This window comes from Strix uralensis, chromosome 1 (genome assembly GCF_047716275.1).
Source record: "Strix uralensis isolate ZFMK-TIS-50842 chromosome 1, bStrUra1, whole genome shotgun sequence".
In the NCBI taxonomy this organism is placed as follows: domain Eukaryota; kingdom Metazoa; phylum Chordata; class Aves; order Strigiformes; family Strigidae; genus Strix; species Strix uralensis.
The window spans coordinates 162087558-162207070 of NC_133972.1; the positions used below are offsets into that span (position 1 = coordinate 162087558).

Here is a 119513-nt window from a genome sequence, read left to right on the forward strand (position 1 = left end):
AATCACTAGTTATATGATACGGGAATTAAAAAAATCTGCTTCCAAGTGTAAACCAATGACTGTGGCAACGGTTTGCAAACGTGGGGTTATGGCCCCAGCTCAGCTTTTTTCCCTCAGTTCTGGGTACAGTCACGAGCCTGGCAGGAATCCGTGTCAGCTAAAATGCATGGCAGCAACTAGCATCTCCTGGAGTTTTGGAGCTGAGTGGGGTCACAACAGGAAGGAGTTTGGGAAGGCAGCACTGCAGGGTTAGGAATAAACATCTCCCCGGGGCAGATGTTCCATAATTGGCCATGACAAGGCTTCTTTCTCCAGAGAGCTGGAGCTGGCCTGTGAGGAAGCAGAATGAATCACTGCTCCGATCCAATTTGGCAAGTGCCGTGACTTAGCCCTTCTTTGCACGAGGAAGAGATGATGATATAGACTGAAAGACTGGAGAAACATAGCCAAAGGCTTCTGAGCCGGGAGATGAGTTTGGGTTCCCACTCATTTTTTGCAGGTTTACTCAGATCCCTAGAAGGAAACCCTGGCAAAAAACGCTGGTACAAAAACAATTCACTTTATCAACAATGCAGAAGGAACAATGGGGACTCCTGAACACAAAGCTCATACAAACAATAATGACCATTTTATTTCACATTGTTAAAACAGCAGTTGATATGCAATTCTTCGTTCCAGCCCCCCACTTCGTTAACTATTTCTGTCGCCCTTCTGCTCCCACATACAGATTTATGGGAGGGGCTCTTAGTGGTTGGCGCTGGTGTCCTGCAATGTGGTGGTGACCACATGGCTGTGCAGCCTTCTGTGAAGATGAGGATTGACCGTAGTTTCCTCATGCCACCCTGGACCCTTGGAAAAGTCTCACTTTCTTTCAAATATGGGGAAAAAGGAGTGTTGTTTCTGCCATCCTTTCTCTGAATGGTGGTCATCAGTGCTATCTTTAAAGCTACTTGCTATCTCAGCAATCTTACCAAGCCTGGTGACCTGACAGCAGATCACAGCCCGTTCAGTATCTGATGATTAATCCCCTCCCTTTAAAACTATGCACTTAGTGGCAGAACCCCACAAAAATATTGGTGGAGCCAGAGCTGCTTTGCCAAGTGGCAGACTCAGACTTGCTCTTCTTGGAAAGCTGGTTTCCTGTCACTGGCTTTCTCTCATCGCTGTTTTCCAGTGGTTTGGAGAGAGGAGAAAAGGAAAAAAAATTGTTCCTTCCAAGTACCTCTTCTCTTTTGCATCCCCTTTTTTTCATGTGTCCTTTCTGCTATTCCAGATTTCAGGAATTCCATCAGCCAAAGGGCTTCCTAACTAACCCCACTGCTCTCCCTGATGCAAAAGGAGAAGCAAGATCCCTGCAAAACATGATCCGTTGAAAAAGAAGTTGAGACAATCTTCATTTCCATCCTGCCTTCTCCTGCTCCTTCAGAGAGCAGGCAGATGGAACAAAAATCTTCCCTGCATGGTGAAAGAGGAGGAGCTCAGAAAAGTCAAATCTACATCTTAATGCAATGTGAGAGTTCAGATCAAAGCATCAGCCTTTTGCTAATTTCTAATTTGATGTTAGGAACATTAAAATTTTATTTCTTATGAGATGACTACCATAGCTAATGCAGGCAGCTGCTGCTGGGCTGGCTACAAGACTAGAGCTTGGGCCTTCCTATTCTAAATGCTCCCACCACTCGAAATTGAAAGCTTGGTCAGCACCGAGCAGCAAAGGGCCACAGCATGCAGCTGAGTTTGCATGTTAACAAATGCAAGTTACCCAGATCTTACTTTCCCTGGCAATACCAGCATTCCTATTCAGCTTTCATTTTAAAGTCTGTACAAGACCAAATCCTGCACCAGGTTCTTACCCAGTATCTTTTTCCTGTTTTCTGCTGAGACTCTGGGTAAGGCCTCTGGGCTGGACTTAGCAGCACCACATGCAATACTGGTCAGGTGAATACAGCGTGAGCAAAAAGCTCATCAACTTTCTGGCAGAGTGTTCAGGGAATGACTAATGCCGCTGGTGCCTTCAAGGTCAGGAGTTTGTGGGACCCCATGAGGATTCCCCATGTGCTCTCTGCAGAGCAAGGTGGGTCCTTTCTGGGAAGGAAAGCACAAAACGTCCTGGGAAGTACCAAAGATCATTTATAGAAGGTTAGAACAAGGGACACACTGGAGTGTAAGGCACCCATGGTCGAAGAGTTTGTGTGGCAGATTTCCCTTTGGTGTCCATGTGTCGGTCTCTGGATCATAGCAGTCCAAGGAATCCAAGTCCTTGATGACATTGTCCGTGGTGAGACATCGTCCTCCTGTGACGTACAGCTTGTTCTTGATGACAGTGGCCCCGTGATGCATTCGTCTGTCCTTCATGTCTGCACATTTAACAAACTTGTTGCCTTTTGTATCATAAGCAATTATTCTCCGGGTGTACCCTAAATGCAAAGCCAGAGGTGGAAGAGACAGGTGGGAATTAGCGTTTATGGCCAGTAGAAGGAATGATAATCTATTTTCTGCTAGTTTTCAATAAAACCTATTATTCTGGTACATAATTTGGCAGAATTAAGATATCTAAGCTCAGAAGTGATGATATGTCACAAGAATGCCTGTCTGTCTGTCTTCCCTTCCTGTTTGTCCTCACCTTGTCTCATAGCACCTTGGCAGCCAAGGCTTGACAAGCACCATAAACCCCATCAGATCAGGCAAGCAACCTGCCAAACACAGTTGGAGATTGCAGTTTTCTGCATGTGCCTTCAAACGTCCCAAAGAATTTCTTTCCACCCAACAGACTCCTAGAGCTTCACTCGGAAATACAGAAACAGATGGCACATGGGAAGGGAGCAACAATACCTTGTTGGGTTGGAGCCATAGCTGTCTACTGAATGGAGCTGGGTACTCAATAGCACAGTGCCACTGGCACTCGCTCCACTCCCAAAGCCCTTGGCGCCGCATCTGTGCTGGCCACCATGCCAGTGACCCAATGGACAGCTCAGGGGTGATGTAACCTTGCATCTGCTGAGAGGTAAGGGCTGGTACCACGGCCATTGTCCTGGAGCAATGGAGATGTTGAAGCCTGGTACCCAGCAATACCGTGCCCATGTATCCCTGTAGATAATCAAGAGTTCCCATGGCAAACAAACTACTTTGGGACATTTTTTGCAGGCCTTGAAGCCACTTTCCCTAACAAAAATTAAGGCCTGTCTTGCTTAGGCCAGCCCACCCCCCTTTGTTATGATGTGACCAGTCATGCAAAGAGGACCTGAAATGTGATGAAAGCTATTTTTAAGAGAAAATGTTATTTTTGTGGGTTTTACTGTTGTTGATAAACTAAGACTGTTTGTCCAATGTTTTGGTGTGGTGATAAATAAAACCTGATCATGGTGAATCTCCCTACTTTCAAGCAAAATTGAAGATGTTTAAATTTAGCATGAATTTCTGTGGCTTCTTTTAGATGAATAAAAAATAAATTGAGAACTTAAATTCAGCAGCAGCAGAGGGGTCAATACAGGCCCTTCACATTAATGCATTTGAAGAGAAGAGAGTTGAAAATACTGTGTTTTGGGCACTGTGGTCTGAGGTCAGGGTATTCTGCTACGCAGGAGCCTGATAGTCTTGGACCATTTGACTCAGATCTCCCCTATTCTCACTGCAAAGGGTAGCAGTGGCCTCCCCCTAGGAGGTGACATCACGTATGAGTCCTGTGTGATTTGGGTTCAGTCCTGTGCTCTGCTAAAACTTCCCTATGTTTCCCTTAAATAATCTAACACATGCTGTCTTGTGCCAGCCTGTGGTCAGGGGAGATGCATTAAGGACAGTAGAGTACCAGTCTACCAATGAGATGTGATCCATTCAAGTGCCACAGGCAGAGGCAGGTTGAAAAAGACACTGAGACATTTCCCCTCTCTGAGTGTTTCACACCCCTCTCAGGACATTTCACAATTACCCCCCAGGGGGCAGCTACATGACTGATCAATGCCTCATAGCCCTGTAGCTCACCCGCCCCAACAAGCTGTCCATGGCCTTGGGGTAACCATGCTCTCCACCCTTCCAAGAGAAGCAGTCATGGAAGGCCAAACTGTGAGTCAGCAGGGGAGGAGAAGGACCACCATGCCCTTGGCTTCCTCCCTTCTTCTGCAGAGCTGTAACTTGCACTGGCTTTTCCCTAGTTTCCCCTCACTCAGGTCCTGCTACTTGGGGTAAGAATGTGCCTCGTGGAGAACCTGTCCCCACTTCCATGTCCATGAGACCGCATGAGAGATGAGTATGGAGTGTGGACACACTCCTCCTTTCCTTGCTAAGCTCCACATGCTTTTTGAGGGAACACCCCAAGCAGGAAGGCTGTGAAATCCCACAGGACCTGGGCAGAGGTAGGTGGGAGGGAGGGTGAAACAGAACCCTTACCACCTACGATGATAATTTGGTCTCCAATCATGACAGCTGGTGCACAGACATTCTTCACCACTCTGGTCTCCATCCGAAACCATGTATTCCTAGAAACATGGTAAACCTGACAAACAAATAAAGATACACACGCAGATGTTTATGTTGCATTTTAACAGGCAATTGTAATTACACAGGAACTTATGGTTTTTATTTTGTCCTAATGAATACAATCCTCTGGCTTGAACTGCTGGAAATCTGAGAAGTTACCCACTTATTTTCCTAATATGTCCCCTTGGAAAGCGTTCTAGTTCTCCAGGCTTGTCTGCTCAGGAGATGCTAGCACATGCACTAAGGCAAGCTCCTCAGCTGTAAATCTTTGCATGGCCATTAAATCACTGTAACCTCTGGATAATGATCTCCCAAAGTGCAAGCCATTTCATTTCATTTTCCAGTTATTCTGTATATTCCTGCCTTAGCCTTAGCAATTTCCTGGGCAAACAAACCTCAACTTCATCTAGCTCTGCTGGCACCCACCATGTTTGCCCAGCTGCTATATTTGTGCTGGTGGCTGGTATGCACTCAGATTGGCAAAGGGACTTGTTGATGGGACTTGGAGTGGTATCTAAGTCATCAATTTATGTGAGAAAAAGAGCTGTTGCCAGATGATGATCATTCAGTCATCTGTATCTGGGCGATGCAAACTTTTATGTCACGTCATCCGCTTCTTAATATAGCGAATATCTCCAGGACATCTCCCCACTAACTGATAAATACATTTCCTTCCTCCTGATAATCAAGTAGTGTTATCACCATAAAGAAATATTGCTCATGTGCTGGCTGCCATCTTAGCCTTCAATGATCCTTCCTAGTTAGAACACCTAAACCAGTAAAAAACACTCATGGGGAAAGTAACACTACAATGTTGCTAAATTTGATGCTAAAGCATCAAATCAGATAAGAAAAGATTTCATGTATTTTTTCCTCCTAATAGAACATAACTGCTGAAAGCAGGCATAGAGCCAGCAACATGTGGCAGGAGCCACAATTTTAACACAACTTTTCATACGAAATAACTGACAGTTTAAGTCCTGGCCCTTTGATGAGTGAGAATCTAATCACTCTAATGATTGCAAATCTTTGCTTTTGCTGCGAGAGAGCAGGTGTGTGGCTGAGACCCCAACTTGGCTGCCAAGTGGAAAGCACTAATTTTGGTGAGATCATAGAATTGTAGAATCATATAATGGTTTGGGTAGGAAGGGACCTTAAAGATCATCTAGTTCCAATCCCCTGCCACTAGACCAGGTTGCTTAAAGCCCCATCCAACCTGGCCTTGAACACTTGCAGGGAGGGGGCATCTATAAGTTCTCTGGGCAACCTGTGCCAGTGTCTCATGTCTCACCAACCTCACAGTCAAGAATTTCTTCCAAATATCTAATCCAAATCTACCATCTTTCAGTTTAAAACCACTACCCCTCATCCTATCCCTCCACTCCCTGATAAAGAGTCCCTCTCCAGCTTTCTTGTAGCCCCCTTTAAGTACTGGAAGGCTGCTGTAAGGTCTCCCCAGAGCCTTCTCTTCTCCAGGCTGAACAACCCCAACTCTCTCAGCCTGTCCTCGTAATGGAGGTGCTCCAGCCCTCACGCTACAGGCACGAAGCCAGGCAGAGGGACTGGTTGCTCCCTACCACAGAATTACCTGCAGCAGCCCTGACCCCAGTGCCAACCAGCAGCATTGCTGACTGACACCCAGAGAAGTACCCTAGGGCTTGTACCTGAAAAACACTCAAAGGGAAAAGTGAAAGACTTGCAGTGCTCCCTGCAGACAAGACTTCCCTGAAGCCATGTGTCAACTCATCCCGCCTCTTGCTGCAACTCACAGTAAAGTTTTTTGGGGGGTTTCATTTCCTCAGGAGGGTGATAAACTGCTGAATACCTTAGATGAAACTGCCTACAACAAGCAAGACTGACCATTACCTGGATCAGCCGGACAGGGTTTTGCATTATGTCTTCTCCTCCAAAGAGGTAGACCCTCTGATCTTTGGCAGCAACAGCAGGGTGAAGGACAGCAACAGGCATGTTTGCCATGATCTCACAGGTGTTGTAGATGCTATCGTATCTTTCCACAGAATTCAGGAGTTCCTGGTTTTCGCCAATTCCACCAAAAGATAAAATATAATTTTTATATGCCAAGCTTCTGTGCGAGTAACGTGGAACTAACATGTGCTCAACCAACCTCCACTGATTGAGTTTGAGGGAGTAAATGTAAATATTATCACCGACCAGGCTTTTCTTATTGCTGACAGGCATCCCTCCGAGCACATAAATATTGCTGTGTAAGCTCACTGCAGAGGCTTTGTACAAGCGCATGGGAAGTTTGGCCAGGCTTAGCCATTGGTTCGTCTTGTCATCATAGAGCAGGACATCCCTTGTCGTCTGCTGGCTGTCCTTCCTGCCACCAATGATGATGAGGAACTCTTGGTTGGAGTACCTGCGAGGAACATGCATCATGGGCTTGATGTCAGGTGTGTTGGTGTTGTACAAGGAAAACATATGTCTCCATGCTGACTCAAGGATGCTCCTGCAAGTGGGTGAGGACTGAATGAGGCAGTCATTGGCGATGAAGTGGAAGAGGAAAGTTGGATGGACGTATTGAAGCCGGACCTTCTTGAACAACTCTTGGATGTAGCCTTGTCTTGCCTGGAGGTCATGCCGGATCCAGACCATCAGTGCCTCAAAGACCTGCTCCTCCTCCCCACAGAGCTCATCATCCCCAAGGTAATCAATGAGCTCCAAGGGACAAAGGTCCTTCAGGTCCTCAGAAGAAGCCACCTCAGGAAAGCATTTCAAAGCCATAGCCTTGGCTTTCTTATTAAGGCTTTGGCAGTTCAAGACTTTTGCCAGTCTGATCATGCTCAGACAGTTGTCAGGAGTCAGTTTGTCTTGGAGGTATGCAGAACAGGCCTCAAACAGCTTAGAATACTGCAGCATGGAGGCTGTCTCCAACAGGCACAGGACATTTTCAGCAGATATAAGAATCTCCCCTGTGTAAACGTAAAGGATAATCTGATCCAAAATCTCTGCATTGATGCCCTTCAGGGTGACTTTAGCCTGGCGACTCTCTCTGAAGTCATTACAGAACATCGCTTTGAAGTATGGACTGCTGGAAGCCAGCACATTTCGGTGGCAGGGAATTTCGAAGCCCCCAGAGCAGAGGGTAACATCAGTCAGCATCCCGCTCTGCCGCAAAGCATTCAGCTGCCTCAGCAGTTCAGAGGAGAAGTCCTGGTCTTTGAAGAGAAACTCTTCAGTGGATCCCTCCTCCATAGCAAAATAGGAGAGAGATAAATTCTGGACTTGGCAGAAAAACTCAAATTCTTAGCAGCTTTTATTGAAATATCCAGCTCCAAGGGAACAAATCAAGACTTTGATGTTGCTCTAAATATCCATTCACTGTTACACATAAAAATGGAACATGGATAAGCACAGTGGGAAAATAGTAAAGAAGCTAAAAGGTCACTAAGACCCTTTAAAATTTTCATTAAGTTATCAGATAAGTTGCAGCTCTGAGGTCAGTACTGCCCATGTCCCTGGCAAGAAGCAAAAGCACTGAAGTTATCTCACCAATTTGGGATGAAAGCTGGACAGCTGAAGCAATTGGTTTATTCATTTTAATCCCAATGAATAAATGTGCTTAGACATTTATTCACTATTTTAAAGTATTAGAAGTTTAGTAGCTTGCGCCTCTTTCCCCTAGAGTTAGTCACTCCCAAAGAATGTAAATCTGGCAGAGCTGAACTCTGCAGCAGGGCAAACGGAACCCTAGAGACTGGGAATCTGCATTAAAATGGTTATTTATTAACTCTGCTTAGCTGTGGTTTTTTTTTATGTTAATCAGACACACAATGACTAAATTAAGTGCCAGGCAGAACAATATGATGAGTATTGTCATGGCTAACTGCTCAACCTGCAGTGAAATGGTAGGGTAGAAATGTTTACCTTCTGTTGTCCTTCACTGCATGCACTTACTCTCTGTCGTTTATTCTCTGCTGAGATTTTCCATAGCTAGAGCCTGGATAAAAACCTATAAACCCACAGGACGTTTCTTTCTGTTGGTAAGTGATTCATAGAGGGTGATTTCTGGACGTGTTTATTCTGAAGTCACTTTTGCCGCTTTCAGGAGCTGTGCGCAGGAGCGGCGAGGCGGTGGGGCATTGTATACATTCCAGCGCTAAGAATAGGCACACACGGGCTTCTCACTGTTATCACATGTGATGCTGCCATTGCCTTTTGCAATGACCTGGCCAGTACTGAGCATGCCCAAGTGGTGTTTTTCTGGCAAATGCTTACATATAATAAATAGACACAGAGAGGAAAGTTCACTTATAAAAGTCCTGGCTGTCCATTTGGAAACAGCGGCAGGACCCTGTCCTGAAGTGCCTGGGAACTCTAGAAGCCTGTAAACAGTCTGCAATGCCTCACACTAGGTAATGCACTGTCACTGTAGTTTCATGGAGAAAGAGGGAGAGAGAAGGGCTTCCAGGGACTCCGGTGGGATGGACCATGCCTCCACCTTATGGAGAGATCTGGGCAGCATCGGCCCATTGCAGTCTGGTGGGAGATGCTGATGCACCAGGACCCCTGTGCCCAGGGCTACCCGAAGGTGGGCAGAGAGAGCCCAGCTACCTCTGACAAGCAGAGAGTGAAGTTCACTCTTGGAGCAGTTTATGATATGTTGTGGCCTTTTGTGTAAGGACCTCAACTCTCTGAAACCCTTGGGAAAGAAATTCTCAAGCAGGTGGCTTGAGGAAGCTCAGCGTTATGGGTGGGAGGACTGGAGCGGGTTGCTGAAGTGAGTGCAGCAAGCTGGAAACCAGGGTCCCAGGGTGGCAGGTCCCAGGGTGGCACTTAGCTCCACAGTGCAGACATCTCGATGGGGTCCCTAACTGCAGATGCCTGCACATGAACAAGGTGTCTGAGCTCCTCTTGCTGCCAGTGAGGTCTAGTCAATACAACTGAGTCTGACGAGTTATTCAAGTCACCAGTAAGTATCACCTATATCTGGGCAGGTGAACAGTCCTCCAGGCACTGCTAGGTCTCCACATCTCTTACATGCCTTAATCACAGGTAGGTGACCATATTTAACACTCCCATACATGTATCTGCAGTGGTGAGCCTAAATCCATCCCTAGGGCTGGGATCAGTCAAGCACCTTGTGCCAGCAGAGAATCCTCCACAACCCCAGCTGATCCCTGACTGGGATCTCCAGCAGGTCCAGTGTGATGTGTCCCAGCTCTGTGCCAATTTCCTGGTTGTTTCAAGAAAAATGGCATTGGCTGCCTATGTCTGGGTAACTGGATTGGGCCCCTCATCTGTGTTGAAATTCCTCCCTTTGTTCTGGGATGGGATTGAATCCAAAATGTCGTTTCTAAGCATCTCTACCACAGGGAAACACAAGGTTAAAGCAAAACTCCTTCTCATATTTTCAAAGCCAAAGCTCACGGGTGAGTCATGTCTGCGTCTAGTCACAGCAAGGCAGATGAACGAAAATCGTTGGGAGCCACAGTGCCCTTATGTCAACTCCTGTGCTGCGCTGGTGTTTGCAGTCCTCCATACGTTCCTGCCCCCGCATCCTCGGCCAAGCAGACTGCAGGGATGGGGGCAGTCTGTTCCTCTAAAAACAGCAGCTTTGCATCACGGGTTGTACCGTATGTGGCCTTTCCCAGAGACTTTTCAAGGCAGCATAACAACATGGTGAAATGCCTGAAGGCTAGACAAAACCCCGAAGGCCCAGACCCGTGTTAACGACAGGGTAGAGTTGGGCTGGCATAGCTTTTTGGAGGCTGTGGCATCTTCCCTTCCCACACAATCTGTGTGTGGGTGCACATGTGTGTGTGAACGGCCAGGCAAGGTGAGGGAGGGGAAGGGCTTGAGCCACTGGACTTGACTCCTGCAGATGAGTCACTCTGAGTGTAAACATGACAATGTTCAGCCTTTTCCCTCTCCTCGAGTAAAAAGGCAACCCAGAGAATAATGTTGGGGTGCTGGGGAAAATGCACCCTCCCCTCTTTACTCCCTGCCGCCGCCTCACCAGCTGGCCATGATCTTGCTATAAATATTTAGAGTGGCATTAAAAACCCAAAAGAGAATTTCTCTCTCCTCATCCAGAGAACATTAGCTACCCAAACAAAACGCCCTCTCACTTTCTTTCTTGCTCTGTATGTATATGCTCTCGTTGCGGTCTGTTTTGATGATTGATTTAGCTTTATATCTGTGTTCTGGCTCTAACTCTTTGATGCATGTTTAGTTCTGCCTCTTCTGGCAGTGGCTGTGGATTATTTTTTTTAACCCTTAAAGAAACAAATGATTCCATCTGACTTCACTAATGACACTGTTTTATGGTGTTGGGGAAGGGTAGGTGGGATGTTCTTCAGCTTCAGATACTGATAAATGTGGCATTTATTTAGAAGATCCCAGGCTCGAGGGCTTTGCACGGTTATGCAAACTCCTGCTAACCCAGAGTACAGCGTGTGCTGTTTAAATAGCTTATTGCTCTCGGGGGGGCGGAGGTTGCTGCTCCCTGCTGAGTCCCCACACAGGTCCCTGCCAATTTGGGGCCAAGGCTCTCGAGCAATAATGTTCCTGCTGCCTGCTTTTACGACTCTCTCTTCTTTCTTTCCCAGAGATTATGGTTTCAGACACATCTCCAACCAAGTGAGCACATCAGCACTGCTTAGTTAGGACTTCCTTTATAAATAAACTAGAAGTAATTTTTCATGTCATATCTGAGAACAGTATGTCTTATATGGCCCCTACTGCTGCAGCATGACCCCCGGTGAGAGGGAAGAGCTGTTTCTTCTGTGGGACAGTGTAAAGTGTCTGAGAAAGTCTGTTTCTGAATGAGTTCTTGAGGCAGGTTTCCTAGGTTGGCATGCTACTGACCCAACCAGGCCTGAGCAGTCTTTTTTGGGAAGGCAGGATACTGCATTAACCACAGTAGTGGGATGTTGCACAGATAACAGACTGGTCTGAACACAATGTGCAAGTGGAAAAGTGGGCTTATTCTCAGGTTATGTGATCCAGCAGCACTGTGAGATGTGATGATGCAAGTCCCCCATAGCCCTTGAGGGAGGTTGGAGCCCTTGGGGACTGTTAAAAACAGCAATCCTCTGCAACTGCTGCTGTATGAACTCCATCAATGGCCAGTTTCTAGAAAATGGAAGTGTCTACCAAAGAACAACCACTTTGTTGCAATGCTGTATACTCACCCTTCTCCTTCTGCTCTCTCTCCTTAAGTGTTTGGGATTGCTCAGTTTTGGAATTAGAATGGTTGAACCTTTGATCTGACCTAGAGCAGCTCTTCTTATGTTTTAATGTGATGGGATGATGAAATGTCTATTATCATGCACTAAGCAACAGAGTGGAAAAAAGCTGTAATCTAATCGTCCAGCAGACAGGTGCACAGAAAAGATTGGTGATGTCAGACAACTTCTAAAACTCATACACTTATCCTATTACAATTCAGGTGAAAATGAACAAATATGGATAAGGAAAAGGACTGTTCAAGGCAGAGACTTCACTGAGCTTATTCAGTGTATGTGTGCTGCCTTAATGACTGCCACCCCCCACAGTTATCAAGAGAGAGATCATACCTTTCCCCAAATTTGCAGTCTAAATAGACAGGGTGACAAGAAAAAATATTCCTTATTATGGTCTTTATAAAACTCGAAGAGGGAACAAAACCCAGGATTAACATTCCTCACTGTAGAAAGAGACAATTACAGGGATCATAATTAATCAGATGCCATGAGTTGGAGAGGATGGGAAGATGCCCTAAGCAGCAGTGGTGGCTGGCTGGGGTGACAGCCTTCAGCCCAGGCTGGGAGAGCAGGCAGCACTACCTGGGATGCTGTGTGCCATGGCAGTGTCAGTGGGCGCTGACCAGGCTAAGATGGCCAACTGACACCATTTTGCTTATTATACGCTGGAGGTGAGAGAAATACCGGAGCAGAAAGGAAGACTAATGTGTTGGGGAATTATTAAATTTATGTATTGCATATTTACACATGCATGTAAACATATATAATGAATATGTGCAAGAGCAAAGATATGTCTATACTAGCAAATTACTGTCAAGAGATATGTGTCTACTCAACACATATGTCTGTATCTCACCCACCACCAGGAGACCCAACTCCCCATGTGACGTCTGGGCCAGACCTGTGAAGGAAATGTTTCCTCACACCCAGCACTCGGTTTTGGACTCATCCTGAAGACCTCCCCATTGAAGAAGCCTCCACGAGTCCTGTCCATGCTTCTGTCCAGGTGGAGCCCAGCATGGATTTACTATTTGCTTCATTGGATGTAGGAGTCTGGGCCGCGCTGGGAGAAAGTTAGTGCAGACAGAAGAATGCAAGGACGAAGACAAGGCCAGCAAAATAAGGCTGGCAAAAACACACAAGATAGCAGATAAGTGAGAAACACCTGTGGTCAGCAAAAGCACACAAGTCTGAGCAAAACAGGGTATGAGATAAGGGAGTTTTGGCAAGTTTTGGGCTTTACGTGCTAATTGCAATTAACCAATGCAAATGCTTGTAGAGGCGCGTGAACAGCGCGTGTAGATGACCTGTAGCCTATTAGAAGATAGATGAGTGCGTGTACGGAACTTAGTAGAGTATAAATGTAACCAGAAAAGGAATAGAAAAAAACTAGAACAATAACTATAATAAAAGATGGACGACCTGATCATCACATTGGTGTTGCGTCGTTTCTGTTCCCGCACGGAGAAATAAGGGCCCCGGCTAATGGTGACTCCGACAATTGGACTGTGAAAACAGCCCTTTGACCCTGTCCTCCAGCTCCCTGGTTGACATCTCAGGTTCACTGAAGGCAATGAAACTCCCCAAGCTAGCAAGTAGAGGAGAAGACATTGAAAAGTTAACAGAATCCATGTGAAAATAGGGAATTGATGGACAATTGTACATGACAATAAGATGAAGTCCTTCATGTTACTTCAGGCAACAGAAATATAATTATTCACACGGCACTGCCAGGTGTGGTCTCCTGCTCACAAACTACCTAATTCTCCTTGAGTCATGGGAAGATTGGATTGGGGAGTCCCTGGGAACTCACTTAGTGCAACCTCCTGCTCACAGCAGGGCTAACCTCAGAGTTAGATCAGGTTGCTCAGAGACTTGTTCAGTTGAATTTTTGAAATCTTGAAAGATGGAGATTTCATAACCTCTATGGAAAACCTGCTCCAGTCCAGAACCACTCTCCTGGTGAAGATTTTTTTCTGTATGTCCGATAGGAATTTCCTTTGTTGCTACTTGTAAATGCTGCCTCTTGCCCACAGAGAAGTCTGCTAACTTCCTTCTGCTGCTACTAGTTGCCAACTATCTGGTCTTCTTCCTATTCTTTAAGTCCAGATATCCTTATGATCCTTCTCTCTCATTCCTCTGTAACTATTTCATTACTCATTTTCTATTTAGCTGCTCAGCAAATATCATTTCCCCGAGTGCCCTATCACCACAGCTGTTGTTCACATTGGTATGATACTTAATTCTGAACTAAGGCTTAGTTTAAGACTTGATCAAATTAGGGTTTGGTTCTGATTTTGTAGGCAAGGTAACAGACTACATCTGTAGACACTGGTCTTGAAATTTGAACTTGAAGTTTGAACCCCTGGCCTAAACTTCTGTTATAGAGGCATAGGGAAATGTTTTACTCTTACAGTATTGGAGACACAGAGCAACCTCACAAGTGTCACTGCCATCACTATATGTATTGTGTACAGATAGAGAGATATAGCATGTAATTCAATAATGACTTTGGCCCAGTATGTGTGGGTGTGAAGATGTGTGGGCTCCTGGCTTGGTTTCAGGCCAGTCTCTAATTAAAGAGTGAAAGATTAAGATGAAAGCAATTGTACTCTTCCTTCTTTAGTCAGAATGACCTACTAGCATTAATTAAAACAGTCTTCAGGCAAAAATAAATTTGGCTGCCAAAGTTATGTGCTTCACATTAAATAAGGACATAGCTGGGTTTAAAGTGTACTGAGCTTCTAGAGGTTTCACAGAAACCACTCATATAGCTTTGGGCACTTTTGTTGGAATATTTTAAAACAAATCCTTCGCCTAAACCAGTTCCTTCATGTGCATTTCAGACACCCACTGGCTTTTTCTTCAAACTACATCATTTCAGAATGGGTACCTGCCAGCTTATCTTGGACTGAACATACAGTGTGACCTCCGGAGGATAAAATATCACCAGGAACACTGGACACCTAAGTAGATTATTCATCTATCCTTTCTATAGTCTCTGGTTACAAGAACCCCATAGCAACAGCAACAAGAAGATAGGCAGATCCTGTACTGCTCTGCTCTTTCTGGGTCTGAACATTAAAATGCCTTTGATAAAGGCAAATTTGGAACCAGATGGTTCATTTCAGGTTCAGGATCTGCCCCTGATATTTTTAGGTTGCTAGAAATGTTGCCAAAGAAAGATCAGGCCTCTAAAATGCTGGAACATCCTGTTACACCTGTGTGACATACAGATCATCATTCTTAAAAGCCCTCCATCTTTCCCACCTCCCATTTATTTTGCCCCATCTTTACAGACTATAACTAGACAGCCAGTTACTACTGCTGTGACACTGATACAACCAGGGAGAAACTGGACCAGTGCTTCAGAAATACTATTTTCAATGGGAATTAGATGCCATCAGCCATCATACCTCAGAGGATCTAGCTCTGAAAGACCCTTCCCCTTGCAGAGTGGTACTCAAAAGAGGGAAGAGGCTAGACACAAAGAAACACAAGCCCATCCCCTTGAACCAGACTCTTCTCTCTCCTTATTTGTCAGTCTCTGTCATGTTATTTTTCACCTATATCTTCTCTCATATGATTACAGGATTTCAGGGTAATTCAGGGAGGAAGGCACCTCCGGTGGTCTCTAGTCCAACCTCCTGCTCAAAGCAGTGTGAGCCATGAGATCAGACCAGGCTGCTCAGGGTTTTATCCAGTCAGATCTTGGAAACCTCCAAGGATGGAGACCATGCAGCTGTCCTGAGGCCCATGTCTGCCTCTGTGGGAACAGCATTTTCCTGCCTGACAGATCCACCTCACAAAGGGGACTGCAAGTCCTTATCCCATTTATTGGATAATTTAGGAGATGACTATACTGAGAGGGCAACTCACAGACAGGGAAATCACTCTGACCTTCCCTGTTGATAGCAGGATTTTAATCAGGGCCTGACTTAAATCATTAATTCACAGCCCTCAAGTTGTTTAAAGAGCTGTGATAATGGGCTGAGAAGATATTACTATCCATTTTCTCTTGGCAGGACTGTAACAGCATGATATGGCACCCATCAAATTGGGGAAAGAACAGAAATAATCTTCAGAACAAGAAAGACAGAAAATCTACCCAGAAGAAACAATGACAGAAGATTCCTCCACATATGCAAACACAAAGAGGTCAATTTAGATTTAGTTTTTCTAACATGTCTTTATTGCTTAAGGACATTTGGCAAGATAGCCATAACATAAACCTCACGTCCAGCATTACTTGGCAACACATTTCCCAGCTGGAAAGAAAATAAATTGGATTTTTTTCTTTGTGCTAATGCCACATTTTTTGGATACTATTTTGGAAACTAATCAAGAGGTGGCTGCTCAGCATGCCTATTCATTCTTGATGGCTTTTTAGTGCAAAAGAGCCAGCAGCAACTTTCTGAAGTCCCCAGAGGTATCCGATCGGACAGCTTCAGCTAGCGGCTTCTTGTACATTTGCTGGAACTTCTCCTTTATTGCTGGCAGGTCACTCTGAGGAGACACCAAGAGACTCTTTAGAAGAGTGGGATGTGCTTTGAGTAATGTGCCCTGCTCCTACCAGGACCCCTGGGGTCTGATCCAGGGTCCACCGCACCCGCTGGGAGGAAGAGAGGAGAAATCAGGAGGTCTAAAAATCTTAGAGAACTTTCAGTCTAACATTTGGGTTTGAGGTAAGCCCATGTCAGATGGTATGGTGAGGGGACGCTAGCTGTGAAGAGGGTTACGGGCCTGTGTAGAGAGCTGTGCTGGGGCAGCTGGGGGCATTTCTGCCCAGTGCTCAGTGGTGCTGTGCAGGCACAGCCTTGGTACTGGACAAACTTGCACATGTTGCTGTGAACTCCTGAGGCCACTCCATGGTGGCAAGAAGGGAAAGAGGCACTTCTGGGAGTATGGCTAAAGGAGAGTTTTGTTCCACTCACAGAAGTAATTTTCTGGTTACTGGGGGTGGGGTCAGGGAGAGAATTAAATACCTTATCTTGAGCTTTCCTGTGAAAAGGCACCCACAGCATGCACCTGATCTTTGGTCTGAGTGGACCATGACTTTACAGAGACTACCCTGGAGTCTAATTTCTCACATGCTGCTGATCATTGAGAAATATGCTCTCCTTGTCCCTGTGAATGACTCCTCCTCTATGTCAAGACTGAAACAGCCCTGAGGTTACAACCTACACAGCTTACAAGGAAGGAAGACTTAAAGACTGTGTTTAAGATCTCAAATGTCTTGTGCAGTTTTGTGCTTTTTAAAATGACAATTATCTCCTTTGGTTCTTTATTTTTCTTCCCTCCTCCCCATCTGTTTTTCCCAGCTGGAATCAGAGAGAATTGGCAACATATGTTTATAAGCAATTCTCAATTTAGAAACTGCTGCTTTATCATTACTTAACTAGGAATTTACTTTTACACATCCTATTGGGGCCAGACCTCCCCACGGATTAGTTTTAACCAGGTACAGTGGACTCCACTTGAAACTGCGTGCATGCTTTCTTGTTTAGTTCTTTTGAAAATAGAAATAGATGCAATATCAAAATTAGAATTGCCTGGGTACAAAAGCAGAGTGTGACCACTGATGTCACTGGGCTGAAATGGGTTGATGGAGCACATGATCTGCTAGCACTCACTCCATACCCTCTACATTTGTATTTCTCCCAGACTGGTGTGAGGTATTACAGGTCGCGGGGTACCTTACCTCAGCCCTGGTCACAAGGATGCGAATCAAGGTCTCTTCGTCGGTCCCACCTCCTTTCATTGACTTGTGCAGAAGTGTAGCAAAGTAACCTGGGCAGTCTTTGGCACAGCTGACTAGAGAAAACAGTAAGAGGCTTCATTATACTTGTATATTTACACTTTGTGATACATCTTCAAGGAGAAGGAGATGAATTAAGAAAGAAATAAAGGAAACTCTCTAAGGTTTATGCTCAGACATATGAGCTGGTAGAGCTTTCATTCTGTGATTAGTACCCTGTCAGTATGCAAGGAGAAGTGTTGGAATCTGAATGGAGATATATATTTCTCCACAGGGAGAGTGTGTTACACAGTGCAATGATCAGCACTGAGTACTCTGCTGTTCCACAGTGAAAATGGAATGAATGAGAATGAGCATTTGCCCCCTCTGGAGTTCCTCTTGCCCATCTATTCTTGGGGTAGCTGCTCACTGCAGGTCACAAGAGCAAGATTTGGGAGAGCCCAGATCCAGATGGATAACAGCAATACCAGTAAGCTAACCAGAGCCAGGGCACAGTCTTAAATACCAGTCACAGTCATCCCCAGTGCTAAGTTGCTGTCGAGGACTCTGTACATTTTTGTGGTGGCTGGCTAGCACACTTCCAACAATGCCCAGGCATCTGCTGGAAGTTATCAATTGCTATAGCCTCAGGGGCAGCGTGGAGGTAGCCACCCTGTGTTAGAGGGCAAATAATTTAGCTGTGTGGAGAGAAGCTGTGTCTGACAAGTTTTATTTCTAAAACCAGTGGGTCCAAATCACTACTAAAAACTGTCTCTTCTTTTCCTGGCAGATATGTCAGTTCAGTTTAGGTCTATCTTGATGGCTGTCACCAGGCTGTACATAGATCCCCAACAACCAATGTCAGATGGCAAGAATTAGAAAGCTCTTGACAGTTTTTCTTTTTTTTTTTACCAAGAGTCAGGTAAGCCTTCTCCAGATCTCCAGATGTTTCACTTTTAATGGATTCTTCTATGTCCTTCCCACACACCTGCAAGGACAACAAAGAGGACACATAAGAGCTGCTGTTTGTACATGTCATCCCACTGCCATAAAACCAGCATCAGATTCAGGATCCAATGGCAAAAGGCCAATTCAGATCCTTTAGAGCCTTTCCAAGTAATTCAAGGGCAAACGAAGTTCTCCTCTGGTGTAAGGGCTCACAGATCCACTGGCACCAAGAGAGGAAGGTCTATGCAGCCAGGTAAGGCACAACAGTTAAGAGATGGATAACCTGCATCAAGCAGTCACATGTATCTGAGGGCTTCTAGGACAAAGGAGCTGCAGCTTCTTCTTGAGTGACCCCTAGTCAGGAGAAACTGTTTGAGCGTCCTCTAACCCCTCTATCAAAGGCTCTGGATGACTCCCACACAAATAAGATAATTTTTGGAGCTTTACCAGCTCTATGAAGTTTTGTTACTTATTGTCTTTGGCTTCCCAGGGAAAGTTTACAAGCACTGCAGTTGTTCCCGAGTTTTTGTATTATTCTGTAGGAAAGGGGAAAAACAGACTGCCACTTCAAAACAGAGTTTATCCTGACTTTTGTGAACTTTGTGAACCTCAAAGGCTTTTATTTTGCTCTGTTTTGTCTATCAGAATGGCCCTGCATAGTTCTAGACTCCAGTGAACTTTTAGGTCAGAGCTAGGAGACCATGCGTACAAGGCAGCAAGGGGTACCTTCTGAGGATTTAGACTTCTTCAAATTCCCAACCTGGTTTAGATCTTGCCCTATTTATCTTTCCAACTGCAGAGGAGGACTTGCACTGCTCTAACCTTGGCCCACTTCTATTTCAAGTACAGCCAGGCAGGATGTGGTAGATTGGTTTGGGCAACCTGATCTGCTTGGCTTTAGGAATCGAAAAGCCAAGGTAGCTTGGCTATCGGAACATTTAACTGTACCCCCAGGGTTTAAGCCACTCCAAGAGAGAGAGTATCAGTTAGTGACTGGGTTTGTTCTCCTGCCAGCAAGAAACCAAAACTTGGATTAAGCTGCAAACATTTTTCCAACTATGGGTTCCTTATTATGCTGACACTGAAATATGGACTTGACTGGAGTTTTTTTCATCTTCAGTGCCTAGGGTTACGGTTTTCTGATGAACTCAGAGTCATCCTAGGGAAGTTCAGGACCGTGAGCCAGAGACTGGAGGGGTGACCCTCTCTTGAGAATAAATGTCACTGCTTAGCTTCCACCTCTCTGACAGAAGAAGGACCTTGGATCTCCCATTGCTTTGACTTTCTGAGGTCATTTTCATGCAAGAGGTCTCAGTGGAAGTCATCTCCAGGCCCAGGCATGAGTAAAATATACCTGGTGGGTGACACAGGGAGAAGTACCAGACAGCTGGGATCCTGCTGCCTACTTTGCCTTATGTTTGGAGACAGAGGAGAGAGCAGCAAAATATCTGAACAGGCTGTCTGCCCAGTGTGGGCAGAGAGGAAGAGGCTGGAGATGTGCCTCTGCCCAGCCGATATAAGTGTGTGAAGCAGGGGGATCAGGAGGGGACACCTTGCGAGGCTCTGCTTTGAAGAAGGAGAGGCAAAGTCCAGAAAAGCAAAACCCTGCTTCAGGGCAGGAGCTTGTGAACCTGTTCCCTTGCTGGTCCTCCTGCAGGAGTGGGGACACCCACTGTCATACAGCTGTAGGAAGGAAACATTGTGATATTTATTTGGCTGGATGTTGTGTAGGTTATGAAGGGGAAGAGGTTCTTCACTGGCAGAAGATACAGCTTTTATTCCCTATTTCCATAAGATCAGGATCCAGTTGTATAAAAATGTTTTCCAAGATTCTTAAAGCATTCAAGAAGTTTTAAATGGCAAAGAAAGGATCACCTGCTCTACATGTCATTGTAGGGTCTGCAAACTACATGTCAGGCCCTGTACAACCCACATCACAGAAATTAACAACTCACCTTTTCGTAGACTTGAAAAGTAGCTCTCAGCTGACTATAGCTTCTCTTTGCTAAGACCACATTGAAAGCCAGCTCCTCTGTTCCCCAGCGGCCTTCTCCTGCCTTAAAGATTACATGTTATTTTTTTGAAGCACTTGTTTATTCACAGTAGAGACAAGCCCTCCTTGCTCATCTCCTTACACTGCCATCTCCCCTGTGCTTGGTGTGTTTAGTCACCCCCAAAGCAGCCCTTGCTGTGCAGCTCAGGGCAAATGGGGATGTTTCCACAATTGAACTTACTTTATACAGATCTGTAGCATCTTGCTCAGCGAGCTCTGCATTGACCTGTTGGGTCTCATCTCGGGTTGCCTATAGAAAAGGACATGATGGTAAAAAACACCAGACCAAATGCTGGTTACATTTCAAAGTGGAAGGGAAGATTGTCAGCTTTGTGGCCCTCATAGATATTTTGGCTATAGTTTTGCTGCCATCTGCTGACAAATGCCTAGTAATGGGGCACGGTGGGACTTTGTGGTACAGCTTTGAACGGTTCATTCACGTTTACCACAGTCCCTGGTTTTGCTGACTTTAGATATGAAGCCTGTATGGTTGGGTTTATCTCCCAGTTTTATTTGCTATGTGCTGGGACCCTAATGAGATTGCAACTCTGATCCCCCTGGAGCAGGAAGGGACTACCAGGGGTGGGCTGCTGCATGACATTAGACCATACCATGTGGATGCTCCCCTGTGTCAGGGTAGCCTGCGGGTCCCCTTGTCGCCAGACTCCTTGCCATCCCATGTGTGTTCCCGCTCCCTCCCCCAGCCAGCATCTGTCCAGAGCAGAAAACAAAATCAGAGGAAAACCTGACCTGAATTTGGAGTTAGCCTTGCTTTGAGGAGGGCTGGACTACAGTAGCTCCAGAAGTCCCTTCCCACCTGGCTTGTTCTTTGTTTCTGCTTTCTGCCATTGTTTGTGACTATTTTTCCACTGGTGGGAAGTGGTAGAGTGCATGGCAAGATGCTGAGTTTGGAAGGGGGCTGAGATGTGCAGACAGAGCTGGGACAGGATGGCCTCAACACGGCCTTTGGCTTTCACCCCAGAGGGCTGAGCTGCTGGGTACGTACAGCACCCTGGGCTCAAACTGCAAAGTTTCTTACGAAAGCAGCCAGTGTATCTGTCATCCAGCTACTGCAAAAGGGTTCCCAGTACTTGCACTGAAGTGCTGATGGTTTTAATGGTGCTGGATATGCCCTTATAACTGTAAAATATATTCCTGACTAACCTATGTAATCTGAGCATTTACCAACACTGTAATTCCTCAGAAATTATGAAGGACTAACGTATGAAAAAAATCCATGAATAATATGTATTTGTCACTCCTGAAAATATACCCCAAGGGTTGAAGAGAGCTGTAGCAATGCTTTCCAGAATGGGAATCTACCTGTGATGTATTTAGTGATGTGACTGTTAGGTCTTTAAAGCTGCTTCTATTTATTGAATCTTTTCATTTCTTAGGGCTGTCTGAGCAGACTGGCCACCATGTTGCATTTCTAGGTGTGATCCTATTCTTCTTAGTTATACTGTGTCTTTATGAAGATTTTTTTTTTCTTTATTTCATGTAGGTGGTTTAAAATAAAGTGTGTTCTAATGGAAAATATGCTTTCTTGGTGAATGGAAGATTAAATTAACAGCAATCTCTTTCTTACTTGTTCTGTATCTATCTGAATTGTAAAATCCTCAGTTGAGATGGAAATCAGATTTTGCTGGTTTTGGGCAGAATTCAGCACAATGTAGCCATGACCTTGAATGGGTATTCTAGCCATTACCATGGTATAAATAATAATAAAACAATGCTGTTGTCTTCAAAGTACCAGAGTTTATAATATTACTTCTAATCTTACAAATTAAAATTGTATATATTAAAAAGCTACAGACACAGAAGGCTCTTATACTGAAGAATGCCTTTTGCTTACTATAATTACCTCATTATTATATTACATGTCATAATTACATTATTAGAAATACCAGCTAATACTTATGATTAATCAGGGAAGACAGGATAGAGAAAAGGAAATATCTCTGTCAGGTAGCTGCATAAGAGGAAAGCCCCCAGCCTTACCTCTAGCACAGTGACTAATATCTTCTGTAGAGAGCCACTTGTGTCACTTTTAACATCAGACTCTAGATCCCTGTCAAAGACTGTGGAGAAAAAAAATCTGTGAGGGTTTACCCAATGATAAAGGCTTTAAATGAAGCAGTTTGAAAGACAATACTACTTACGCTGTTTGTATGCCTCCTTGATGTTTACAATTTCCTAGGCAAATAAATCAAATAAATAAATAAGGAAAAATATTCAGAACTAACAAAATAATTAATAAAAATACATTTAATTAATTAATAAACAAACAAGGAAGTCGGTACCCAGCAAGTCAGTACCATGCCCATGTTGCGTTAGGCGTAGCAGGCACGGGTGTGGGAGAAGCCAAATTCCCATTCCCTGCTCATGGTGGGACTCACTGCAGTGCAGAGACACGGCTTAAACCCAGCCCAGTTCAGGACAGCATTCCAAAGGATGCCTGACCCATGCAGGCATCCCTCTGGTTAGTGTTTAGGTGAGTCCTGGTTTCATCTGGGATAGAGTTAATTTTCTTCCTAGTAGCTGGTATAGTGTTGTGTTTTGGATTTACTATGAGAATGTTGATAACACACTGATATTTTAGTTGTTGCTGAGTAGTGTTTATAGTAAGTCAAGGATTTTTCAGCTTCTCATTCCCTGCCAGCAAGAAGGCTCAAGGTGCTCATGAAGTTGGGAGGGGACACAGTCAGGACAACTGACCCAAACTGGCCAAAGGTATATGCCACACCATATGACATAATGCCTAGTATATAAACTGGGGAGGAGTTGGCTGGGAGGGGCAGATTGCTGCTTGGGGACTGGCTGGGCATTGGTCAGCAAGTGGTGAGCAATTGCATTGTGCATTACTTGTTTTGTATGTTCTAAATTTTTTATTATTATAATTTTTTATTATTGTGTTTATTATTGTGTTTATTATTGTGTTTATTATTGTGTTTATTATTATTATTATTATTATTATTATTATTATTATTATTATTATTATTCCTTTTCTGTCCTATTAAACTGTCTTTATCTCAACCCAAGAGTTTTACTTTTTATCCCAATTTTCTTCCCATCCCACTGGGTGGGGGGAGTGAGCAAGTGGCTGGGTGGTGCTTAGTTGCCAGCTGGGCATGATGAGGAGTAAACTGATGGGCTTTTTGAAGGGGATCACATTCCCGTACCTGGCAGGAGCCACCTCTGAACAGTCAGAGCAGTGCCAAAGCTGTCTTTAGCAGGCACCCAGGGATTTTTCTATCATCAGTGTTGCTCTGTGCCAGCCGTGGGAGATAAGAGTAGGACAAAGGAAGGAATTTGAATTATATTGCTTTTAACCCCTGCAAGTGTTTCAGCCCCAAGATGGCAACATTACCACTGCAGCCAGTGACAACAGGTATTTCAGCCATGGAACCTGGTATGATCCCTTCTCCTCATCCTGCTGGGATGCTCTTGGTGAGCTCTTTGCCCTGCTACCTAAGGAAGGTCACACATGGTGTCCCAACCTTATTGTTCCGTGTGCAGAGAATCTCGATCAGCAGTGACTCATCTGTCCCAGCGCCCTTCATCGCCTTCTGAAGCTCTCGGGCCTCATACTCGCAGGGCAGGTCCAGCAGAGCCAGCACAGCCTTTTCAAAATTCCCACTCAGGTCTCCCTTCAGGTCCTCTTCCAAATCCTGCAGGGACAGTCGGAAGGGTTAGCGCAAAAGCTGAGGTGGGATTAGAGGGTTTCTTAATTTGTTTGGGGGAATTTAATGATTTCAAAGCTTCTTCTGTACCAAAAAGGGACAAAAACATTAAAAAGCCTTTAAATACACGGACTTCTTTTGCAAAATTAATTCCCTAAAAATTTTTGTTTCAGATTGAATTAAATGATTGTCCCATCTTCAAATACCAGCTGATAGTCAAGTTTTGACTCTTACTTGTTTAAATAAATGCAAACTGATGTTTTTAAAAGCTTAATGGGAGACTACTCTGAAACATAATGCAGAACCTTCCTGCTTTGAAGAGCTGCAACAGAAGGAATCAAACTTGCCAAACTTCTCTTCCTAGTTTTGGTTAAAATTGACTTACTGAAAAAAGCAACAAATTTCTACAAAGTGCTTTGGTGACAAACAATCAGCATTTTTTCCACCAAAAAAAAGAAATCAACCTTTTGTGATATGACCTACTTAATTCAAAATTTGGTAGGACCCTGGAGAAGAACTAGCTAGTGTATGTATGCTGAGAAGGATGCCTGCTGCTCGTTTATTTGAAGTCTTATCTGCAATTAACATTTCCTGTAGTATGGGAAGTACTTGACAAGTTCAGAACAACAAATGAAAAGCCCAGCTCTAAATCTATTGTTCTTAAATACCCTTTTATACAATCTGCAAGTGAACACTCAATCTATTCAAGTCAGTGGCTGACATCGTGTTGGAGAAGTTTCAACATGCGCACCATGAACCTTGCTTCCTGGAGCAGCGGGAGAGTGAAATGGTACAACTTGTGGCCCCTTCCTAAGAGATTCAGGCTGCCTGGGCAAGCGAGAGGGGTTGCTACATGCTGATGTAAATGGTACGTCTCATGGCATTTGCTCATTTCTAATGCCTATTTTATTAAACCCTCATAGAACTAAATCTATGGTATTTATGTAACCAAAATCTTTATCATGCTTGCTGTAAGTTTTACATACAGAAGGCTTTCAGGTTCAGTGCTGCCTGTCTTATTAACATTGATTAATGACTAAGGAGCAAGCAGACCTTAAGAAAATACCAATTTAATAATAAGCTCTTCAGGATTCAGCTGTTTACCTAAATAATATATTGGAAGATTTATTTTTCTTACACACAAAATCATTAAGGCCGTTTATGTTTCCTCCTCCAGAAATCAAGTGCCCAATGAGACTTCTTAGTTTTACAATGTGTATTCTACTTCATCACTGGAAGAAATCAATACTACATCTATTAAACTCAACAAAAATATAATGATGTAAGATCAAATAGTTCCTCTGACTTTGCATCTGGTCTGAGAGGGATTCTGACTTAAAAATTCCCTTTTACATTAATTCCTTTTTCTGAATGTGCTGAAGATGAACACAAACTAAAATAGTTTTTATTTCAGTTATGAATTATTTTCTAGCTCTCCTAACTTTGATTAAAAGGCTCTGATCTGGTTAAGGCTGATTTCAAGAAGACTCTGAGGCCTAAGATTGGAAATATAACTGGTATTTTAGGAGATAAAATAAACTGCTGAATCAGAAACTAACTGGTGTCCTCCTTAAATCCACTGTTCCCTTGATATTTTCAAAAGCAGAGGCCTACAGGCTATATTTCTAGCAGGCAAGCGGTTTGAAACAGAGAGGCCATTTGTTTTGAAATACCTTGCTATACAGAGCCTTGTACTTCTGTTTTATTTGTTGTCTCTGCTCTGACGTTCGACTCGACAAGACTTCAATAATTTTCTTTTCATCGGTTCCTGAAAAAGAAGTTGTGCATAGAAATTATTTAATCAGGAATCTAATACAGAGGAAAGAAAATATGATCTCTAAATAGAAAAAAAATGCTATACATATATCCCCATTGGTGCCAACTTCAGGATTTCATAGAATCACAGAATACCAGGTTGGAAGGGACCTCAAGGATCATCTGGTCCAACCTTTCTTGCCAAAAACACAGTCTCGACAAGATGGCCCAGCACCCTGTCCAGCTGAACCTTAAGTGTCCAGTGTTGGGGAATCCACCGCTTCCCTGGGGAGATTATTCCAGTGGCTGATTGTTCTCATTGTGAAAAATTTTCCTCTTGTGTCCAATTGGATTCTCCCCAGGATTAACTTGTACCCATTACCGCTCATCTTTTCCATGTGACTCCTTGTAAAAAGGGAGTCTCCATCTTTGTAGCCACCCTTTAAATACTGGAACATGGTGATAAGGTCTTCCCTAAGCCTTCTCTTCTCAAGGCTGAACAAACCCAGTTCTCTCAGCCCTCCCTCATAAGACAGGCTTCCCAGTCCCTTAATTATCTTTGTGGCCCTCCTCTGGACCCTCTCCAGCCTGCCCATATCTTTTTTGTATAGCAGGAACCAAAACTGAACACAGTATTCCAGGTGTGGCCTGACAAGTGCTGAGTAGGGTCGGATAATGACTTCTTTGTCTCTGCTGGTGATGGCCTTGTTAAATGCAACAATTGATGCAAACGTTGTTTTGTAGCATCTAAGATTCTTTTGAGGATATATTTAACTGTAGTCAGCTACAATGTTCAGATCATAAAATAAAAGTTCACCATCTTGTGCTGCTCATACTTTATCAGGCAAATTGAGTCTTCTGTTTGAGACGATCAGACACTGCTCCTAAAATCAGGGTTATGCCAGTGCCCATAGGCTGACATACATGTTTTTGGTGGCAAGGCTTGTTTGAGTAGTCCTGAGAGATCAGCCATCAGATCCAGTTCATTAAGCGCATGAACGCTTGTGCCAGCACAGTAGAATGAATGGTATGGGGCGAGACGCCGGGGTAGGTGAGGATGTGTTTAAATCAGCTTCATTAACCCATAGTCTGAATATACAGTCTGTACAAAATGGATTGTGCTTTGCACTAAATGGAGTCAGGAAGAGAAGCAGGAACCAGCCTTCATGGTTTGAGTCTCTGCTGATGCTGTTTTGCTTAGCAAAAGTAAGTAAGAGTGAAGTGGGAGCATGGGGTGCCCCAGTGATGGGCATCACAGCAGTGGCATCCCCCAGGAACCCGTGGGGAAAGTGAACACGCAGGTCCCCTCCAGCAGAAAGCCCTTGGGCAGCTTTGAGCTGTAACTTATGCAATGTATGGAAGCAGCTTACTAAAGGCAATGGCCTTGTTCTTGTACTTTTCTTGCCCTCAGCCATATAAACAGATGTTTGCACCAAACAAAGCTGCTGGAAGGCATTTGTTATGTTTGCAGCTAAAGGGACAGGGCCACAGTGATGATACCTGGATGTATGAAAGAGACAATAGAATAGCTATTGCTTTAATACACGTGTCCTGGTACTCTTCCATCTAAGGGCCAGCAGATTGCCTCAGGCATTATTTCTTCAAGACAAGTATTGAAATGAAGAATGTGTATCAGGAGAGACCTATGACCCTGCATGTGATGGGTGCTGCCAAAATGCCCATAGCATATAAAGGGTTTAGATGGCAGATCAAGGGCATCAAGCTGTATCCCAGGTCTGCTGATGCATGCAAGTCATACTGGCAGACACTGCCCCATGGTCTCCTTGTGCTCTTTCATCTGTTGCATCCATCGACTGGGCTTTGTGCTGTGCCTCATCTCATGCTCTCAGGAGCAGGGACCAACAAGGGTTTCTGAGGAACTACCAGTACAAATGGTAAAAATGATATTGGCATTCAGCAGCAGCTGATGCGTTTTCATTCCTGCATATCACCACCAGGTACACACAGGACAAGTTTAGGGCATCTTGTTCAGTTCTTCCTGCTTAGAACTGAGGCAGATGGCATGGTTCAATTTTAGAAGGAAAAGCACTCCTATCTGACAATGCGGGGTTAAACTCTCAGTAGAAGAGTCCTCTGTGGAACTGCCTTGAGGGGGCTCAGTCATAGGACAGGAAGAGTTCCTAAAATTCAGCACTGAACTAGCTGATTCTGAATGCCAGTGCCACACCAGGAAGAAATGCTTGAATACATGTTTACTGTGCAAATGTCTGGAGTGAATTAGTAACTTATTGCTCTTGTGTGCTGTCTGGCTGTTCTTCCTCTGCTGGACATTGTCACCTCCATGGACCTGAGAATCCTATGAACACTGAATTCCTCATTCACATCAGGGCACAGTCAGCCAGCTTACTTCAAACTATCTTAGAAGATGGTGGAAGCCAGTATTTTTGGTTAAAATTCACTGATGCAGATTGAGAGCATCATATATTCCTTTCAACTGATGGAGCTGCAGTGGGGTCTGATGAACATATGGAAGTGGTGATTTTTTTACTGGTCCTTGAAGGCCTGGGAAAGGACACATAACCATGACCTTAATCTCACCTGACTAGCTGGACCCCATGACTGTCATATCAGTCTTGACAGCCTGATGTTCCTATCACAGGGAGCAAATATCATGTTTATACCAATCCCCTGGAACCAAGCAATTAACAAACTAGATCTTACCAGTTTTTGAGGAACAAGCTGGCTTCCCTTCCCATTTATCTTAATCATATAAAACTTCAGGGGTGTGCATGTTCTTTGAGTCAGTAAGTGACAAAAAGCATAAAAATTACCTGAAAATTGTTGGAACAGTTGTTTTGCCCTAAATTTATATATATGCTCTTTATAATATTGAATTGCCCTTTGTATAAAAAACACGAGCTTTCTTACCCGCTCCTTTGCAGGCACTATGTATTTTCTTGGCATCTCGGTCTGCATCAAAACCATGATGATGGTGTTTATTGGTTGACTAGGAAAACAGGCACAACAGATACATGGAAAGAATTTTGCATTAGATTCTCTGAATAACAGCAGTTTGAGCCAGGCTCTTGCTTGATCTTTGTTCACACCATGTAGACCGTGAAGCTTTGCTGAAATACTGTATCTATCACTAGGGCTCCTAGAAAGGATCCCCAAATAGCTGTCACCACATGACACACATGTATAATTTTTTTCCTGCCAGTTCAGGCTTATTCAAATAATTTAAAGGTAATAACTTCATACTAAGCGTCTTCAGGCAAGATCAAATATTATTTGTTTGTACCACTTTAACAATAGGTCAATATGAATGTCTTATCAGATGCGTACAGAACCAGACCTCGTCTCTACAGTATGTTTGTAAGTACTAGGAATTTACAGTCCCAATAAGCTGAATAAAAGCTGGTCTGCAAACCTTTCTTGTATTGATGCATTCATGCAAACAAGATAATTGGAGATATATAACATGATAAAGCTGGTGGGGTTTTTATTTTGGCAAAATAGTACATGTGGTTACCTTCAGCTAAATCTATCAGGGATAATAACTCAAAGTCCACAGCCACAGCAGCAGTTTACAGCCTGGCATGTTCAATGTAAACAGAAAACCATGCCTGTTCCTACTAATCTGACAAGCTGTGAATCACAAGGCCTGAAATGCTCGTACACCCTCTATTCTGCTGTTTCTCAGTCAAAGGTAGAAGTGTCTGAGACCACGAGGTCAGCAACATTTTCAACCCCTGTAATATCATGAATCAGATCTTTTAAATGCCTAAACTCTAAAATAATACTGCAAAATATGTCCCAGGCTCTTAAATCAAGTAGAACTATATGCACACCACAGATTCAGGGCGTCTAAGCAGGCACTGCAGGTGCTTTGGCATTTCCATTCAAATAGCAACATGTGGACCAGGCTACTTGTTTTGCAGGGCTGCCAGGCACTGGCACCACCGCTGTTAATTAAGGGTTATGATACCCCAGGGCACGGCACTCTGCTCTCCACTAAACTAAGTTATGACACCCCAGGGTGCAGCAGTCTGCTTTTAAGCCCTTTGGAAAATGCCACAAGCCTAGTGAAGAGCAGAAGAGTCTAAATGGCTGATTAACCTCCTTGTCTTTGGGTATAGCACAGGGCAGAGATGATTCCTGAAAGACATTAGGCACAAGATCACTCTGCTTGTGGGATAAAGAGAATTTAGCCATATGGCTGTGGGCTATGCTTTGCCACATGTGCATCTGGCCAGAGAACAACCTGTTTAATTTACAAGTATAGATATGGCCTGGAAGTCTGTTGGTATTCTTCAAAAGTTTCATGCTGTGATCTACTAGGTGGAAAAGCTACAGCCCTGGACAAAGGAGTCCTCTGTCAAAAGACAAAGGGTCTTTTCTCAAGGAGAAAACCCGAATCCAGTCCCTACACTGCTTTACCAATGTACCTGTGTGACAGACTGAAGACCATTTAGGTACCTGGCTTTTCTAATGCAGTTAGCAGCTAGGATACAACTTACTGCTAAGGGTAGCTGCTGTAGTGCAGCCATCTCACTGAAATGGAAAGTTATTTTTAAAAGAAAAACAATTAGTAGCACAATAGCAATGCAGTAATTTCAGTCTCTACAGCACAAGGTAACACCTCCATTGCCACAACATTATCACAAATGTTGCTTGTAAACATGTATCCTACTGTATGCTCTGACACACACACATGCTTCTCTAAACCCTTCAAACAAGGTGGAAATAGATGCATATGAGTAACTAATATTTTCTAGTGTGATATTTTATTTAATGGTCTTCAAATTTCTTAGGAATTTTGTCAAAAAGGAAAGGAAAAAGCACCAAGTTAGAAAACAGATGCACTGATCACTGTCTTTATCCAAAATTAATTGCATTCATATTTTTCTATTATGATAGAATGTATGTGCTTCTCCTTTGATGGAATCATGTACAAAAGATATCTTTTTGACAACATCCTCGAAAATTAAGCAGCTCTAATTTCTTTCTTATTTTCTGATTGCTACAACCTCATTTTCATTCTTGTGAGAATAAAATTCACCTTTGTTCTCTGTACCAAAACAAATGATGACATCTAACCAGACTCAGTAAGTGATGAATTTGGGGGAACAGAATAACGGGATCCCACCATACAACAAAAGTTTATTCTGGAGATACAGCCCCAGGATGCGAATGCTGCATGTGCAACGGGCCTCTTTGGTGGAAAATCACACAGCCACAGTGCTGACACAAGGGGTGCGGTCCAGGTGCTCCTGAACGCGTGGTGGATTCACTGAGCATCACGACGTAGCATTCAGGAGGATGCTCTGCTGCCTGTTCAGCTGAGTGTGCCCTGCTGACAGCAGTGTGTGGTGCCAGTATGGTTTCCCCCTCTCCATAATACCAAGTTTAACGTACAAATCGTTTTCAAACACTTCAGTCCATACTTTCACATATGATTGGTAGTATTGTCAGAGTTACCACTATGTTGGGCAATGCACTCCTAATTACTTCTTGCATCTGTATCATGCATCCTGGAGCAATCCTGAAGGACACTGTAAGCTGGAGAGACAGTATCCCTGCCTCTCCCCTGCACCATGCAGAAACAGGGTGAATTACCTGAATGGAGTAAATGATGGTGACATTAAGCTATCATTATTTTGGCTCTATAGTGTTAGTACGCTTTTCAGATGATGTTCATGTCACTCGTATGGTTGATCCTGTTGTCTTTGTTAGGCAGCCAATATTGAAGTTATTCTAGAGTAGTTTGCAAGGCACTTCTTTGTAAGGGTAAGGACCAGGGAAGCAGCTGATGAATCAGCAACAAAAGGGACAAAACACAGAGAAAAGTGCTGACATATCAAGTGCATAGATTTGACTACTTGCAGCATCCAAATGCTGTTCTAATTCATAGGCCCCCAATCTCACTCCAACAATATGAGTTGAGAACCACTGCTCCACATTCATATCCTCCTGACCTGGGACAGAAGATGCACTGCTGAGAAGTGAGAGGAAAAAGGCTTTGTCTGGCATTGGGTCCCACTTTTCAGTCATTCAGCCTGGACAGAAACACCTACACAAACACCCAAAAGCAAGGAGCTGTACTCTGCCTTACCCACCAGCAGTGCTGGGCTGTGGGTATCGACCTCATCATGCTAATGCTGCCACCTCCGCAGCTCTCACTGCCCCAAACCTATCACAGATGCACTCGATCCTGGTAATGTCATTACAAGATTCTGGGAGAGTAGTTTGCTCTCTTACGCTTTGATGGCTGGTCAGTTATGCCCAGGTTTTAGCTAGTCCCTAACTCCTAGGTGCAACTTGTCATTGTAGCTGGTGTGTGTGTGTGTAACAGTTGAAAATGGTAGCACCAGCAACTGAAATAACATTGTGGATTTATGAGGATTCATAAAGACATAAATAAAGAAACATATTTATTTTCAAGGGCAAAATCATGCAGAAGGGAAGGAAAGCCTGTTTCTTAATGATGTTCAGGACATGTTTGTTTTAAAGCACTAGAAGAATCTATTGAGTCAGCTCTGGTAAAGCCTCTGTCTTCAACTAAATCACTGTAAAACATTAAATGATGTGCCTGGGGGATGTAATTCTTATAGTACTGTGTGTAAGACTAGCATCAACTTTATAGATAGGAAATCTGATACTCTGGGTAAGTGACTGTCAAGGCCAACTCCTGAGCCACCTGGAAAGACCTGGTTAAAATTCACTACTCGCTGGGTCCCAGCCTTGATCTTGCCTACTGATGCAGCCTTCCCATGCAGGAGAGGGAGAGCTGTTTCAGAGCTGTACTGCTTCCTGCCCTGCAGATTTGAACAGGTGGATTTTCCTGCAAGGGATAAATGGCAAAAGAAATTGATGTTTAATACCATTTGTAACTTGTAGGCATTTTTAAAAAAAAAATATGGGCAGAATCACTTTAGCATAGGATCTTAGATTAGATTTGAGTAGTTAATGATTTACAAGTGTTGTAGCAATTTTGGTGATAGCACGATGTGGTCTGAAATATCAGGTGGACAGATTGCATACAAATTTTGCAGCTGGACATAGGATGTAAGGGAACTTGCTTTCATCAACTGGTCCAGCTCCATCTACTCAGTTACTCAGTTTTCTTCTACATTTCTCTCCAATACTTCTATATTAATCAGTGTAACCAGAGTTCTGGTGGTAAGAAATCCTCTTTTCACTTCCAGCCTAGCTGTATTCATGGCCTGTGTCCACTTGTTTTTTTCTGCCAACAGTGTTCCTTAGCTTGAACAGTTTTTGCCTCACTAAAGCATATTTTAGACAACATTTTCCCTTGCAACTTTGGGTAGAACTGTCACAAATTTATTTCTACTAAACTGGATCAACTATAGCTGGTCTAAAACTAACAATTCTACCTTGTTGTAAAGCACGCCAAGTAGTTTTTCTTACTGTAAATTACATTTGACTTTAAGAAGATGTAAGATGAGTTTCTAGTTGAAGATGGTCTGCAATGCTTAGAGAAGCATTTGGAAACTGTTCTTTGATATTTCAGCATGTGGAGACCTTATTGTGCACAAATAAACAGTTTAACAAAAAGGTCAGCAAAACCAAGAAAGATGTGAGAGGAAATACAAGCTCTGGTGGATTCAAGGCATCAGTAGTCAGAATTGGTGAGAAGTTGCAATACATTGCAGACATTTCTGAAACCAAAATCTAATATCTTCCTTGAGCTAAAGACAATTAAGCTCGCAGTAGATACTAAGTGCTCATCTGTCAGTAGACAAGAACACAAGAAAAAGTACCATAAGCATGCCTGTAAGTACCATAAGCTTCCTGTACAATGTACCCTACCTGAAAATAACTGATAATACAGCTGAGCAATCATAGCTATTTTTCCATTTCCATCATCTCAAGCGGATGCCACAACCATGCTCAGGAACAGAGGTTTATGGAAGAGTACTGTCAAAACAACAGAAAGAGAGCTGCTTGGGATACTGCTGACAGTGCTCACCCGCTGCAGCTCTAACACAGATTGATGCTGATAATGTACATGGATAAATGCAGATGCAGACCCTTACAAGCAAATCGCTAGGAAAAGCCAGCAGAAACGTGGCTGCTGACCAGAGCAGTTGAGATGAAGGTCTAATAGCTATGAGCAGAGCTCTAAAAAGGGCTGGATTGATCCAGGGACGTTGAGTGCCTACCCAAGTCTTCACATTTGCCAGGTCTGTTTTATGTGCTTTATTTAGTGGATGTCTAATTTCAAGCTTCTCTTTGGTTGCTGTTTTAATTTTTCTTTGGCTTAACAGAAATAAAAGTTAAATCTCAAAATGGCAGCACATAGAAAGGGCAGACTGACCCAGCCATGCTCTTTACAGCACTGACTCCTGCACGTGAGTGGGGTCTAGAATAAAATTTAGGGCAGTATTCAGTTGTCTAAATGTAGGTATCTGGTGCCATTAGAGATGCCCCAGGGTAAGCTGCCTGCTGCCTGTCAGAAATGAGTGGTCTCCTGTGGGGCCTGCATCTGTCAACCCAGTGCAGATGTCTCACATACCTGAGGGCATCACCAATGGTTACTGGAGGTAGGCAACAGAATCATGCCACAGCTATTTCACCAGTTTTCTTATTCTTCATGTATATTTAATTAAGTTCACAAAAATTCATTGGAGAAAACCAAGGTTTTAAAAAGAATAACATAAACCAGTTCCATATACAACAATCTGAGCATTCCTTTCTACCAAGCAGGTGAGCACCAGAAACCCCTCTGCCTGGTTTCCCACAGATTTACATCTCCTGTATGGCTGATTTTGGTGCCCCTACTGCCTACTACAGCTGGGCACAGGCATAATGGCCCATCACTGTGTGGATTCTCACACCACTGTGTGTGTCTTATAAGCGTTGAGCTCATGCCTCAGTCTTTTGTTCAGGGGATTTCTAATACAGTCTCTCTCTTCTCAAGATTTTCAAGAAACATAACAGGCACCTAATAATTTTAAAACTAACACCCTGCTGGTAAATTCATCTAAAAATTGTCCAGTGAGTTCATTTTTAGCTAGGGTAACAGATATATACATACTGCAGCGTCATGCATCCCGTTTCTTCAGGAAGCCAAGCGCCAAACAATCCATAATGTCCCAAAGTTGAGCACAGGAATGCCGGAAAAACAGACAAGCCCAAACAATTCAAAACCTGTCACAGATCAGAAACTGTGGAACCTGTTGAGATTTATCAGTTCTCACCATGCACAGTCACTGAGTTAGGAGTTCAAAGACCTTCGGGGAGCCTCATCTCCAACTAATGAACCAGTTCTCCAGCTCAGCACTGCTAGAGCTGTCAGAACTGGTTTGGGCAGAGCTGATCTTGCTGTAGGCAATGGATAAGTGAGCTGACTTCTCAAGGTGCCTTCCAATTCTATGATTTTCTGTATTCCTCTTTTGTGTGGAGAGGAAAATTTATTTTCTCTGTCTACCGAGAAATGTACCAAACCATCTAGTCACCTTGTTAGCATAATAAACAACAGGTCTGGGGTGTTCATCTGATTAGTTAAATTGTACCTAATATACTATGATCACAGAAGACAGCTTTTGGTAAACCAGCACCTACAGGATTAATTTTTTATCAACACACGTACACTCAAGATTAAATATTTATCCTGGCAGAAACCTTTAATGAGCTGTAATGCAACTGGAATCCAATGTTAACTAGATTAACAGTACTGGATAAGAAAGAAAAAAAAAACGCATGTTGTCTTAGATCTTGTGGTTTTAGTCTTCTACTACACCACATGTTGTCAGCATAACCTCCTGATAGCAGAACAAACTCTGAACTCCCACCCAAAGGGACAGTCTTAGTGACAGCCCAAATCTCATCACTCATTCCAAGCATTTCTGTGTGTTAAGAATAAAACACAAGAACAAACATGGGAGTAGGCTGCTGCAGTTTGGTTCTCATCTACTTCCAAAGACAGACTGAAAACATGATGCTATGTTTGTTCTTCATCAATAGTGTGATTTACTAGAACAGACATTTCCAGTCATAAATATTTTTTTCAGTACTTAATGCTACTTTAGGCCCTTTTGAACTGGAGCAATTTTTGGATCATAGTAGAAAGTATGAGCATAACAGGAATAATCACAGCCTTCTACTCCTATATAAGGTATATTATTCTTTTATAATATTGTCACCTTATTTTAAACCTATGCATTCCTAATAGAAAATATATCTGCCTGCTTGTGTCAGTTAAAAATGCAGTTGAGACTGGAATAAACATCAAAAGAGAGGAGCAAAAGCCCTTTCAGCAGTAGCATCCAACCTGCCTGACAAGCCTCACGCATAAGGTGAGGAGACATGTATCCTAGAGCTGTGGGTGGGAGAGCTCTCAGAGCTGGCAGGCAGAGGATCGCCCCTCCTCTGGCTTTGCCATGGGATGGACGAGAGCCCTGGGGCAAGCTGGCAATGTGGGCCTGGTGACCTGTGACTGCTTTCTGTGGCAGCAAGGCCCTGGGACACCGGCACAGCTCTGTTCCTGGCTGTGTCAGCCAGCCTGGCATGGGGCTGCAAATATTCCTGGGGGGCAAAAGGGTGACTTGCTCAGAAATCTCCAGACCATAAATCAGAAAGGGCAGAGAAGCAGATAAAGCCCATTTCATTTCAACGTATAGGTACTTTCATGAGAAAAACTTCCAAATATTAGAGGTCTTTAATATAGCAGAGAAGCAAAAGAAACAAAAGGGCAATTACTGGTAGGCAAGGTTGGGTCTCATCTAACTGGGAAAGGCTGTTCAGGGGTGAGGATACTGGGTCATTAGCAGATGGGGGGTTCACCATCTCCTATCATCCTTGCATCAGAGAAAGACGTTCTTCTGCAAGCTCTTCTCCAGTGAAATTCAAATAATTGAGCTCAATTATTCAGGTAGGAATTTATGTGAAATGTAAATGCTTTTAGCACACAGGTCAGAGTAGATGGGTGCTAACATTTAAAAACAAACAGAAGCGAACAGCTGTGGCATGTTGGCAGTGGGACAGTATCAGCAAGCACCAGGGTTTAAGCTATGGTAATAAAAACATGAGGTTGATAAACATCTTTTTTAGATGTATGTCAATTGGCAAGCACCACCTTAAGGACTACATGTGTCCTTTTCATTGCAAGGTTTCTTCCTCTACTGTTTTGCAAAACTTACCTGTCATTTTTGTTTGTTTGAGCAATTTTCTCAGTCAACCACAATATGTAACTGGAAAATTGCCATCTGCCTCCTTGACTGCTCAGAGAATGGTATCAGCAGCTCCAAATGCCAGGCGCCATCTGCCAGGCAGGCTGTCACTCTCCCAAATTCTTACGGCTGTTTTAGGTCTAACAGCTGTACGACAGCAACATGTACTGTCAGGCTAGCTTGCTGCTGCCAGTTTGTTGTTTTCAAGAACAAAACAATTTCTATATGAATTCTATACTGGATAATACAATATATGCAAGTCATGTAGATTAGATGTCATTACTCAACACCCTTCACAATGACTCAGTGACTCTTTCCAAACTGAGAGGTGCAAATAAAATTATTTTCTACATCTGAGACTAAAACTACAGTGACGACAAGATCCTAATAGAATTAGTCACATTTACTTTTTCCTATTACAAACAAGAGGCAACAGTGAAGGTAACTGTTCTGACAGTTATTTAAACTGAAAAATTAAAACCATCTCTCATGCAACATCCCTCCTGTTTCTAAATACCTGTTAAGATATCATCTCATAATAACTTATGGCTATTTTTTTACCCACTCAATTTATTCATGTCATCACCAGGACAGAGAAGTCCACAATGAAGAGAAAAAAATCTTTGGAGGGGGTTGTCTTATGGCTGAATTTTACCTTATTTTAATGTGTCCAAACCCTCTTGTGGCTGGTGGAACTTCTTAATGCAGATTACGTTTAAAATCAGTTAGCTAGCAAAGGACCATGCAGTGGGAATACTAAAGTTGTAAACTGTAGCTTTTATTTCTAGAGGGCTTGATTCATCTTCTTAAGTACAGACACCTCTGAGATGTGCCAGAGTACCTGGCATCTGCATGGGGCTGTCAGAAGTGACACAGGGCTCACAGGGACCTGACTCCTCTGGTCTGGCTGAAGCTGGAGCAGGAAAAGGTGCTTGAAATCTCCAGAGATGTCATGTCTGCATTTAAGTCATGAGTCATGTCTCACTTCACTTCCTTTTAATACTTATCTTGCAAGTGGAGGCCACAAAAAAATGGCAAACAAATGGTTTTATTTACCTAGAACATATCTAGAATTCCAAGATCCTCTGTTATGCTGGGGTGGGCGTGCCTACTTTTATTTTATTCACCTTAATTCCTGGTTGGAAAACATTTTGTATGCTGGGCCATTAGTGATAATGATAACTAAAATAAATGATTGGAAACTGGCATATTCTGCAACTTTTTCAGCTGAGATACCAAATCTCTGATTTGCATACTGATAGATAGCTCAAGTGTTCTTGTGTCTTATTAAAAATCTTACACTCATTACCTCAACTAAGACTTGTGATGCATTTTGGTAAGTTAACATTGATGGAACTGAAGTAAATTATTGTGTATGCCAGCATGAAAGCTAATATGATTTAAGTATACCTATGCAGGGCTGAAAAACACAGACACAATCTTTGGGAACATCATGCTGACTCATGTATTGTAAAACTGAATTATTTAAAAGGAGAACTGGAAGGATGTTGCATCCCATTAGGGAAGCCCCAAGATTACATGCCTCTCCTGTTGGTCCCTGCATTTTTTAAAAACATTCCTCTGCAAGATGCATTATCTAAACATCATTGATACATTCATAGACACACAGAAGGGCTGTTACTATTTTATGTTTAGTGTCCAACAAACCAAATGTGTCTACTGAACTTGGAGGTTTCTGTGTCTAACTCCTTTCCACCTCACAGGGTGCAGGAAGTCTCAAGATACTCCCAGGTCAGCTGACTCACCCAGCGCAGCAGTAATCAGTTCATTGCTTTAGTCTGTAGTCATAGTTAACAATAAAGGCAGAGTAATTTTTCTGGATAGTAACAACACAACTTTGTAGAATATACTAAAAATGTTGTATACAAAGAAGAATGTTAAGAGTCCAGGTATTTTGGAACTTTTTTTGGTTTTGTAAAACATAATTGTTTGTCCTGTTTACATTATGTAAAATATAAATGTAATGAATGACCCTTAGACCCTTCAGATGGGTTCTTTTTTTTTGCCACAAACGCATCAAAAATTTTTCATGGACAGATGCTTGTTAACACCTACCACAGCTGCACTCACAGGACAGACTCAGACTAAAAGGAACAGCAAATATCTTGGATAAAAGGGGACCATGGAAACAAAGCTCTTCCCCAGTGTTGGGCGTCTGAACAAGAAGGTATTTCTGTCTTCTGCTGACTGTGGGCTTATGGCCAGGGACTGAACAAGAATCAACTGTCACTGAATATTGGTCTGCCAGGGGAAGCAACAAATAGCAATTGTTGAGCTTTGTGATGAGATAATAAAATCACGCTGTGGTAAGTAATGCTTGTTGTAAGGAAACATTTCTACATGGATAGAAATGTCCATAGGCAACACAGAGGCCCTTGTGATGTTTGTGAGCTTATCCCAAGAGGACTCCTCAGGCAGATATGTTCTCTGGGTTATACTTCCTTTTTTTACCTTCAAGTTCTCAAACCATTTGGTCCACAACAACCTGCTGCCCCCTTGTTACATTATAGAGTCCTCCCTGGCAGAAAGTTTGGGCTGCTTTACAATGAGAAGATGAAACTCAAAGGTGTCCCAGAGAATCTCAAAAAGTGGTTTAAATTAAACACAAAGAACTTACCCACCCCCCAGATTAATTCAAGCCACAAACATGTGAGAGAACAACAGAATAGAGTCTTCTTGACAGACAGAAGGTTGGATTCTTGACAGAGAGAAGGTTAAAAAACAATTACACAGTATCACATAAGTCAAAATCCGTCAAACTTTTCAAACCATCATATCATCAGAACTATTGCTGCTACTCCCAAACTGTTTGCAAAGCACCTTGCTTACAGCAAGCAGCTACCCAGATTTTGAGGTGGATTGATTCTACTTGTGGTAATTTTGAAGACAGCAGAAGTACAGATAAGCTTGATGCAAGACTGCAAACAGAAAATAATTAGAGACTTAAAATCTAAGGATGTGATGTCAGAAACTTTGATTGTAGAAAAAGGGACTGGATCAAGTTCAGAGAGGAAAAAGCTTGTGGAAATATGCAGATTTGGAGCTGTAATGTCGCATCAGGTACAGCTCTTAATCGAGAGCTCAGTTTCTAAGAGAAAGGTACACTTTAGAGCTGGTTGGAAATTTTTTGTGGAGAGCATTTTTTTCAGTAAAATGTGTTACTTTTGTAGATACTAATTTTGATGAAGGCTTAATTTTAAAATGGGACATTTTGATATAGCTGAAAAGTTCCATTTTAACATCCACATAATGGAACCTTTTCTTTGAACAATGCTTAGCTTTCAGTGAAAACTTGATTTAATAATGACGTTTTTTTAAAAAAGCTTTAAAACCTAAATCCATTTAACCAAATAAAATACCTCATTTGTCACAGATGATTAATTTGATATTTCTCCCAGCAAAATTTGGGCTATTCAAAAAATTTTCATTTCTGAAATTTCAAAGTAGGCAAAATTTTGGAAAGATGCAATACTCAATAGAATGAAACATCCCAGTTTTACCCAGCTTTCCAGTGCCAGTCTTGACCATGAAAGAGGAGCTGTCTTTGTGCACTGCAGTGCTCCCACAGCCACCACAAACCACAACAACATGTGCTGCAACACCACGGTGCCCCTTTCATCCTTCATAAAAAAAGTGCTTACTGGCTCATCTGCTGACAAACTGGTAGTCCCTATGGTTGGTTTCCGTATATCCTCTGTGAGTCTGTAAGACTTGCTCTGGAGGTTTAAAAAACACAATACATAAGACACTCATGAACCTATGGTTGCAAAATACAAGATTAGGAGAAAGAACAAACTGCAGCTCAAAAGCTCCGTTAAGAACTGAGTTTTTTCAGGCTGTTCCAGAAGTGGTTCTCTGATACAGATGCAGGCATTTCTCCAAGATTACCTGTAATTTCCTAGGGACAAACACATAACGATGCAATTCCCAGGTGAGTCATGGGCTGAATCATGAGATTCTCTTCTAACAAAGGCTCACACCTCTTCCCACTGAAGCCTGCAGCCCAACTCCAGCATACTGCACCTCCATCCAGGCTACCTAGTCCAGCACAGAGCTCACACAACTGCTAAACCCACTTGAGATGCAGTGCTGTGATCTCTATTGCCATAGATAGACCCCAACTGGCTAGTTTAAACCTAAATTGAATATGTGTGCTCTACATTGCATTCAGTGCAGTGTCCAGTGAAAGGCTCTCCTGGGGCAGGACCCGTGGGAGATGCCTGCTGACAACCCTATGATGTGTGCTTATGTGTACACATGGGGCTGAGCAGCAGGAGCTTTCTCGGCCTTGTTTCCTATGCAAAGATAGACTGCTGGACTGCTTGCTTCTCTCCCCTTATGCAAGCAGCCAGGCCACAAAATGATGAGGGGATGGGACCATCCACCCTTTCACAGGGAGACAAAAAGCTCCTTGGCTTAGTAGCTGGAGCTTTGTGCAAATGGTACCGACCCTCTTGCTCAGTCTGGCAATGAAAATGTCCTGGAGAGCTGGTCCAAAAGCAGCACATGCTCAGCATCTCTCAAGACCTTGCTGAATTTGAATTAAAAAAATAGTTAGGCAATAAAATAATATAAATCTTAGAGAAACTAACGTAACATTAGCCTCTATCAGCAAACAGGTTGTCTTCTTTGATACATACTGTAAAACTGCAGGTTTTCAGCATTCAAGGAGAAAATGTGTTGCTGAGTAAATATTGCCTTTTATCCATTAGTTTTTAAACAGGAGCTAAAAACTCCCAACTTCTGCAGCACAAGCTACTTAATTTTCAGAAGCACTAATCATTCACAACTACCACACAAAATTTTGGCAGTTGGGCTGTTTTGAAATTAAATATCTTTATGCAGATTTAGATATTTATTATCAAACACCCAAATGTCTCAGTCAAAACTCATACAGTAATTCGATGTAGTAAATCCTGACACTTGGATTTTAATCAGGCCCTTCTGTGAGCACCACACATTGAGATTATTTCTGTCCCTACTACTCAGTGATAATCTTAGCCAAATTTTGAAAGTGTTGGCCTTTGGGACAGGAAGTTTTTCATACATCTTTAGGGAATTACTTTAGTGTTCAGAATGTTCCAACACAAATTTGCTAAAATTAGTTTTCCCATGACATCCTATGCATAATTTCTTTTTCTCAAAATTGAAGTCCTGCGCTTTTTATCTAAGCCACAATGAATGTTAAGACACTCAGAACCTGTGTAGTTTCACAGCTATAGTAATAGTTTCATTATTCACGTTCTGCAATTAAGCTGTGTTACCAGCTACATACAAGTTTCCCACCCACACTTAAAAGTAGATTTTATTTGCAGATGTATTAATGCCATTTAAAGTGAAAATGGACAAAAATAAAAACAGGAAATTGTTGCATTCTTGACAATCCAAATTACATAACTACTTACATGTGAACTGCCCATTTTTGCTTAGCCTAAGTGTGGAAGATGCAACTCTTCTGCTCTTCAAGAAAACCAGCATTCAGATGGAATAGTCAACTTTCACTAGAGCAGCTAAATCCTACCCAACCCTAGGTTAATCAATAACTTCTGACATTATTTAAATTCTAGTCATTTCAAGGCGGGGTGTATTCATCATTACATAGTGGCTTTATTATGCCTACTATCTAATATCACATCCTGTTGGGTCATGGAGCTGGCTACTTTCTCTAAGAAAAATCAGGATTTCACAATATAAACCTTGAGATTATACACACTAATTTATCTAATTGTTATTACAATGATTTAAAACTTACAGCTATGGTAGTGCCCAACATGAGCTTTCCAAACATTTTAGAAGGAAGGATGCCTCCTCTGAAGAGTTATATCAGATCTTATGGGATTTAGTGGTACTTAACATGTCATTGAGAACCCCCAGCTCTTACAAAATATTTTGAACAGAATCTCACTGCTTTTATTGGGTTTACATGGCAAGGTTTTGGTAGTGGGGGGGTTGCAGGGGTGGCGTCTGTGAGAAGAGACCAGGGGTTGCCCCCATGCCAGACAGAGCCAGGGCCAGCTGAACAAAGCTGAACCCCATCAGTGACATGGTGGTGTCTCTGTGATAACATATTTAAGAAAGGGTAAAAAGTACTGCACAGCAGCTGTGAGAGAGGAATGAGAAAAATGTGAAACACCCTTGCAGACACCAAGGTCAGTGAGGAAGAAGGGGGAAAAGGTGCTCCTGTCACCACCAGAGCAGCCCGTGGTGCAGCCCATGGTGAGGCAGCTGTGCCCTGCACCCATGGAGGTCACAGTGGAGGAGATCTCCACCTGCAGCCCGTGGAGGACCCCACGCCGGAGCAGGTGGATGTGCCTTGAGGGTAGCTGTAGCCCATGGAGAGCCTGTGCGGGAGCAGGCTCGTGGCAGGAACAGTGTCTGTGGAGAGGAACCTATGCAGGAGCAGGTTTTCTGTCCAGACTTGTGACCCTGTGGGGGATCCATGCTGGAGCAAGGGAAGAACATGAGGAGGAAGGACCAGAAGAGAAAGTATTATCGACTGATCAACTGACTGCAACACCCATTCCCTGTCCCCCTGCACCACTCAGGGGAAGAGGTAGAAAAGTTGGGAGCGAAGGAGTGAAGTTGAGCCTGGGGAAAAAGGCGGGGGCGGGGCAGGGGGAGGTGGTTTTAGTTCTGTCTTTGTTTCTCTCTATTCTACTCTATTTCTAATTGGCAATAAAGTAAATTAATTTCCCTAAGTCAAGCCTGTTTTGCCTGTGACAGTAACTGGTGAACAATCTCCCTGTCTTTATCTCAACCCACAGACTTTATCATCTGATTCTCTCCCCCTGTCCTTCTGAGGAAGGGGAGTGAGAGCAGCTTGGTGGGCACCTGGCAGCTGGCCAAGGTCCTGCTTTAGACCTCTGCTAGGACACCCAGAGAAAAATAAGAGAAGAAAACAAATAGACTTGAATTTATAGCAGTTCAGGGGAAAAAAATTAATCTGTGTGATGATCTAAACAGTAAGCAAAAGAAAATCACTGTGTTACTGAAAGTGCGGTAATAATTCTAGGTTTTAAATGGTTTGATAGCCAGTACTTTCCTGCAAGGGCCTTGCTGCCATTCAAACACACTTAAAAATAAATGATCAGCTTTGATTATGATGTTCAAACACATGCAGTGTAAAAATCAAATGTGATCAGGAAGAATTTTATCCAGAATTCAACACTTTGTGGTAACATACTGACTCAAAGGCATCTTCAAAGCCTTTACTGAGCTGGGAACTACCCACTTCTTTCATAATATTCTTGGGAATAAAGCCATCCCAACTGACATTAAAGGAAATACTAAAGTTGGAGAGAAAGCAACTACAGGGTTTCTCTGAAATCTGTGAGGTTGGAAGGTACTCATAAACTCAAATACAGACTAGTAATCCTACTGCTCTTACTGGTTGTGAGTGAAATAACAGCAGCCCAGAAGGTGCAACTCATTAAGGATTTAAAACAGCAGATTGAGTCATATTGTGCTGTGCATGCAAATGTTCTATCTAAACATGCAAATAGGGTATCAGCAGGAAAACTATGTGCTACTTCCACTGATCAATTTGGTTGGCTTAGTTTATGTACTGGGAGTTTAAAAGTCTGTATAATTAACAAAGATTAAGGATTGCATGGTACTTTTCAGCTTTGTAAACAACAGGCCTGACTACCTGCAGAAGACCTAAGGGCCATATGCCTGTGGGTGACATACCCCAGGCAATAAGATAGGGGCATTTCTTGGTGTCTAGTGAACGGAGTCCACCTCCACCTATTTCTTCCTTCTTTAGCCAGCAGGATCAAAAATGAAGGGACAGGTTATGCAATGGCAATAAACGTTCTCCTCTGAAAGGTGGAGAGAATTCAAAAAGGTGAAAAGGAGATGAAATATTATCTATCCCAGGTAAGAAACACCACTCACTGCAGTGCATAACTGTTGACTGATAACACTGCTACTCTGGAGATTACTGCTGGTGACCACCAAGGGAGTCTTTGCTCTAAAGGTAACCACAGAACTGGTTGCAGCTGATGGGCCATAACTAAGGCTAAATGGAGGAGGCAATGAAAATCTTCAGTCTAGCGAAATAATAAAGGACCAAGGCAGTAACAGGTAAGAACAAAGTGAAGCTGAGCTTTTTTCAAGGGGATATTTGTGGTGGCAGTGTACCCACATGGCTGGATACCGGAATGGTGCTTTGTCTGTCTGCAAGAAGAGGCAGAACTTTCCCTGGAGATACAGGCACCTGGATTTCTGTGTGACACAGAAACATGGCTTGTGGGTTACATCACAGTCAACGGAATGAATGCCTTCACCAACCTTGACTGCAGCATTGGTATGAGCTGTGAAATGGCTCTTACAGTGGTAGTGGTGCCTGGCATTCCTGTTCAAATCTGCTGATCCCTGGTCAACCTGTGTGAGACAGAGAATTTGCAGAAAGCAAAGACAACCACAAGAATTCTGAACAGTATTTCAAGATTTATCCAGACCAGACAAAAAGGGCAGGGGGTTGACCAGGGACTGATCAGGCACTATCAGGGACCAAAAGATTTTCAGACAAATTTACTAAGACATTCACTAACAGGAATAAGCTGCAGGAAGGACTGAAGCTTTCAAATGTTCACTTTGGAGAGGAATTTGAGGGGTTGAAAGCTGGAGTGAAAGTCCTAAATAAAAAATTCAGCCTGTCAACAAACTCAGCTAAAACCCGGCATTTACAATGAATTTGTCTCCAGTTGGAAGTCAGTGTCCTTGAAGGAAGTCACTGTCCCATAGACATTTGCATGGATATGCAAAAAACCATTATTTCTGAGGAAAGAATTCCCTGGGAACTACTTGGTCTTGAGATCTGATCAACAGTTGTCAGTTTGACTAAGCAGCTCAGGGGTGCTGCACAAATTACTCCTGAGAAAGAGACAAGAGTCATCCTGGAGAGCAGACATTCTTCACATGCTGGTGAAGGTGGCATGCAGCTGATCAGGCCAGCCAGGACTAGAAGGAATGTGAATAAGAGGAGATCTGCACTGATTCAGCTTAGCTTGGTCTCTCAGAGCACTGTATTTTACTGTGTAGGTATGCCTCAGCTACCTGCTGGTGGGAAAAGCAAACTGTCAGGCTCCCACCAGTCCACCAAGATTCTTGAGCATACTGGAATCAACTTCAGTGTCAGGAAAAAGAGGGAGTCACTAGAAGAAGCCAAGCTGTTACTTCTGATTTTAAGCAAGGAGGAACTGGTTGAAAATCCAGAAAGGGGATGTAGTTTGTTTGAAAGTGGTAATGACACATGGAGTTAACTTGTTGCAAGGAAAAAGCACAAAAGACTTGGAATAAGGAAAAAAGCAGACTTTGAAAACTCAGTGAACCAAAAGGTAATGTCTTTTGAGAAGGTGATCTCAGGAATAAAGGTTGCTGAGAATAACTGGAAGCAAATATATTCAAACCCAAGAAGTAAAGTTTCTCTATATGAAGGAAAGATAGGAAGCATAGTAAGAAAAATATGTAGCAATAATTCTGCAAGTCTTCTTTAAGAAAATGAAACTCCAAAAGACAATTAACTATAACTGAGGCTGCAAGTAGATACAGAGAACAAGAACGTGGGAATCAATTTAGAAAAGCAAATGGACAGAATGAGTTACAAACAGAAAGAGACATCAAAGGCAAAAAGAAGATGGTCTAAAAATATCTCAGAAGGGACAAACAAAAGTAAGTAGAGTTTTATTACAGAATGTGGAAGGAGAGCAGCTAATGGATGATGCACACCAGGCTAAAGTCTTCAATCCTTGTTTTGCCTGTCCTCACAAAGGAAGATTATTCCTGCCAGAAATCAATGCATTTAAGTAAGTAATCATGTGTACCAACCAGAACAACAACAAGTATTCATTATATATAGTCAGCAACACAGGTCTACCGAGCATCAAACTAGGGGCAGCAATCTCTGAACAAGGGTTGATTACCTGTGAGCACTAACACAGGCCGCAGAAAGTCATAAAGGACTAGTGAAAGCTACAAATAGTGCCTGCGTTCCTGGATAAATCTGTTCACCGCTGCAACTGCCTGAAGGGTCAGCTGGAGAAACTGTAAATTGCACAACATCCTACACATACATACGCATCCTGAGGAGCAGAGCTGGGAGAGAGTGGATGTGGTTTTAATGATTTCCTAAGGTTTGGAAAAAAGGATCGTCAAAGCTCACTGTATTTTACATACAGGATTTAAACCAATGAGATTATAACTTCAGAGTTCAATGACCTCAACTGAAGGTACAGGAGTTCAGAGTGTTTGATCCACGACCTTCATTTACAAAGTGAATTTGAATCAGTTGTCTGCAAACTCTCAAACTCATTAATAAACACAGAACAATTTTGTTGCACGGTACCCTTTCTGGTAACAAATTAAAATCCTGCTAAAAATCAAGTACTTCCAGTATTGGCTTCTAATCACAGCTCTGCTCAATTATTCTGCCTCTCTGAAGATCTACACCATGTCAATGTTTCTTTCTAATTGTCTTGTTTTTTCTTCCCTATTGCCAGTGCTATCACTGAAAAGTCTGAGGCAGCTGATAGGAATATAATGGAATCGGAATATTTCATATATTACTGTTATTCTGAGCACCTGAATTTTTAGCTTGTGGATTCTTGTATCTGTGTCTTACTAAAAAGATTATTCAGGTGCAGGTGCCACTAACAAGATAATTTACCTCAGAACCATCCAAGAAAAAAATTCTCCTGCCCTATTGAGGTGTGTCTAATTACTGATATCAAAAGCAAACAGACAGTACCAGCCAAAGACCTGTACCATCTGGTTTATGTAGCAATGGGCAAGGCAAAAAGGGTTTCTTATTAATGTCTTTTCATAGTTTATTTATAAACCATTGTAGGGTGTGACAGAGAAGAGGGCTCATAAGAAACCTGACAACTGGGGTTAAAAGAATTGAAGGATGAGTCCAGGTTCGCAGGCTGTGACTGTTCCTGGACTGAATCCTGACAGCGATATGAGCAGGGAGGCCTTGGCTGAGACCCTGGAGATCATGTGAGCTGCTCAGCATCTCCTCAGCTGCAGGGACCTCTGCGTGTTTGCACCATGGGGTACATCCACTGGCTGAGGCTTTGTCTCTGCAGTTACACAGAAGCAGGATCCTGAAGATACCGGTGACGTTGAGGAAGAACTGGGTCTGTAGTTCTCCGGGGACCTACTCGAAGATAACAGAGCAGAGTTTCTTTTTATTGCTGTTGGTCCCCTTTCAGCTCTGTCTCCACTGCTCCAAGGTTATTACCAAGCATGCAGGACAACAGCCTTAAAAAAATAAAGTGATCAGAGCCTCACTTGCTTTGTTTATTCTACTTATACACCAAATCATTCACTAAAATGTTGTGTAAAAATTGAGCCTTTTCCCCACCTGTAATTCACTGACACTTAAACTGTAAGAAAATGCTTCTGCATGGAAAAGTTGGCACTGATTTTGACACAGGTGATACTTTAAATGACTCACAAGAACCTAGATCCTAAGATAAGGAAGGGCACCTGCTGCTATTTTATTTGCAGCAGCTTCCTTGATGATATTAATCCACTTGCTCAAGACCTTGCATGAATAGAATGGGCTGCTGCTGGTATTCAGGTCTGCAAGCTTCCAGTGACCACAGACTGCAGTCACACTCAGCTAGCGTAGCCCAGAGCCACTGCTAAATGAAATTATCTTGCTCGTTCCTTGGTGTGAAACGCTTGTATCTGCTCCTGTACCTGCCCTTGCTTTGAGCAGCCACTAGGAAACTAATGTTAAAAGTAACCAAGCAGGTATGTCAAGCTGGGCTCTGTTCCCAATCTGAGTCAGCCCGCGGAGGGTTGCGGTGGTGTATGGGGGAAGCGGCCGAGCTGAGGGATAACCCTCGCACGGCACAAGCGCCTGCGTCTCAAAGCCCGCGTAGAAGTCCAGCGCCTGTAAGGCCTCCGCGCTCCCGCCGCTCGCTGCCGCTGCTGCAGTCACTGAACGCGCTGGCCGCGAAGCGCCAGCCCCGCCACTGCTCAGAGCAGCGTGTTAAAACCGGCCGAAATAACCCCGCCGGGTCCCCCGCCGCCCGAGAGCGCAGGGGACAGCAGCAGGCGCTCAGGGCTCACCCGGGCGGGACGGTGGCTCGCGAGTCCCTCCAGGCCGCAGCCGCTGAGGGGCCTCCCTGCGCGCATGCGCAGCTGCAGCCCCCCCGCCCCCGTCCGTACCGCGAGGTGCCCGCGCCTCCCTCCCCGCCCCGCCGGAACTGACGTCTCGGCGCTTCCGGGGGTGTAACGCGGAAGCGGCAGCGGGCGGGAGGTGGCCGCGGGCAGAAGGCGGGGCGGCCCCTGGGCTGGAGCGCCTCCCGGCGACGGGGCCGTGCGGCGCGGCTGGGCCTGCTCGCCATGAACATCGACGTGGAGTTCCACATCCGCCACAACTACCCCTGGGGCCGGCTGCCGGCCAGCGTCAAGCAGGTGCCGGCCGGCGGGTGGGCGAGCAGGGTCCGGGCTGCCGAGCTCCTGGCTCGGGGAAGTGGAGAGCGGGAGGGCGCCAGGCGGAGTGTGGGGAGACGCGGAGACTCAGCCCCCCCTGTCCCGGGGGAAGGCAGGCGGCCCTGGCCAGGGGGTGCCTGCGTGGGGGGGGAAGGTGTGTGGCTGTGGGGAGAGGGGGGACATGGGGACCGGTGTGGGGCTTTCTGTGGGGAGGGGGGGGAGGTGTGAGGAGGTCGTGGGGTCTGCATGTGAAGAGGAGGGGACATGGGGGAGGTGCACGGTCTCTGTGGGGAGAATGGGGGGAATGTGTGTGTATGGGGGGAGAATGGAATGCGAGAGTGGTGTGGGGTCTGTTTGTGTGGAGTGGGGGATATACGCGTGTGTTCGGGGGGGCTTCTGTGAGGACAGGGCGGCAAGGGGTGGTTTGGGGTCTCTGTGGGCAGAGGGAGATGCAGGGGTTCTCTCTCAGCTTGTGCAGGCGCCAGATCAGCTGAGGCAGGTATCCCTCACGCAACCCCTGAACAGGGTGAGCTGAAGCAGGACAGGTGTCATTCGAGACTTGTGCAGCCCTGTGTTTCTGTAGTCAGGGAACTGTTGCAGTGAGTGGCTCGAGGAAAAGAAAACCTCATGAAATTTTGATTTGCTGGATTTAATGGGCCCCTGATAGCAGAGGGGTGGTATTGTGTCAAGTTGACAGAAGGCTTTCATCTCCAAAGTCTCATGCTGCTTGAAAGCACGTGCTGTTAAACAATTCCTGCTCTTGCACAGAGGAAGGATGAAGAGGATGAGTAGTGGCTGCAGGCCCTGAGTAATTGAATTCCTTGAGTTTGAGATTTCAGAAACTGTAAGAGGGACATGAATGATGATTTCTCTTTACCTGCCCAGCTCAGCGACATACTGGTGGCTATGTGATTCAGGATAGAAAATATACCAATATCTAATGCATTATTTACTTTAACATCACTTCTGTAATAGGGTTTTGTTTACTCCTTAATATTTTTGTACTTCGAGCAAATACTTGGATATTTAATCAATTATGGACCTCGTCTGTGATATCAGGTGTTTAATTTCTAATGCTTGATTCTGCAATATGTCTGCAACTTACTGGTTTATCCCATGTATGCGGTAAAGTACCTTTTTATCTAAGGATCTTTTTTAATATGAGCATCAATGAAGGAACCAGGAGAGGTGGGGGGAAAAATCCCACACAGATTGCTTGTTGAGGATGTGGAGTAGAAGAGTAATATGAAGAATTTTGAGGGGACAGTTTTTGAAATAAGGCATTTAAAGCATCAGCCAAAGTTTACTTTTCATCTTCCTTCATGATAGTCAAGTAATGTGCTGTGCTTATGCCTTAATCTTGTGACCTAAGATCACTTGATTGCTTTATTTGAGCTGTTTCTTTTTTTCTTTTTTTTTCATTATAAGCTTCTTAAGTGCAGCAGTTGAAGCTTCACATGTCATTCACTGTGCTTGGTTTATGCTACAATAATTTGGGGTAATTTTTCAAGGCTGCAAGACTCTGAATGCTTGGTAAAATGCTTGCTGCTTCCTGTCTTCTAAAAGATGGTTTAAACGTTTGATTTGAGAATTAGATGCTCCCTTTTTTACCAGAGTGGTACTAGGGAAAAAACCCTAAAGATTATTGCTTAAATTTGCATCCCATGTAGAGAGACCTACTTAGCTGAAGTTAGTTTTGACCCTGTACAGAGACTAAAGATACTATCACTGTGTTGAACTGGGGGACTCTCAGAGTAATGACAGCTGCCTGCGTACGTTTCTTTATAAGACACTGCAATGGTTTAACTAAAATGGGTTTTGTGCGTTGTTGGCTAAAAGGCTTTTATGTTTTAAAGGGTCTTGGAAACTCTCAGAGGGAATATGAAAGGCAGGTTGTACTCTACAGCATCCGCAATCAGTTACGATACCGGAATAACTTAGGTGAGTAAAGAATATAAGTAACTTCTAATTGCTACCCAATTCTTCTGTGTGAAAGCTTGTCTCTACTGTAAAACTGCAAGAACTAGCCCCATTCAGAGGTCCCTCCCCTGAAAATAAATACTTCTGAATGATAAAACACCAAGAGAAGTCTTGACTTTTGAGTCCCTTTGGCAGCTTTTCTAGTGAACCACACTTAGAGGTTACTGAGTTGACAGGTGGAACTTCCTGCTGTAGCTATGCTGCCCTTTTTAAAGAAATTATGAGATGTTAAGAGAGGATTTGACTAGTAAAATAAAGCCTGTCACTAGATGAGATGCAGACAGTGGCTCTGACTCACATTAGCTATTGGCTATGACTTGTTTGCAGACTTTCAATTTATTTTACATTGACTGCATCCATTTGTCTTCCCAAAGTAGATAATAGTTTCACTAATTAGCAGATAATTTTCTACAGCCTGCATGAGTTTTGTCCCAATGGGCCATTTCCTGAACCTGTAAAATAAATCTGCTCTGTTCTAATGTCATCGTTAAAGACTCTGAGAGTACTTGTTTGTAGAAATCCTTGGATGCTGAATGTTCTGCACCACTCCTCTTTGCTTTTATTTTTCTGTCAATTGCCGTTACACTGTTTCTAATCCTTTTGTTGTAACACTTTTAAAAAAATTGATCATAAAACAGTGTAATTTTTTTTCCCCTCCCCTTGTAGTTAAGCATGTCAAGAAGGATGAACGTAAATATTATGAGGATCTGTTAAAATACAGTCGAGATCATCTCATGTTGTACCCTTATCATTTGTCTGACATCATGGTAAAAGGTCTGAGGGTAACACCATTTTCCTACTACACGGGCATAATGGAGGTGAGTACAAAACGATGGTGAGAATATGTTGTTTTCTGTCCTAGAGATGTTGGTATTGGCCCTGTACTACATCTGAGGCAGTGTCAGTTTGATTTTGGGTAGGGTCTGCTAACAAGTAAGGAAACAGTAACCAAAGTTTCTAGAGAACTACTTGTACTTGCAGTTTTTTCCCTTCTGCCCCCATTAGCCTTTCAAGAGCTGGACTTTGTCATGTGGAGCTGGGATGGGACTCACTCAGAGGCCAGTCTTTTGATGTTTGAGATTTGTGATGCTTCAAACTGTAAAAGAAGTACCTCATTCTGTTACATTAAAAATAGTAATTCTTTGTTTTATTAAAAAACAGCACATTTGAATGGTTATTTTCTTTTTTTTCTTTTTCAAAAAGGACACAACCATATTAGCTTTTTCAAAAGCTTGAAGCAGATCCTTTTTTGAGAACAAAGATGATTCTGTTTTCTGTCAGCATTCTGGCAACCTTTTTTTTTATTTGGTTTCAAAAGTGCTTTTTTTATTTTGTGTATAGTGATTGCAGACATAACAAATCAGTTGTTAGCTTACTCTGTTGTTATGGCTAGCAATTCCATGTTTTTTTTGAGAAGGTGGGTACAGGATTTTGTTTATTCTTTCAATCAGTATTTTTCTTTGTAAAGCTTACATTAAGTAGAAGTTTAATTTTTTATGTATTTAACTTTTGTGTAATGCTTAATCAAGTAATTGGCAGGTTTGATAAGGTAACTGACTTCAATATATTTGTTTTAATTTCATTTTGTTCTTTAAGTCAGGTAGAGTTTTGAACCTGCTTCTCTGAAATAATGACTTGTTGCAACTAAGTTTTCTTGTCTTCTTAAGGATATAATGAACAGTGAAAAAAGCTATGATTCATTACCCAACTTCACTGCTGCTGACTGTAAGTATTATTTAGTTGCATTAGTGCTTCCAATGAGTTGGAAATAAGGACCTTCTGAAAACAGATTTGAGGGCATCTGTTTGCTTGAACATAAGCGTGTGAATGAAGGTGTAGAGCATTTAAATAGTGATATTAAGGTGCCTATGCTCTCCATACAAACTTCTGTCCATATGGTCAGCACTGGAATTGGGCTAGATTGAGTACAGATAGGCATGTGCAAAACCTTGTTCAGCTTCTGTCCTTGCTTGTACTGCATTCCTGTTTGCTTGAACTTCTAGGTGGAAAGTCTTACTGGCTGTTCTGCATCAGCAAGCTGAATTGCTGGTCCTTTCCTAGTGCGTTTTTTAGCATGTGTTGGGCAGAAAGCTTTAGCGAGACGCTGAAAGGCTGTTGACACTCCTGTGAATTAGCATCAGTGTGGATTGGGGATGATGTACCAGAAAAGAGAGAGACGAGAATCTGGTATTTTATGACACTCCTAGATGTGCCAGATGTTTTATCCTGCTTTCTATTAGACTGTTGTGGGTATGGAATGGGGAGGTTAGGAAAGCAAAAACATTGAACCTGGTAGAGGAGAACAGAGTAAGAGCAGTAGTCTATTCATAAGTCTTATAAAGCAAAATGTAAACTGCTGACATAGCGAGGGTGTTAATCAAACCTGCCACTGAGAAGTTATTTATAGCTAAAGACTTAATTCCTCACCTTTTGGTATGAATTTATAAAGTTCTCTTGAAGGATAGTATGGAGTCAGGAGTAGCCTGCAGCTTTTGAAAACAGTTGCTTTTAGTTTCTTTTTTTAAAAGATATTGTCAGTTAACTGTACTAATTTGCCTCTATGTAATGTTCACACTGGCGAAACAGATAAGGGAAAACTTTGTTCCTCAGCACCACCACGTAGCTTGTTGGAAGTGTGATGTTACTCAGGAGTATGAAGAGAGGAAAGGCTTCCCAGTCTTTTTGTTTCACTGCTGCCCTGTCCGCCCTGCCCTCCCCCCCCCCAGCAATTCTGTTACTTTAGCAGCAGCTGCAGGTCAGTGACTGTGGTATAATTAAGTTAAACATCTTTACTAACATTTTATCATAAAAACTAGTATCAAACTAGAAAGTTGGAGTTAAAACTGAGACACAATATGAGTTAAAACTAATGAGTAGTTTTCTAGTATCTGTTCATAGTTCATTAATGGTTGAAGGGTAGAGATGATAGAATTAAATTTTGATTCAGTTTAACTCGACTATATCTTAATAATTTTTCCTTAGAGGCTTATGTGGCCTTTTGTGCTCTATTTCTTAGTTTAGAATTCTAATCCAGTGTGTGCTGTGGGCTTGGTTAGAGGGAAGAAGAACTATCGACCAAAATGTGGTACCAGTTTACTCCTGTTAAATGGAAGCATAGTTATTACTTGTTGATGTGAATGTAGGAGAGAAGGCTTGGATTGTTTCCTGCTACCCTGTGACTTGAGCGTTATGGGATTTTTTTTTTTACTTGTACAGAGTAAATGAACGGGAATGGATTCAGGTTTTAGATGCATATGGTTCTCTGTCAAATTCACTTAGAACTGAAATTAGCTCCTATAACTCTTATTTGGGGAAGAAAGAGTAATTAAATATTATTGTAGAAGTAGGTCTGATTCTTTGAAGAATGTTTTATGCATCTTCAGCTTAAATCTGTTTTAAGAGAAGCAAAACCTTACTTATTTTTCAGGTCTAAGACTCCTTGGTATAGGAAGAAATCAGTATATAGATCTAATGAACCAATGTAGGTCTTCAAAAGTAAGTTTGTCTTTAATTTCCCTTCTCTTTCTTTCACCCTTCCTTCCCTCCCATATTATTTTGTAGGAAATGAAGAATGGAATCATTTCATGGGCCTGGTTAATTTAATAATGTGACCAATTGGGTGTAACAGTGTATTGCTAATTATATTTTGTTTCCTGAAGTTAATAAAGAGCTTTTTAATTTAAAATCGAAGTCTACTAAAGAAAAATATAATCAGTGCTATGTTTTAGGTTATTGTTTTTTAAAATTTTACATTTTCAGAGCTATATTTACTCTATGGCATCAGATAACTAATGTCTCTGGAAGAACTCTTCCATGTTTTTATGGGCGCAGTTGAGATCAGAATTTATTCTGGGACAGTCCTTCATCTGTGTGTAAATTTTTGTAGTATGTATCTTTTTCTGTAAGACAATGGTAACGTGTCTGAACAGGCATCCTTGAATGTGAACAGCACGTGTGGAAAACACTGTAATGACCGTTGATAGAAGTAGGCCCTTTAGTTCACAACAGTTCCTTCCTTTCTTCAGGAAACTTGTAAGTGCTCATGCAGTAGCTTCACAGTGCTCCTTCAACCAAAAGTGTGCTTACCAAAATATGAAGCTGGTAGTGAACCAAAAAGTAATGACTATACAATGGAAGAGAAGCTATTTAGGTCTATAAATAAACTGTATCCTCCAGTTTTTCTTTCTTGGACTGACGTTCACTGTATGTTTTAGCACTGTGCTTATTGAGAATGTGGGGTACTTCATCCTTTAAACTAAATAAAATAAGTTCCTGAAACGTTGTGGGGTTTTTTGTAAGATCACTGAATTTACTTAACCCCATTTGTATACTTTGCTCTCTTACCTGTTCACATTAGAAAATGTAATAAATAGTTGAAATTTGGACTTGATCCTAATGTGTTTGAATAGTGTTGTTTTTAATTAGCAACGCATACAGTATGGATGAAAGTATGGGTTTATGGGAAGACTTAACAATATCAGAAGTAAATTTTTTTTTTCCTTCCCATTTTCATGTGATTTGAGAGAAGAGGGAAACTTTTACTAAATGACAAGGCTAATAGTATTTGTGTGTGTCCAGTCTGTGAATATAATGTACTTACAAATGGATGTTTATAAAAATCAGTTTATATAAAGGTAAATGGCTGTCTGCACATGTGAAGTGCTCTTTATTACTATCTCAAATGGACTGTACCACTGCAGAAATTTTTCAGAAGGAAAACTGCTCATGATCTGTTACCTGTCAAACCTGTGGAGATTGCTATAGAAGCATGGTGGGTTGTGCAGTCTGGCTACATCACTGAGGATGACATCAAGGTATTTTAGTATGGATTGTATCTCTAATTTTGGTTGTATACTGGTAGTCCCTGAAAACAAGGACTTCCTTTTGTGTTGAATACAGAAAGATTATGTTGCAGGTTTATAACAACTCTCTTATGGAAATAGAGATTGGAACTAATGGAAATTGTGATATTTTCTTCGTTGACATATTCTTCCCTCTCCCTCCTTTGAACTTTCTGCACTATGTACAGTGCTGAGGTGGTTTTGTGTCAACTAATCTGTGGTAACTAATGTGTGTGATAATGTGTTTTGTAGGGAACAAGCAACAAAATAGGTTTTCTTAAATTTCATATTTAAGCCTTGACATCTCAGTTTTGACTGAATCTTCACCTTCAGTATATTTTGAACGTTAGTGGATTTTGTTTGGTATATATTTTCATTATTTCTGCTTCTCGTGTCTCCTTATTTTTTTCATTGTTTGCACATGAAAACTTGTGAGGTGACTTTAATGTTTCATGCTCATTCTACTTCCATTCTCACAGTTTCTTTTTACCGTCAGCTAGTCAATTGTTCTGGATTTAATTCCTTTTCTGTAAGTCTTTTGTTTAGATTGGAACATATTAAAAGCCGTGTTGAAATCTTTTTTTGGCTACTATTCGGAATATCTTATCCAGTGGCTACTTACTGATATCCCGTGAACCCAGAGTAGTTAACCTGAAGCATGCTACTTTGATATTGTAGTGGATCTCTTTCTAGAATGGTTCCAGTTGTGTGACTGAACACTCGGTTTGGAAGTTTAAAGAGCAAACCTATTATACTGTGGACTTCACTTGCCAAATACCTGTGCAGTTGAGTACTGTTCCTAGAGCATGCATAATTTTGTGCGGAGACAAGAGTAAAAAATTTTAAGACTTTAACAGGAACTGTAGTGAATTCTTCAGAACAAATATTTTGATTAAGAGCATGGGTTACTTCCTGTATGCTTATGTTACTTATGACTGATTTGAGGCTGAAATGTTTGGGATTTTTTGAGTAGTATTAAGTAAGTTGCATAGACTCATTTCTACAAAAGACTGACATGATTTCTTTTGACTAGATTTGTACTACATCGGAGAAGTCTGCTATTGATAAGATAATTGATTCAGGTCCTCAGCTTGCTGGTTCATTAGACTTCAATGTAGTTCACAGTAAGTTTTTAATGAACATTCCTTTTCTCTTTGTAGATCTTGCTTAGTAAATTCTGAGAGTAGTGTCTGAAAACTAGGAATAAAAGGGGATGTAGACAGCTGAAGCATAAGAGGAGGTGGAGGAAAATACTCAAGAACTTGTACAGACTGCAGTCTAGATCATGTAAATGGTTTAATGGCGAGCAATTAGCAGCTGTTGTTCTGTTATTATTTGATTCAACTAATTCTTTCATTAGAAAGTGTCAGATTGTGGGGGAGGAGGATGTAGATCAGGATAAGAGAAAGTAAAATTAAAAATGTCAGAGTTGGTACTCCTGGGTGGTATAACTTTATTCCTTGCTTTTTGAAGAAGGGAGAGCATTTGTGATTCTTGTACTGTTTGAACACCGTAAAAATAGGGCTTAAATCTAAGAGGCTGTCTTGTTTCTCAAAAGTCTGCAACCGTTACTGAAAAATGGTGTGCGTGTGTCTCCCCATTTCAGTGTAACAAGTATTGGATATAGACAAATCATATTAGGCAAGGGAGTACAGATTCACTGACAGACTCCTCCTTGAGAAGTCTGTCTGTAAACGCTTGGCTTCCTACAAGCAATTGAACCTGTATGCTGTAGTTTTCCGAAGAAGTTGAGGCAGAATTCCACTGCCTGTTACTGAAGCAGAACAGAACAGTTTAAAAAAAAAAAAAAAAAAAAAAAAAAAAGTGAGGTAGGTGAAATTCAAGCTCTGGAGTGGATCTGAAACAGTGTAGTGTTTAAGAAAATTTGAATTCCTTAAACACTTCATGAGCTTTCTCTATACATGGCCTGATGTTGCTTGTGGAGAGGGTTACAGCTCAGGTTAGTAGGTTTAGAAGGATCTAATGTACCTTTCTACCCTAACTCATGGGTAGAAAAAGAATGTACTGATGATTAATGTAATGGACTGCCAGTAGGATGGGATTTTATGGGTTAAGAGGACTGTTTAGTCCAAACTACAATGCCATCAATACATTTCAGGTACAGTAAGGATGTGTCACCTATAAGAACTGAATCTGAAGGAGAGACAGTGACAAGCAACCTTAGCATGTTGATGGCTTGTAATGTCATCCTGACCCATTAAAGCTGGTTTGTTGATACACACCAGTTTGCATAGCTGACTATGTGTCACTGCCCCTGCTGAACAGCAGTTGTATCAGCATAAATGAATTCAGGTTAGTTGTTGGTTTAATGCAGGTGTTTTATTTAAGATCTAGCTAAGATCTGATTAAGTAGTAATTTTACTAGATATACTGTAGACATATACACACACGCTATAGCTGGGCTGGGTGCTCTGTGTGTGTGAAACATCCTGACAGTTCTACTTCAGGTGTTTAGTAACACTTCACCTGAGGGTTGTTGGTACACTTCCACCCTGCTGTAATAAATATGGTGTAGATCTTGGGTAACATCAAAGGAATCACTGACAATAAATTGGGCTTATTTTATACTGTGTAATTTAGCTTTATGCTTTCCTGTTAGAGTATAACTGTTACAAACCTTAGACTCTAAAGATAACCATGCTGAAATGTTTTGTCCTTCCTTAAAAACATCTCCCTGTCTTATCTACTCTGCAGAACTCAAGTTGAGATGCTTATCATTCAAATCAATCTCAAGTGGGGAAAGTGTCATTTAAAAAATCTACCATATTATTGTATTTATTGTATGCAATGTCCATCTGTATCTGCTGCAGCTTTGCTGATGCCTTGTGCTGAAGTACCCCAGAATTTATTTTTGTAGTTGTATAAAAAGACTTTCTGTGAAGATGTGAGGGAAGGACATGCAAGGACCATCAGAACTGATGTGATTTAGTTTGTATCCTTGCTATGAAGCATGCAAGTTTCAACCTGAGTTAGGAGAGAACCAAAATGTTGCCAGCATCCTCAGCTGCCAAAACTAATTCAGGATAAAAAAAAAAAAAACAGACCACCCTTCTTGACAGTACAGTGATGATGGTGAAAACTAACATTTAGGTAGAGACACACTCATCTGTCAGATGTAACTGCTTCAATCTGTGGTCATTCTACTGTGCTGTGCTGAAAGTACTTGTAGAGCTCCAATTGTACTGTATCAGACTACAAGTAAAGAACTCTGGTTTAGGGTGACACCTGTTTAATATTAGATGTGGTTTATTGATCCCTGCATTGAAAAGTAATATTCTACTGTGGAGACTATAAGGAAAAATTACTTTAAATTCTGAACTGGCTGATGGGGAAGTCTACTTTGTATCATTAGTACTCTGGAAAATGCTTTTTTCTAAAATGATATGCTTTTATTTATAAAGGTTTGTATAACAAAGGATTTATTTACCTTGATGTACCAATATCTGATGACAGTTGTATAGCAGGTAAGTAAATATTTAATGGCATTATACCCATGTTTTCTTGGTTTCATTTCAGTTATCCTGCAGTTCTCTGTCTTGGAAGCTGCTTGTCTATGGGCCTGAGTTTTCTTAAACACAACATTTGAGCTATGACATTTTTTCCTGACTAAATGTTATCAACCATATTAAAACATTATTTTTATTGTATATAGGATTTATTTCAACTTGAATTCTTAGGTTATTTTGTATATGTACTTAAGTAAGATGAGATTCTTTTAAAGAGTCATGGCATGAATTTGTAAGTACCCTCCTATAAGTCTGTAATGAAAAGGAAGAACAGCATAGAGACATGTAGTTGCCTTACCAAAAGGGCGTGGGTTTTTGACTCCTATTTTCTAGGCAGGTGCAGCTTTTTATAGATATCCGTTCCATCCTTCATTGTCACCTCAATTATAGTCATGGGCTGTGTCTGGGGACTGTGTAGGAGCTTAAACTAGCACAGCATATGGCTGCCCTTTGAACAACTCATTATGCTATACTAGGTCTCGGGGGTTTCTGAATTCATTATAATCTGCAAAGACATAAATTGTTTGGAACCTGGTCATGCCGAAGTGTTTGTCATTGCTGTAGTAGAGATCAGTTAAATGAAAGTTCTCTAAATATGAGAGACTTACTGCTTAGATAATAGCTTTGGGAGTCTCGCCTCTGGAGTGTGTGGGTGGGGTCGGATTTTTGTGTCCAACTCCAATCAGAGCTGTGATTTAATCTCCATCCACGTTACAAAATCATTTTAGGGGCTGAATGACTGGAAATTATCTGTAGTGCATGAGCTGAAGACTGTGATGCTATGATCCGAGGCTTTAGTTTTTGTAAGAAAACACATTGACAACCATTACTTAAGGAGTGGGAGAATGTATACTATCTTTAAGCTTTTGTTCTTTGTGACTGGGGAATCCTCAAAATTACAGGTACCATGAAAACTAAATAAGTGTACATTTATTTTTGCATTTTTATGCGGTTTCAGTTTAATAAAGTTACCAAATTGTAATTTTGCAAGTAATTCTTCTTTTTAGTGCCACCACTTGAAGGTTTTGTGATGAACAGAGTGCAAGGTGATTACTTTGAAACACTCCTGTACAAGATATTTGTTTCAATAGATGAACACACTAATGTGGCAGAGGTAAGTAAAACTACCCTGTGTCAGGGAGGTAGGAATACTTGAAAGGGCCCAAAGCACACTACTGAAAATACTTAAGGCAGAGATATGGATTGATATCGAGTGATTTTATTTAGAGGTATTGCCAGACTTAAGATCCAACCCATTTCTTTTATCTTGAATGTGACTTTTATAGTGGTTCAGGCTTGAAGGAGTACCTTCAATTCAGTGAAACAATTCCATTAATTGGAATGAATTTATATAAGAGTGACTGATGTAGACTATTTTATATGAGCTAGAACTGGAACAGAGTCTGTTTTGCTAGTGTGAAATTAAAAAATTAAATTTTTTTTCTTTGGCAGTGGGTGTTGGCTTAAAGTAGGAATGTAACTTTTGCATAAGTATTTATACTTTTAATATGAGAAATATGTTTTCATAAGGTCTTATTCTCAAAACTTGGTCAATAAGCACCTGAAAAATACCCACTAAATATATCCAGGATTTGTTTTCTTCTTTGTGTGTCTTCTGATATACCTGATTAACTTAGAAATTACACAGTGGAAGATAACCTTATATTTCTTTTGCATGCTTTCAAGTGGGACAATTATGAGACTTTTTTCATCACTTTCAATGAAGACAAAATTGCTTCTACTAGTACAGGCTGGGTTTAAAAATAAACAAAACCAACAAAAAGGTGCTGAAGCCCACAAATGGTGAATTACCCTGCATTGTTAATACTGTATTGATTCTTCTTTCTTCTTTTTTAGCTTGCAAATGTCCTAGAGATTGATTTATCTTTAGTAAAGGTATGTGTGTATAATGCATCTATTGAACTTGATATGCAGAGTTCACTGTTTTGCAACCTGGTTTCATATAGCAATTGCTTATTATATGTATGTGTGTTTCTTCAGAATGCTGTGTCCATGTATTGTCGGTTAGGCTTTGCTCATAAAAAAGGCCAAGTAATAAACCTGGATAATCTTCATCCATCATGGAAGAATGTTCCTTCGGTAAACAGGCTGAAGTAAGTGTCTTCATTCTTTCTCAAGGCTTATTTTTCTAATTGAAGAGAAAGCTTAGAACCAAAATCTGACCCTAAAGTTATTGGTTGCTTTCTTTGACTTCTGCAACAACAAATATCACCTGGCTATGTATTGTGTATAATGACAAGAATACTTGATACTCTTTTTAATCTGAGGATAAGAGGTGGTAATTTACCCTGTAAGTTCAGTGTACTACTTCTGTTGGTGTTACGTAGTGCTGGCTTTTTGACCTTTAAATGCCTTGTTGCTCACTTTTGAAGTAGGCAGGTGTACATTTGCTTTAAACTCCTGGGGCCAGAAATAACAGCTGTTGCTGTGCTAGTACAGAGACAATTTCCCTTGGAATGGCTGCCAATGGTACGTACATAAAGTTTACTGGCTTGATGTCAGGTACCGATGCAGTTCTGGCACTGACACTCTCACATGTATGTATATGTATATCAAATCCTCAGGAAGTGATGTCAGTACCAATCAACAAAGCATTCTCCACATTGGAGTGCCAGGTTGCATTAATTAAGAATTGTCAGGCACTTTTAGTTCAATATCTATTAAGCCATTTAAAATGATGAGTTTTCTATAATGCAAATTCAGACTGTGAGAACAAAGTGAATTAGAGATTTTTTTTTCCCATTGGATTCTTCAACGATGGGTGGTTTGATTTTTTTTTTTCAGATTTTTTTTTTTCAAAATGTGGTATTTTCAAACCTCCAAATAAACTTTTCTGTTGAAGCTAAAGCAGGACTCTGAGGGGCATCAAGCTTGACTGGTTTAGGGCTTAGAAGTATTGAAAGGCATGTGTTGGATATGCCTGTGCATGGACTACTAGCACTAGAAGGCAGAGATACTTCTCTGGTGCTACAGTGACCGATAGATGTGGATTTTAATTCACGTTAATAGGAGTACTTTGGACCCTCAAAAGATGCTGCTTTCATGGGACAGTGGGGAAAACAGAAGTCCTATACAGGAAGCTGGGTCATCAGCCACAGATACAGATACCAACAGTCAAGATGATCCAGGTTAGCACTAACAGTAAATTTTAATACATTAGGATCAATTATTTTTATATTTCTAGAGTGCCATAGTCTGTAAAGGGGTCTAGAAACAAGTAAATCACATATTGTATAGATCCTTTTTTCATATGGAATATACAGTGGGGGAGGTGGTATCTACTTCTTGGTTTAAAATTCTTTAGCCAAATAGCTTTTTTCTGAAGATGAGGTTGATCTGTATTACGAATATCAATTGATGCAAAGATACCAACTTCTGAATTAAGTCAATCAGTAGTTCAGTAGTGATAAGGAAATTCTGTTCTGCTCAGTATGTCAATAACTATTTTTTTTAATAGATTTGCCTTAAACTTGAAAATTTTATTTTTAAATAAAACAAATGTGATCATATATTTTCTTTTTGTTCTTTATTAGCTGAAACGGCCAGCGTGAGCAGCCTGAATCTGTGTAGCGGACACACAAAGCGTATTGCCTTCCTGTTTGATTCTACTCTCACTGCCTTTTTAATGATGGGAAATCTTTCACCAGTATGTCAAAATTATTCAATGTGTTATGCCAAGAATAAGTATGTAGAGCTTTAAAATACTTTGACTTCAATGTAATACATCTCTAATTATTTTAAAAACCTTCTGTATTGTTTGTTGTTAAGAAATGTTTTTGCTTAATAAAACTTTCACTTGCCAATTCCATTCTCAAAGAATTAAGACAGTTTTGTTATTCCAGAACTTGAAAAGTCATGCAGTCACTATGTTTGAAGTTGGGAAACTGTCAGATGAGAGTCTTGACAGCTTCTTGGTGGAGCTGGAAAAGGTAATCTGTTACATGTTTGACCAAATGCTTTTTCAGCACTTGAAGTGTTAAAAGGGCCAACACCACTGCCCTGTATTTTCATTGTGTAAAACTGCTTATTTAGCAATGCTGAACTTAAGTGGGTCAGTTAAAATGTTTCTTATTCACAGCATGCATGTATATGAATGTGTTGAGTCTGGTGAGCAGAGTGTTTGTGAACTACATTTGCCCAGGTCTGTGTGTTCACACACCTGTGTTAGGGCTTGTTCAGTGGAAGGTGTTAGTATTTCTGAAAGTCTGCACATCACTTTTGTAGGAAGATTTGACCATTATGTGGTGGAATGTTTAACCTATCCACCTTTAAAGATAATTCTAGGACAACTGTAGAGTTATATAGGAGGACTGCTGTTAATTGCTGTGTCATTTTATAGCAGTCAGGGTGACTGGACACTTAAATCCTTTTACTTAAAGACTGAGTCGTAATTCTGATTTATAGATGTTGTCTTTGTGTATTTTTGACTGTTTGACTAGGGTGGTGGCCAAGACTCGCTTTTGGTTTCATACTTGCTGTAGATTAGATTTGCATATAAGCTGCAGGGTTCTTACTGAGGTACAAAGCTTTAAGATGCTAATTTGTTAATCTTTCCTTTTGTGTAATTGATGCTTGGCGAAACAACCTGCCACTTTTATGCGTTTATTTTGTTTCTTGCTTAGGTTCAAAGCACAGGTGAAGGGGAAGCACAGCGGTACTTCGATCACGCACTTACACTGAGAAACACAATACTGTTTTTGCGGCATAATAAAGACCTAGGGGCACAAGCTGTACAGCCTGACCAACCAAATAATGGTACTGTGACCACTTTTGAGGAAATCCTTCTAGGTTTATTTACTTACCTGCCATGGACTCAGCTTTCTGATAAAGTTGCTATTTAAAAAAGCAGTCTGTATCCTACTTGTTTAAAAATATTTTGAAGCCAAAACATCACTTTTTCATCGTCCTTTGAGCCTGCATTACTGGGTTTGCCTGTTGAATGAGAGATTTGATTGCCAAGGCTTGGACTTGACATCCAAAGCAACAGATTAAAGCATAGTGATGGCAAGACAAGCTGAACTTGAGGAAGAGATTGGTTTCAGATTGTGTGCTTCTGAAGACCATAATAAAGGAGTCATTGTTTATTTAGAGTTCTTTCAAAGAAACATTTTTTCAAGTCCTGAAAGGGAACATATTCATCTACTGGGGCTAGATTTTTTTTTTTTTTTTTTTTTTTTTTAAAATCTTACCTAACTTCCTTGGCATCTCTGTTCTTATATCCTGGAATTGCTAAGATTATATACAGATTTATTAAAATTCACCCCAATAATTTAAAACTTAATTGTGGAAAATATTGTATTCATGATTTAGCAGGGGAGAATGGAAAATCTGAAATCATATTTTGGGTTGTGTGCTCCTTCTTTAAGTGATAATTAAGAATCTTACATTTTCAACATAGGGTTTCCCTTGGACCTCTTAAGATGTGAGAGTTTGCTTGGCTTGGATCCAGCTACCTGCAGCAGAGTTCTCAACAAAAATTATACCCTGCTGGTTTCCATGGCACCACTCACCAATGAAATTCGACCTATTAGCAGCTGTACACCACAGGTGAAAGAAAACTGTTGTTTTTTTTTTTTCCTCCCAGTATCTAGTGATATAATATCATCTTAATAGCTTTGTTCTGGATACATATGTTAGATGTCACTTTAAAGTGACTTAATTATTGACATGTATAGTAGTACTGCAATTCATCTAAAACCAGAAGTGTTTAGTGAACAAAAATGTGAATACTTAGTAACATAAGTTTGTTTGATTTATTAACAATTTATCTGTTCAAGCAGAGTCAATAACAGATATTTTGTTCTTGAATTTATATTCATAGTAAATACCTTACTATCACCTTTCTGTAGAGTGTGTTGCAATACTGGGTGAAGTACCTAGAATATCATCAGCAGCAGAGTAATACATTTGAACTCCTGTGCTGAAAAGCTAGATTTATATTTCTTTTAAACTGTTAATTCTTAAATTATACCTGTACATATAATAGTTGCATTATTAAGTTCTTTCTAATTTGTTGAATAATCTCTCTTCAGCATATTGGACCTGCAATACCAGAAGTCAGTTCAGTTTGGTTTAAACTGTATATTTACCATATAACTGGACAAGGACCACCTTCTCTGTTGCTCTCTAAAGGAACACGTCTTCGAAAACTTCCAGACATTTTTCAGGTAGTGTATGCCTGGGTTTATTCTCCCTCCCTTCTCCAAACATTTCAAAGGTATGCTGTGCACTGTTTAGGGGTAACAGTGGGATTCAGATCCACAGTTCATTGTAGATGATGTACCTTTTCTAGAAGCAAGTTTTATGTAGCAACTTGGTTTATTTTCTTTCTAGGTTCCGTAAAAGGAATGCTGCTTATGAGTCTCTTCCTGTCACAACGTGACTCCAGTGTATTTGATGCCTTTCAATTTTAGTGTAAAATGTGGTACTGCAGTCATTGTGAATTTAAGCTTGTAAGCCCATCCCTAGAGTGTGTACAAAGATGTAGAAGAGCTATATCAAAAGATAGAGACCTAGTATTTGTGCTTTTTCTAGTATTATTATCTACTTTTCCTGGTTTAGAAGATGGTTAAGGTGATCACTTCCAGTTTGTCCACTGTAGAAATCTGTGATGGAGACTTTGAAGTTCTACGCTGTAATTCTCCCTGCAGTTTAAGTGAGAGATTAATTTAACAAAGGTTGGACAAAAGGTCTTCCTAGCCCAGTAGCCTGTATCTAGCAGTGGTTGGAAGTAGGAAAACTAAGCACAATATGTAATACTTCCTCTTAAGACCCTTCCAGACCTCCCCATGTCCTGGTCTGGAAATTCCTGAACTGTATGTGGTTTTGTATATGTAGAGGTGGTGACTGGAATTCTCATCTGCGGTGATCAGTTGCTGTCCCAAATTGCTTCCAGCCTTGAATCCACCTAACTTTTCAGTATCTATACAATGCTTTGGCAAGAAGTCCCATAAAAACAGTGCAGGTGATCTTTCATGCTTGAACGACTTCAGATGCTGCTTTCTCCTGTTCTGTGTCTGAGATGCTAATAAGGGCAAATGTGCCACAAAGGAGTGCTGTTTGTTATTCTGTGTACTAGGCAAACCTAGGTGGAAGTGGCCATGGCAACTTCTAAACTAAACTTGCCTGAACCAAAAATCATTGTATCTTTTGACTTTGATTTGAAATGCTGCAGACACTTAGCAGTGTTTGGGTCTTCCTGCTCACCATAGAATTTGTAAAATAATATTGTTCAAATGTATAGTTGCAGAGGGGCCTCTACTGTTTTCATCTCATCATTCTGAGTAGATACTTGAGGAGCTAAATATATTAGAACAGTATGGAGACATTCAGAGAAGGATGTGCATTCTTTAGTGTACTACATCAGCAGTCGTCTCTGGCTCTAAGATTTATAGATATATTCTCCATTCCTTAAACCTCTTTCACATGTCCCTTCCCTTTCCAATTTCAAAAATTTTGTAGATACCTCTATTTCTAAAACTTACTTTAAGATAACATAGGGTTAAGTGAATCAAAGCTTCTAGAGCAGAAGGCATTTTGTAAGGCCATTGGTGATAAGCTTGATTCAAACCTTAGTCTGTCATTAGCTTGAACTACCACTAAATGTATGGATTGTGCACTTCTATTAGTAAAAAACATTCAGTGTGGTGGCCTTGGAAAACTTCAATACTGCTTGAATCTCAGTGTGCTGATAGGTCAGGTTTTCTTGTACTAAATGATCTCACATTTTGCACTCACACATACTTATTTGAGCTTTTTTTTCCTCTGTGTGCATATGTGAATGCTGCTCTCCTGCTACTGTTTTGCTGTGTCATTTTCTTAGGGAACTGTCAAAACATTTGTAGAAATCTTATGGAGGTGCAGGGGAATTCAATCCTGAAAACTGAGAAACTAGGAAATTGATTCTTAGTGTTCTTGTCTTCCTGTCCTGCCCCCTTGGATAGGTATTTTGGTGACTGATACATCTTTGTTCTCTGACAATGTTAGTTTATCTAGTTTATATTTTGCTTTTAAATTTATGTGGGATTATTTTCATCTCCTGTTTGCTAGGGGGCTGCTGTGATGGCCACATATCTGTCACCAATTCCTGTAGAGCGATCTCCTGTTCAAAATAGAATCTTAACTTTGAGGTTGGCAGACTTCTATCTTTACCAGGAATATGAACATGAGTGATCCTTGGTACAAAGTATAACACTGTAGACTTGTAGTTACCTGTGGTAACTTCCTAATTGTAACAATATGCTAATGTCTAACTCCAGTATTTGTGCTTGGATATTCCATTACTACTGTAAATACTCTTAATTTCTCTCTTCCAGGGTTATGATCGCTTATTAATAACATCTTGGGGTCACGACCCAGGAGTAGTTCCTACTTCAAATGTGCTCACAATGTTGAATGATGCTTTAACACATTCTGCTGTTCTAATTCAGGTACAGAGTGCTCTGTATAAATGATGAAAACATGCATGATTTTTTGACTTAAGCTGTTACACAGTAGAAGAGATTAACAACGTAGAACTACACTTTTGCCAAGAGCTGAAAAGTATGTTTAACTTCTGTAGCCAGTGCTGCAGCAGTGGTGATTAAGACGTGGATTTTGAACTGAATGCACACTATGTATGTGTAACTGTGTTATGGGCAGACATAATAGAGTTTTGATGGCTAAAAATGAGATGTGGATTTATGAGAGTGTTGGGGATATAGGAAACGGGAAGAAAGTGAAGAGCCCCCAAGCTTTTCAGACAGCAGTGGTATGAGGTGACAGGGAGAATGAACTGTTTTCAAGAAATGCACTTTTTTGGAGCACTTGGTATTTAGCTCTTAGAGTAAAGTATGAGCAAAACATGCTCTTTATCACAAACTGTAGAAATAGAGTGGGTTTGTCTATTTGGGAGAAGTAAAATAAATTCCTCTTCTGTTTCTTTGGTTCAACTGAACTCTCAGAATTAATCATTCCAATAGATGTTTATTGTAACAAACATAAAATTACACATTCTCAAAGGCCCACTTGTGATGGCCTTGACTGTGCAAAAATGTTCTGTACTTAGGGGTGGAAACTCCATTTTGCTCCAGAAGTACTCAGTGATTAGGAAATCCATTTATAACCAGGAATTGGAGAGAAAAATTACTCCACTGAAGTTTAGCTTCCTTGTGTTTGCTCACATGCATTTTATTGGATAGGGTGGTATATTTCATTTAATTACTTATTTCAGCTAAGCAAGAACTTTAACGTACAAATATCTTGATCTGCTTATCTGTTCCGTCAACTTGACTGGTACTCCTTAAAAGGGAACACAAGTAGGACTAAGATGAGCTGATGAGTATATTTTTCTGTTCCTAATTTAATTTCTTGATGTTCAGGGGCATGGCATGCACGGAATGGGAGAAACAATGCACATACCTTTCCCATTTGATGAAGCTGAGCAGCAGGGAGGTAACTGACTTTTTTTTTTTTTTAAAGTAATCTCTACACTACACCACCATATTTAATTTTCTTGCACATTACTTTGTGCAATAAGGTTACAATAATCCTTTTAATACAAATTTTCTTGGACTTATGAGTCAAATTAGATGAGAAAATTGAAAGAATATTTAAATGGTTGACAAGTCTGTTCTGAGCTTAGAGATACGGTCTTCTCCTTTCTGTCTTCTCTGTCCTAATTAGAATGTGTTTTCTGGCCTCTCTTCTCTCCTAGCACAGATGTAAAGAAGTAACTTCCACAAACACCTCTGAATCTTTCCTTGTGCCTACTTGCTTACTAACTGCATAAATAAATCTTCCATATATTTCATTCAGCATCTCTTAATTGTAAGACAGGTGAGACCAAAACTGAACAAACTTATCTTGATTAGTAGCACTAGGAACTATTATGGAGGTTTTTTCCCCAGGAAGAGCTTTGCTAGCAAAATCTCCTATTCCTTCAAAGTCTGCCTAGCTTTACTGATTTTGAAAGACAGGAATTAACATGTTCTGAAATACTCCTTGATGAGTAGGACACAAGCTTTGCATAGTTGAGGCCATAGCCATTCCAACTGAGAGCTGTCATAAAAGTATGAATTTCCAGATACGGAATCTAAAATTACTTGAACTACCACTTAGAAAAATCTGGGCCAGCTAGAACTAAAGTGAACTTCCTAATTTAGTTTTTACTAGGTTCAAAATGAGTTACTTTTATATTTGCTCTCTGGGATGTCTGTTTTCTTCTGACTTGATTCTAGGTGAAAACTCTTGAAGGCAGAATCTCTAAGTTCTAGCATGAACAACTCAATGTTGAAACTCCTTGTTAACCTCTAATACTGTATTCTAATTTCAGATATGTGAAACATGTATTGAATGTGCCATAAAAGACTGGCACTGAAAGAGTTCAACGTCTCATTGCTAGTTGAGCCTTGCCATCTCTGCTGTCTGTATGCATCTGTGTGTGAGAGAGAGAGATTGTCTTCTATTTGTATTTTTCTTTCTTCTTGGCTCTTTTACTGTACTATAAAAATACCAATTAGAGCTTGGTGTGAGAAGACTCTGATCACTTACATGTTATCCTGAATCTACCAATGTGATCACTAAGATGGAGCATTACGAGAGAGAAAAACCCAGATAAAAAACTTAGCCTGCCCTAGAGATGAACTATATGGTTATGGAGGAGGCTTCTCGTAAAGTAAGCTGGAATATGTGTTGTTTTCTACTAGACTTCTCTCGCGTGAACATGGGCATTCATACGGCTTTAAAAATACTGAGAAACAAAGTAGACTTGCAGCATTTTTGTGGCTATGTCACTATGTTGAATCCTTCAAGTCATCATGCTAACAGAAAGCTGAGCGATGCTTCTGATGGAAGAGGTTGGTTACCAATAATTGTCTTTTTTTGGCTGTGTTTCCTTAATTTCACATACAATCACTGTAGCAAAGGTGAACAAAGGATTGAATTCTTTGATTTGAAACTCTACAAAATACTACTCAACACAGATAGGAACCTATTTTGAGTGTAAATCTATTGGCAGTAGGCTTACTTCCTGATTCTTCTTTGTGACTAGCTCAGAAATAGCAAATGGAAAAATCACTGGGCTAGAACAGTCAGCAGAAGAAAAAAACAATTTCAAAATAGTAAAAGTAAATTGTGTCATTTTTATATGCCAGATCTTAATCTTTTGTACGTGTGTTGAGGATCCCTAAGTGACTCTTCAGGCCTAAAATCAGTCACGCCCTAATTTTTTTCATATCCTGTCCTCCAGTTTTACAGCTGTATGGTCTTTGGGCAAAGCTTGTGTTGTGTTCCTTACATCAGGTGGTAACTACACTTATGTTCATCTATGTGTTCATGTAAGAATTACTTTACCTTTAGGAGAGGCTGAACTAGCGTCAGGATCTGATGTAAATGGGAGCACAGAATCATTTGAGATGGTAATAGAAGAAACCTCAATGGATTCTGCAGTCAAGCAAAGCCTTGAAGGTAAAAACATGACAAATAGCTTGTACTAGACATTTTCAGTCCAATGAGATATCTTGTTTTTAAGCATTTGAACACATTGTTTGATTATTGTCAGGGACAAGTGCAATGCCAACTGTTCTTCCTCATTAAAATTCAGATTCCCTTAAATATTTGAGCAGTTCAGTAAATGAACTGTCTTAAAAAGTATGAACTGTCCAGTGGATCCTGATCTGAGATAACTGATTCTGAGGTCAATATTCTTGCTTTGCCTTTTCTTAAAATTTTGTTGTCTCTTGTTTTTTTTGGGTTTTTTTTGTTTGGTTTTTTTTTTTTTCTGTAGTACCCACAACAGAACTGGAATGGGTCCCTCTGGAATTATGCTTTGGCATTCCACTCTTCAGCTCTGAGTTGAATCAGAAGGTCTGCAGAAAAATTGCCACTCATGGATTATGTAGAAAAGAAAGGTGAGCTGTAGTTTATCAGCTACAGGTTTAACAGGTTGTATGTATTATGTCCAGAGCTTCTGCAAAAAATACCTACAACTCGATGACTGTAAGAGCAGAACTGAGCTAAGTTTTATCGAGTACCTATTTCTAGCGTGTAAGGTGGTTGCTTTTTGGCTCATAGATACCAGCTATAATGTACAATCTAGTAGTCTTTAGTTGTGGTAAAATTAAAATAAGGCTGTTTTTATAGTTTTTGCAAGGCAAAAATTAATTCTTTAGTAATCTATCTATGAACAGATGAGGAGAAGTAGTAAATTCGGGTGCCTTCCTACTCATTTCCCTTTCCCAGCCTAGCACAGGCTTTCTTTCCTCCACCTAACTGTTCTGGGGTTGGTGGGGGGGAGAAACTTACTGGTAATACTTTGATGTAAAATGCATTTAGCTCTTGTGAAAATTTTCTTTTACTATTCTTATTTGCTAAGTTTAGTCATGGCTTATGATCAGGGTATCTTTGGCTTTTTACTGTAGCTTTTCTTTATGAAAAGATTAGTCTTTCAACAATGGGATTTTGAGGTTTGTTTCTTCTGTTTGGTGGGGTGGTTTTTTTGTTTTTTCCTAGGGCATGGTTCTGGAGACCAAAAATAAGGCTGCCTGAAAACATGGCTTAAGGATTTTATTATAGTAGCTGACCTGCTTTTTAACAGCGTGTCACTAATCTTCTTCTTAAAAGTCATGTTACCAGACTGTCCTAGATAAGAATGAGACATGGTAAAGTCTACTATATTAATATCTTACTTAAAATAGCATTTTTCAATTGCAATAATTTCACTTTAGTGTGATGTAAATGGTGGGGAAAATAGCATTTAGCTGACTAGACTCAAGAGCACATGAGTCAAGCACTGCAGTGATAACAGTATTATCAGGCTTTCTGTGTGAAAGCTTTTAACTTTGTCACATGATGTTAGGTACTCCTAGACTTACTTGCGAGCAAGTTACTATGGTGGTACGTTACTAGTAAAAATTTGTGCACCTTGGACATATCTTCTCTTTTGTTTTTGACAGCCTTCAAAAACTCTTACATTCCAGTAGAAAGCTGTCTCTTCAGGTCCTTAATTTTGTTCATTCATTCCAGGTAAGGAGCAATAATCCAGATGTAAATCATTCGGTGTAGTCTGTCATCCCTTTTTGCCCTCCTGCTTGCCGTTCTTGGGTGCATGGAAGCATACGTGGTTTGTTTTTATTTGCTTTTTCTTTAAATGGTAACTGTATTGAGCACTCTCAACCTCAAATTCCACTGGTAGCAAAAAGGGAGTACTTCCCTATCCCTTTTCTAGCCTTATTTAATACTTTTGTGATTGTGTCTTGTGTGCAATTAGTTTCATTGTTTATGGGACTTGCAAGCAAAATTGTTCTTCACTCCTCCTGTTGTAACACAGCTTACTTTGCTGGTTACTTGGTTGCTTCTTAGATGTTGGGGAGATTTACTGCAAACCATGGATATGCTAATCTTTTGAGATTTTGTCTGCATCTCAAGTCAACTGTGTTCCCTTAGGAAGAAAGTTAAATACACTAACATTTATTTCATACCAGTTACTTTCTGCACTTCCGCTAAGATACTCTAGAACTTGGTGTTGAATGAGTATAAATATGTAAAAGTGCATACTCTGGGAGGATTTTTTAAGAACGTAGATAGAGAATAGAGGTCTTGTGTAGCAAGCAAGGAGGAATGCCAGGTCTGCAGCCTGCTATAATTCTGCATGGAATTGTACACTAGTAAAGCATGTCAACATGTGACATGGAATCTGCCTAGCTCCTTATGCCCTATGATACTTTTGTCTAAAATTCTGCCTTTTCAGTAAGGTAAGGAACTTACAGGTTACTTAGCCAGGTAGTGTTATGGATGGTGTGATCCTGAAACTGCCTCCTCATGAGAATGTTGGAGATTCCCAGTATATTTGAAGCCTTGAAAACATCTGTCAAACAGTCTCAAGTGACTCTTGTCCTAATATCTTTGATGTTCTCTCTGAGATACACTTTTCTTGATGATGATGATGATCATGGAGAGAAAAGAAGAAGGTGCTGAAGTGACTTTTAAGCTGAGAAAACCAAACTTCTGGGAAATAAAACTACTCAAAATATAGTCAAGTCAGTGCCTCCAAATATACGTATATCTCTTAGCACAGTGTGGGATAAATAGCAGTATGATAACTGTCCTGAAGATTTTATAACTTCACATTCATTTTGCTAGGTCTTTCCTTTAATTTTAAGCCTCAGGCTTCCCAGAAGGTTTCTTGGAAGCCGAATAATGCTTGCGCAGATGCAGCTGATTGCTTATTTCATGCTTCCCTTTATTCTGTTTTTATTCCCATAATGATTTAGTATTTATTGGATTATAGTAACACACTTCAGAAACACTAAGTGTATTTGCAGATTAGATTAGCCTGTCATGTTGTACCTGTTAAATCCTTCATTGCTTGTCTTGGTTTTAAGACACTGTTTTTTCTTCTTTTTGCTTTTAGGAAGGTATTGCAACGTTGGATCAGCTCCATGATGCTGGTTCTTCAAGTTCACTTCTGCAGCCTATTTCTGCAGATATGGGTGTTCCACTTCCTGCCAAGAATCTCATGTTCAAAGAAGGTGTATTATCTGAATGGAATGGATGGTCCCCTTCCTCAGTTTTTTTCAACCACACCTAAGGAACAGGTCAAATAGGGATTCTCATGCATTGATCACTAAATGCCTTTCTTCTATTACAGTTAATTCCTAGTGCCAACCACTAAGAAGTGTACTGCTGCTGCAGCATAACCCGTGTAAAAGTAGTGTTACAAAAATGTGTTGTGTTGCAGTATTGGGAAAGTGCTTAAACAGTCTAGAACTTGTTACTCATTACTGCATATCTTGCTGCAACAGAGAGCTTTTTAGCTGTCAGCACTCTTTTTATCTTGAGACAATCTTTCTTTTGTAACTAAACACACCCTTTCTAGGCTTTCTGATGATTGTTAAATTTCTATGCTGTCACCACAAAATTACAATAGTAGTTTTCTATGTTCGTTACTCAGACATAAATTCTGTTTAGTTTTGTACTGTATTACTGAAAATCTTTCTGTATAAAGGTAAGAGATTTGGCTCTTCCTCTGAAAGCTCAGTGATACCAACTGTTTAAAAAAAAAAAGTATCATGGTGATATGGGCATTAAGAATTGTTGAATCCTGTAGTTCAGATTAACACTGGGACCTTGACAAATCAGTACAATTGAAAGAGATTTGATGCTTAGGGAGGCTGAGTTAGTGCAGACTTGGAGGCCTGGTTATGACTTAAGGCCACTTTGAAGATACACTTGGTGCACTTTCATCTCTGGCAGAATTTGATGGAGGTGTGGAATTATGGAAGGGCTGAAGTGGTCGGCTCTGTTCATGGGGTTCTTCATGATAATGGATTCATCTTGCTCTTTGTATAAAACCAGCAGCGTCTTGAGATTTAATCCCATAGGGAGTTAGTCCCTCATTGTTATTTGAAGCTGGTGGTGATTGCTGTGGGAGAACTCCTGATGTCATAAGTTGAGTTTAAGGTAGATAATTAGATCTGTACTGTTGATTAGTGTTTGAAAGAACAGAGCTCTTGGTTTTTCACGTGACAGTCATTAGCAAAGGAAGGTAACAGCAGAGGATGTGTAGGCAGAGACTTCTGGATCTGTTTTCCTTGAACTATTAGCTGCTGACTATGACAAACATTAACAGTCAACTGTTTCGTCTAGTCATGTTCTGGCTCTATTTGTAGGGGATGATTTTATGTAGCATGATTTCACTTTCTCTATATCAGGCATTAACAGCTTTTTGCCAGCTTAAAAAAAGTCTGTCCCATTTAGCACATGAGGAGAACAAGAGATGTAAAATATTAAGACCCAGCTGTCGCAAGTACTCTGCCAACTCTCTCTTTACTGGAACTGCCTAAATAGTCAAAATTAAAAATGAGACTTAACCATGCTGTCATTACTAGCCTACAATACGTAGTGGACCAAGAATATGTGGCATAGATGATGCTGGAAAACAGCAAGGAGAAAAATGGCAACATTTGTATCCTGTTCTGTATGGCTGTAAGAAAAAACATGACAGAAGTTTGAAAAGGACAAATATACCACGATAGGATAATGCAGTGGCTTCAGTTACAACTGTGAAAATTCCATTCTTTTTTTTCCTTTGCTTTGTGTACATTCCTAAAGTGTAAGAGTAGGACTTGTGCTCTAAGAAACTGGAAGTCTGTAGTACTTCAGTTTGTTCAGTGCTGCTTTCTTACATCTGTTTTGGTTTTGTATCTTACCAACAGCAGCTGAACTTAGTATTCTGCATATATTACAGACTTAGATTATCTATCTAAAGTTGATCATTTACACTACAGTGACTTTTGTACTGGACGTGCGTATTCTCCATAGCAGTTTTTTTTTTTAAAGTTGCCTTATTTCCTTCAAAAGAAATTAAAGAGGAATTGGATGTCAATCTACTAGAAGTGACAGAGGAAATATTTACTGTGAGAATTGTTATGTGAAGATTAAGCCAATATCTAGCACTGTAGAGGAATTAAGCAATAGGTGATGGCTTACACTTTCAGTACTATAGATGTTATATTAAGTGCTACAGTGGGCTGTAGTAGATGAGCTAGTTTGGCGTACTGTATTGAATTTTGCCATACACTGTCTATACTAGTATGTAAAGTGATGATAATGCAAGTTGTATGGAAGTTTGAAAATGGATGAAAATTTCTTGTTCTCACTGCATATTCTTCAGTGTTACTAAGTGAGGGATACCCTTTGTTATTAGGTTGTCTAAAGTAAAGTTTCTAAATAGAAGTAGCCTGTTCCTCAGAGTTAATACCCATAAATCTTACAGTTAATGGTGAGAATTCCAGATATGTTGTAGTTTTTTAGAACTCAAGCCACTCTAATCTAGGTGTTTCAACACTAGTTTAGGAGCTTAAATGTTCAAGTCTGCATATCTGAAGTTTACTGAATAGATTACAACCAAAGAAGTTCATAAAATACCTGAAACTCGACTACAGCTCCAGTGCTTGGGATGGTCCAGAGGCTTTACTCAAAGTATGTGACTTTTGTTTTAAATATGGTGTAAAAAATAAGATCTCAAAGATCTTCGTACCAAAAGAATCTATTTTATATTGTATTGCAAATAAAGACAAATTAAATCAATTTCTTTTCTTCAGGTAATTTTATTGACAGTGGGGAATATCACATGCATTACACATCGTAAAGCTGTTTTAAGTTTCTGTCTTCAGCAAGACTTTTAACTTGCGGAAGAGAGGTTGGCTTTGTGCTCTGGCACAACCCAAGTAGTGTTAAGTCTGGATATACCTGAAAATGTTCAGGAGCCAACTAGAAAGTGTGTTATGTTTGTTTTCAGGTTTTTTGATTATGACTTATTATTTCACAGTTCTTTTTTCTTTTCCCTCATTGTTCTCAAATTTTCCTTTATTTTCTTGTTCAATGTTCCAAATGGTTTATATTTTGAAGGTTTTAAAGTACGACTGTAACTGAATACAGTTGCGCTCTTCTGGTGTGACATTGTTAATATTATACATTGAATTGTACAAAGTTGGTGTTCAATTAAATTATTGGCACATGTAACAGATGTTTACAAATAAACTGTGGTGTAGGTCAAACCATGTGCAGAATCCTTCACATGCAGTTTTCTTCTTGGGCACAGCACTAAAATGTCACTGTCACTGTAGTGCTCAAGACTACCAAATGTCATCAAAATATCTTTTTCCCATATGCATGCAATTCTGCAGAAATGCAGTTTTATCAATGGAAACCCCTTATTTTAGCATAGTCTTTTCCATACCATATGCTTAACCTCTAAGGAGAAGGGATGATACAAGAGTATGGTGTATGTTCTATCTTCTTCAGTCACAATCTAAACCTGTAGTGTTTGATACTGGATATTTGAAGGCACTTATGCATGTGGTGTCTTATCCGTTTTCTTTGACTAAAGACATTTTTGACTAGGAACTTGGAAGAAACGAGACCAAAATTGTTATTTGTTTCTTTAAAGTAATCCAGGCTAAGGATTCATTTTAGCAGTAGAACTGCAGAGAATCTGGCTTTTTGATTTACAATATAAAAAAGAAATACAGACCTAGATGGTGAAAGAAACCTAGTAACCTCCTTCTTAAGTTTAAACCTTCCTTTATTCTATCCCATATTTTCTTGAGTATGTGTATGTAACTACTTATGTAACTATTTTTTTTTCCTTCCCTTCAACTCCAAGTCCTTTTGTTCCATTTGAATACTCCAAATACTTGCTTCTAGCTTTGCATCATTACAGAGCTCAAGACTCCTTTTGGACCACAGATGAAATGTGTCTGGTTTTATTGTTCAGTACTTAAAGCTAATATTAATCCTCTCCGCCATCTCCTGGAACAAAGCCAGGCTTTTTAATGCTTCTTGAAGGGGGCTTTGGGTGACTTTGATAATGAAGATCACTTGCTTAGGAACTACTTGGTACAAAATGCCTTTTGGAAATGGGCCTTCTGGTGAGCTGGGTCTGGGCAGGCTTTAGGAATTGAGCTGGGCTCAGAAACGTAAAGTACTGGGGCTGCAATGAGGTATGTAGCTCAGGGTTCCATCTTGTGCCCACATTGCTGAATGATGGTGCGTGATGTGCTTAGGTCATGCAAACTTGAATTGCTGTAACGCAGGCTTTAGGGTTGCAGGTAACTCCTTGATTCTTTCATTAGGTGATTCTGCACAGCTTCACAAAAGTGAATCAAAAGTATCACTGTACGAATAGGATGATGGAGGCATTACTTTGACAGCTTTAATGAATACTGATGTTGGATTCCTGCAAACTAATGAGACCTAATTTGTTTAATTGTTGTCTCTTTACATTATGGATCTGTGCCCTGTATCACTACGGTCCTGATCTCCATCCTTTGCTTTCCCCTCCACCTTCCCAACCACTCAGAGAAAACTATTGTTCCAAGTTCAAGCAGAACTGTGAGAGAACCTCAAAACAGGTGCACAGGTGACCCGTGTTTTCTCCTAATATCTTTCTCTACTACAGCAATATAATTTCTTACAATTGCTTATTTACTGGGTTTTTTTCCCTGTAAAGGATATAAGGAAAAGCTCCTTTTTTTTTTTTTTTTTTTCCTTCTTTCCTCAGTTAAGACAGTCAAGGACTGGAACAGGCTGCCCAGAGGTGTTGTGCAGCCTCCATCTGTGGAGGTTTTCAAAAACAGACTGGATAAAGCCCTAAGCAACTATCTGATCTCATGGCTGACCTTGCTCTGAGCAGGAGGTTTGCCTACAGACCACCTGAGGTTTTTTCCTACCTCAATTATTCTATGCTTCTGGTTATAAAAGACATGAAGTGATTTTATACACTTGTTTTTAAGTAGGGCAGGGTCAAATGCTAGACAAAATTCAAACTGCGGGTTTGGAGAACATTAGTATAGCAGAACATACAGCCCATAATACAGCACACTTTTGTAAAACTATGTAGTTCATTGCTACTGAACTGCCAGCATTAGACCAGCATTTATGAGTGTGGTGTTTGTGTGGTACCAACTGCGTGGAAGAAAATGAGCCAGTGACAAGAAAACTTAATGGTAACAAGAAGACTTGGGCTAGAGTCCAGGGCAGCAGCGAAGTGCTGAGGACTGAGATCTTGGAGGAGGAGGGGGTAGATGGAAATGGAGGTGATGCTGCTGGGAATGGTAGCAAGGACACATGTGGCTGCAGCAACTTGTAAGTTGTTGATGTGCTTCCAGGTTCTGTCTTACCTGCTGGTGTCCAGCGTGGGGGGAATTTACTGCTTTCCTCATCCAGCAGCGCTGAATGGCTTCTGTGGCTGCAAGCGCTGGTTGTGAGTGTTGCTGCTGAGAAATGCACAACACTGCTTCAGCTGTGGCTGTCTAGCAGTAGTGAGTTTTCCTTTATGGCTCTGTTATGTAGGTCAATGCAGAAAGGTTTTTTGATGGTTACTGGACAGCTAACCTGATTCCCTAACCTCAAAGGTGGCTGCTTTTGTGGTTTTGGTTTGGTTTTTTTTTTTGTCCTATTGGGTTTAGAGTTTTTTTCCCCATATGAAAGAAAGAAATAACTAATGAACTGGCTGCATCCTTTTTTCTAGATGTAATGTGCCTGTAGGAAACATTCTAGCTGAAAAAAAAAAGCACTGTGAGAAACTGTTAAGAGATCTGCTGCAAGACTTTCTTAGGTTGTTCTGTTCTTCTGAATTGCTTCTGCATCGTATGAACTGATAATATCACTTGAGAATGGTGGTTTCTCTGTTTGTCTTGTTTCAACCTATTTGGCATTTTGTTTGTGAGTGATAAGGGTTTAGTTCTTTTATGATTTTATCATTGTAGAACATGTTTTCCTAGGCTGTAGTTTTTGCTTGTTTTCCTTCTATAGAAAGAAAATCTATCACGTTTTCTGCAATACCCGTTTTCTTCTTGATGTTTTATTCCCTGCGGGTTTTTGTGCTGCAGCCTCAGCTTTTTACCTGCAGCTAGCCTACACATCCTTCTTGGTCGCTTTACACTGTGCTTGTGCACATGCAAAATCTAACTTTGAGTCTCTGCTTATGTCTTTACTGTTATTAATAACGTTCACGTGTTTTTTTTTTTTTTTCTTTTCTAAAGTCTTTGGCCAGCTGAAGGCTTTCTTTTGTTATAATAACTGCATAAAATCCTATATGGGGGTGGGGGGACCTCACTTATTCTGTTCTCCATCACAGTACACATGGGCTTTTACCCTCACCACGAGTCTGCCGCTTAGGGCATGTGCTTGAAGGGTAGCATTGCATACATTGATAGCTCTAAATGTCTGAGTTATCTTGGAAGAAGCTGCTGAAATCAGACACAGCTTCTGATTGAATGATTTGGCTTGGCAAGACACTGTTTTGTTGTTTCTTCAATTTGTAAATATAATTCTTCAAAAGCTGCAGGGCAGCGGAGTCCCCAGTCCTGGGAGGAGAGATATATAGAACCAATGCGAAGAATTAAGTAATTTGTCAGGAATAACATGTTCCATGTGACATCGATGCTGAACTTAGTGATTTGTAAGGTGTTCCGTAGCATGTATAGCCTGTGACGTGTATAGCATGTGTATGAGCCACGAGATTTAGTGAATAGAGTCTTGGCCCAGCATTGTTGACTGAAAATACTTGTTGCAACAGAAGGAATATATTCAACTGGGGATCGGAAATGGAAATGAAAAGAAGCTAATGATGAGAAGGGGGAAGGAATAACAGTCTAGAAAAGTTCTGGGAGAAGAGGGGAAGTGTCTGTCTGACCCCTTATATCCTAGAGCTCAGTCTTACAGAATAGAGAAATGGAAACACAACTCTTAATTACAAGTCCTCAGGGACCATTCCTACCCCAAAAACCTGGGAAAGAAGTTAGACACAGAAGTGAGAGGTGCCGAGGGTGTGAGCAGACTGGGAAGCAGGCAGTAGAAATAGAATTGGAAAGTGCTCTCATGGCTTGTTTTTCCAGTTCTCTGAACTCCTTCAGACAATCAACATGAATTGGCCTGGATTGTATTTTCACCCAATGTATAAAAATAAAACATATTTTGAAAAATGAGTGATGAGATATTACTCCAATCATTTTTAAAAATAAATCAGATCAAGTAGCTGTCATGCTGTGAAATCATATGCTTGTTTAACTGGACCGACCATACAGTGCGAGTGATATAGTAGGACTTGCCAGGTTGAGGTTTCTAGACACAGAGATGTCTTGCCCTGTAGGTGTCAGCACTTTTCTTGTTATTGTCTTGACTTCCAGCAACAGGCAGCATCAGGGAAAAACTGGATTAGTTTGTTTTTTTTTTTTTTTTTATTAAAATATCAAGTGGATGTTCTTTGTCAGTGAGCGCTACTGAAGTAAGGCAGTTTTATATAATTAAGAGGCAGAGCTCTCCTTACTGGATAAAGAGGCTTCAGAAAATAGACCTGGTAAAAATGTTACTTGCAGAATATCATATAGCTGTTTATAAAACTGTCTAAACAATAGGGCTAAGCCTTTGGCAAATATTGATATGACAAATGGCATTCATCAGTTGTAATGAACTTCTTGATTCTATAAGCATTGCTATATATGACAGCATCTCTTAGGTTAAACATTAGCTCCAGGTTGGCTAAGTTCTGGCTCTTGAAGCAGAGCCAGGATCTTCTGAGTGAAGGATGTGGCGTAGGACTTTGTTACTCCTTACGTGCGACTGGTTCACATTCATGTTTGTTCATCTGCTGTAAACCCAGTGAGGGCAGAATTACTTTAACTCAGCTTTCCTGGAGGACTGGAGTCCAGCTCTGGAAAGGTGGTTCAGCGCTGAGTAAACACATAGGACTCGAGTGTCTGAGCAACCTGGGGAACCTGGGCCTGACACCTTAGAAGCAGGAGGAGGAATGTGTTTTCAGCCCAGTGCTGTTTATGTAAGATTTTTTGATAATTGTGGTTAGGAGGATGGAAGAGTGAATTTGAAACACCTTTTTAATACATAGATAGAAAATTGGCATGGAGTATCCTCTCTCTTGGACCTGGTACTCTCTCAAGTGCTTCGAAAGTCTGACAGTGCTAGCACAGCCATTTGATTCAGAAATAGATTTGGGATTTGTATTTGGAAGACTGCTGAAGCTCATTTTTGTAGCATTCCTTGCACTTCTTGTTCTGCATTGATCCTGGCTAGCAATTTGTCTAGGCTGACTCTGTATTTCTGACCTTGTGAATTACTGAAGAGAGCTCTTTCCTTGGCGCTTGCTTCCAAGGCAGCCCAATAAAGAATTATTAGCTGAATTTCCATACGACAGTTTCTGAAGTATTAGTTTCTTTGGCTAACAAATCTGATTATGTTGGCTCATATTCTTCTTTGGACCAACACTTCTTGCCCTCTTCCTAGAGAGCTGATTTTACAGCTATGCAGAATATGTCCAGAGGGGACTGAATAGATGTCAGTGACAAAACTGAAGGTTTATCCATGGTAACACACATGTGATAATACTTCAGAAGGCAGAAGGAGATACTGTATTTTCGTCTCTACTCTTCAGAGTGGATGCATCTCAAATCCATTATTAAACAGATGGCAGGATCTATAATTGAAGTGCTCTGTGTGTTTGTCTTCAGGCTAGCTGTACAGGAAATGAAGGTGCCATGGGGTATGCGTCAAGCAAGATAAAATAGAACCAGTTTCTGTGGACAAGATGGTATGGAGATTATTTCTTGAGTTCATGCATTGAAATAATGTATTCATCTATGTCAAGCCTGCAGATTGAGTTGATGGAGCCAGCGACTCCTGGGGATGTCGCTAAGCTTGTTTTAAGTGAGGTGAGTTGGGCAAAGGCAGCCTGACCCATGCAAAGCCAGCAGCAGCAGAGAGCTTGGCCTTGGCTACAAAAATATGCCCACGCAGCTGGCATGAGGTGCCTGAGTCAACCTCTGCTTATGAGTGAGAGACTCAGGTCAATCAGCTTGTACCAAAGGAGATGCCCGTGTGAAGCTGCGCGTGGACACTTCTCTGTGCATTTTATGTAAACTTGCACTTTAGACCGTCAAAATTAGAACTGGTTGGGAACCTTTTACAAGCAGTCCTGCACAGAAAGTGCTGATTTGCTGAAAGGGAGCTTCATGGGCCCAAGATGCCTGTATGTGTGCGATGGATCCTTTCTCCCTGCAGTAGAGATATGTCTGCAGGGCACTCAATCCCTGCTCTGATCCAGGTGTGCCATTACTCTGAAGTGGTATAGTTGTCTTTGCTGTAAGTACCATAATTCATATAAATAGCTGCATATTATGGAAAGAAACTCTGTAGCCCACAGTTAGGAAAAAAAGTCAGAATCCCATGTAGAAGAATTGTTTATAGTCCTTGCTCTGAGTTGAGAAGAACAGCTGCTTTGTTTATCAAGGGAAAAATCTAGATAATGCTTTCTTAAGATGCAGAACAAATTGTTACTTTTTTCATAAACTGATGTTTAACTCCCAGCCAGTGGTACCACTGTCCTGCTGATACTGGAAAAGTACCAATTGCTGCCTGAGAGGGTTTTAGTAGGATGCAAACAGCAGACAGGGCTTCTCCAATCCAACAGAGAGCAGTCTTGCATTTAAAAAATGAGACACTAATCTGTTGCAGAAGTGCTGTTGTGTCTGCTCCTCCTAGGTTAGGAGTGAGAGCAACTACCCAGAAGCTCTTGATTTTAGAAAAATGTACTTCTGTTTTTCTAAACAGGTCCTCTCCCCTCCTATCCCTATACCTGGCTGAATCTCCATCTGCAGAGAGTGGATGAGCTTGTTGGGAAGGTGTTAAGTTTCTGACTGCAGCTCCTGGCTCGTCTTTTCTCTCTTACTTCATCTTTGCAAGTGCTTACAGGGCAGAAGTGGCTTCTCACCATGTGCCGGTGTGTGTCCTGCAGCAGCGGTTCGACGACGACCCCGGGAGGTATTGGTGTGGTGTGGTGTGCCTGGCAGCCTGCGAACTGCATCCCCACCTGGCCGACTGACTTTTCTCAAAGATGACGAGTTTGTACTGTTCAAACAGCGGAGTGTCATGGATGGAGTGACATACTTCACTTGTAAAAGACAAGTAGCAATGTGTTTATTGATACAAACCAGTGATTTAACAAAGTTTGATAGTAAATGCGACAGTGGTTTAACAAGATTTGATGGCAAGGTTCACTTGATATTTACTGCATAGAGGACAGGGTCAGGCAAAACTGTCAGGGAGACCCTCCAGTTGACTCATGAGGTTCAGAATGGACCCCCTTGCTCTCTAAACTCTTTCTCAGAGAGGAATCTAGGTGCAGCTGGATCCACTCGTAGTCCCAGACTTGGTCAGTGGTTTATGTCTGAAGGAGTATATGTGCACAATCAATCCTTTATATCACTTAGCTAAGATTTCAAAGTTTAGCATGCTATTAATCACTTACCGAGAATCTGTTGCAGCAAGGAATCTCTCAGCCTCAAGGAGTAGCCTTGAGAGGGTCCCTACTCAAGAGGAGGTCCTGGTGTGCAGCCCGCTGCCGTGCGGGAGAGCTCAACGGGCTCTGGGCTGTGCACTATTTATGGAGTAAGATAATTGACTTGTAGTCATATTTACATACCAACTACAGGTGTTAGTTTCTTCCGGATTTGGCTTGAGTCACACATTGGCCAGCACCGTGGTTAAGGTGGGCACACGGTTCACATTAGCCCTTGGCTTTTGTGTTGTCATTTGTCTGCTCCCAATCCACCTTGAGTTGGATGCAGCCATCACGACCAGACACATCCGTTATAACTGCCACTGGTGGTTATCGCTTGAGTAGGGTTACAGGGCGTACAGGTCAGGTTGGGGTGGGGGGGAGCGCACCACCACACCCAGCTGCCAACCTCTGCCCACGCTTCCTGGCAGTCAGTGTGCACACACCCCCCAGGCCAAGACCATCGCTCCCTTTGCACTTAAAGGGGACCCCTGGATCACTTCAGCAACGCAGCCCGAGCAGATATCCCCATAAGCAGAGTTTCAGCGCTGTGTCCAACCCCTTTGGACCATCCCACATTAGCAAAACAAGGCTGGATTCCCTACTGCTTGTGCAGCGGGGTGGGTGTTGCCCGGCTTGTTGCAAACTCAAGCTGGTGGTGCAGTGTGACAGATTGTTTTATGTTGTTTGTAGACAGGTATCACCTGGGCTCCAGGTTATGCTTTGCTTTTTTGTGGTAACATTCAGGCATACTCACGTAATATTTTAAGATCCTAAATTAAGATGTTAAATCTTCCTTAAGAGAAGGGAAGGAGAGAGAGGAAAAAACTATTCTTACTGTGTAGATCTTATTAGACCTTAAAAAAAACTGAAGAATTTTTAATGCTCTTAATAGATATTCATTTGCTTGAGTAGAGAAGAACTCAAATGGATTTCTTAAAATATTTAGATGATAAGTTTAGTTTGATTAAACACTATGTGGTCTGCCACTGAAGAATGTTGCCATGATGGAAAAAATCTCCCCTTCTGAGATCAATTAGTCTGCTGAGATCAATTAGCCCTGCTGGTGGGATGATTCAAGGCAAGTCTGACACTGGGGTACCTCTGGGCTCTTAGCAGGGCTGTGGGGAAAGAAGGGTAGAAATAGATGGGTTTTTTCCCATGACAGAGCTATGCTGTGTCTGTCAGCAGAGGCTCCTGCCTGTACCTTGCTGCACACCTCCCCTTCCCACTCACAGCACCTTTACCGTGCTGAACAAGAAGAAATGGAGGTGAAATGCTTCCCAAACTGCTCATGAACATCTCCAGGTCCTCTCATCTCAGGTGGCTTCAGAAAGGTCTGTGCAGGGACCCAGAGCTGGAAGGGGACAGCAGGGCCACTGGGCAGTCACAGCCACTGGGTGTTTAATAACCAGCAAGAGGACTCTGACGAGCTGTACTGTCGTCATAAGAAGAAACTGTGTCTCCTGAAGGTACGCACTGATAACTGAGTCTTTTAGAGCTGCAAAGCTGTATGTAGCTGTTACATTTGGAAGGATTGCTCTGTGCATGAGAAAAATTAAAAGACCGATGTTGGCAGAAGCCTTGCAAAGTGTTAAAAGACATGGAGGGTTACACGCCAGGAAAAAATGCAGCAAGCTTTTTTTGATGTTGTAGGCTCCTTTCAACTGTTATGTTGTATTTGTGTCACTGAAATAAATCTCTCCAGTCATAATCACTCCAAAGTTTAATTTTTCTAGAGCAGGGAATTGAATGGTATCTCAGGAAGAGGGTAATTATGCTTCAAAGAAGAGACGTCATTCTGCAATAGGGTTATCTTTAATCTGGGATTAGGTGTCCCCAGGGGGATTTACACTGGCATACCTGAGCTGCCTGATCACTCCAGAGCACTGCTTGCCCCTTCCTTTGTCCTCACGTGGTCTTACAGGTTTCATCTGCTTAAAGTTTGCTTTGTCATACGTTATGGTCCCTGAGGTTTAAAAATAGAAGCTAATTTAACAGCAAGCTTCCAGCTGCCAATCAAACTTTACTTGCACATGAAGGGAAGAAATGACAGAAAATCTTCAAATGCTTCAAAGAAATAATCAGATGAGCTTACCTGTCAAATAAGGGTTTTTTTTTTTAAATCATTGTATTGGTCTGGTAAAGACTGCAGTTATCCTCTGGGGTCAGGCTTAGCTTTAAAAAAAGCCAGATGTTGCAGAACTGGGCTCCTATCTCCAAACTAGGTTTGACTTTTGCAGATAAATTTATTGACAGATGGGATGCAACCAGCCCTTCCTGCCTCCTGTCCCCTGTTCCTCAGCAAATTTCTGCCCCAGGGAGCTCTGCAGAAGTTGGACACCCTGCAGAGTTTGCTCGCTGCACAAAGCTGCTCTGTGGGGACCTGTCTCTGTGCAGAGACTGGTCCAGCCCATCTGATTTCAACCTGATTTAAAGGATTATTAAGAAGGTGGCTCCAGCTCCTGAGCTTAACTGGTCAGAACTCAAAGCAGTGGGTGGCTGAAATAGTGGCCATCCAGGACTTGGTGACAGTGGCTGAGTGGATGACATGGCCACAGCTGACTTGTGGTTGAGATGTGCATGGGCTGTGCATGTTTGTGTTTCCATTCCTTCGGTTTTTATAGTCTTTTTATAGTCCCTTCTTTTAAAAAAAAAAGTTTAAAGGAGGAGGGGAGGGAATGGCCTATGACACTGAAGTGTCCCTGGATATCCCTTCCCACTTGGGAATATTTCATGGAGGGTTTTGGCTTTTTATAGCGGCTCCAGTGAGCCAGTTTGCTGACTTCACTTCTCAGACACCCAACACACATGTAAAACTGTGGGATGAAAAGGTTTCCTCTTGGGTTTTGTAGAAATCCTAGCACAAAATGTAAATCCCCATCTTGAGCATTGCTATATATATTTAAAATGTGTGGATATATACCTCTCATCTCCTTGCCGTGATCCTGTAGCCAGATACCTATTGGCCTCCTGGCTTCAAAGGCTAGTCCTAGGAAAGCGTTTTCCATGAATTATCCAGGGCTATAGAGCAATTACAGCCTCTGACTTTTACACTGACAAAATGGTCAGAGTTTGCCTTTGGGGAGCACTGTGCAATTCTTTTTCTGCCCTGATGTGAATGATTGGCACTGGTGTTTTGTACTGGGGATGAATTAGATTAATTTGCTGACTTACTGCTTTGCAAAACAACAAAAGTGTTGTCCCTGGAGCAGATTTGTTTTTTCACTGGCAGCAGCAGATGGAGGGGGGCAGGCTCTGCTGCCTGCTGCCTTCAGAAACATCCTGCTTTGGAGCAACCGTGGGAAACGATCGAAAGCAAATTTGCTTGCAGCAAAGTTTGAAAAGGCTGTGGAAACTGAAGCCAGTTATTTTCAGGAGGAAAACTCACCAAAAAGTAGCATGAACTTGTCATGGTCTTTCTGAAGAAGCTCTGCCAAGGTGGACAGAGGTATAACCAACATGGGTGTAAAGAGGAGGGGTGACACCCCCCTCGCACTCTGATGTGAGCTTGGATAGCTTGTACAAGTGTGGAGCTTCTCCCTGATGCTTCTGAGACCTTGCAGCAATTTGTTTTATTTCAACAGACTGAGGTGCTTGAGCATGTAACGTCCTTCCCTTGGAGGGGCACTTCTGTATGTTGTCAGGATGTCAGACCTGGCTCCTGAGTGAGAGGCGGAGCTGAGGGCTGTGGCCATAGCCTGGGACCACAGGACGCTGAGGAAGGGGTGGTGGCATCCTTCGCAGCACCTCTTTGCTTCCTGCTACGTTCACAGGTGAAGAAGCAGTTTAAACTGAGTGCAGGAGCTCAGCTTCAGACATTGGCAATGCTGATGACTTCCACTGGGCCTTCCCAAGTTGCTTCTCTGCCTCTTTTCTTGTCAGTGAGATGCAAATCCAACCTCACCGGCTTTGCTGAAGGGCTGTGAGGGCTTGCTGCCATCACTTCTGCAAAACCTCTCCCAGGGGAGATGGGTGCTGTAACAGCATTTCTGTTGCTGGAAGTACAGTGGAGGGAGCCCAGCTGAATTGCTTGCGTGCTTGCTTTCCTGGGGACACTTCAGCATCGAGTCCGTGGGCCAGCTGTGCTGAGCTCCCTTCTGCCAGGGTTAAGCTGCAAGAAAGCCGATAGCTTAAATCAGGCTTATCTTAGGTCTTTGTGATTTCCCCAGCAGGTTCCGTTTTCTTCATTCAGAGGACTTCAGCAAGGCAGCACGTAGGGAGGCTGGGCTGGAAGGCTTAGCAGCATGCCTGAGCACCCTGACCTATTTAATATGCCAATCTAATACACTTAACACGCAGCTCATCGGGACTAGCTGGGGTTAGGTGTGTCTCCAGCCTGAGGACAACTAGCAGGTGACTGCAGTGATCCTGTACCCTGTTATTCAGCTGCTCTTGTATTGCTTGACTGATCCATCATGGCATTGTGAAAGTAGCAAAAACTGCCCTTTGCAGGTACTTTCTCATTTTGCCATTCCTGAGCTATTTGCATTTTAATGTAGCTGTGCACTTCCCAGTTATGATTGTGGAAAGCAATGCAGAGGTCTGGATGCCTGAGATACTGTTCATTACCCTAATCTTTCTGCACCTCTGTTGTCTTAACCATAAGCTACAGGGCGGTGAAAGAAAAGAATTGGAGAATTGTTGGCTTTGGATATTTAGAAACTGAAAGGTTTTGGTGGCGCTGAAGGGGACAGGTTTAGTGGCTGTCCTTGGATTGCCCCCAGTCCCAAATGTACAGACTAGGGACTGTGCTCTTGAATTTCATAGCAGCACCTATAGCTGTCTGTGTCCAACCCTGATCTAGATGCTAATGTTTCTGTTGGTAATGAATACAGTCACCAGGATCCCAGTAGGTTTTTTTCTCTCCTTCTCCAAACAAGTCTAAGTTTCCATGTAACGATGAATCCATTATGCTAATTATAGCTGTGGGGAAAGGTTAACCTTGTCTGCCAACATCTGCATTGCTGAGACGCAAGTCAGACTCAGGAAGAGTTTTTCTGCTGCAGATCTGTATTTAATCATGGTAGCAGTTCTAGGCTTTATTATTATAACAGCACAGACATCCTCCATTAATTCATAGTGTACTGCTGTGCCTGTCACACATGGGCTTGAGGCTCCAGTGCTCAGTGGCTTCTCAGGCTGTGTGAGGCTGCCTATGGATGGGTGGTGTGGGGAGCAGGCTCAGGGCAGAGATGGCAGTTTTGGGAAAGGAAAAAATGCTTAAACCAAATGAAAACGGATGAAGGTCTTCTGAGGTTTGGGACTTCTTATTAATATTTAGAAATATCACCCATAGCTCCAAAAATTACAGGATCATGCTGTGTATCAAGTCATTTTGCTGCAGGCTTATCTTTGCCCTAAGTGGGACAGAAGAGAATGACTGTGACTGCATTGTGCCATTTTATTTGTAAATAAAAATAGGTAGGCCACCAGTGACTTTGCTCTAAGCAGTATAGATATATCCTTATTAATAATTAAAAAAAAAGTACTTCACTCCTGAAGGCTGCATTTCTAAGGAATTATAACAAGGTTGGAAAGGTCTTGCAGCTAGCACCATGATGTTTGTGTGGTACCTGCAGGACAGTGTCAATTCTGTAGAAGTGATGACCCCCTTTCCCTGGATTACTGCCAGAACTCATGTCAGGGCTTGAGTCAGTGGAAGACCAAATGTGGGTGAATGGAGGGAGATGCCTCAGGAGATGTTCCAGCTTTGTGCTGCCTCTGTACCGGGCTGTGTCTAAAATGCACTGAGCCCTGGGGGAATGAATTTGCTGTAGATTTTCAAACTTGACTGAACTTATAACTTTAATTACCCAGAAAGCTACTGGAAGGTTGTTCTGCATCCTGCATAGCAGGGACAGCCCTGTCTTTGCTGTGAAGAGTTCCTATGCAACATTGCCTGCTGCTGCTGAAACCTAGGGGTCTAATGGATAATTTTGTATGAAGCTGGTAGGGAAGGTGTGTATGTATCTGTGTAACGTGCATATATAGTGCCACATATGTGTTCCTTTCTTCTATATCCTCTTTCCCTGCTCTGAAATGTGTCTCCTGTCAAATACCTCTAGAGGAAATGCTGTCAGGCTGGGGAGCCTCACATGTGAAATGCAGAAAAGCCTCCTACCTTATCACCCTGTCAGAGACCCTTCTGGGGGGATCCACATCATCCGTTTCTGTCAGATACTTTTAAGAGACAGATCTTAAATTCATAGTAAAAATTCATCTCTGTCCCACTGGTAAGTTGATTAAAACTCTTATACTGAAATGCTGAAGAGCAAAGAAGAAGCCAGAGGTGTTAATGAAAAGTTTGGAGCTAATTGAAATCTAAATCTGGTAATCCTGTGAAACCAGGTCAACTTTGTATGCTAGGAGCTGCCTTATTTCAAGGCAGATGATACCAAATTCTCATGAAGGCACTGAAATTGGCTAAAATGCTCATTGTTCCACGTGCTATTGGAGATGCAGCATTCAAGAGTCCAGCCAGATATGAGAAAATTGTGTTGAGAGATTTTTGCCTTTGACTGTAGAATCAGGGGTTTATACTCAGATCATGGGCTGGGACTAGGTTTTCTAAAACATGAACATGATAATCAAGCTCAGTCATATGGCTTCAGCAGGAAACCCCGATGTTCTTGTTATCAGTGGCACCAGTTATGTAGCAAGACAATTTTCTGAATCTGTGTCACTTTAAGCAATAAAAAATGGTTATTTGTATCACAAATAGCAAAGACAGTAAAACATTAATTCACAGTATTTCAAAGAACACAAATTACTTTAAGGAGGCGGAGAACTGACTTTTGCAGGAGATGCTAACCTGTACTTTCCCACATTCCCCAGAACTTTCTCTTGAAACTTTTTAAAGTACTTTGCACAGCCAATTGAAGTTAGTGTTATAATAATTTATGATGGTTCAGCCTGGTGCAGCAAAACACACAAGTGGGCATTTTGTCAAGTGTGACTATAACAGCATGAAACATGGGGCTGCACAGGAAGTTGGGAGGGGACACAGCCAGGACAGCTGACCCCAACTGACCAAAGGGATGTGCCATACCATATGATGTCATGCTCAATATATAAACTAGGGGGAAAGCTGGCCAAGGAGCCGCTGCTTGGGAACAGGCTGGGGCAGTGGTGGTGAACAACTGTTTTCATTTGCATCACTTGTTTCTTGGAGTTTATTTCTCTCTCTCTTTTAAATTTTCCTTTTCATTGCAATTAATTATTATTGCTGTTGTTATTATATTTCAATTATTAAACTATTCTTATCTTAACCCATGAATTTTCTTACTTTTACCCTTTCGATTCTCTCTTCCATCCCACCGGGGTGGGGTGAGTGAGCCAGCAACTGTGTGGTGCGTAGCATTATCAACATTATTCTCATCTTAAATCCAAAACACAGCACTATACCAGCTACTAGGAAGAAAATTAACTCTATCCCAGCCAAAATCAGGACAATACCTTTAAGATCTGGAGGGAAGGGATGTGCCATCTGCAGGGACCTGGACAGGCTGGAGAGGTGGGGCCTGTGCGAACCTCACGAAGTCCAACCAGGCCCAGTGCAAGGTCCTGCATGTGGGTCAGAGCAATCCCAAGCAGCTACAGGCTGGGTGATGAGTCGATTGAGAGCAGCCCTGCAGAGAAGGACCTGGGGGTATTGGTGGATATTTCCCAGGGCTGATGTGCACTTGCAGCCAAGAAAGCCAACCGTATCCTGGGCTGCATCAAGAGCAGCGTGGCCAGCAGGTTGAGGGAGGTGATTCTCCCCCTCTACTTCACTCTTGTGAGATCCCCCCTGCAGTGCTGTGTTCACCTCTGGGGCTCCCAACAAAATAAGGATGTGGACCTGCTCAAGCGGGTCCAGAGGAGGGCCCAGAAGATGATCAGGGGGCTGGAGAACCTCCCTCATGATGACAGGCTGAGAGAGTTGGGAGTGTTCAGCCTGGAGAAGAGAAGGCTCTGGGGAGACCTTATAGCACCCTTCCAGTACCTAAAGGGGGCTACAAGAAAGATGGGGAGGGACTCTTGATCAGGGAGTGTAGGTATAGGACGAGGGGTAGTGATTTTAAACTGAAAGAGAGTAGATTCAGATTAGAGGTAAGGAAGAAATTCTTTACTGTGAGGGTGGTGAGTCACTGGCACAGGTTGTCCAGAGAAGTTGTGGCTGCCCCCTCCCTGGAAGTGTTCAAGGCCAGGTTGGACGGGGCTTTGAGCAACCTGGTCTAGTGGAAGGTGTCTCTGCCCATGGCAGGGGGGTTGGAACTAGATGATCTTTAAGTCCCTTCCAACCCAAACCATTCTATGATTCTGTGACTTGAAGACAGAGCGATTTAGTGTGGTATGTATCTTGACTGCAGCTTCTGGATGGAGTTGCACTTCTGAGAATGGGAACAGTAAAGCAGAAAGGATTGGAGGGTTTAGTTTTTTCCTACAAAAAGAGAGATATTGAAGTGACTGTCTTCCCCATGGTGTTTAATCCCTGCCTAACATCTGCTATCCATAAAGCTTTGACTTGGATGCTGGTGCCGTAGTTCTCTACAAAGCATTCAGGAGCCAGGGTGCTGGCATTTCTGTAAATGGATTTTAGTTATCTGCTCAGAAGAGGTTGAAAAGTCACTGAATTAGACTCTGGAGGAGCTGTTCCTAGTTTTACAGATCATTTGAGCGTGACACTTTTTTCAAAAAAAGAACTATCTGAGATGAAAATATTAAGAATAATGCAGGTTTTGTATTTTGATAAAAAAAAATTCCAAATAATGTTTTAAACTTAGACACAAAACTCTTCAACTTTTAGAAATGTATTGAATTGCAATTGCAAATTATGCCAGCAACATTCTTATGTGGTTGAGGCAGATATGCAGTGCTGAAAATGTAGAAATGTGTTTGGGAACTTGAGTTACAGTTGAAGGTCTGTTGGCAGTAGTGATACTATTATATTTACTTCCACTGAGTGCTGACGTAAGAAAGGCCATTTTCAGCACGGACATTTTCTGAAGTATATTTACCTATCTGAATGTCTCAAGTGATGATGTGGGAAAGAAAAACTGGCATGACATCTCAGTTATGCCCTGCTCACAGCGTGGGCTGAGCTATGGCAGCATCAGGCTCTTGCCCACTGGGACGTCAGCCCTGGGAAATAGTAATCAAAACAACCCCACACAGGGCTGTCTGTCTGACGTAGGGTATTTCAGGCCCAACATTGTCATGGCCAGAGAAGGATGCAAACAGGGCTGTGTGCTTTCCGAATTGCACATGCAGGCAGAAATGATGTGTGGGGGACGGTGAGGTGTCTGGCAGGGGCAGAGAGGGCAGCTGGCAGGGTTTCCAGTGGGGACGGGGTTGTTCTTCCACTTGCCCAGTACATGCAGGGACTGAGACTGCTTCTCTGTAAGAAACAACATTCTGTGTTTTGTATTCTTCCCAGGGGGATGTTGCGTGCTGTTCCCCAGCTCTTGCTTTGAGCTCGGTTCCAGCCTGCACATGCCACAAACTGCAGCATAATCTGCAGTGAACCTGGGCTGCTGCCTGCCTTGGGCAAAGCCAGAGAGAAACCAACTTCTCTGGTGAGTTTTGGATCAAAACACACAAGTGTTTTATTGGCCAGGATGTGCATGGTCTCTTGCTGGTGTTATGTGTTAGATGCCCTTTGGATGTTTTTAGCGTCCTCACGTGAGAAAGAAGCCATAGATGAGACAGCATCATGTACATGTATTTTCCAGTTTGTGTTTCAATTGTGCTTTCTCCTTTCATAATTCCTTGCTATGGGAATTACAGCTGAAAAGGTTTTGTAAAAGAAATATGGTTGAGACAGTTTGTGCTTAGGAGTATCACATGTTTCATTTCAGGGTTCTGTGAGCCCTTCTTCAGAAACAAAAATCACTTGAAGGTCTTCCTTTGATCGTATTTGATTTATTCTGAAATAGGTAGAATTTCACTTCCACAGCCTGTCATCTCAAACTCTGAAAGCTGGAATAGTTTTTACATCTGCATGGCCAGCTATGGAGGAGAATATTCAGCAGCCGTGCCATGCACATCTGCTGTGCTGCATACTTCTCGCAGGTGTACTCTGTGGGATCTGCTTTTGTCAGCTGTTCCTCAGGATGAACACAGAGAGCAGGAAAAAATGAATTGTCTGTGTTCTGCTGCTCAAATTTATCTAGTGATTTTACCCTCATCTGATTAAAAAATTTGCAAACCAATCTGCAGTCCTGTGCAAGGAGTAGGATGACAAAAAGATTCATGCCTGCACCAAGCTCTAATTTGTTTTTATCACTCACTTCAAAGAATACAGATAGAGAAATAGAGTTAATCTTTTTCAACACAAGGTATAAACCAAAATTAAACAGAAAATTGTTGAGGCAAATCTAGGAAAGGAAAAAAAAATGCTCACACTAATAGCAAAACACTTATTTACAGGGGTATGTTATGGTTTATGATCATCCCTGAAAGAATTATCATAATATTTTTAAGCAATTCAGGCTGAAGCATCACTTCATTTCCTTCTAGATACAAACAAGATAGTTGAAGCTGAAGATTGGAGCTGAGACACTCTATCTGAATGACACTTTTGAGATTCAACTGGACAGGGTGCTGGGCCATCTTGTCTAGACTGTGCTTTTGCCAAGAAAGGTTGGACCAAATGATCACTGAGGTCCCTTCCAAGCTGGTATTCTATGATTCTATTTTTGACAAATAATTTACTTGTTGAAAAAAGGCAAATGGACCGGATTTTTTTTGCTGAACTATTTGCTGATTTAATCTAAATATATTCCATTGTATTTTGCCTACTTTTAAATTTGAAAAGTTAAAAAAAAAAAAAAAATAATCATGCTAAGATAGGTGTTTCATCCAGTCCCAAAGTGATCAAGGTTGTATTCTTCACTTCACCGGCAGAACTGAACTAGTCCTCTGCTTTCGGTTGGTGACACAACATGTGAGACAGCCGCGAGGCCACCGTGTGTTCCCCGACATCCAATGGAGATCAGTGCCAGCTGCTCCCCTGGGAAGAGTCCTGACAGGTCTAGAGGCACAAACATATGTTCCTGCGTGGATCTACAGATGTTGCTGCTTTCTAAGGGGAGAGGAACTGTCTTAAATTTGTGGGGCAAATTTCTTCTTCTCCAAACTCTTTTGGTTTGAACTCCACCATGGGAACATCCTTGCAGGGAGGGATGCCCGGCCGGGGCTGCTGCTATGCCCCATCCCACTGACAGCCCTGTGGTGCCTACACCTGACAGAGCAGGAACCACAAAACCACCCCAAACCCCCATCAGCTGATGGGAGCTGACTGGGCAGGCAAAGTGCTGATGTGAGATTGTAACCATCTATGTCAATAGGTTCTTCTGTTGGAGAAGTGTAAAGGACAAAAAGGTTTTAACTCTAGGTAATCCCTCAATTTTCTTGACTTGCTGAGCGGCAGTGCTGTGTCTGTGTGTCATCTGGCTGATACCTGGAACAATGATACTTTGGAATAAGGAGTAAAAACCTGTATGAAAATAGAAGGACAGAAGTGAAGGGATGTCTTAATTACAGTGGTCCCTACCAGCCTCTTAGGAGTGACTCTTTCATCAGCTTCACCATCACATAAATTTTATGTATGGCATTGTGGTGGTCAAATAATACCTTTTATTTTAGAGCAAAAGAGCAGAGGATCAACACATTGAAGTGAAGAAATGTTTATTTCCTAATTGTGCAGGAGCAACCCAGGGAATGTGATCTGTAACAACAGAAGAGGCAAAATGTCTTGTCTTTCAGTGCACCAGGTTAGTTCCAAAATAGCTTCCAAATTCCTGTGACTGGAGTTTCAAATAGAGCTGTGTTTGCATAGCATAGTTTGAAATGGCTCTTTGGCAGAGAGCAGTGTATTTCTAAACAGACACACAAAATGCAGCATGGCCTGCCTTTCTGGCAAATATTTGGTTAAATGGATGTTGTTAGGAATGTGTCCTGCTCTGCTGTTGTTGACACTAAGGATTTGTCATTGCAAGTTAGGGGACGAAATGGTTTGTTGTTTCCAAAGACAGGGAGGAGGGTGGACATGGCACATGCCTAGTGCAGGTTGCAGTAGAGTTTTACCCCACTGTCAGCCAAAATGGGGATTTTATTCCTGCTGTATACTTGAATCGGGGTAAAAAAACCCCACAAATGTTGAATTTGATGCTGCAGTCATTGCAGTATAATGGGACAGATAACATAAACACAAGGTCTAGCTTCAGCTGCTCTGAACTTGTACTTGCAGGGACCCTTGCAGTCCTGAGTTATTCAGGCAACTGCTGGCAAGATTCAAGGCTGAATTTATCTCAATATCATAAATCCACCGAAACTTTTAAAACCAGAATAGACCAGGTAACACTGGTCTTCAACCAAACATATCATCTTTGCTCTGCCAAGATCTATACTGGCTTTAGGATGTAGAGAGACTGCAGTCATTCTGGAAAGAGACGTGAGCAGGCAATGGTTCAAGGTTTCCCAAGCTGTGGATTTGCTTTATGGGAACAGCCTGCAGTTAAATAAATCTGGAGAAATGTGCTAGAGAAGGTACCCTTAGGAAGCAGCCCAAGAGGGAATAAAGTGCAATGGGAAAGCTCCAGTGACCTGGGAATTACCATCAGAAAAAAATAAAGCTGGTTGTATCTTTCTTGCAGGCAAACTGGTTTTGGAAGTAGCTGACCTAAAAATAAAATGGAAAACATTGACACCACCCCTCCAGGTCCTCCAGGGTGCATTTGCTCTGCATTCAGCACCTGACTGCCTGTTTGTGTGCTCTGCTGGCATACTGCCTTGACCCGGCTGCCCCAGGGCTGAGTGATCCTGTGCCATGGCAGCCTAGCACCTGAGGGACAAGGTTGGCAGAGATCCGAGATCTTTTTATTTTCTATTTAGTTCTATTTGGAGAACATGTTTGTCTGCTGGCTCTGAGACCCAGCCCAGACTCAGCCCAGCTGAGAGCAGTGAGCCTGTGGCTGCTGCAGCTGCAAGCTGTACGGTGCATGCGCTGGTTCAGGGAGCCTCTCCCTGGCTACCCTATTAATACGATCTTATTTATATAAAGCAGAAGACTAAGGTCAGGAGAGACTGAAAGAGACTCATATTTCCTTTCCCTTTTAATTTTTTCCTAAATTCACAGTGCCATGGTTAACATCCAGGCAGGATGCAGAAGGCTCACCTCCCTGTTGGGTTTCTATCAGACAATGACTTGAGTTGGCATTTCCCACTTTTTTATAAAAATACCTTTGCAGGTGTTGAGTTTCAAGACTTTATCATGGAAAGGTTCAATTGCTGTACAGGCACTTTAGGAGAAATGCCTAGATTTTTTGGAAATAAATGTCATTTCAGATTAGTAACTGGCTTTATCCAGACTCTGATAAGTGGTTATTTGACTCCTGAGTATATATATTATGCTTCAAGATATGGCATTATTTGCAGTGGGTGGTCAGAGCTCCATGTGTTTTCTTGATGCTGCAGCTGAGTTTCTGTAGCTGTGGTGGAAATGGATCTCTAAGAAATGGCACGGGGACTCTGCTGCTGAGGCTTCTTGGGGAAAAAGGGAGCGAGCAGACAGGCTCCAGGCTCTGCTTGCAAATGGTTCTTTACTCAGAAAAAAAGCAATTAAGTGACAAAGGATTTTGTTATCCTTTGCAAAAAAGCATCAAGGTTTCTTCCCTCCAGTACTGTTCTGTATTTGTGTGAAAAAAACAATGACAGTTAAATGAGCTTTATTAAATCTTTCATAAAACACGTTAGCTGTGGAGAAGGCAGAGAAGTTAAGGTCTAGCATTTTCCCTGCAGACTTTCTTGCAGAGACTCCTACAAATATCACTGTCTGCAAATCTGATTCCTACATGCAGTTGCTCATTTTTGCACACAGAAATTCCTGCGAGTGACTGTTTCAAGAGAAATCTCACAGATTCTGAATTTTCTTCTATTCCATCTAAAGTAATTTTCCCCCAATACAATTCCATCTGAAGTCCATTTTCTCCATTTTTCTCCATTTTTTTGTGTAATGTGACAGTGGTTTTAAGTCCACTGTTTTTTCATGAAGGATCAGCTAATTATTTTTAAAGGATCTGTACAGACAAGAGGCAGGCTTTTGGGGTCAGCTATACATTTCTTACACAATCCCATTTCCTGGGTATAAGTGATTTGATAAACTACCCCTGGATATGAAACCCTGCATGAGAGCAATCCAGGTCTGTGTTTTACAGAGATTTTGGAAAAAGCAAAGGCTGTACATGCTCAAATGCTGATGTTAGTAAGTTATATCACAGGTGACTGACAGCTACGTTTCCAATTTCAATGGTTACCACAGTGCTGCTTGGGTTTGTTCTGTGCTAATTAAGTTTTAGCATGTCTCAAATTTGTGTTAGTATCTTTCTATTATGTTAACATGTAATTTCAAATTTAAAAGTGTGGCTAGTAGCCTACACAGTACCTTTCACAAAACTAATCTAAATGTCTTGAAAAAAAGATTTTAATTCATGTTTAATGAGATAACTGACAGAAGGCTTCTGTCTTCTCTCTCTGTTTTCCTTATTTATATTCCTATAAATAAAAGCCTATTTTATCTGGCTTTCAAGCCCTCACTGCAGTGGAGTTTTGCTGCTTAAAAATAAAGCAATTCCTTTGCAGGCCAACAAATGTGCTTCCAAATCAGGAAGACAGGTATTTGGCTTCTGTGCTTCACTAACCTGTGCTGATGCTGTGAGGAGGTGGGTTATTTCTGTGTTGATCTTGGCAGTGTTGCTGCGTTCAATAACTAGACCTCTTCACTGTGGCTTATGGCAGATCAGAATAGCAAATATTACTGCTAACTTAATTTTGTGCAGAGTAATGCAGCTTTTTGTGTGCCTCCTTGTTTAACAAGGGCTATTAATTTGTGCAGCGTATGTTTAGTGTGGAAAGATAATTTAATGGAGGCATATTTCCTCCCATTTACAAATCAAAGCCTCCTAATAAACCGTGGGTCGAATCACAGAGAGCTGAGGGACATGCTTCATCTCTCATATGCTCTTTTCTTTGCTGGATGGTGGGTGCTTTGAGGCTGCAGTTACGTTTTCCTGTCTCTCTCTGACAGTCCAGACAGAGCTTGGTGGACTGTCGGCTTTAATGTCTCACAGAGTATTATAAAAGGAGCATAGAAGTGGCTTGTATAAAAAGTATCATCTCTTCTTTTACCTTTGCTTTTCATGGTTACTGTATTTTTAGTATAGTTTGAGGCAGTGATCAAAATGAAAATGTAAAACTTGCCCTGTAAAATCCTGCAACCAGACTGCATATTTGGTGTTTGGAGAGGGGTGGAGTAGTGTAAGCCATATACAAGCTCCCTTCAGCCCTTGGTTTGGGTTTAAAACCCTGGGTTAAATCCCTGGGGCCTAAATACTCTTGTCCGTTCTTTGAACTCTCAGTAGGGAAAGGATGCTGCTGCAAGGAGAGCTTGGACCCGCATTTCAGCCAGCTCTGTGCAGGTGATTAAAGATCACCCCCACCAAATGAGACAACAAAATCGTGCCGAGTATGAATGAACAGGATTCTGGTTATTATAATTATCCCTATTAAGGGTCAGGGTGTTGGGGTTCAGGGTCCCTTGGGGCAGGTTTTGGGTACTGCAAAGCAAAGGGGCAGTCTCTGTCCCACCTTTGTCGCACTGTTGATGGAGCACAGCCTGGGCTGACTGTTCCTTGCTGGCATCTCCAGGGGCTTCGGTGGTGACCTGCTGTGGGGACACGCTGGCATTTCTGGTATTTCCATTTTGCACTGCTGTCTTCTATGACTCAGTATGGAGCTGTGGGTTGCTTCATTAATTCTCTAAAGTGGGAGTTGAGTGGTCTGGGGTCAATCTGTGTGACCTTACCCCCCTCCTGTTTTCTTGAGCTCATTTTTTTAATAAAATAGAGTTCTTTATTGCACCTTGTCATTTTGTAAATCAGTCTTATAGGTGAGTGATACGAAAGTGATATGAAAAGGGAAGCCAATGAAGAGAAAGCCATGCCACAGGACCTATTTATAGGGCAGTGCACTTACTGAAGCATGCCCTGTTTGCTCAGGTTTTTAAGTTTTTTGGGGCAGAAACTATCTGCATAGGTCTGAATGAGTTCTAAGAGGGTGGCACGCAATTTTGAGTGGGGTTCTTAAGGAGTGATCACTCTTACTAAGAGGGAGATACTCACAAGTGCTTACCAGTCACTGAGGCCATTCAGGGAAATGTAAAATACTTGTGTTTGGACAACAGCAGCGTCATTTTTCTTAGGAAGAGATTTGAGTGACCAGGGAAAAAGGTATGAAGTTCAAACATGGAGCCAGGCAGTACCTACTGGGGCAAGATTGGTGAGATCCACAAAGACGATACTGCTGGGTGATGTTTGCCAGCCTTGCTGTCTCCTCCATGCCCTGGTAAGGGAAGTGAGTCCGTGGAGCTAGAGAAACCACCATCCTGGCTTAGCATATTCTGCTCTGAACTTGCACCTGAAATCATGGCTGTGTAAATACACATTTGCCAAAAGCACAAAGAAAATTCTCCTTTCTGCAACACTGAAATAACAGGATACTTCCTCAAATTTACCTGCATGTTTGATATTGACTCAAACCGGTCTGAGCACACAGTGTACAGGGGTGTTGACACACCAGCCTACTTGGCAGAAACTCCATGTTATAGTCTAATTTTCTGTTTGTATCTGGCCTACCATTTGATAGCCATTATAAAAGCTGCACCACATAATGATCAGATTGGGCTGACAATCAAAAGGAAGCCAAGATATGAAAAACAGCCATTGCAAGGGGAAAAACTGAGTCCTGTTGGCAGAACTGTAGATGGCAGTTTGCATTACATCTCCTTGCCCTTCTCCATGCTATGCCTGAATAATTTGCAATAATTGCATCACATTCTCTGATCTCTTAAGACTGATTTGCATAATATGTGGGAATATTAAAAACCCCAAACCACCCAGGGGTGGAGTGGCCCAACAGGTAAGACCTGGAGACCATGCTAGAGATGGAGGGGAGTATTTAAGAAACGGCTGCGATTCTCAGGTGATATTGTTCCAACAGTTCAGGCTATTTAAAAAAACCAACAAAACAACCACCACAAAACACACAAAAGGAGACTATGATACCTTGCAAACCTCTAATGATAACATCATGATGAAATCAAGATAAACCTGGTCATGGAAATACTTCTGGAAAATTCTAGGAAGAATCACTTCTAACTTGCTGCTTTGATATCAGGAAATATGACATTTGTCTATAATTTTCTTTAACTGAATTGAGCTAGTACTAACCAAGTAGTTTGCAAGAACTAATGAGAATTGAACACCATTTGGGATGCCTAGATTGAAGCCAAGTTATCAGATTCAGAAGTGTCAATGTAGCTATTTGGGAAGATGTTTGCCATGCCCAAAGGTTAACGTAACCATTTGGAAAGCTTGTTAGGTTAAAAATTCATGCCTGAATGAGCTGAATCAAGATTTGCCAAATCAAAGGCAGCACTGGCATTTTCTGGCCTGGGTCAGCTGCACAGTCAGTATATGGAGCAGAGGGCTGTTCGCTGGGGAAGCCTTTATCTCCCTAAAAAATCAAATGAGGAGGAGAGTGGTACCTCGTATTGGTAAGTGGGACCACATCTGAGATGTCTTTATCCACCATACTGGCAGTTGTTTTAGGGACTCTGAATTACAATATTTGGGGGACTGGGCATTTTAGGGACTGTAGTACCTATGCTGGAGGCTGAAGACAGGCTGTCTGCATCTGACCCTCTGCTGTATTTTGGTTTCTGGAACTGGTCTGCGCTCATGTTAGGGCATCAGAAGGAGAGACTGTTACCTATTACTGCTGTAATCTTCTGTTTAAGACCTGCGTGCAGCTTTGAAGCAGAGCCATATGAAGACATTACCATTCTGGTCTCATTCTAGTTTGAGACATCACGGAAGAAAATTAAATAAAGAGGTAATATGACAACTGCTTTACAAATTATCCCACAGGTATTATGAAGGTGAAGTGATGCAGATAAAATACGCAGAGCAATTCCAAATACGTTAGCAGAGGATGCGCTTAGAAGTCCCCTGTTATGGAAATTTGTGGGCAGCTGTCCATAAATTGTTAAAAATGCATACTCCAAGCAATGCTCACAAAGCTGAGGCTGGAACAGTAATGGGGGAGCTGTGCAAGTCTCTGGCACTAAGTATTCTCCATAACTAAACACACACAGAAACAAAGACAAGGCTGGAAAAATCAGAATTAATGGAAATCCAACTTAACAAGAAGTAATCACTTCACAAGTGCTTGTAGAAGGAAACAGTCTGTTTAATGCAGAAATTAGAAAAAAGGAGGAAAATCATTATGTGTAATCAGGGGTTCAGTCTGACTCACACCAAAACCAAAAGCATTTCAAAAGTATAGCTGTCTTTGCCTTTTCAAGCCTATGCTGTGGAATAAGGTCTAAACAAATGAAGAATGATTGGTGTTATAGATAAATTAACTACCTGGTCATGTAAAAGATGTGAAGGTATAAAAATAATTCTATGGCCAATGTTAACTTTAAAGCAACTTGTTTGTAACAAAGTAGGTTCAGAGGCATCAGAATAGGGTAATGAGGTAAATTTTGGAAAGGAGAATAAAAGATTACCGTGGGCAATGCTGTGTGAAGTTTTAAAGCACAAACCACTCCCTCATGCATACGAGCAAGCAGCTGAAGCTTGGAAGCTTGCTTAGAGGTGGGATTTGGATTATGGACACTGCTGAGAAAATTCAGTATAAACTTGTTTCTGTTGAAGTAAAAAAAGCAAAATAGGCATCTGCTGACATATGAACACAAAAAATGTCACCTACAGGATTTCAGATTCAATTTAAATGAATAAACTTGTTGTGGATTAAATAAACCAATAGAGTATATCAATATGGAATATCAAGAAGCACAGTTTCTAAAAAAAATTTCTTTCCTTTTTCTAAAGCAACACAGCTGAGGAAGAAAAAGAACTGACTTTATCATGGTTTTAACAACAGTTATGTAGACAAAACTGTTTGATTTATACAGAATTTTATCACAGAGGGAAATCAAAACATCTATGGCTGAGCTGCATGGGAAGCTATAAGAATGCAAATGAGGAGAAGAAATGTATTTGATTCACATAGGAGAAATCTGGCCATGTAAAATCCAGTCTCTCCATACTGTAAGTAAAAGTGAGAAAGGGATGCCTGTGAAGCAAGAGACATCTCTTTGTATTATACCTTCAAACCATTGGGAAGTGCTGATATAACAGCAGTGGGGGATCCAGCTAAAAGCTTTGTAATCTACATTTTATTTTGTTAAGTAAAACAATGTGAAGGACATGGTTGAAGCTTTGCCTGTGGAGCAGATGGATAAGGTATCAGGGTACTGCAGGGTAGGTCAGTGTGGTGCTTGTGCACATGATGTCCTTTCTACCTGATGCCAAAATCAAACATTGCAGAGCTCTTGGGTGGTGTCAGCTAATACAGTATGGGGACACTGCATTTGTAGCAAGACTATGGTGGTCTGATGTTTTGAGCTTGATGGGAGTATGTAAACAGGAGCTACTCTCTTCATAGTGTTAGTTATTAAATATGTCTTCTTGTTATGCTGTTAAGTGTAATCTTACTACCACAAGACTGGGAAGGACTGTTGGGTCTTTTATTCCACCCTCTTCCCTGGGCCATGGCTTCAAATGTTAAACCTGAACCTGCGAGGAGAGCTCAGGGGGTTCACCTGGTAGATGTCCACACCTGCATGAGTTTTCTAGAGGTGTGTTAGGTCAGCCAAACTCTCAAAATTCTTCTTTACCTCCATTGACTAAGAGGCTCCAGATGACTAATTCACATGTGAACATTTAGTCTGCAGACACCTGGAGTTAGGAGAGATGAATCTCATCTCTGTCATCCACATTAAGTGAATCATGATATAGCAAACCGTGCAACTTGCAACACAACTCCCTTCTCAGAGGAAAGAGGAGAGAAAACAGCAGAAGAAAAATAGGAAATTTGGCAGCAGGTTCAAGTTCCTCCTTTTATGTTAGAGTTGGCCTGTGCGTGGCTGTCTTCATTTTGCACCTTCTTTGTTAGGTTTGTGGGTAAGAGGGGAAATGGATCATCTTACGATGGGGGTGAGTTAAAATGAAAGAGAGCCTCTGTGTCTGCAAAAGTGGCAGTATTCTGGAAAGTAATACTGTGTGTGCTTTTAGCAGAGTTACAAATATTCCTACTGTACAGGCAATCATGTAGTAGATGGGTTTGAGTGAGAGAAGATACCAGTGTTGTATGAATTACAGCATGGGCTACAGAGATAACAGATCTTTGCCATATTTGTTTCCTGGTGCTTAAGCACAGAAAGTCAGGGAGAAAAAGCCCAGAGCATTTAAGGCTGTCAGGGAGTCAGAAATGTGCCCAAAGTAGCATCATGACTACATAGCAGCCATGTCCATGGGTGCTCAGCATCCATGTCTACAAGGTGCTGAGCACTCCTGGTCTCACTGCAATCACTAGGAGCAGACTTTGCCAAGCAGTCCCACATGCTCCAGCCCATAGATTTCACAGTGGCACAGCCCTTATCCTTGGGCCTGTCATAACTTGTGCTGGAATGTGGTGCTCAGAGTTTTCCTGCAGTGGATGAGAGGCCTTCGTGCTGCTGAGATGGGTCAGGTGCCACAGTGTATGCAGGTACATCACCTGCTCTCACGCACAGCAGCCTATGGGTAGAGGAACCAGCCATCCTGGTGGCCACGTGGCTGCTGTGTGGCTTGGGACAGATGCTGCTGTGGGTGCTGGAGAGTGGGGCCATAGAGGAGGACAGGACTGTGGTGGTCTCTCTGACCGTGGTCATCTTCCACGCCAGCTGTGACTCACATTCTGCAGATGTGTGACAGATGCCTGGCATTTGGAAATGGAGCTGTCTTCCCCCGTGGTCAGGCTGTGCTGGTGCTAGTGAATGGGGGTGGCCCCTCCTAAAACCCTTGTGGAGGTGGAAGCTGAAGGTTTCCCCCCTCAGAAAGGCTATAGGGGAGCAGGGAGGGTTCAGAGAGAACCATTTTGATAATCCAAAGGATAGGAAACAGCTGAAAACAACAGTTTTGTGACATTTTGAAGAGAAAAAGAGATGAGGAAGGGCATGGTAGAGGTCTATAAAACCCAGAGTGGCCTGGAGGGGGTGGACATCATGTTCACTGCCTCTTCCAATGCAAGAACTCCCAGCCAACCAGTTACACTAAAAGACAATGTAGAAACAAAAAAATGTTTGGTTTAGGCAAGATTTAGGCTTCAGGTTTATGCAAGCTGTGGAGCAGGTGGCACTAGGGAGCTGTGGCTGCTAGAGGTGCTGGGGTGAAGTGCTTTGTTCTTCTCTCTCCTCCCAATTCAGCTGCTACAGACCAAGAAAATCCAACTCTTGAGGGGCTTAGCCCCCTTAGCAGGCTTTCTCAGAAGTGTACCCTGTCATGATTTCCCAGCAGATACTCCTCTTGCCATACTGCTGCTATCTCTACTAACTAATTCAGAGAAAAGAAGCAGAGCTGCTCTGTACCTCCCTTTCTCTGGAAGGCTTGGACCTCCAGGAGACCTCTAAATGTATCCCACCCATTTATCTTTTCCAAGCATGTGTCCTAACTTTTGTAGTTGTAACTTGTCTGGAAGCTACTCCATGCCCTTGGTCACCTCAGTCACTCTCCTCTGTCCCCTGCCAGTTGTCTTCTTTTGGGAGGACTGCACAGAATATTAGACTATACAGAGTATTAAAACTAGGTGTATAGAGTGGCATAATACTTTTTGTCACAAAATGAAGAAAAGATGGATGTTTTGTCCACAAAAGGGACTCTTAGACATGACCACTGCATAAATAAAATGTCCTTGTAATGAAATCCCCAAGTGAATTTTCACAATAAACTGCTCCATTTGTCTTTCTTTCCCCTTTCTTTCTGAAGTGTATGAGAACCTCTGCCAGCTTTGCATCTGCCTGGGTGGAGCCCTTTTCCTCATTACCTGTTTTCCCACTTCTCTCCAGAATGTGCTTTACCCAGACTGTGCTTCTCCTTGGCATTTCAATGCACTACATTGTGTTACTCAAACTCTCCTTGCAAGCATAATGGCACTGTTCAAACTAATAATGATAACCATATAATGAAAGCTAGCCACACCTTTTGGCTACTCTCTTCTAAACTCTCTAATCAACTTGCCTTGTGAGGGGTTGAGGAAATATTAGCGGGTAAATACTTATGAGTCACAGTGGTTTCTAGAAGTCACCTGCCTGGGAAGCAGGAAAGTGCCCAGGCTTACGTAATCCCTCAGCCAGGGAGCTCTCTCTGGTCAGCATTGCAATGCTGGAGATGGGTCCAGACAGACCTGCTTTCATCTTTTTTTTTTCCCTTATTGAAACACAACATAGTTTTCCATGTTTAATCACTGGGTAGCTGTTTTTAAAAAAATGTTGATGTGTTGTTCTTGAGTTATAAGTGTCAATTAATACCCAAATCCCACTGTCAGAGGACAGTAGAACCCCCACTGTGTATTTCCAATAGAGTCAATTATTATCTCTCTGCAAAGTATATTTGTGCTGCAAAAATACCCTGTCATTTCTATGACTATGTATTAACCCTAAGATATCGACAGAGTGAAAGCCTGGTATCAACATACATTTCCTCTTCCTTTCCTCCCCTCAGACAACAGACCATCACTGCTGTCACTGCTTTTCAGCTCACAGTTAGTATTTTGCAGCCTCCTCTGCCTCCCGGGGTGTTCAGGCGGATCAGACAGACCTTGTTGAACTGGGTGACTTCCTTCAGGGCACTGAAATGTCCCTCATTTCACTTTCATTTATTTCACTTCCAAACTTAAGCAAACCAAATCAAATCGCTGTCACGGGAATTCTGAGCATGTGTCTCTACATAGAGATTAATGCAGTTGAATTTGTCCACTTTAAAAAGTTAATTCAGATTAACTCCCCTGGGCCCCCTGTGCAGTAGAGCTGTCAGTGGTCTCCCACAGAGCCAAGAGGCTGGCCTCTTCCAGAGAATTAGAGAAATAAAAATACCTAGGGTAAGAACAATGTCACTTAATCTCATAAAGCCCCTTTCTAGCCCGTGCAGAGCAGTGAGGCAGAGTGCTGCTGGCCTCCTCTGGACAGGTACATTAGGAAGCACCCTGGAGTGGTGAATTGAGGGCAGATGGACCCTGATGGATGTCTGGCACTGCATGAGATGATTCTCCCTCCTTAAGATGGGTCAGTATCCTAAATTTAAGGAAACTACGTCAGTTCTGTAATGTAATGATCAGTGGCAGCTATAATATCCACTGAGCTAACTGCACTCCAGAAAAGTGCCCCAAATAATTATGAAGTGAAAGAGCTCAGCACTGTGAAAGGCAAACTTTCTTAAATGTGGGAGCTGGACTGATTGACGTTCACCCAGAAAAGCTTGGAATGACTTCAAAAAAAATCGAGTTTCTGTCTTTTGTTTTATTTGAATCAGTTTTCAGAACTGAGCCCTACAGCATAATGTACTGAAAACTAGTGGTTCACACTCAGTTCCCCAAGCAAAATTGGAACTGTATAAATGCAGGCATCTAGTGCTATTAGAGATGCTGAGAAGCTCAGCCACCCACAAGGGCTGGCAAGTATAGCACAGGATCCATAGGACACCCACACATTTCTGGAGAGGTGGAGGGAGACCAAGCAGGGTGACCTGAAGCATCACAAGATGTCTCTGATTGCCCCTGTTGAGGCAGAATTGCTCCCTTTGTATCCTTATTTCTGAAACTGTGTCCTCTCCTGCCCCAGTTGCTGTCCTGATGAACACCCACCCAGACATACCTAGAGCCCTTCCTCAGAAAGCTTCTAGAACTATTTTGCCAAGATAAACATATCTTTGGGTGAAGGAAGGAGGAAACAGCTCTCCTGATACCTTTGTAGGCCACACATGGAACGTGTGAATCTACAATAAGTACTTAAGATTGTGGTTTCATCAGCGTCTCAGCCAACCTGATGGCTCCATCTTCCCTCCTGTCCTTCCTCCTGCTCCCCACTGTGTGATGCCTCTCCCTCCTTTTTTCCTGTCTCCAGACTTCCTGGTTCCTACTGCAAGACAGTTCCAAATTCTCCACTGCTTTCTGGTGGATTAGTGAGTTAAACTGGCTCAGAGCAGCGTTGTTATAGTTGTCATAACATAAACAGCAGGAACATGGCTGAGAGCAGAAGAGAGGACTGGTAAAGGGGAGTGATGCCCCCATCCCTTCTCAGTATCCGTGAGCTGTTAAATTGATTCAGATTGCTGCCTGAAACCCCCACAAATGATAAATGTCTAAACTTGGTTGGATGAACATTTCCCTCTGTTTTCCTTAGCACCTAGAACATCTGTGCTGACTAGCCAAGTGCTAAAACAGCCATAAAAAAATCAAATAAGAAAATTCTACCAAATGTTGATGCCCTTTATTGTGTCCCTCTGACACAATCCTTTTTTAACTAAAATGGAGAGCAGTTTCTGTATGGGAAGACCCAAATTAACCTTCATGATGTAAGACATTCCTCTTGCCAAGAGATCAGGTTTTTCTTTTCTTCCACATTTTCTCCTCAACACAACTCTTCAGGAACACTTGAACATTAATTGCAAAACTAATGAACTGAGTAGCAAAATGACTGCATATGCAATGTACTGCACAGTGAGACAGGTCTCCTCTTTTTGTGCTAAATGTATTAATTGCAGCAGTTCATTTATTCTTTTGTGTGATGGTGTTTTTTGATACATGAAACAGGTTTACATTTGCAGAACTGTGGAGCACAGTGAAGCATTTATGTATTTCTGATATGAGAGATCAAATGATCAGCTAGTTAACACCCTCTGTATTTGGTCAGCAGGTTGATATTCAGTTAGTTTAATTAGGTTAATCAAGACATTGTCTTAAACATGCCTGTGCTTTGTCCCAAAGTTTATGTGGTATTGCTCCAGGGACTAATGGAAATGTTGCGTTTGCTGTATTGCTGTGACACTGTAGAGCATCATTTGCTGTATGAATAATTTGAAAAAGTTATACTATGCTTGCAAATGCCCCAGGGAAATAAGGAACTAGAATAGTTCCCATATTGCAGCTGCATAAGCTGTAGTTCAGAGAGGATGTATGACTTGTGAGGTCATAGTGGCATCAACATCACTACAGGGAGCAGATTTCACCCTCAACCATTGCTGTAAATCCTGATATACCTGCACACACCATTACCAGTGTCAGAATATGGGATCATAGGGCAGGATCACAGAACTGAGCTTGGAAGGGCCCTCGTGCAGTGTCTAGGCCAAATGCCTGCTCAGAGGAGGGTGAGCCATGAGTGCAGTCCAGGTTGCTCAGGGCTTGGTCCAACCAGGCTTTGAAAACCTGCAAGGACAGAGTCTGTACAACCTCACTGAGCAGCTTGTTCTAATGCTGGATTGTCCTCATTGTAAAAACATTTTTTGTATATCCAGGACACATAGGGAGCAATATCTCTGAACCCTGGAGGGAACTAAACGCCCGAGCTTTTTCTTGCATCTATACCCACTCCACCAGTCTCTAATATCTTGGCCAAACTCCCACTGATTTCATTGGGATATCTGTACACTGGGGAGAGCAGTCTGGACTGGCAAGTCTGGGAAGAGGGTCTGTTCATGTCAAGGAGCAGAAATTGTATTAGTGCAGCAAATACCTGAACTGCATGAAGCTCTGTGAAAGGAAATGCATACCTCATTTCGGCATCATCGCAACGCGGAACATCAGGCTATTGTGTTTCTGGAACTGTTTTATGAGCCAAAATGCTGGCTGAGTCATAAGCTGGTTCCACCCGACCACAGTGGGGAGAACCCACTCCTGGCAGGAGCAGGAAAAAATGTCTCTGTAAAGGAGCACTATGAGCCAAAACCACAGAATTTTACAAGGCTTCACTAAGCAGCTAACTCCACTTGTACACTTCAGTGTTTTGAGAAACCTTATCTAGAATAAGAGTCACGAATATAATTAAGTGTTTAAACAGCCTCACCCTACCGTGGCAGATATCTCGGTGGGTTAATCATAAACACAGGTAGAATCCCTATGGCAGCCAAGTGAAGAAGAGTATCGTGTCTTGCAGGTGCTGGATGAGTTGCCAAAGGCCAGCTTGACACAGGACACAGGAAAGTGTAGGAGATGGAGGAAAAAAAACCAAGGTAATGTCTCTTCTATTTTTCCTGATTTTTTGACAGTGAAAATGTAAGATATACTGCATTGACAAAAATGAAGTTTAGAAATACTTAAAGACTTAGAATTTTAACGCTGAGGTGCTTGCCTGAGCAAGCTTTGTATTTATTTATGTCAGCAATTTGTATTTAATATTTTTATGCTTTAAAAGTCTTTAAGGGAAGATCATTAATTCTACTGAACTGCAAATGGGAGATGAATGTCTCTAGCAAGCATCTTGTGTCTTTAGGGTTTTCATTTCCTGTCCACTGTTTTAGAAGTTCAGTGTCTTTGGTATTACCTTGGTTCACACTTGGTGTGCATCAATCCAGCAGTATGAGTAAGAGAACAGAAATCACTCAGAGCACCCTGGTCCAGGGCTTCAGAGCTCGAATGCACAGGAGTGGTTTCTATGCCCGTGTCAGTTGGTCTAACATAATTGGTATCCCTGTAGTTTTGTGATTCTGCCTTGAAGAAGTATGTAGAAACAGCATGCCATGTTTCGTAGATAGGTGCATGTATGCTTCACTTTACCCAGTGAGAACTTCTTTTGATTTCAATAGGATGCACCTAAGGGCAAAATTTGACACTTAAATCTTTTAATGCTCAGGTGCAGCAGCTGGAAATAATATTATTTTCCTGAGATAATCCAATTCACGAGTTGAGGATTAGCTCTAATTTGTGAAGTGCTTGTTTTTCATAAGAAAAGGATACTGACTTTTTACTGAAAGAGAACAGAGGAATGTATGTGTGTTTGTGCCTATGAGTGTATGCTTATATACATGCACATATCCATGTTTATTTGTATGTTTCTGTTTTTCTGTTCACAGTAAGATTACTTAAATAAGATGTCCTGCTTATAGTGTATTTTCTTGTTTCTACCTTCCTTTGCAGTAGAGGTGAATGTAGTACTAACAAACAACTTTTGCCCTGGCTATAGTAGACGAAACCCAGAACTTTTCCATGGATTTTGTAGCATCTCTACAGACTCACTGAAATGAAAGCTTGGCCAAAGTGCTTAGAGGATTTGCCTGAGAATTTACCATAAATTAGTTTGTATAAATAGTAAATAAATGGTAGTGGTTAAATAAATTTAACATAGCGACTAATTTTAATTTATGCCTGCCTAATTCAAGGGCAACTGCATGAGGTTTGGTGTGTGAAGAGACAGCCATGTTTTGTTTCAATAGTTTGCTTCCTTCATTGAAGCAGTCTAAGAAAATGTACCTGAAACTAAGCTAGCATTTGCTCTGGTAAGATTTAGATCAACTTTTCTATTCCTTCTGCTGAAATGGATTTGTCCTGCTGAGAGAGCTACATGGTTTTGGAGTCCAAGTCATTTACTGTTCTGTGGGTCTGATCGTGCAGACAACAGAGATCTTCTCCATCAGATGCCTGGGGTGTTGGATTAGTCTCTGCACCAGAGAGTTCCCAGGCTCAGGGTTTTTAAAATTGACTCTAGACAGTTTATTAGCTTTGGAAAGTGGTAATAGTTTGTTTTTCATGGATTAGATACATATCATTTCAGTTGACGTAGCTGATTTTTAAGAAACCATAGTTTCTCAATGTGAAATAGCACAATAACATGGGTTCAATCTAAAAATATTAATACCAATTCTTGTGGGTCCTTTGCTTAGATTGGTCTTTTGACATCTGTAGATTTTTACTTTGAGGATGATGAAGTATTTAGTATTAAATTCAGTCCATGGTCTCGTTTTCTTATGTATTGCTATTATAACTTCAAAAGTGAACATGGTTTCTAGGCATAGTAAGGAAACATGGGTGATATTAGAGCTGACATTCTACTTATTGATTGTGATTTTATCTCAGATGCAGGGATAGCTCTAGAGAAATAACTAATTGCATCAGCATACCTGACAGCAGGATTTAATCCACTAAAAATAAATCATGTGACTTCAGCTGTTTGTTAAGGTGCAAATGACTGATTTTTTTTTTTAAAAGCACGATTATTACAAATGAGACCAAAAATCATTTTACAATTGAAAACAAAGCACAGTTGTTCCCACTTGTGTATATATCTTTGCCACTCCATAGTCTGAACTCTTTGAGGCTGCTGGCATGCAGCTGTGTTGTGTGCGACGCTGGAAAGAAACCCACATTGCAAGGTAGCTTTGGGCTGAGGCAGGCACGGGAACCTTGTCAGATAAACCACACAACATGCAACAAGAAAGAAGCCAGTTGTCCCCTTGGCAAGTTCTGGGTGGCTGCAAGAAGCATCTGACTATGCTGACACTGCTTTGGAGGAGGGTTTGGGTTTCTCTGTAAGCACTCAGGGAACTGTAATCCCTCCTTTTTCTGCCCTGTGCTATGGATTATCACCTGTACCACTGCTGAGGGAAAGGCAGGGGAAGAATCCTGTCATGAGCTCCCTGGGGAGTATTTTTCTTTTGTCAGCCCTGGATGGCACAATCTAGTCCTTGTGTGTGAGCATGAAATTAACATCTGCGGGGGCCCTGGGGCTGGTGTGTTTAGCTGGATCATCACGATGTTCGGTGCCTTGGGGCTCCATTGCTCAGTGTCGTAGGTTGACCTCTCCTGACTTGCTTGACTATGTCCAAGCACAGGATTTGGATACTTCAGTGCCTGCAGTTTGGCTCAACCAGCACGTCCCCAGCTCCCATGTGTAAAAGTCCTGGCACATGAAAAACTCGAGAGTTCAGATTTAGAGATCTGAATATTGGGCCATTGCTCAAAATGTCCTTAATTCACAGCAAGCTGTAAGCTATGGACACAAGTTTGGCTTGCTGGGAAAGGCAAAATCCATCTTGAGGGTTGTATGAGCTGTCTGTGTAGAAGTAGCTCTGGGTGTTAAGCCTGTAAACACAGCGGGAAACCTCCTGCTGCTGTTTTTGCACCTTGATAAAGCTCATGAGGCCCAGAAAGTGCTCTCCACCAAGAAAAAACAAACAAAAAATCAATGGCACTCTGAAGTATTTTGAACAAGGACCTTGAGAACACTTTTTGCCTCAAGGATGCATTAATTGCAGCCTTCTTCCTCTTTCCTCGTTACATGCCTTGAATCCTTTGTCCTGGAATTTTCATGGGTCAGGTGTACAGGTCAGGATGTACAGGAACTGGAGAGCAAGCACTGTGCCTCCAGCAGGTGACCTGGGAAGTCTGGGGCAGCAAGGTCCTGGCTCCACTCTCTGCTGATGGAGAAAGCTGCCTGGGAGAAGGGGATCTTCTCCAGTCCTCTTTCCCCTCAGGAATGTAGGAAATCATCTGTGATCAGCTGTGGCCACCAGCAACTTGCTACACACACAGTGGCAGTGAAGCACTGGGACATCCCCCACCAACGGTGAAACTGCTGCTCTTTGAGTCAAGTCATTCCTCTTCTTCCTGACTCCTTGTTACTTCTTTATTGCTATTTTTTTTCATTTTATTGCCTTTTTATTGTTTATTATGGAGCTACTGTAAAATCTCTGGGAGGTTGGCATTCAGGTCTTGCTCCTAAAGCTGCTAACGGTATCACTGACTAACTTCACCTAACTAAAATGAACTGCATGGATAGAAAAGGTGACTGATGGTGAGGTCTTTGGATGGGACTTGGAAAACACACATTGACTCCTGTTTGTAACACCAGCCTTGGGTCCTGCCTACAATGCACATGTGCTGTACACACCTCAGGGAAGTTTTGCTGAATTGGTTCTGATGCAGCTTTTCCCCATCATCACTTTCTATTTATGTTACTTGTACCAATATTTGTTTCTGCCTTAAACTCTTTATTACAAGCCCATCAAATAAATACATTCAGTGGGGACCAGGACTGTAGGTACATCCATTCCTGCAGAAAGCTTGCTACTCACAGGACACAACTCAGCCCTTTTTATCCTCAAAGGATGCCTGTAATCACCCGACAGGGCTTCGAAGAGGCACCACCAGGTGGCATTTGAGGACCAAAGCACCGGTGGCACAGACAGGCTTTGCAATGTCATTTAACTCCTCTATCAGGACAGGGTGATGGATAATCTCACTTTGGAGTGGGGAGATTTGCTGACTCCAATCATGAACATAAAAGAACTCGCACTGCTGTCTCCCCTTCACCGACCAAAAAAAATGCTGACATCAAGTTACTTGTGTAGAGCCCTGAGGTAGAGCTAAACTGATCATGTTCATAAAAAGATTAGCTGTGCTCCATGTGGGTGTCAATGCAAGGGCAGGGAAACCCTTACGTTTGTGCTTCTCAAGTGAAATGCCCCGGATTTTACAAAAACATTTTTTTTTTTCCCCACAAAACACTTTACTCTCTGTATTTGAAATCTCTCTTTGTCTCATGAAGAAAGTTTGATATATCTTTTTTTGTTGTTTTTACACCCTCTTTCTCAGGATTGCCACATGAGGGTGGGATTAATCTGGACAAATGTAGATGTCTCAAGTGTCTAGACTCCCTTCCCAGTTGATGGGGAGAAATAGACACTTCTGGTGCCTGATTCATATGGATGCATTTCTGATGTCTACTTGATACTGATTACCTGGGACGACTGGCTGGGATGTAGCAGCCTGCCTCTAGATGTCTGAAGTTAGGTGAGATGAATCTGTCACTGGCATCTAGATGTGTGGCAACAGATCACACTCAAATAAAACCCGTATTGTGACTATATGGGATATTTCTGTCTTTATCCTCTCATGCTTTCTGATGAAAGGCCTGGCCAGGTGGCTGAGCTGGATCTAGCTGGTGTAAGTGGAGGGACTGTGCTGGTTGACACCAACTGAGCATCTTGCCTAAATTTATTCTTCAATGTTGATCCATATTTCCTACTTTATTTTCATGTGAAAATCACCCTGAAAGTCTTGTTTCCTGGGATTTTTTTTTTTTTTTTTTAAACTGCACCTTTGCAAATATAGAAATTGAAGCAAAGTGTATTTTTCCTGCTAGCTCTTTACTCTTACTGCCTCCCGAGGAGATGAGGTGGATTTTCTGTGTGTTTTATAGAATGTTTGAAGAACACAATCTTTTCAGTGACCGTGGATATCTTAAAATTTAGTGTTTCTGGCTGTGAAGACTGGAGCCATGCAAAAAGCCTGGGAGAACCATTATCCAACCTGCCCATGCAGACCAAGGCTGAGACATGCATGCTGTGCCTGATCAGCAGTAACTCTGGGCTTCTATACTGTTCAGAAACAGAAGATAACTTGATTGAATTTAACCTGTAACAACAGACACTTATGTTAAGTGAAAGTACTTGGCATTTCCTGCAGTTAATGATCTGTACTGATCCAAGGCAACTCAGTTGTGTCTGAACCCTGTTCTTATTGGCTGTGTCTCTTCCAAGCTGTAGCTCAGGGCTTTGGCTAGCTCTAAAATGATGGTTTTAGCCAGCACTGTCAGAAATTCTTCCGTGGTAGAAGTGGCCAAAAAAGGCATGTCCCTTACAATGAACTCCACAGATGGAAAATTACGAGGCTTTGGTGTGTCCCTGCTGAAGGCAAAGGGGTCGAAAAGTCTGCTGCGTATTGTGGCTTCCTCCAAGACAGAGATGTTGTAGGAAGCTCTCTCCACTGAGATCAAACAGCTGTATTGCCTCTCCAAGAGTGTCTCACATTGCTTCAGCTAATGTTCGTTTGTACTGGGCATTTGTTGGTGGCAGGGAATTCTAGAAGATAAAAAAGACACTTGATGTAATGCATTGCTTTTGACAAAAATAGTAATCCTTTATAAAGCCAAAATCAGCTTTCACTTCTCACCTTTTTTTCACATGCCTTAACTATGTCACAAATAATCCTGCCTTTTGGGCAAGTAGATAAGAACTGTGAGCTATGACTTATAGCCTAGCTTCTGTAGGACCATTAACTTGTCTGCCATCTTTAAAAAGGAGTCTATGCTTGGCCTTGCAAAGCTCCCTGAAATCCTCAGAAGAAAGGTTTTCTAGTTATTATCAGATAGATATTTCTGCTGCACTACTGATTAATATATTTAAAATAAACAAAAGGAAGTGTCTTCTGAAAAGGACTTGTCACAGTAGAAAGGCAATAGGAAGCTGGGTGGGATTATTCTGATTAATTTTAGGTATTATATAGGATCTAGGCTGCTTGCTGTCATTGAGGGAAGTGTTCTTCCTGAAAACATTTCACATAAGCCTTTGCTGTTAAATGCGGTCTGGAAGAGCCTGTCTGTCTCCACCGGTCTGCTAGGAGGATCCTGCCTGCTAATATGCAGTGTGTCCTTCCTTTCCTCGACCCCAGCAATGGTGACACAGTGGGTGACTTTTATTTCATGTCTGGGGCAATAGTCCTATTCTCTACAGCTCGGCAGCTCTGTTAGGCACTGCAGCACAAGGAAAGGCAAATCAATTGTGCTAGGGAAGAAATGTTTTTGAAATAGTGGATATGGAAAATGATTTCAGTGATGGACTGCTTTCCTCCTTGAGTAATATGAATACCTTCAGCAATTTTGCAGAAGACACTATGCTGAGTGGTGAAGTTGATTCACTTGAGGGAAGGGATGCCATCCAGGGGGACCTTGACAGGCTTGAGGAGTGGGCTCATACAAATTTCATGAAGTTCAATAAGGCCTGCACCTGGGTTGGGGCAATCCCCAATATTAGTACAGACTGAGGAATGAATGGATTGAGAGCAGCCCTGCAGAGAAAGTCTTAGGGATACTGGTAGGTGAAAAATTGGACATGAACTGGTAACGTGCGCTTGTGGCCCAGAAAGCCAATCCTGTCCTGGGCTGCATAAAAAGAAGCGTGACCAGCAGGTGATTCTTCCCCTCTACTGTGCTCTCATGAGACCCCACCTGGAGTCCCCTGCCACCACTGCATCCAGCTCTGGAGGCCTCAGTTCAGAAAAGACATGGACCTGTTGGAGCAGGTCCAGAGGACGGCCACAAAAATGATCAGAAGGCTGGAACACCTCTCCTATGAAGAAAACCCGAGAGAGTTGGGGTTGTTCAGCCTGGAGAAGAGAAGGCTCCAGTGAAATCTTGTTGCACACTTTCAATATATAAAAGGCACTTATAAGAAAGATGAAGAAAGACTTTTTATCAGAGCCTTTAGTAACAGGAGAAGGGGCAACGGTTTTAAACTAAAAGAGAGGAGGTTTATACTGGACATAAGGAAGAAATTTTTTATGATGAGGGTGGTGAGACACTGAAACAGGTTGCCCATAGAGGTGGTAGACGCCCCATCCCTGGAAGTGTTCAAGGCCAAGTTTGATGGGGCTTTGAGCAACCTGATCTAGTGAAAGATGTCTCTGCCCATGGCAGGGGGTTGGGCTAGATGATTTTCAAAGGTCCATTCCAACCCAAACCAATCTATGATTCTGTGATTCTATGAATAGAAGATTAATTATTTCTCTTCGTTTATACAGAACGGGGCATATAAGTCATTCCTCCAACAATCTTTCTTCATATAGTAGTCTGTGTCTTATTCATGTTTGTTTGCTTTTCTTCTTTATTAAATAGTCCCAGTAAAATATGAATGAAATTTGAAACAAGGGTTTCAGACCTGATCCTTCACAAGAAAGTTCATTCCAAATTTTTATTTGGAGACAGGCTCCTCTCCAGACTACGCAGACAGCTATTTTTGACCAACCATTTCCATCTCTGATACTAACAATGCTTGTGGCAATTGCTGGAGCTTGTCTGCTTCCAAACACCTTGAGAAATACTGCAGTAACCAAAAGTGCTTGGTTCAACCAAATGTGCTTATAGTTGACAAAGTGTGAATTATACCCACAAACGGCAAACGCCTTTGAGTTGCACCCTGTGAAGGCAGGATGCTCTCAGGGACATTGATGAGAAGCAAATATTGAGACGTAAAGATGTTTATTTTAGACAGTAGTAGTACTCTAGTAGTTTTATACAGCCTTTGTTTGAACAGCTTCCCTCCAACTCCAGTAAAATGAAGGAGAAATATTGATGAATATGTTATATTGATGACTATGATAAAAGTGGGGAGATGAGATGTTTGTCTGGGAAACTTTTAGGCCCTCTCATCTGAAAGATACAGCTGACTTTGAATGAAAGGGTAATTTTGTGGGAAGTCTGGACTGGTTGCACACTTTCTTTTTACAAGTTTGGATTCTCTGTTACCAAATGGAAACTGAATTGCTGCAGCACCAGTGGAGACTGATTTCCAGTCCAGTTTAAAGGCATTTGGCAGCATCAGTGTGAAGCACATGTACTTGTGGCAGGCCATTGCTACCTCCCTGATCAGCACCTCCAACGGGTCATCTGGTACTGAATGGCAGCAGCCCCGTGTCCTGCTTGTAGCCCTTGGAAGTTCCTTGAGATTTGGCTTGGGCAATAACCTAATGCTCTACAAAAATTGTTCAAGGCGATATTATTTTTTTTTCTCTCTCATGACTAGTTCTGGACCAGAGAAGAAAGGAGTTTATTTGGCCTGGCAGGGTACAGGTTATCCAGAGTGAAAATCAAATCACCCTGGAATGATTTCTGTCTGAACTTGGACACAATTACTCTACCAGCTATTTTATAAAATGCTCAGTCTGGTATCTACAGAAAGGCTGAATGCAACATCTGCTCTCCTGGCTTTCAACAGATATAAGTCTGTTGTGAAGATGATCCTCTAAAATCATAGTGAAGATTAATTTGAAAGTTTTTCAGAACAGGTTATTCTGGAATATATGACGGTTAAGCTCTAGCATTTCACAGTCCCACCGAGCCAGAAATAAATGAATT

At 41.8% G+C, this 119513-nt stretch overlaps 3 protein-coding genes and 1 long non-coding RNA gene across 7 annotated transcripts; 1 reads left to right on the forward strand and 3 right to left on the reverse strand.

Moving 5' to 3' along the window:
* Positions 1-606: 606 nt before the first annotated feature.
* KLHL38 (kelch like family member 38) lies at positions 607-8698 on the reverse strand. The gene is made up of 4 exons (XM_074894494.1): positions 8362-8698; positions 6340-7815; positions 4384-4489; positions 607-2417 (listed from the first exon to the last, which is right to left on the reverse strand). Exons 2-4 carry the CDS (start codon positions 7687-7689, stop codon positions 2131-2133), a joined length of 1743 nt encoding a protein of 580 aa, XP_074750595.1. The 5' UTR covers positions 7690-7815; positions 8362-8698; the 3' UTR covers positions 607-2130.
* Positions 8699-15897: 7199 nt separating this feature from the next.
* On the reverse strand, positions 15898-42598 carry ANXA13 (annexin A13). The gene is made up of 12 exons (XM_074894507.1): positions 42440-42598; positions 40676-40750; positions 28747-28825; positions 25776-25870; positions 23920-24090; positions 22582-22615; positions 22421-22500; positions 20601-20669; positions 20322-20423; positions 18331-18406; positions 17383-17495; positions 15898-16187 (listed from the first exon to the last, which is right to left on the reverse strand). Exons 1-12 carry the CDS (start codon positions 42452-42454, stop codon positions 16068-16070), a joined length of 1029 nt encoding a protein of 342 aa, XP_074750608.1. The 5' UTR covers positions 42455-42598; the 3' UTR covers positions 15898-16067.
* A 5240-nt stretch (positions 42599-47838) lies between these two features.
* Positions 47839-49204, reverse strand: LOC141954728 (uncharacterized). Its single transcript, XR_012632228.1, has 2 exons — positions 49119-49204; positions 47839-48299 (listed from the first exon to the last, which is right to left on the reverse strand). It is a non-coding gene; the product is annotated as an uncharacterized LOC141954728 (long non-coding RNA).
* Positions 49205-49297: 93 nt separating this feature from the next.
* On the forward strand, positions 49298-76920 carry FAM91A1 (family with sequence similarity 91 member A1). Of its 4 annotated transcripts, XR_012631340.1 has the most exons (25): positions 49298-49466; positions 51341-51425; positions 52131-52282; positions 53132-53189; positions 54892-54959; positions 56165-56278; positions 57339-57429; positions 59728-59790; positions 60840-60946; positions 61690-61728; positions 61834-61946; positions 62863-62981; positions 63387-63499; positions 63696-63782; positions 64476-64608; positions 65252-65400; positions 65886-66020; positions 68169-68282; positions 69213-69285; positions 70539-70688; positions 71191-71298; positions 71618-71741; positions 72786-72855; positions 73752-73868; positions 74243-74362. XR_012631340.1 is itself a non-coding variant. In XM_074887477.1 (24 exons), the coding sequence occupies exons 1-24, from the start codon at positions 49395-49397 to the stop codon at positions 74417-74419; spliced, it is 2514 nt and encodes an 837-aa protein (XP_074743578.1). In that variant the 5' UTR covers positions 49298-49394; the 3' UTR covers positions 74420-76920. The 4 variants fall into 4 exon arrangements, 3 of the variants coding, with proteins under 3 accessions (XP_074743578.1, XP_074743585.1, XP_074743598.1); XM_074887477.1 differs by lacking the exon at positions 73752-73868 and having other exon boundaries at positions 74243-76920; XM_074887497.1 differs by lacking the exons at positions 49298-49466; positions 73752-73868 and adding an exon at positions 49536-49638 and having other exon boundaries at positions 74243-76920.
* Positions 76921-119513: the final 42593 nt, after the last annotated feature.

Excerpts from the sequence above, each read along its gene's own strand:
- KLHL38 (XM_074894494.1), bottom strand. The coding sequence starts at position 7,689 with ATGGAGGAGGGATCCACTGAAGAGTTTCTCTTCAAAGACCAGGACTTC. Across the intron at positions 4,490-6,339 it reads ACCCTGTCCGGCTGATCCAG|GTTTACCATGTTTCTAGGAA; the intron begins GTAATGGTCAGT and ends TTTGTTTGTCAG. Across the intron at positions 2,418-4,383 it reads CCAAATTATCATCGTAGGTG|GGTACACCCGGAGAATAATT; the intron begins GTAAGGGTTCTG and ends CTTTGCATTTAG.
- FAM91A1 (XM_074887477.1), top strand. The coding sequence starts at position 49,395 with ATGAACATCGACGTGGAGTTCCACATCCGCCACAACTACCCCTGGGGC. Across the intron at positions 61,947-62,862 it reads CCTTCGGTAAACAGGCTGAA|GAGTACTTTGGACCCTCAAA; the intron begins GTAAGTGTCTTC and ends TCACGTTAATAG. Across the intron at positions 63,783-64,475 it reads TCTTGGTGGAGCTGGAAAAG|GTTCAAAGCACAGGTGAAGG; the intron begins GTAATCTGTTAC and ends TTTCTTGCTTAG.
- ANXA13 (XM_074894507.1), bottom strand. Across the intron at positions 25,871-28,746 it reads TAGTGCCTGCAAAGGAGCGG|GAACCGATGAAAAGAAAATT; the intron begins GTAAGAAAGCTC and ends CTTCTTTTTCAG. Across the intron at positions 22,501-22,581 it reads CAAGGAGGCATACAAACAGC|TCTTTGACAGGGATCTAGAG; the intron begins GTAAGTAGTATT and ends TTTTCTCCACAG.